Below are 144,179 nucleotides of genomic sequence, written 5' to 3'. Positions count from 1 at the left end.
TCCTCGTTATATCAGTGACCACATAAGTGTTTTTAATGATATTTGAAACCAGGTGGTCACAGGGGGGTAGGTGAAAAAGGTGGATGGGTTAAAGCTGGTATCCACATCCCCGAGGGGCACGGGTGGCCCAGTCGTCTAAGGCGCCGCGATTCGCTGTGCAGAGTTGCGTCCCCTGGACACGCCAGAAACCTATGGTTGTGGGTTCGAATCCCGGTTCACCCCGATTATGTTTCTAGGTTTGTCAGCACCATACCTGTGCTCGTGGGTTTCACCGAAGTGGTAAACGTCTAAGACCTGCATCACTTCGGGCTTTCCTCCCACATTAAGCTGACACGCGGTGATATAACTGGAATAATGTTAAAAGCGGCGTTAAACCCAACTCACTCACTCACTCACTCACTCACTCCACATCCCCGAACCGCAAACTGATGTCAACTGGAGCCGTGTGCTAATGGCGGGGGATCACCAAGCCGAGGCTGGCCGCGATGCTTCTCGTTGAGAAACTCTTTCAATCTTTTCAAGTTGCCATAATATTCACCATTCACAGTTGTATGTATTATGCCTTTCCTGCCCTAAAAGAAACGGCCATTACTTTCTTTGTAATTCCAGTTGCTGTGAACCTCTTGGTTTTTACAGACCCGTGTTTCCACTCTCTCGGGATCACGATGATGGATCCAGGTCTCGACACATGTCACTAGTCTAAAAACAAAAACCTTCTGGATTGCTGTATTTCTGGTTTTGATGGTGACCCGCGTTGTCTTCATGTCATCCGACAGCAGTCAACGAACGATAGCTTCGGGCACCCTGGACATGCGTAGGTGTTCATGAAGGATTGGTTCTAATGACCCACGCGGGAAGCACGAGGTCTTCTTTAATTCATGTAGTGTAATGCGCTCATTGTTCAAGTGGTTGTGACATCAACGTTTTCTTTTGTGGTGCGGCTTGTGGGTCGACCCGAGCGGGGGCATCTTCGAAATTCCTTCACATAACGTTAAACTGTGGCATATGATGGCACAGACTCCCATAAACAGTGTGCAACCGTTCATCAGTAATCTTTGATGATTGATTTGATCCTCTAGGGTAACATAATTGATGACGGCTCTCTAGTTTTGTCTTTTTCAGTTTACTATTATAGAACATAGTTATATCGACCAAGGGACCATCGGAATTGTATTGAATATGGTCTATAGTATTTATAGGTATTTATACCTATTCTTCAGTGGGGAATACTGGATTTCGGAATTAGGATCAAATGTGGACTATTCCAGTGATGAATCGTATGTCTGGAATTGGACATATATTGTGTTTGTAGAATGTATTTTATAGAAAATAGGTTATATTGACCTTTGAGAGACTTGTTGTGTCGTTGCCAGTGTATTTGGAAAGTGTAAACTTCACTTCACTCCCAGCTCCGTCGTCTTGACGAAACACCTGAGTCTCACCCTCCATAACCTAGGAAACATGCAATCATTTCAACCATACATGTTTAGGTGTTAATTTACTTTGACGATGAAATGTTTTAAATGAAAAATAGAATAACTAATGTATTTAACTGTTGATTCCGTCTCGTTACGACTAGTTTGCACCTTATTCAGCGACCTGTTGAAAAGTGATCTGCAGGATTCACAAGACGACGTGCAGTCACAGACTGGGTCCGACGTGGCGGCTATGACGTCATGCATCTCCTCGATGATGTCAGCTGTGAAAGCCATCAGCCGGCGTTCGTTGTCCATAGTTACCTGCAATATAGAGCGTAGTAAGCACGTTTTATGAACACGTACTTCCTGTGACATAATAAACTAACGAAAATATTGAGTAGCCGCCACTTTTGTTTTTTATGTTGTTAATTGATTAACGCCGCACTCGGCAATATTCCAGCTACATGACGGCGGTCTGTAAATAATTGAGTCTGGATCAGACAATCCAGTGATTGACATCGTGAGCATCGATCCACGCAATTGGGATACGATGACATGTATCAACCAAGTCAGCGAGGATGACCACTCGATCCCGTTACGACAAGTATAGTCGCTTTTTACGACAAGCATGGGCTTCTGAAGGCCTATTCTACCCCGGATCTTCACGGGTCCGCCATGTTTGTAAAACGGTTCTTCACGTATACCATGGACTGTTTTGAATACCGGCATGTGGTCCACCAAGGGCCTTAACTGTCTACAATAGTCCAGTTTCCACCCTTGCCGAACCAGGCTAAAATTTTGTAACTCGATCGTAGATCGTAGATCGTTTTTTACGAGTTATGTTCCTTCTTTGTTCCTCCTATTGACCAATCAGATTTCACCTCTCCTATCACTTCTATTTGCTTCAAACAAAATGGCGGTTCCCAGGCAAGACGACCTGATCGATGATCAAGGTCTATATTGTAATAAAACGGGTCTTCCCTCGCGAAGTGCATCAAATCATTTTAGATTGAACCTTAAGTAAAACATGAAAAGATTTGGAAAATATCTGTCGACACCCAGTTGACGGTACACATGCTTCTCAAATCTTGCAGTCGACCGAAATCTGCACATTGAAATCAATGTTGTTCACGACCCGGATGTCTAGGTCGTTACGCGATTTTGGCTGGACTATGCATAGGCTCGTTAGTCAAGCCAAAAGGTAACTCCGGAATTCAAGCCTAGTTCGGCAAGGTTGGAAAGTGGACTTATGTACCCATTACCGTGTTGTGGAGGTCTTTGATGAAGAGGATGGTGTGATCGTGGCCCCTGATACAATGGGGTGTGATTCCGTCTGTGGAGTACACCAGCCAGTGATAGCGCCCAGACAACATGTTCAACCGATGTGCCTACACATACAAGACATGTTCAACTACACGGAAAACTCATACAAGACATGTTTAGACCTAAACAGGTTTAGGAATGTGTTTAAATCCCAAACGGAATTCACATTGGGTGTGTTCTATCTAAACACGTTAGGTTCTAAACGCATGAATTGAGCTATCGTCTCACAGTCTAAATACCACCTTAATCCAAAACCTCCCCTTAATCTAAACATGTTTAGGATTTATACATTTATACGTTCAGCTGTTAAACACAATCTTAAACATGTTTAGATCCTAAACGCATCACAATTATGGGACAAGGAATGCGCTTAGGATCTAAACATTTTGTTTACAGTGTGGCTTCTGCATTTCTATGACAATATTTTGATATTTGTATCGCAGGAACCAACTTAGAAAACAAAATCTTTCAGCACTAAAATTAATTAGAAATTTATGGTAACGGTTGAATGACCTATTAGAATGAAGAACTTTTCTAAACACAAGTATATTGTAGAATAGCGATTATTGGACAAATATATTTTTATCTATTATTATCTAGGAAAACATATTTTGCTCTGAAGTGAAAATCCGACTGGCTTACGTGTGTGAGCATATCGCCTAAAGACACCGATGTTCCCATCAGAAACACGTATCGGACATCGGTCTTCACGGTCAGGTTCGCCAGCATTTCCGGTATGTTATCGCGTGGCAGGGGTAGCTCGAGGTGGAACAGAAAATGGTTTGAATTGCGCAGACTGATCTGTTCGTGGTACTCTGAAACAAACTGAGACCTATCAGAGAGAACATCATACCAACGAATTAGCTGCGGTTACCGTATCCACATCGTGTACTTCTTAGCTTTACTGGGGCGGTCGGGTAGCCTAGTGGTTAAAGCGTTCGCTCGTCACGCCGAAGACCCGGGTTTGATTCCCGACATGGGTACAATGTGTGAAGCCCATTTCTGGTTTCCCCCGCCGTGATATTGCTGGAATATTGCTAAAAGCGGCGTAAAACCATACTCACTCACTCACTCTTAGGTTTACTGCTACTGGGGCTACGAGGACCTGTTAGAAGTGTGGCAGTGTACACTGTAGGATCCTCAGCATGTCTGATAAGATACACATTATAAAACATATGTACAACCTACCTACCTACCTACCTACCTAAGTTATACATTATACCTTATACATTACCCTCCACATTCGTATATTTATTCCACAGAAAGTTACCGTACAACTGGTACGCGTTTTGGTAGCGACCTCCGTGTGTGTGTGTGTGTGTGTGTGTGTGTGTGTGTGTGTGTGTGTGTGTGTGTGTGTGTGTGTGTGTGTGTGTGTGTGTGTGTGTGTGTGTTTATTCCATCTTTATTCAAAGGTCACTTTCGTCGAAAATAAGTTGACATGTCTGGAGCCGCCTTGAGTGCAGTGGTAGCAGCAAATATTCAATCTTGAGGTAATTTTGCGATATGACAAAACCATTTTTAACGACGGTAGTTGCGATGGCATTAAAGTTACGTACCTCTTCCAGATTCATCATACAGAAAGGCGACCGAGTTACTCGGGGAATGTGTGTAGTTCGCCACATTTACCACTACGTCGCGGTAGTCAAACGGTGTCGTGTGCACTTGGTAGACGGAAGTGTCATTCTCCGCGCCGCACGTCCCCGGATGGAGCGTTATGTAGCCCAGGAGGTTGTTGTGGAAGAGGTCCAGAGGACAGGACGTTGTCCGAGTGTCCAGCACCACCAGCCAGCCGGACAGGGCGGGGTATTCTGACATCAAAGACGGAGCACATCAACACACAAACATGTATGTTATATTTGCATGAGAATTACTATAATTATGTGCTTAAAGCCATATTCATAGCAGGACACAAATAAATAGCATTGTCCCTTCTGTCAGGTGCAGAAAGGGAATTCTGTTGTAAGGTATTTTGGTCACGTGTTACATTTGTTCTTTCAGCCTTTAGGTGTCGCTTACTTGCTTCCTTTATAACCCACAGAGGATTCGGACGCTAGGGTGCAAGAAGGCGAAGTATAGGTGTAAGCAAAACTTACAAAGCAAAAAGCTAGCTCCCCCAGGTATTCAAAAACTAAGATGCTCCTAAACGCAATTTCCTACATTATTGTACCGTTTAAGTTAGATTTATTTGTGATAGATTTTGGTATGTTTTTATAATTGTTTATTAGTAAATCGTCCTTGTTCCACAACTAACTTGGAATTTGTACGGAATTTTGTCAATTTGCAACCATATAAAACAAATGAAGGATCAATGATATGCAACTCTGGTTCTAACTTAAACTTAAATGCCGAGTATAAATCCGGCAGTGAGAGTTCCGTTTGGGACATGTATATTATTATGTATGTTATTATTAATCATTGTATACCGGTTGCTTTCACAGCGGAAAGCATGTATTTCATGACATTATTTATTCAAATATCCTTTTTAGACAGGTACTGTTGCTCACATTTAAGGCTTTATGGACAAATCATTGGAACTTACCAATAATAGACTTTTTTGTGAAGACAAAGTTTACAAAGGACTGTAAAGAACATTGTTCAATAACTTTAACTGAGTAAAGCCAAATGAATATATTGATGCACAAGGTGCGGGTGGTTTGACTCCTTGATGCAGTAGTTTGTATCCTGAGCCATCGTTGAAGAAGCTGCAACACGTCTACACGTACCTGTCGCCCAAAAGTTGAAAATGTCGACATCGTCCACGATGCGGAAGGTGGTAGAAGAGGAAGTGACGTCATGGAGTCTTGTGGGTGGAGCTGCGGGTTCTTCATTATGCTCACGGATCACAACTACAAAGCAACATGGAAACACAGGAACACATGGTATTTGTAAACTTTGGTGGTAAATAATTGCGGCACCTATTCTATTAGATCGTTCTCCCATTCAACATATTTGCATGGTACACGTATATTCTCATGCACGCTCATTGTTCATCAACAAAAGAAATATCCCTGATGACGTCCTATATCGGGGTGCACACTCACACACACACAGAGAGAGAGAGAGAGAGAGAGAGAGAGAGAGAGATGAGGTGAAATGGGTTTTAACGTCGCGTCCAAGATTATTGCACTTATATAGCGACGTGCATGTACGTGTGTGTGTTTGCTTGTACTAGTCCGGACTGATGCCGATTTATAGTGCTAGCTCGCTGAGACACCATGCCGCAGTTTAACATGAATACCCCACTCAGACACAGTATACTGACTCCGAGCCGACCAGTCCTTGTTTTAGTCCCTTATGCCGAGCGCCAGACAGGGTAACAACAAGAAACATCTTTTAACGTCTTTTGGTATGACGCAGTCGGGGATCGAACCCCGGACCTTCCGCTCTCCGGGCGGATGCTCTACCACTAGACCACGGAGGCGGTCCAGGGAGAGAGAGGGAGAACATATACACACTCCAACAAGCATACACTATTGCAGACCACAAATATGAACTTACGAACAGTGACGTTAAGTGCTTGTGATGTGGCGGTCCACACCAAGACGACAAAAGCAGCATCATATAGCCACGACATCGTCATCCAACCAGTCACTGGTCTAGTTTCTGAAAATGAAACCCAGCATTGACACACAATTCTGAAATGTGACCTAATTAAATTCATACGACGCAAATGGAGTTAAAGAACACCCGATTTTGTAATATGACAATGTGTGGCATGACACATTAACTATACTCATATGAAAAAAATCGGATGTTCTTAAACTTCTTTTGAGTAGTATATCCCGTTGTAAATTTCCCGCTAAAGCAAGGATGACAGTGTGATGGAGAAAGTCTTAAATCCAATGGACATTGATGATCTTCACTTAAAGGTCACCATCGACCACCTATTTTCAAGCGCTGCTAATCCCCGCAGGACGATTACAGTATCGTGCTACTCTTTAGCGTCACGGAGATTTTCTACACACAGATCCAAGTTGGCAGTTGAGAAGCTTCTGTCAGTTGCAGAAAGGGAATGCTTTTATTTAGGTCACGTGTTACTTTAGTTCTTTCAACCTTTGTATGTCATTCAATTGCTTCCTTTAAAACCCTACTCGGACACGAAGCATCTGCCTGTCAGCCAACACCGACTAATTATGCTACGACACTGCATTGTACAAGAATGTGGTTCTCGAATACATCGTGTATGTTTGTTTCAAGCATACAATGTCAACATACCACTGCTCGTACCCGTTGACCGCGAGAACAGCGCCTCGAGGAATCCACATATCAATCTTGTAACGTCGTTATCACCAAACAACGCAGTCAATCGTTTACATGGTTTCCCTTTTTATCAGAGCCAGAACACGTGCCGCGTTCATCCCCATTTCAGTAATCAAACACAGGGAACGGCCCTGTATTGATAAATTCCTTCTTCATCCATTTTCTCACTTTTGGTATGGATTAAAAGTCAGGTTTAGTTGGAGAGCACGCTATTGGAAATGGCACATATACCTGTACCATATACCCGTATGCAGAATGCTTGTTTATTGAATCTAAGTGAAAATTGATTAAACAAGCTTTAAGTCGTCTGTGTAGAGGAAACCTTGTTTGTTTTGTTTAATGTTCAGAGTTTTCGATATGAAAATCCATAATATCATCCAAAACTAACATCAGAGGATCGAAATGGATATATAGATATTCCCCAATCTTTCATCTACTTTTGTTTCGTTTGTTTGGAGTTGGACATAGTGAGTGAGTGAGTGAGTGAGTGAGTGAGTTGGGTTTAACACCGCTTTTAACATTATTCCAGTTATATCACCGCGTGTCAGCTTAATGTGGGAGGAAAGCCCGAAGTCATCCAGGTCTCAGACGTTTACCACTTCGGTGAAACCCACGAGCACGGGTATGGTTCTGACAAACCTAAAAACATAAATCGGGGCGAACCGGGAATCGAACCAACAATCATAGGTTTCTGGCGTGCCGAAGGGACGCAACTTTGCACAGCGAAACGCGGCGCCTTAGACGACTGGGCCACCCGTGCCCCCGAAACGCAAGGTACCTTGTGTATAGCGCGGCGGCCAGGCGGACTCGGGATAGAGTACCGAGTGATGACCGGCACTCGGAGATAGGTGGAACCAGAGACCATATAATATCTATTATATGGTCTCTGGTGGAACTGATGATAATCCAACGCCAGTAAATAATTTCATTTTCAGAATCAGATAAAACTAAGTTCTGCGAAACTTGTGTTCCATTTTAGCTATATATCCTACACGTGTTTGTGTTTGTTGTTTGACGCTACAGTTCAAGTACTGTGTCATGGCGGTCTGTAAATACTCGAGTCTGAACCAAACAAACCAAGAGCTGATATCAGGACAACGTTTCACGCCTTCCGGGCTGGTAACACGCAATCAACGAAGTCTCCGAGCATGACCACTGATCCATTTAGACGCCTTTACATGCCGAGGTTCCTGGCGACCTGTCTACCTCGCATCACCCGGTATTATTGTACACATAGTGTAGGCTGGGCAGCTGGAGACACATGCACGACACATACACAGCAATATACTGATAAATGTGTGTTCAGCTGGAGACACATGGAGAAATGGAATGATATATGTATGTACGACTGAAGACACTAGCAGCAATACAGTGATATATGTATGTACATCTGAAGACACAAGCAGCAATACATTGATAGATGCTAGTACATCTGAAGACACTAGCAGCAATATATTAATAGATGCTAGTACACCTGAAGACACAAGCAGCAATACATTGATATATGTATGTACATCTGAAGACACTAGCAGCAATACATTGATAGATGCTAGTACATCTGAAGACACTAGCAGCAATACATTGATATATGTATGTACATCTGAAGACACTAGCAGCAATACATTGATAGATGCTAGTACATCTGAAGACACTAGCAGCAATACATTGATATATGTATGTGCACCTGAAGACACATGCAGCAATACATTGATATATGTATGTACGACTGAAGACACATGCAGCAATACATTGATATATGTATGTACGACTGAAGACACATGCAGCAATACATTGATATATGTATGTACGACTGAAGACACTAGCAGCAATACATTGATATATGTATGTACATCTGAAGACACTAGCAGCAATACATTGATATATGTATGTACATCTGAAGACACTAGCAGCAATACATTGATAGATGCTAGTACATCTGAAGACACATGCAGCAATACATTGATATATGTTTGTACGACTGAAGACACATGCAGCAATATATTGAGATATGTATGTACTACTGAAGACACGAGCAGCAATACATACATATACTTATGTAAACTGATGACACTAGCGGCAATATTTTTATGTGTGTGTGTACAGCTGTAGACACTAGCGGCAATACATTGATATATGCATGTACGACTGAAGACACATGCAGCAATACATTGATATATGTATGTACGACTGAAGACACATGCAGCAATACATTGATATATGTATGTACGACTGAAGACACATGCAGCAATACATTGATATATGTATGTACAACTGAAGACACATGCAGCAATACATTGATATATGTATGTACGACTGAAGACACATGCAGCAATTCATTGATATATGCATGTACGACTGAAGACACATGCAGCAATACATTGATATGTGTTTGTACGACTGAAGACACATGCAGCAATACATACATATATGCATCTACGACTGAAGACACGTGCAGCAATACATTGATATATGCATGTACGACTGAAGACACATGCAGCAATACATTGATATATTTATGTAAACTGATGACACTAGCAGCAATATTTTTATATGTGTGTGTACAGCTGTAGACACTAGCGGCAATACATTGATATATGCATGTACGACTGAAGACACATGCAGCAATACATTGAAATGGGTATGTACGACTGAAGACACATGCAGCAATACATTGATATATGTATGTACATCTGAGGACACAAGCAGCAATACATTGATATATGTATGTACGACTGAAGACACATGCAGCAATACATTGATATATGTATGTACGACTGAAGACACATGCAGCAATACATTGATATATGTATGTACGACTGAAGACACTAGAAGCAATACATTGATATGTGTATGTACGACTGAAGACACATGCAGCAATACATTGATATATGTATGTACATCTGAAGACACTAGCAGCAATACATTGATATATGTATGTACGACTGAAGACACATGCAGCAATACATTGATATATGTATGTACGACTGAAGACACATGCAGCAATACATTGATATATGTATGTACGACTGAAGACACTAGCAGCAATACATTGATTTATGTATGTACGACTGAAGACACATGCAGCAATACATTGATATATGTATGTACGACTGAAGACACATGCAGCAATACATTGATATATGTATGTACGACTGAAGACACTCGCGACAATACACATGTACAGGAAATACACACCGGTAAATGTACCTGTATGTAAATCGGTAAATGTACCTGTTTGTGAATCTGTAAATGTACCTGTATGTAAGTCTGTAAATGTACCTGTATGTGAATCTGTAAATGTACCTGTATGTAAGTCTGTAAATGTACCTGTATGTGAATCTGTAAATGTACCTGTATGTAAGTCTGTAAATGTACCTGTATGTGAATCTGTAAATGTACCTGTACGTAAATCTGTAAATGTACCTGTATGTAAATCTGTAAATGTACCTGTATGTAAATCTGTAAATGTACCTGTATGTAAATCTGTTTCATGCATGGTGTCACCCCATGGATGCATGATTATAACAGAGTCAATATCGACTCACTCAGTCATTTCCAGATATTCGGGAAAATTATTATATACATGATATTACAAGGTGCAGTTTTGATACAGCGTTCATCACAGGATGTGCAGCTTTTTTATAACACTCAGTGTTTGATGCAGCAGCAAAATGCCCGAGGCGCAACTCGTTATGTAGCGCCTGTGGATTTGTCATTAATGTATTGTGATGTCCCAGTCAGATATCACCAGGGGGAAACCTTATACACACACAGCTGTGACAGGAACGTCGACCACCGCCTACACAACAACTACCTTCTCTTCACACACGTCAACATCAACAGCTACATTTTTATAATACTTCTTCAATTTCGTATATCGTCATTTTTTTGCAGGATATGAGTATATTGTGATGGCCATGCTTATAATAGATAGGATAAAGGTCAGTCTCTTATTTTAATGCTCACATACACCATGCCACCTATACTACATGACGCTCGATAACTATGTCCTGTCGCTAAACAGCGGAGCTGTACATACACTGTAGTAGATTGCTATTGCGTAGTCGTTATAATAGCACAGCTTCATCCATCGAAAGGTAGTCTGCCGCTTGTTTCTTTTAAGATCGTACCACCATGAACGACAAAAACGTATTAACTGTATTCATTTTATATTATGTTTTTAAAGATTATTTGCTAATATCTTTAAATATAGCTTACACTATGTAGCTCGAATGCAATAGTTAAAAGAGAGCGTTACGTTCGATGCAATATAACAAATTGTTATAAAGAATCCAGTCATTTTCAGATATAAATGTTCGGTACTCACCTGTCTGTATTTCTACCGGGACATTTATGGCGTCTATCTGTAATAAAAACAGAAGACAGGACAGATGAATATTAACTCATTACCAACGCCTGAGCCTTCGATTGGCCAAACATTGCGAAATCAATCTACCGCCCGTGTAGCTCACCTGTCCTCGCCGGATCAATACACGCAAGAGAAGTGGCCTGATTGATGCGAGTAACCCCTCCCCCGAGTCGCTTACCTGACAGGTGATAATGGTGGCATCCATTATCGGCAGCAGGGTTGATGATGCTGACTATAGATACAGTGCTTGAACTCACCTAATGGAACGAAACGCCATACTTTATGGCCCTCTATGATTGTCTGCTGATCGCCAGAGGACTTCCACTCAAGAAGGCCTGTGCTGTCACCCACACTGATGCATCGTAGTTAATGTGCAGCGATGGATTGTTGACATTGCAACCTCTGACGAATATTAAACAAATAAGAAACGTTTACACGGAGCCTTCTTTTGTAACCCCTGGTTATGTTCCCATGGAAAGATTGTGAAGATGTTAGGTTTTTGTCTCAAGAGGATTTACTGTTATATGTTTCTTTGTAGAACCATGATGGTAAGTATTCCCATGGCGCTCAGGTACTTGAGATGGATGTATACAGATAATGACATAGCTCACAGACAAGGTGGTTAGTCATATAATGCATGCACCGGTACAGACACGCTAATCATAGTGTAGAAATATAAGGGATGGTCGGGTAGCCAGGTGGTTAAAGCGTTCGCTCGTCACGCCGAAAACCCGGGTTCAAATCCCGATTTGGGTACAATGTGTAAACAATGGTAAACGCCGGAGCCAAAACGTTCCCCTCTGCGTCGATAAACTGGTTCTCTGCCGTCATTTCGAAACAAGTTAAACCGACTTTCACCAGTAAACAGCACTCGACGCCAATTTCTCACTTCCAGCGTCGAAACTGCCTCGCCCATCGCAGTCTCAGGCGTCGATGTTGAGCAGTCAGTACCATTCCTCGGAAAGAACGATTCCAGCAGCACGAAGTCGTCGTAGTACTGTACGTTGGCTAATGGGATGTCCCAACGCTGCTGCTGCCGTCGCTGTCGCCGTTACGAATCTGTTTCGCAGGTGAATGAGCCGTATCTGACCGTCTTCCAGTGGTGTTGTCACTCGTGGTCGTCCGATTCTAGGCCTGTCCTGTGTCCTCCCTGTCTGCCTGTACCGTTGAATCAGCCTGGCTACTGTCAGTGGTGTAAAACCAAACCTGGCAATTTGGACCTGTTGCCCCTTGTCCACTGTTTATTAACAAACATGGCGTAGCCCTTGTCATTCGGCGATCGAGTCAGAATTAACCATCGGGAATGTGGAGAAACTACAGGGATAATTGCTCTCAGTAGCAAAGCGGGATCACTTTACATATTCGTTCTTGTAGACCTCTGCGACTTTTCCACAAATTAAAACAGTTGGATTTGGCCGAAATATGTTCGAATTGTTACCTTGTTTCGTTTTGTCACTGTATGTACATTTGACTGCACTTCGTAACGTTATGACAAGGCAGGCCGACTATCAACGAGGTCTGACTATGGCCCATTCGTCACCACTCGCCCCTTTCCGTAACCTGCAAGAAGACTCGCCCCCTATCGATGAATGTTATGTGCGAAAATACGTCAAACCAATCAGAATGCGCGTATGATTTCAAGTACTTCGTCAAAGAATCCCTCAGAAATAATTTTTGATTTTACATATGTCTTGCATTTAAAAATATACCCAAGACACAGTTAAATGTGTTCAGTCATACTGTATAATTCCGCACGTCCCAATGTGCTTTAAATTGCATGTGAAATATATATAATATTTGGGGAAATATATGTGAACCATTACGAAACGAATTGACAATTGTTTTAGGTATGCCCGTTTGCGCTAAGACGGAAACCGGACGCAAAAATGGCCACAAGAGGGGCACGAGTCGCTATTCGGCTTGTCCCGGAATAACACGAGTTGGTCACGAATGACTATGGCCGTGACGTTTAACAGACTTGGGTTAGAGTGGCTTCTCTTTGATAAAATTGCAGCTACTCTATCGGACAGACCGATGGTTTGCCGCGAAAGGCAAGTAATAACAATTTGTGAAGGCAATTGTTTTGCATACATGCAGTTACGCCACTGTATAAGAAACTGGTTTCTGTTGGAACTATATTGGCTACTGTCACTGTCCGACTGACACATCACATACCCTCTGACGTAATATATGTTAATGCGCAACATTCCAGGGAAATTGCAATGTTTAGGTAATATTTTTGAGAGATGGAAAGAGATTTTCGAGCACAGAAATGAAGAATGACATTATATGACAAAGATCACGCGTGTTTGGGGGTTGTAAATATCCTCAATTAGGCTCGCTAAATACAATGTTTATTCCTCATACAGGATATTTACCCATCCCCAAACACACTCGCGTGATAAACCTCTATATCTTTTCATATTTTTAATCAAGGTGCTCGCGTGATTTGATGCACTTCGCGATGTGAGACCCGTTTGATCACAATACAGATCTTGATTGTCGATCAGATCGCCTTGACTGGGCGCCGCCATTTTGTTTGAAACAAATGCAAGTGATACGAGATATGGAATCTGATTGGTCCACAGGAGAGGCTAAGAAGAGACATAACTTGTAATAGCCACAGGTGGCGCTACGATCGAGCCTAGGAATTCCAGTCTGCGTCAGTTAATTCTCTTGCCTCGGGAAGATGCCATGTTTATCGTTTACCATAATTTGAGAACAAGCAGAGATGACGATGCGAAGCTGGGTTTTTTTAGTCACCATATTGCCTGGTCAGCTCAAGATGTAAGCTGGGAGGAGCTTGAATTGCAGAGATTACAAAGTTCGACACACTGTCTGTTGCCATGACGACGAGATATTATATCCTCTTGGGTACCGTTGTGTACATTATTGTCCCCGTCATTGACCAATTAACTTCAAGTATTTTACATGTAAGGTAAGATAGAAGTGTATGTGTATGTAATTGTTATAGATCACCCATTGCAAAACAGAAATAAACTTATACTTATATATTCTTAATTATTTTTTGTTTGTCGATTTTTGTATCATTTTTTCAATTTATTTGTATAATTAGAGATGTAATAATTATTATTAATAACAATGATTCCACACGACACATGTACCTACGCGCCATTGCCTCCCTCAAGTGGAGTGTATTTCAATGTCATTCTCAACGCCCTGTGGAGTATACAAATCAACCCAGAAGGGTTTGCATGCACATCACCATCTCATCCCTACCCAATCGTTGCTGTGTCTCCTTGACTTAACTATGAGGGCATTTCAATAAATAACGTGAAGTAGATTAACAAACTGTTCTGACGGTGGGTCGTTCGCCAACATGACATTGACACATAGAGGATCTCACCCGAGTGCCTTTTACATGAAATGTATCAACACGAGTCGATAAAGTTTTAAGCTTTTACTGAGGTGTCCAAAGTCACTGTTCACATTTGTTTTTATTTTTTACGAGTAATTACAAGTGTTTTAAAAATATATATAAATATCACCAGTGTCTTAAGTGTAAACTCATTAATGCCTCTTTCAGTCGCAGAAGCATTAATGAGTTTATTTGATTGCGACGTCATGGTAACCGATGACGTCATACAAGTCTGAAAATCATTTTATTACCTACGAGGGCAAACATATCGGGTTTAATAAAAATCACATGTGCCCTAGGGTCATATAACGTCACGAGACTATATTGTATTGTTTCCGTCATCTGGACGGCAATGTTCACGCCAAATGTTAATACGACATGAGGTCGTCACTCTAGAAACGACGTCACAGCTGAAGATTGTTGACATTCGACAAATTATGGTTCCGCTGCTGTTGTGACTTGCTGTCCTTATAGGTAAACACTAAAATCGTCTCTGTAAGTCGACATTTTCTTCGGTAATAAGTAGAACCTTATATTCGTGTTCATGTCATACTACGTTGACGACACTCGTGCCTAAATTCCGGTATTTACCGAGCGAGAACATGGTATGACATCAACACGAATATGATATTCTCTATAGGATTCAGATTCACTGTAGGGATATCTCCAGGGTGATATCGACATCGTTTGATCTCACGCAAATATTGTCTCCGGAGGAAGCACGTTTTGGATGAAAAAGGTTATTATACAACGTAACTTAATACAACGTACAACGTTTTAGACCCAAACTCTTTACATACATTTACACCTATATTTTCATTATCTCACACATAATTGATTATATTATCTGTAAATATCTTTCTTTGTGGCGTAAGCAGAAATATAATCAACTCGATTTATTCTGTAAATGGTCGTACACTCATAAAATGCCACGGATTGGTATCAGCAAACATACAGACCTTCGTGGCATCATCAACATCGTCTTTGTTCTGTTTTTTAAAAAACCGACTTATAATGTGTTGTTATATGGTATTTACCGATTCAAAAGGGTGCCACCACCTCTCGTCGATCTCGTATACGTGCGGTTTAAAGGTCACGTTACTTACATAACATTGGAATAAATACAATCATTTGTGTTTGTCTGTTTGAAGAGACTACGACGTCAAACGAACTAGCTTTGTTCACTGTATTGCAAACACATTGTATTGATAATATTTATATGTACTTTCGTCGTCATGACACTAAAAATAACTGACAACCTCCCATAGCTACAAGACGTCTCTGTTAAAATGAGTCATTTGTACGATTCCGGCTGTATCATGAGCATGTGTTTACTTAAGAAAGTAACTAATTCGCTATGCAAGTACACGCAGAGTATCCATTGTGATAGGCATGAATTGTTCTGATGTAAGTTTCGCCTGTCAAGTGCGCGCTTCTGTCGTGACGGGTCTGTCAGCGCTACTTCACAGCTCTTGTGTTCCTCTAAAACTGTAAGAAATGTGAGCATACTATTAAACATACTAATACTAATAAGTCTCCATGTATAGCGCTTAATCTAACACAGAGAAACGTGTTTAATGTGCATTCAAACACGTCAGCCCCTGTAACAGAGAAAACAGCGTCATATGACGAGTTCAGGCAGTTCTCAGGTTTTGGTAAACTTATTGTGGTCTGGGTTACAGTTCTGGACCAATTTCTGTTAATATTTTGAGGCAGTACCATACACACACTAGTACCACACACACACACTAGGTAGTACAACTCACACAGTGGGCAGTATCATACACATACTTGGCAGTACCATACACACACTGGGTAGTACAACTCACACACTGGGCAATACCACTCACATACTGGTACCACACACACACTGGACAGTACCATACACACTCTGGTACCATACACACACTGGTACCATACACACACTGGACAGTACCACACACACACTAGTATCACACACACACTGGGTAGTACAACTCGCACACTGGACAATACCATACACATACTGGACAGTACCATACACATACTGGTACAATACACACACTGGTACCATACACACACTGGACAGTACCACACACACACTAGTATCACACACACACTGGGTAGTACAACTCGCACACTGGACAATACCATACACACACTGGACAGTACCATACACACTGGACAGTACCATACACACACTGGCCCGTACCATGCACACACTGGACAGTACCATACACATACTGGTACCATACACACACTAGTACCACACACACACACACTAGGTAGTACAACTCACACGCTGGGCAGTACCATACACACACTGGGCAGTACCATACACACACTGGGAAGTATAACTCACATGCTGGGCAGTACCATACACATACTGGTACCACACACACACACTGGGCAGTATCATACACACGCTAGCACCATACACACACACTGGGTAGTACTACTCACACACTGGACAGTACCATACGCACACTGGACAGTACCATACACACACTGGTCAGTACCATACACACACTGGTAACATACACTCACTGGACAGTACCATACACACATTGGCCAGTACCATACACACACTGGACAGTACCATACATACACTGGACAGTACCATACACACCCTGGACAGTACCATACACACACTGGACAGTACCATACACACAGTGGACAGTACCATGCACACACCGGACAGTACCATACACACACTGGACAGTACCATACACACACTGGACAGTACCATACACACACTGGACAGTAACATACACACTGGACAGTACCATACACACACTGGACAGTACCATACACACACTAGTCAGTACCATACACACACTGGTCAGTACCATGCACACACAGGACAGTAACATACACACTGGACAGTACCATACACACCCTGGACAGTACCATACACACCCTGGACAGTACCATACCCACACTGGACAGTAACATACACACTGGACAGTAACATACACACTGGACAGTACCATACACACCCTGGACAGTACCATACACACACTGGTCAGTACCATGCACACACTGGACAGTAACATACACACTGGACAGTACCATGCACACACTGGACAGTACCATACACACCCTGGGCAGTACCATACACACACTGGACAGTACCATACACACACTGGACAGTACCATACACACAGTGGACAGTACCATACACACACTGGTCAGTACCATACACTCACTGGACAGTACCATACACACCCTGGACATTACCATACACACACTGGACAGTACCATACACACTGGACAGTACCATGCACACACTGGACAGTAACATACACACTGGACAGTACCATACACATCCTGGACAGTACCATACACACACTGGTCAGTACCATACACACTGGACAGTACCATGCACACACTGGTCAGTACCATACACACTGGACAGTACCATGCACACACTGGTCAGTACCATACACACTGGACAGTACCATGCACACACTGGTCAGTACCATATACACTCGTTAGTACCATGCACACACTGGTCAGTACCATACACACACTAGACAGTACCATACACACTGGACAGTACCATGCACACACTGGTCAGTACCATACACACTGGACAGTACCATACACACCCTGGACAGTACCATACACACTCGACAGTACCATGCACACACTGGTCAGTACCATATACACTGGTCAGTACCATGCACACACTGGTCAGTACCATACACACTGGACAGTACCATACACACACTGGACAGTACCATACACACACTGGACAGTACCATACACACTGGACAGTACCATACACACACTGGACAGTACCATACACACCCTGGACAGTACCATACACACACTGGACAGTACCATACACACACTGGTCAGTACCATGCACACACTGGACAGTACCATACACACTGGACAGTACCATACACACACTGGACAGTACCATACACACTGGACAGTACCATGCACACACTGGACAGTACCATACACACTGGACAGTACCATACACACACACTAGACAGTAACATACACACTGGACAGTACCATACACACACTGGACAGTACCATGCACACACTGGCCCGTACCATACACACACTGGACAGTATTAAGCACGTCATATATGTCCTGAGATGCATTAAGTACGTCATATTTGTCCTGAGATGCATTAAGTACGTCATATTTGTCCTGAGATGCATTAAGTACGTCATATATGTCCTGAGATGCATTAAGTACGTCATATTTGTCCTGAGATGCATTAAGTACGTCATATTTGTCCTGAGATGCATTAAGTACGTCATATTTGTCCTGAGATGCATTAAGTACGTCATATTTGTCCTGAGATGCATTAAGTATGTCACATGACCTGAAATGCATTACGTATGTCATGCGTCCTGAAATGTGCGTCCGAGGAGAAGGTGGTTCAGTAACCTCGTGTTTTTTTAGTAATATTCCCAGTCCCGGTGTCCCCGGCATGATACTGCTGGAATATTGATACACCTTGTCCATGTCCATTGTGTCTGAAAACTCCTATCCGATAAGGAGTGTTTTCACTACGACTTTAGAGTAGCAATTGCTTGATACTTTCCATTTGTTTATCCAGTTGCAACGGACGACAGAGAGTTTTCTTGTTTACATGTTATTAGTCACACTGACACATTATTTGAACAGTTAACTACAGCAATAAAGACAAGATTCGTTGACGAAGTATATGTTTATAATCTAAACAATCGTTGTTAAAGATACATGCAACATATTGTATAATAAAACATGAAAACAAACAGCATGCCTTTCATTGGGACATATGGCTGAGTGAAATGGAGTGAGTGAGTGAGTTATGTTTAACGCCGCTTTTAACGGCATTCCAGTTATATCAAGGCGTGTCAGCTTAATGTGGGAGGAAAGCCCGAAGTGATGCAGGTCTCAGGCGTTTACCACTTCGGTGAAACCCACGAGCATAGTGCTGACAAACCTAGAAACCTAATCGGGGCGAACCGGGATTCGAACCCACAATCATAGGTTTCTGGCGTTCCCAAGGGACGCAACTCTGCACAGCGAATCGCGGTGCCTTAGACGACTTGGCCACCCGTGCCCCCGAGGGAAATGGAGCATGTAGACTTCATTGTATGTGAACAGAGCTCGAAAGGGATTGTTTCATCAAGACTGTTCAGTGACCACAGGTGGCCAATTTTCAGTGAAGGCGGGCTAACTGACATTGTCAGAAATCAATAAAATAATAGAACAGCTGTGTTACAGCAATACAGCGATATATTTTTTACATGGTACATTTTATATCAATTTTGAAACTACTTCAGGCAAGAATATCGGACATTGCATACATATATTGCATATATAGCATGCATGTTTATCACTGGTGTAACCGCATGCATACTGTAAACCCAACTACACAGATCACATCAAAGAAAATTATAACATTTTGAAATTATACACATACCACGCACGGTGATGTTGCTAACATAGATGTTGGTGATGGTGGTCGTTACCACTGAGTGCACCATCACTGAACTCATATATGTAAAAACAAAGTTCTGTAGACTCGGTGTGGGTATATAGAACCTAACTCTTTTACATAAATAACGCAACAAAACCCTTTCTATATCCAATTGAAATCTCTGCATAAAGCAGTGTCAGTGGTACGATTCCGACTATATCACGAGGATATGTTTATGAATTATTATCAAATATTGATGATACCATGTGTTCGCGAAAACGTGAGCGTATCCTGCCCCACCGGTGGCACCCGTCACAAACACATGCAAAGGCAAGTGAACTGTTCACCTGAAAACAAGACCGGAATATATGATACAAATGATAGGGAATTGCATCGGACATCATTTTTGTCACTGATGCGTCAATTTTGTAAATGTCACACATGTCAACCATAAAACGTTCTTGTATCATGCATTGATGGAATAGGTTCGTAACTCGCCATGGAACCATATGGGACAGTTTGTAGAACTCTGGTACGGAGCTGGCACATGTCTGTCATCAGAACGTCTCGTTCGTGTTTCCCTCACTGGAAATGCTGGGATCTGTTTCCCGCGTTCCAGACTTGCCACACACCCTCCCCCTGCCGGCCACCCTAAAATAGACACACTCCACCCCCAGACAGAGGAGGGCGAGTGTGGTGGAGCCGGCGAACACCAGGAACGGTCCACTTGTACTCTCCAGCTCCAGGCTCTGGACCGTGCTGGCCTGGCTGGACGTGGGGCACGTGGCGCTGGGTGACCACCACCTGTGTCGCCACTTGTCGGTCAGCCCCGCCTCCTGGAGCTGGATCAGGCTGCAACAGAAACTCAAGTCAAATATTGCATCGTTGTTTAATAAAAGAAACAAAAAACATTTTCAAAATCATAAAAATAAATCGTCAATGCAAGAGAATAACCAGCCTAGATTTTCTGCCGAAACAGATTCCACTTGGCGTAAAGGGCAAATAGCTGTTTATGTCTGCTAAATGCATTATATTGTATCATTCCTAGTATATCATGAGCATGTGTTTCTGGATCTCTATCAGATATTGTTGACAAGAAGCAAAGTGAGGTGAAATCTTTTACATTAGATAAACACATATTTAATTATAGCCTTAGAGACAGGTTCGAATGTGAGACTTTCGGAATTAGAACAAACGCCCACATCCAGTGTGTATTGACCACCAGTAGGACTTTCTGTACATGGTCAATACTCCCAAACTCTCACGAGAAGGCCATTTTCCAACACAGGATAATCTCAAAACTATCAACCTAAAACATCTTGCTCCGTTACCAGCAGTGATCAACTCTAACGTATGTTATTGGAAAAGCGAGTTAATGGATCTTGTGGTCAGGGGGCGGTCGGGTAGCCTGGTGGTTAAAGCGTTCGCACGCCACGCAGAAGACCCGGGTTCGATTCCCGACATGGGTACAATGTGTGAAGCCCATTTCGGGTGTCCCCCGCCGTGATATTGCTGGAATATTGCTAAAAGCGGCGTAAAACCATACTCACTCACTCGCTCACTTGTGGTCAGGCTGGGTGACTTGGTTGATTGCGTGTCACCCCGACGGCGTGGATAGTTGCTCATGATATCGATCACTGGGCTGTCTGATCAATTTTTACAGCCCTCTGTCATATAGCTGAACTAATAAGTGTAACGTTTAAAACTAACAAGCACATCGTGATGGCTATTTTGGTCGAATTGTTAATTAACATTATCATTAAACGGTAAGGTATCATGAATTGGGATGACCGGATGAACCTCAGACCATCATCAGTTTTAGGGTGAACCTTACGGCTGAAGGGTCTGTCTCAAGGACTTTGAGCAACTATTTGTAAACGCTGGTTACTTGAGTGAGTGAGTTTGATTTTACGCCGCTTTTAGCAATATTCCAGCAAAATCACGGCGGGGAACACCAGAAATGGGCTTCACACATTGTACCCATGTCGGGAATCGAACCCGGGTCTTCGGCGTGACGATCGAACGCTTTAACCACTAGGCTACCCGAGTCAAAATGGATTTCGATCGTGGTCGCTTGTTGGTCCTCTCACTTACTTTAAGGAAAGGATCTCCAGTAACGGGGATGATTCTGGCACAATGAACCCCAGACCCCCTACATTGAATGGAGTCTCGCCAGACATGAGATTCTCGCAGTCTGTCATACGCAGAAACTCGATCTGTGATTGGTCCGTCAGCAGCGCATAGTCACCAGTCAGAACCAAATCGAGTGCCTCGTCATTGTTCTTCACAGATGGCGCTGTTTTAACCATTTCCCACAACTTCCGGAAAGTCTCAGTTTCTCCTTTCTGGAAAATTAACACATTGATAAAATAGTATTTGTGATATTGTTTATCTCTCGCATACCCACAATTCGTTGTGGTCAACCTCGTACATCTGCCATGGGTCAGAGAGAGGTGATGATTCGTCACATCTTACGCAATTTCTACAAATTACATGACTGTATTTCTTCAACAATTGCATTTTTGAAAAGTCTACACGTTTAGATAAAATATGTCATGAAATGATTAATTTTCACTTCGAAAACATCATAAAACGTACAAAACTATTTTGCGTATTTATCCTTTGTTTACAAATTTTGTAAAAGCTTGTTCCAGGCGCAGATATCGAATCGGAAAGTTGGTGACAAGGTCATTTTGATGTGAATAAATATATTGCCTATTCAAACTACTCCTCACTGTCGCTGGTGTAGTAGAATATCTAAATAATTATGCTAAACAATTTGTAAATCGCACTGAAGTCACAACACTCCAGGGGTGCTCAATTTAAGAATTGCGCATTTGTCTACAATCAAGAGAAAAGTCCGGTCACGTAATATGCAAATTAACTTGTGGCAGAGGCGTCATGTCTCACGGCGGCGGGGTGTCACTAATTATTTGAGAAATAAACGACGAATAGGAGTTGTTTATCGTACAATAAGACATGGCAGTTCCGAGTGGCTTATTCTCCCTGCAGTGTTTTATTGTACGGTAGACAACGACGAAGTGTCGTTTGTTTCTTATATGAGACATCATCATTTAGTTCTACCCCTTTTAAGGATGTTTAAAAATTGTACAAGCTTCATAAAAAAATCTCTTGTTTAAATAATGATGACTCCCTGAATAAAATCAGATCTCGGAAATGTCGGAAATAAACTTTGTCGCGTAGCTATCTCATATGGCGAAATAAATCAACTTCCGAACTGACTCTAAATCCATGATGTATAAATAATCCAAGGCCCTGACGCACATGACATATGTAGTCAATACAAGCACTTATTCACACTATCTGGTGTGACGGCTATACAGTAAGTGTTATTTATAACATATGATGAAATCGATAGTGCGTGTTTGTTTCACACTGTTGCAACACTAAAATATTACCTGCCAGCACCTATACCGAACCCTTGATTGCCTCTATTGATGTGTTGCCGTCATGGGACATTAACACAGGTAACAGTCTGTTTCCGATCTAAACATGTTGACATGAACGACAATATTGATATCAACACCTTGTATCACTTGACTCGGGGCTTGTACTAAATTGTTGTTTGCTTGTAGAATATGTTCGCGTTTCTCTGTTTTTAAAACGTAGAGGTAATTTGCCAACACGATTCAATAACCATAAGGCTTGGCGGTACAGCCTAGTGGAACCGGGTTCGCTCGTCAGGCCTACAACTCGAGTTTGATTTTCGGATGGTAATAAATTGTACAAGCTTTATAAAAATAAATTCTCGTATTTAAATAATGATGACTCCCCGAATAAAATCCGATCTCGGGAATATCGGACAGGTCCATTTTATGAACCATAGGTTAAAGTTAGGTATTTCACGGATATTTTCATTATTTTCATATAGATTGTCTGTACCGTTTCTCCTAATACTGATTGTCATAGCTTGCCCACTTTGGGATGCGATCGTTCGGCCATTGCGTTTACCTGCGTTGCCGAGCTACATCTTTGGGAACAACGCGTTTCTCCGTTTTAAAAACATAGAGGTGATTTCTAAAGACGATTCTATAACCAAAAGGCTTGGCGGCACAGCCCAGTGGTACCGGGTTCGCTCGTCAGGCCTACGACCCGAGTTTGATCATGAGCATGTGTGTTTGAATCACTATCAATCAATGATGACACCAGGTGTTCGCGAAAAGGTAAGCGTATCCTGCTCCCACACGTCAAACGTCACACGTCACACGTCACAAAGCACTTGTTCTATTGTTTCACTCCGCAAATGCAACTTCAGGTGTTTACCAAAACAAATCAGTGTATATACAAGTTATCAACAACAAGAAATCGTCAGCTAAGAGCCATGTCTTATCACTAAAACAATCCGTAAACTAAGAACTAAGAACAGTCTGGCCTTTCTCGAATACGTACTACTCCTGGTGCTCAGACATGGTAAGCGACGGTACCTGCAGTTCCTGGTACAGGTTAGAGCCCTGTTTGACCAAGGGCTTTATTGCAGTCTGATCAGCGAGGTCGTCAATGTTCCTGATGGGTTTGCCCACGAAGTTGACGGTGAGGAAGGCGACGAGGTTGGCCTTGTAGGAGGCCACCATGAGTATAGTGAACACCCACCAGAACCCCAGGATGAACCTCCCCGAGATGTTGGGTGGGGATATCTCACAACCTGATGAGGAAAAGAGGGAACAGACATGTGAGAATATAAGAATTCTCCATGGTAAAACAAAGGTACCCATAGCTGCAAACTCGGCTCTCGTCACTGTTGTAATCTGAGAGTTACAGTCGAGACTTGTTAATGTGTCCCCCGTGAAGTTCCGGCGTACAATAGGTCTTCAGCAACCCATGCTTGTTGTAAAAAGAAAATATGCTTGTCGTAAGATGAAGTGAGGTGAAATGGGGTTTAACGTCGCGGTCCAAGATTATTCCACTTATATAGCGACGTGCATGTACGTGTGTGTGTTTGTGTGGCTGCTTGTACTAGTCCGGACTGATGCCGATTTATAGTGCTAGGCCACTGAGATTAACATGAATACCCCACTCAGACACAGTATACTGACTCCGAGCCGACCAGTCCTTGTTTTAGCCCCTTAATGCCGAGCGCCAGACAGGGTAGAAACAAGTACCATTTTTTAACATCTTTTGGTATGACGCGGCCGGGGATCAAACCCCGGACCTTCCGCTCTCCGGGCGGACGCTCTACCACTAGACCACGGAGGCGGTCCGCTTGTCATAAGGGCTGGGGTACTACCCATAATAACGTTACAGTGATTGGGCAACATTAGCATTGTCACTTCGTTAGACTCCGCTTCTTCCCATGTGACAGAGGGGATTCGGGTGACCTTGTGGTCTGATACGACGCGCTGCATGTCGGCCTTTGATTTACAGCACAATACCTCTGCTAATGAGTTTCTAAAAGATAGTCTACCACACACCGTAAAATAAATGAAATAATGTTAAAAGCGACGACACCCAACTCATTCATCACTATGTCTTATGAAAATGAATATCCCAACGCTTCTGTTCTTGTCAAATATGTTTCATTAATAGTTTTTAAATATAGTATGCTCAAATATATTTCACAACTTGTTTTTAAATAAAACTTTGCATAATTAACTAAATTGTAAATATATTAACTTGGTCTCGTCGCTATATGGCTGAAATAATGCTGATGCGACGGTAAATTATAACTCACTCACTCTTGTCAAATAAATATCAATATAAACGTTTATTACTCAAACTATAGATAAACATCCTTAACACAATTAGATGTTTTTATTAGCTATTTAGCTGGTCTGTGAGTGACGATGTCACTGCAACCATCCGGTCACCTTGCTCCATGTAGGATTCGTACACTATCCAGATGTTGTCTGATGTGCTGATGCCTCTCCTCCTCCTCCTTCCCTTTCCCTCCTCCCCCTCCTCGTCCTGATGCTCCTTGATGGGGCTGAGGTGATTGACCAGGGCCAGGGTGAAGCCCACCACCAGCACGGCCCCCGCCACGGACAGCCACACGCTCTCAGTGAACGGCTTGAACACCCTGGAGCACCACCACAGAATCATGCTACTGTTTGTTATGATGTTAATAGTATTTCTCGCGATATTTCGTATCATGGTGTTTCAGCTGAGGCTTGTTAATGACACATAATTCAGACTTTTCTGTGGTTCAGATAAATCATCTTGAAGTCGGTAAATTGTGATACTTTTGGACACCGGGAAAAATACTTTTTAATATTTTGGTTGACTGTTACTTCTTTCTTAAATGCCCCAGCTCTCAAGCAGACATAATTAGAGAAATGATTTACCTGAAAATCTTGCTGCTTTTGTCCTCGAAACGCCTGAGTATGATGCCCGCCCCTTCCTCCGTGTAGGGCTTGGTGAAGTCAATCACCCTCTCCCGCTCTGACGTCAGACTGATGGGTCCGATTCCCAGGTGAATAGACTGCAGACACAAGAAGACAAAGTGAGGTGTGACAGGGGACCTCTTTATGCGATCCCCGACCCCAACACTACACACTTTTAACATTTGACAGATGCAAAACCAAAGAATTTACCGGAAGATTAAATTAATATTTTTCTGTCATTGCATCAAGACATACACTTTTGGGGAAAAAACAACACATTTTCTAAGGACTATAAGCAAATCCGATGAACCATTATTTTTGTAAGGCCAAATTATTTCCTTCCAGTATTGTCTGGAACAAACTTTTTTTTCTAAAAGAGCCCAAAAAGAATTATTAATTGGTCGGTCCATAAGAAAAGCTAACCGTCGTCAACTAGTCACTGGATGATCACTTTGACTTGGACGGCCAATGAAATCCTTCAAAAGACGCGTCATAAAATGGAAGCACAAACCTTCTTCCTCGCCATCTCCACCACGCCGTTCCAGTTGCCGTCTTCATCCACAGTGCCCCAGAACTCGTCAGGAGACTGTATCAGCTCGTACCTACAGACAAGGATTGAAGATGAGGATCTTTGGAACATCTACATCTACAGAGGAGCGTTGGGTAAGTCAAGAAAGTCGGGTAAGTCGAGTAAGTTGGGTAAGTCGAGAAAGTCGAGTAAGTCGGGTAATTTGGGTAAGTCGAGAAAGTTAGGTAAGTGGAGTAAGTTACGTAAGTTGAGAAAGTCGAGTTAGTCGGGTAAGTCTAGAAAGTCAGGTAAGTCGGGTAAGTCGAGTAAGTTGGTTAAGTCGAGTAAGTCAGGTAAGTTGGGTAAGTCGAGAAAGTAAGGTAAGTCGAGTAAGTTGAGTAAGTCGAGTGAGTCGGGTAAGTCGAGAAAGTCAGGTAAGTTGAGTAAGTCAAGTATGTCCGGTAAGTCGAGAAAGTTAAGTAAGTCCGGTAAGTCGAGTAAGTCGGGTAAATTGAGAAGTTGGGTAAGTCGAGTAAGTCGAGTAGTCGGGTAGTCGGGTTATCTGCTAAGTCGAGTAACTTGGGTTCGTCAAGTGAGTCGGGTAAGTCGAGTTAGTCAGGTAGTCGAGTAAGTCGGGTAATTTGGTAAGTCAGGTAGTCGGGTGATTCAGGTAAGTCGAGTAAGTCAGGTAGACGGGTAAGTCGAGTAAGTCAAGTAAGTCGAGTAAATCGAGTAACTTTGGTTAGTCGAGTAAGTCGAGTAAGTCAGATAGTCGGGTAATTCAGGTAAGTCGAGTAAGTCGAGTTAGTCAGGTAGTCGGCTAAGTCGGGTAATCGGGTCAGCCGGGTAAGTCATTGGTAGCTATAGTGTCATTACGCCAAAGACCAAGTTTGATTACCCTCCTGGACACAATGTGTAGATCCCCTTCGTGGTGTCACTCTACATGTAGTAGCTGGAATACTGCTTAAACGGCGTCAAACCAAACTCACTCACACATTCCCCATAAGCAGTGCCTACCTGAAATTGAGCCTCGCCGCCAGCTCGTCCAAGATGTCGACACAGAAACCCTCCCAGCCCGTGTTGTTAGGCAGCTTCATCACGAACGGTGCGGCCTGCAACAGGGAATAGAAAGCGTCACACCGGTCATGTTCCGAGGCAAGGGAGTTCACTGACTATAAAAGTCCAGTTTCCACCCTTGCCGAACTAGGTTGGTATTATGGAGTTACATTTTGGGTGGACTTACGATTCTATGCATGGTCCAATCAAAATCGAGCAACGAAATCGAAATCCGGTTCGTAAACTGTCAAACCGATTTCGGTCGAATGCAGGATTTGCAAAGCATGTGCACCGCTAAGTCGTTGTCAACAGATATTTTCTAAATCTGTTCATGTTTTCAATCAAGGTGCTCACGTTATTTGATGCACTTCGTGATGTAAGACTCGTTTTATCACAATATAGATCTTGATTATCGATCAGATCGTCTTGACTGGGCGCCGCCATTTTGTTGAAGCAAATGCAAGTGATACGAGAGGTGGAATCTGATTGGTCTATAGGAGAGGCATGGAAGGGACATAACGCGTAGTAGCCACTGGTGGCGCTACGATCGAGCCGAGGAATTCAAGCCTAGTTCGGCAAGGGTGGAAACAGGACTTTAAAAGTCAGTTAACTCTGTTGCCTCGGGAAGATACACTCTGGTATCCCTCAAGATTGGACCAGTCTCCATTTTAGTATCATGCCATGTAAATAGTGTTCAACATAACCTTCAACCAACAAACAAACAACATAACATTTAAAACACTGTTTACAAAAAGGTATGCATTCGGAACACCGGTGAGGAGGAAAAATTAATCTCTGATTTTCATATTATTTTTTAGGCATTCCTCATATACGGTAAACGACGGTTATAACGAACTTTAATTCGTTATAACTCGTCGTTCGTTATACAAGCAGCATATATACAGCAAATGATAGGGACAAAGAAAATAGGTTCGTTATATCCGTCAGTTCGTTATAAGAGTGTTCGTTATAAACGTAGTTTACTGTATGTAGCATATAATTAGCAAATATTAAGCGAAAAATTATCGCATCGTACACATCTTGCAAGAAATATACGTCATACTGATGGCTGAAAATAAAATGAAGTTTTGGAACCGACTTTACCACGGTGGTGCCGACTCTCAGTGTGATGTTCCCAAGACCTTTGGTATTCTCGCGGAACAGCTCAGTCCCCCTAGGGACGTCCAGTCCACCCCTCCGCGACCACGTGGCCACATGCTCTGACGTCAAAGTATTGTTCTCGTACCGCAACCTATCGATGTTGTAAAAACTCATCTGATTCTGTCCGGTGTTGTCAAACAGCGTGCTGTTTGTTTCTAACTGAAATTAATTATGTTGTAAATCATTGTTTTCATCTTTCACAAATGCGTTGATTATGACATGTATGTACCTGTGTCGTTACAAGTCCTTACGTCACGCCAACGTTACGATTGTTTACAGGCAGGGGCGGTCGGGTAGCCTAGTGGTTAAAGCGTTCGCTCGTCACACTGAAGACCGGGGTTCGATTCCCGACATGGGTACAATGTGTGAAGCCCATTTCCGGTGTTCCCCGCCGTGATATTGCTGGAGTATTGCTAAAAGCGGCGTCAAACCATACTCACTCACCCATTGTTTACAGGCCGCCGTCATATGGCAGGAGTATTGCTGTGCGACCTCAGACAAAAAACAAACACTTACTTGTTTTGTGCAAATGTGTGAGTTGGGGGTGCAACCGGTAGGGCAGGACATGTTAACCCTTTTCAGTTATCGATTCATATAATTCTCGCCGCTTTTTTCCCTTTTACGCCCAATGGAATCTGTATCAGTAGATGTTCGAGGCTTATTATTCTCTGGCGTTGACAATTTATATTATTGATAACATGAAACATTATAAAGAAGTGAGTGAGTATTGTTTAACGCCGCTTTTAGCAATATTCCTGTCATATCACGGTAGGGGACACCCGAAACAGAGTCTTCGACGAGACTGACCACATCTTTGACCAGCTTTGACCCTTAGACCACCGCCCAAATGGTATAAGTAAACTATACGAAATATATCTGTTTTGAATCATTAAATACTGATCGTTTTCTTTAATGCTTATACAAATACTGACTTATTTTGGGTAATAAATATCCTTTGGTATGATAAGATTCTGTATATACCTGACGTAAGCTGTGCGTCACGCGTTGAGCCACAGACGATATGCCGATGTAGCTGTCACCGCACCGCTTGGTGGTGACGTTGTCTGACGTTGCCACGTTGACGTTGATTGCCGCTGAGAGGGCCATGAAGGAGTCCACCACGTGTGCATCTGTAGTCTACCATTAGTTGTAGAAGGAGGAGGCAGAAAATAAAGTAGATCCAATTAACTTGAACAATACATGTGGTGTACAACAAACCTCATGACGGTATCAGTGCACGAGTGTGTTTTTAATGCTCTGTGGACTTATTCCTATTGATCATATTAAGGCAGATTAATATAATTCGGTCTAGCAGTGATTCACAGTGTGAGTACCATTTGGGTACGATGGTACACTAAATCAGCCAGGACACAGCAAATACTCGTTGGGTTGTCAGGCTCGGTAGGGGCGGTGGGGCAGCCTTTCGCTCGTTACGCCGAAGACCCGGGTTCGATTCCCACATGGGTACAATGTATAAAGCCCGTTTCTGGTGTCCCCCATCGTGATATTGCTGGAATATATATTCACTCACTCACTCACCTAAGGAACCTATTTTGACTATTCACAGATTGGCTCAGATTTAGTGCCTGCATAAATAGATGTAGATGGAATATTAGGCTCCTGTTCCGCATGGTTTGTCAAAGAGTCTTATATATCAAGTATTTGACCAAAATGAGAGTGAGCCTACATTAAAACTCTTGACATCGCTGGGAAAGTTGGGCCTGGCTGCAGATATGTAGAGGACGTCGTGGAACTTAGCGAAACCTTCTAGTCCGTGCGTGGAGCTGACAGCTGAAGACGGTACAACTATGGCAATGCTGTCTTCAAAGTCGTCTTCAGTGGTGTTCAGCTGAACGGCATTAGAACGAAAAGAAATAATTATTTTATGTCATGCTCATCGCAAATAATTAAATAGCTGGAAGAGATGAAAAAACACGAGTTGAAATTATATTTGCTGTATGGTAAAAATAAACTGTGAGGCTTACAAGACGTGACACTTCCTTCAGCGATTGCTCCCCTAGCATCAGGATGAGGCACGTCGTCGTATCGTCATTTTCCGTTACCCTTGACAACAGTGCTGTCGCAGTGCGTGCGTCGTAGCCTCCAAACATATATGTCACGGACGACTCCACAAAGACACCGGAAAGAAGGGACCGGAAGTATGTGACCTGGGCCTCCGCTGGAAAATAAATGTCATGTTGTTGAAGTCATAATAGAACAATTCTCGGCAACACACAATACAGATATAGCATTATACACATCTATGAGGACACTTTACTTACACACACATTTGAGGACGTGTTACTTACATCTGTGACGAAACGTTACTTACACACATCTATGACACCTTACTTACACACATCTGAGAGGTCACATTACTTACACACATCTATGACACCTTACTTACACACATCTATGACACCTTACTTACACACATCTGTGAGGACACGTTACTTACACACATCTATGACACCTTACTTACACACATCTATGACACCTTACTTACACACATCTATGACACCTTACTTACACACATCTATGACACCTTACTTACACACATCTATGACACCTTACTTACACACATCTGTGAGGACACGTTACTTACACACATCTATGACACCTTACTTACACACATCTATGACACCTTACTTACACACATCTATGACACCTTACTTACACACATCTGTGAGGACACGTTACTTACACACATCTATGACACGTTACTTACACACATCTGTGAGGACACCTTACTTACACACATCTATGACACGTTACTTACACACATCTGTGAGGACACGTTACTTACACACATCTATGACACCTTACTTACACACATCTATGACACCTTACTTACACACATCTGTGAGGACACGTTACTTACACACATCTGTGAGGTCACGTTACTTACACACATCTATGAGGACACGTTACTTACACACATCTATGACACCTTACTTACACACATCTATGACACCTTACTTACACACATCTGTGAGAACACGTTACTTACACACATCTATGACACCTTACTTACACACATCTATGACACCTTACTTACACACATCTATGACACCTTACTTACACACATCTGTGAGGACACCTTACTTACACACATCTGTGAGGACACCTTACTTACACACATCTATGACACGTTACTTACACACATCTGTGAGAACACGTTACTTACACACATCTATGACACCTTACTTACACACATCTATGACACCTTACTTACACACATCTGTGAGGACACGTTACTTACACACATCTGTGAGGTCACGTTACTTACACACATCTATGAGGACACGTTACTTACACACATCTATGACACCTTACTTACACACATCTATGACACCTTACTTACACACATCTGTGAGGACACGTTACTTACACACATCTGTGAGAACACGTTACTTACACACATCTATGACACCTTACTTACACACATCTATGACACCTTACTTACACACATCTGTGAGGACACCTTACTTACACACATCTGTGAGGACACCTTACTTACACACATCTATGACACGTTACTTACACACATCTGTGAGAACACGTTACTTACACACATCTATGAGAACACGTTACTTACACACATCTATGACACCTTACTTACACACATCTGTGAGGACACGTTACTTACACACATCTGTGAGGTCACGTTACTTACACACATCTATGAGGACACGTTACTTACACACATCTATGACACCTTACTTACACACATCTATGACACCTTACTTACACACATCTGTGAGGACACGTTACTTACACACATCTGTGAGAACACGTTACTTACACACATCTATGACACCTTACTTACACACATCTATGACACCTTACTTACACACATCTGTGAGGACACGTTACTTACACACATCTGTGAGGTCACGTTACTTACACACATCTATGAGGACACGTTACTTACACACATCTATGACACCTTACTTACACACATCTGTGAGGACACGTTACTTACACACATCTATGACACCTTACTTACACACATCTATGACACCTTACTTACACACATCTATGACACCTTACTTACACACATCTGTGAGGACACGTTACTTACACACATCTATGACACCTTACTTACACACATCTATGACACCTTACTTACACACATCTGTGAGGACACCTTACTTACACACATCTGTGAGGACACCTTACTTACACACATCTATGACACGTTACTTACACACATCTGTGAGAACACGTTACTTACACACATCTATGACACCTTACTTACACACATCTATGACACCTTACTTACACACATCTGTGAGGACACGTTACTTACACACATCTGTGAGGTCACGTTACTTACACACATCTATGAGGACACGTTACTTACACACATCTATGACACCTTACTTACACACATCTATGACACCTTACTTACACACATCTGTGAGGACACGTTACTTACACACATCTGTGAGGACATGTTACTTACACACATCTATGACACCTTACTTACACACATCTATGACACCTTACTTACACACATCTATGACACCTTACTTACACACATCTATGACACCTTACTTACACACATCAAGACACCTTACTTACACACATCTATGACACCTTACTTACACACATCTGTGAGGACACCTTACTTACACACATCTGTGAGGACACGTTACTTACACACATCTGTGAGGTCCCATCACTTACACACATCTGTGAGGACACGTTACTTACACACATCTGTGAGGACACGTTACTTACACACATCTGTGAGGTCACGTTACTTACACACATCTGTGAGGTCACATTACTTACACACATCTGTGAGGACACGTTACTTACACACATCTGTGAGGACACGTTACTTACACACATCTATGACACCTTACTTACACACATCTGTGAGGACACGTTACTTACACACATCTGTGAGGTCACATTACTTACACACATCTATGACACCTTACTTACACACATCTGTGAGGACACCTTACTTACACACATCTGTGAGGACACGTTACTTACACACATCTGTGAGGTCCCATCACTTACACACATCTGTGAGGACACGTTACCTACACACATCTGTGAGGACACGTTACTTACACACATCTGTGAGGACACGTTACTTACACACATCTGTGAGGACACGTTACTTACACACATCTGCAAGGTCACGTTACTTACACACATCTGTGAGGTCCCATCACTTACACACATCTGTGAGGACACGTTACCTACACACATCTGTGAGGACACGTTACTTACACACATCTGTGAGGACACGTTACTTACACACATCTGTGAGGTCACATTACTTACACACATCTGTGAGGACACGTTACTTACACACATCTATGAGGACACGTTACCTACACACATCTGTGAGGTCACGTTACTTACACACATCTGTGAGGACACGTTACTTACACACATCTGTGACACGTTACTTACACACATCTGTGAGGACACGTTACTTACACACATCTGTGAGGTCACCGTACTTACACACATCTGTGAGGTCACATTACTTACACACATCTATGACACGTTACTTACACACATCTGTGAGGTCACCGTACTTACACACATCTGTGAGGTCACATTACTTACACACATCTATGACACGTTACTTACACACATCTGTGAGGACACGTTACTTACACACATCTATGACACCTTACTTACACACATCTGTGAGGACACGTTACTTACACACATCTGTGAGGACACGTTACTTACACACATCTGTGAGGACACGTTACTTACACACATCTATGACACCTTACTTACACACATCTATGACACTTTACTTACACACATCTATGACACCTTACTTACACACATCTGTGAGGACACGTTACTTACACACATCTGTAAGGTCACGTTACTTACACACATCTATGAGGACACGTTACTTACACACATCTGTGAGGTCACGTTACTTACACACATCTGTGAGGTCACGTTACTTACACACATCTGTGAGGACACGTTACGTACACACATCTGTGACACGTTACTTACACACATCTGTGAGGACACGCTACTTACTCACATCTGTGAGGTCACCGTACTTACACACATCTGTGAGGTCACATTACTTACACACATCTATGACACGTTACTTACACACATCTGTGAGGACACGTTACTTACACACATCTATGACACCTTACTTACACACATCTATGACACCTTACTTACACACATCTGTGAGGACACGTTACTTACACACATCTGTGAGGACACGTTACTTACACACATCTGTGAGGACACGTTACTTACACACATCTATGACACCTTACACACATCTATGACACTTTACTTACACACATCTATGACACCTTACTTACACACATCTGTGAGGACACGTTACCTACACACATCTGTGAGGACACGTTACTTACACACATCTGTGAGGACACGTTACTTACACACATCTGTGAGGTCACATTACTAAAACACATCTGTGAGGACACGTTACTTACACACATCTATGAGGACACGTTACTTACACACATCTGTGAGGTCACGTTACTTACACACATCTGTGAGGTCACCGTACTTACACACATCTGTGAGGACACGTTACTTACACACATCTATGACACGTTACGTACACACATCTGTGAGGTTACGTTACTTACACACATCTGTGAGGTGACATTACTTACACACATCTGCGAGGTCACATTACTTACACACATCTGTGAGGTCACATTACTTACACACATCTGTGAGTATGGCGACCTGTACAAATCCCCCGGCCAGCAGGAGGCTGGTGATGGCGTTATGGCGGTACTCCGAGGGAGGCTGTACACGGAAGGAGGAGGGTACAGTGACCCTGTGATGGCAGGGGTCAGTGTGAACACCGAGAACAGGAACATCGAGACCACCCACAGCGGCCTCTAGTAGGGTCAGCAGGCGGCAGGGGGAGACAACCACGAACCCTACAGTGTTATTCTTTACCTCTTCACAAACTGAAATTAGTGAAGCAATTCAATTAGTGAAGCAATTCAATTAGTGAAGTAATTCAATTAGTGTAGCAACTGCCACACACAACGACATTGGCTATGTTTGTTTTCCGACAGTTTAACAACTGTGTATTGCAGTGAACCTCGGGATCAATATGTAATTTAAGAATGTACATCTTTTAAGATACACAAGCTAAACATGGCACCATAAGAAACACAGTGCAAATATTTATTTTGAGACATCGCTAAATCAATTAGCAACAAAATGTTTTGCTAAAGGAAAAGAGCTTTCCTCGCTCACTATGTATGCCACATTGAACATGTGTTTGTTGTTAACGCCGCACCAAGCTATATGACAGCGGTCTGTAAGTAATCGAGGCTGGACCAGACAATTCAGTGATTGACATCATGAGCATCGAGCTACGCAATTGGGATATGATGACATGCATCAACCAAATTAGAAAGGCCAACCACCCGACCCCGTTAGTCGCCTCTTACAACAAGCATAGGAGCCTGGATACCAATTACTCACGTTGAACGGGGCAGCATAGTGGGAAAAAGTGGCGTAGAACTCAACTCACTCACACAATTTGGAACGTGGCGTCATACACCGCCCAGTCATTCATACAATCGTTCGCTCAGAGTTCACAACCCTTATAGGGGCGGTCGGGTAGCCTAGCGGTTAAGGCGTTCGCTCGTCACGCCGAAGACCCGGGTTCGATTCCCGACATGAGTACAATGTGTGAAGCCCATTTCTGGTGTCCCCCGTTGTGATATTGCTGAATATTGCTATAAGCGGCGTAAAACCATTCTCACTCACTCACAACTCTTATGTTACCATTGAGCACGACTCTGGTTCTGAAAGACCGAGGACAACAAATTGGGGACATTGATTGTCACTCAAAGTATATTCTTGTGGCCATGGAATATAATTGTCAGTGCAAGAGAATAGCCAGCCTAGATTTTCAGCCGATACAGATTCCATTTGGCGTAAAGGAAATTCTATGAATGGACCACTGAAAATCAGTGATGACACCAGGTGTTCGCAAAAAGGGTGAGCATGTCCTGTCCTACCGGAAGCACCCGCTATTCATACAATTTGCATAAAAAATAAGAATGTATTGCCTGACCCCACACAGCAGTACTCCTACCGTGCGACGTCAACCTGTAAACAACGAAACACTCTGTATAACGGATTGGGGTGCCGCAGACCAGTGAGGTATCCTGACATCGGTCACTGGCTGTCTCGAGCTACTGTACCTTTCTGTATGACGTCCACTGACTTCCCTTCTGCCAGACGTATCTCCACTATACCTACAAGGGGTGATGCATTGTTGGCGGCGATGTGGGGCAATGTGGACGTCAGGACGATGCTAGCGTTGTAAGATTCGTGGTAGATGAAGCCTAGAATACAACCAAGACTAACGAAACACACGGTTCTTCGGGCACTGAGGTAAAATGTTCCTGATAACACACACGGAATCCTTTCCAGAGAGTATTGTATATGGTTCGATATTTGAAATGTTCGAACCCGACTATCATTGACTCATCCTCTCTGCTTTTCTTTACGGCATCAGGGCGGTCGGGTAGCCTAGTGGTTAATGCGTTCGTCTTCACGCCGAAGACCCAGGTTCGATTCCCCACATGGGTACAATGCGTTAACCCTTTTTTGGCATCCCCCGCCGTGATATTGCTAAAAGCGGCGTAAAACCATACTCACTCATTCACTTAAGGGCATCAGCATAATATTATATACGTTGTTACCTTCTCATAAGAAACACATAGAGCATTCAGTGAATCACCTGGGACTGGATATCATTCAAATTTGCAAATATATATTCAGCTGTTCACAGAAACATTATTCCCAAACAGAGGTGGGTGAGGTGAAATGGGGTTTAACGTCGCGTCCAATATTATTGCACTTATATAGCGACGTGCAGGTACGTGTGTGTGTGTGTGTGGCTGCTTGTGCTAGTCCGGACTGATGCCGATTTAAAGTGCTAGCTTACTGATTTGCCATGCCGAAGTTTAACATGAATACCCCACTCAGACACAGTATACTGACTCCGAGCCGACCAGTCCTTGTTTTAGCCCCTTAATGCCGAGCGCCAGACAGGGTAACAACAAGTACCATCTTTTAATGCCTTTTGGTATGACGCGGTCGGGGATCGAACCCCGGACCTTCCGCTCTCCGGGCGGACGCTCTACCACTAGACCATGGAGGCGGTCATTCCAAAACAGAAACGCATTATGGCACCAAAGAAACCTTACTAAATGCCACATAAATCATAATGATCTTCCGGCAACATACCTGTGTGACAGTCATAGAGGTGTAACATTTCACTGGCCTCTCTGCTGGAACCTAGCTACTGTACGTTTAAGCATGGTGCCCCAATCTCCCTTCCTCAATGCGTACCCACACTAAACCTACCTGGCTGATTATCCAGTACTAATACATCACCAAATATCAAACCAAGTATATATTCTGTACATAGTACTAAGTATTGACACAAGTACGTTGTTACTTACCGATGTTTACAGCACAGGTCAGACTGGACACCAGGTAAGCTAAACTGACCACCGTCCAAACGTTCACGTGCGCGTCTGATGTCGCCATATCTGCCCATCTAGTCATTCCAGCTGTGTTGAAGCATGGCTGTCGGTGTGTTGGAGAGGACGGACGAGAGTGGCTTATTGTTGTCTGTTATCGTCCCCATCTACCTGTAATTCAGCGACAATGGCAACCTCCTCTCTCGGGTAAATCAATCCCGGAAACGGATCAATGGAAGGAATCGGTGCCGGAGGGGAGCTACTCATCATTAACAATCAGTTCCCTCAGGATCAATTACCAGACATTGCTGCCACTGACTACAGGTTTGTATGAAATCTATCAGTCAGTTACTTGAATGTCAAAACAGGCATCGTACTCCACAGACCTCTGTGTCAACAGAACATGTTACCTTAACACACAGAGGACGTCAACTAGTCTACCACAGGTAGCAGGCTTTCACCATTATCAATACCATGGCACAGCGTGGATCCCAGTAATATAACATGGGCAGATAAACATCACTTTAATATTGGATATTTTTTCTGAATCATATGAATTGCTTGGCCATATCGCTCGCACCGGATGTTTTGCTCGTGTTTTGAGTACACTGCAAAGGCTGAACTAAAAGGCTGAACTCATCCAGTCTACAATTAAATCGACTGCCACTGTCTCGAGCCGCCTCCCCCAGACTAGTCCACCAACCACACACAGACGCCACTCGAGTCCCTCCCCTCTCTGGGGAGACAGACTACTCCACCAACCACACACAGCCGTCACTCGAGTCCCCTCCCCTATCGGGGTAGACAGACTACTCCACCAACCACACACAGCCGTCACTCGAGTCCCCTCCCCTATCGGGGTAGACAGACTACTCCACCAACCACACACAGCCGTCACTCGAGTCCCCTCCCCTATCGGGGTAGACGGACTAGTCCACCAACCACACACTGACGTCACTCGAGTCCCCTCTCCTGTCTGCTTAGACAGACTCTCCTTTCTGGGTAGACAGACTACACCATCAACTACATACAGACATCACTCGAGTCCCCTCCCCTCTCTGGGTAGACGGACTAGTCCACCAACCACACACAGACGTCACTGGAGTCCCCTCCCATGTCTGGGTAGACAGACTACTCCACCAACCACACAGACGTCACTGGAGTCCCCTCCCCTCTCTGGGTAGACAGACTACTCCACCAACTACATACAGACGTCACTGGAGTCCCCTCCCCTCTCTGGGTAGACAGACTACTCCACCAACTACATACAGACGTCACTGGAGTCCCCTCCCCTGTCTGGGTAGACACACTACTCCACCAACTACCTACAGACGTCACTGGAGTCCCCTCCGCTCTCTGGGTAGACAGACTACTCCACCAACTACATACAGACGTCACTGGAGTCCCCTCCCCTGTCTGGGTAGACACACTACTCCACCAACTACCTACAGACGTCACTGGAGTCCCCTCCCCTCTCTGGGTAGACAGACTACTCCACCAACCACATAGACGTCACTGGAGTCCCCTCCCATGTCTGGGTAGACAGACTACTCCACCAACTACATACAGACGTCACTCGAGTCACCTCCCCTATCGGGGTAGACAGACTACACCAACTACCTACAGACGTCACTGGAGTCCCCTCACTGGAGTCCCCTCCCCTCTCTGGGTAGTCCACCAACCACACACTGACGTCACTCGAGTCCCCTCTCCTGTCTGCTTAGACAGACTCTCCTTTCTGGGTAGACAGACTACACCATCAACTACATACAGACATCACTCGAGTCCCCTCCCCTCTCTGGGTAGACGGACTAGTCCACCAACCACACACAGACGTCACTGGAGTCCCCTCCCATGTCTGGGTAGACACACTTCTCAACAAACAACACACAGATAGAAAGTAAACACTCAAATCTATTAATTTTGTATCGATAAAACGATTCTCCTAAAGACACACTATAGACACGGTTCATCACGAGTGTAATCTGCGAGTGAATCAGAGCAGTCTGTGATTGCCCCGACAGCTGTCGGCCGTCGAGATAACAGTCAGTTAAAGCTTCCATATGAACAATGCCAATACTCGCGCGTGTACCAAAGGAAGTGAGCTGCAATGTTGTTTAACGTCGGGTCCAAGATTAAAGCACTTATTCGACTCCGAGGCGACAAGTCCTTGTTTTGGCCCCTTAATGCCGAACCAGACAGGGTAACGACAAGTGCCTTCTGTTAACGTCTTTTGGTTTGACGCCGGCGTGCATCGAACCCCGGACCTTCCGCAATCCGGGCGGACGCTCTACCACTAGACCACGGAGGCGGTCGTGCACGAAATGAGGCAGGACAACTATCGTCGTACGAATCAATTAATTCTGTTAAATTAACATACAATCACTATTAAAAAATCAATACAATTAAAATCTGTCGCCAGAACGTGTAATTTCTCCATAAAACACCGCAAATGGTACAAAAAGAAAGTAAATGTGAAAGACTGTCATTTGTTGTAAGATATCCTAGAATCTGATGGACACAGATGTGTCACCTGGCTGTTTGTGTGTCGTCGCATCCGGCGTCATTGATCGTTGCGTATTCCCCGTGCCCCTGATGTGTCTGGCTTTGATATAGGTGTACTATTGACGGGTGTGGAAATACGTAACATCAACGCCAGAAAATAATCAGTCTCGATTATCTGCCGAACAGATTCTATTGGGCGTAAAAGGCAAAACAGCGTTGAAAATTATGTGGATCGCTCAGGTGTTTGCGAAAGCTTTCATTCAACCCTCTTCAACTTTTGTTTGATGTGTATTCATATTTTCTTATAAATGTTTGTATTTAACAAAGTATCATCAAGCAATTGTTTAAATTGAAAAAAAAGGTTTGCCAGCAGAGGAAGCACATTTTCAAATGAAGCTGCCTCAGATTTGGCAAGCTGTACGACTGAAGTCATGTAACTGTTTGTTTAAAATACGTAATATCATCACATACCTCCATCACTACACACTCCGATCGATACAGTCACGAGTTTGATAGGAGGTAGTATATAGATGTTTAAACACTCGGTTCCGGACAAACGCTATGTAGCATTCACTGGATCGACTCTCCACACACAAGGGTCTTTTTCGTGATTAAGTGCCTAACGATTGACTCATTTGGATAGTTTGAACATCTGCAACAGGGACAGAACAAGGGAGAGTGGTGGGGTCAACTTTGCAGAGAAACAATTAAGTCCTTTGTAGTACGCGGACTTCAGAAAATAAAAGACCTAAGTACCATATTTACAGTCGCGTGATGAGGTCAGATGGGAATGCAGACATGCTACTCTAATGATTGTCATGGCCATATACACTAATGCTGCAATCAGGTAGCTCTCCATAGTGCCATTACTGATGATGCAGAGCAGACCATGGCCAAGTGTGTGTGTGTTGGGTAGTGTGTTTACATATACATCTTTGAAGATGGGAAGTACCAGGTGCACTGTCAGAATCCTTATGAAATACAATGTTCGTACACTGGCTTAGACGCGGGAAAGTCCCTGTTTTACAATATTAATTTATTTTTAAAAAAATATAAAAACCGAGAAAAATATTTTTCTTCGTCCCAGGTGTGTTCGGGATTTAAATCTCTTATAAATATATTGGAAGGTCTTTTGTTGACTGCTTGATAACTTGTTTAATGTAACTTGAGACAGCATTTACATGTTATAACAAAGCGTAGACTGGTCCAGTTTTAAAATGGATGTCTGATTTGTTATGTACAAGCTTAAGACATGCTACAAGATAGATGTTACACAAGGTTTATGTATACAACAAGTATTTTCCTTCCAATTTCGATTGTTGTTGAGAAACCGTATTTCAAGGTACTTAATATTTTGTACTACTATGAGACAATATGTCAAAAAGCTTAACGTTCATGACAGAGAACGTGGCATGCCCAGAGTCTTGTGTCCCGCACGCACGTGTGAGTGTATGACTGCTTGAACCAGTCTGGATTTACCAGTCAGTTTTATATCAGTTTGGTTTTTGGGTTTGTTTGTTTTATAACACAGATTAAAATAAATAAATACACCAAAGGGGGTTTAGGTGATCCCGGCATAGTCAGGCTGGTTAGGCTCATCATCAGCTCAGAGCCCTTGCCCCCTCTACAAGCAGCCCAGACAGGGAATGGGACTTCTCCCTGGAAGCGCTGCCTAGTCGAACCCATCCAGAACTTTTTGAAGACTGTCTAACACTGCAGGTTGTCAGAAGGGCTGTATTCCTGGCAGCAGACCCGGGTGCTCTCACAATGTCAGTCAACAGATTGGGAGGTACCAAACCTAAGGCACCGAGAACGATGGGGAGTCGGACAACTTGGTACTTGGGATACAAGCGTGACGTTTCGAAACGTTTCCGCACATTTGCCATGTTTCTCCTGAATCTTGTCAATCACATTAGTGTCAAAAGGGACAGAAAATTCAGTGATATAAATGATTTCATTTGGTTGATCAAAAGAACACGTTCGGGTTCGTTGGCCTTGATAGGTCTGAGGCTGTATACGGGCCTATTTGTATTTATCATTTTTCATGACGCCCGCTACATATTCTAAGTCGGACCGTGAATGAACCTCTATGTCAAAACCACAAGCATGGCACAGACGGTAATAGTAGGATCGAGCCACTCCATCATGTCGCTTAAGATACTTTGTTTGTGCCAAAGCTGGGCATCCAATAACAATGTGTTGGACAGTGTCATTAAATTCATTGCATAATCTACATTTCATATTTTCATTTTGATGCAAAATCACACATTGACGGTTTCGAGTGGGAAGGGACTGGTCTTGACAAGCAAACAGAAAGCCTTCTGTTTCACTTTTCAGGCCAGCCAACTTCATCCAATGGACTCTGCAGGGTTGCCTTTGGTCTCAACACACTCAGATCAACTCGATACAGTGGTTGTCAGATAGCCTCTCCTTAAAAAACTGAGTCTGGGCCGATTTGACTTGGCACTTCGTTTGGTTGACACTCATTTCTGCACCGTACAGCAGTAGAGAACCATCAACAAAATTAACATTGACATTGCGATTATGTCCCACATACTTGGCTCGTTTAAAAAAAACTGTGGAAAGCCTTGTTTTCATCACGAGTCTTGACAGGCTTCACAAGAGGATCATCAGACAAATACATGTGTTCAAAAGTGCACAATACAATTCCATCATGAAGAGCCTCCATATTTATCCTGGTGAATATAAGCGATTGATGTAAGAGCGAGGGTGGTGGTGTCTAATGTCTGACATGAGTCTTCGTGTGAGGGGGTCAAAACCTTGAATGTCTTGTTTCGTCCAATCAACAACACCAAAAGAATACAAAAGGACGGGCACAGCATATGTATTTGTGGCTTTGACGAGCGTTCAGCTCTGAACTCCATATTTTCTTAAGTCTACATTTGTATTCTGCCCGAAGTTTGTCTTTCATATGAATATTCTGGAGTACATTCCTAAGTGCGTACAGGGCTGACCTTCCACGAGATGGTCAATAACTCCTCCCCCAAGTAAACTGATTGATCCTCTCTCTTCTACCTTGCCACGTTTCAGACGAAGAATGTTGCATTTGTCGAGTCCAAAGGAATGTCGATATCATTGAACACGACAAGGAGGATCCGTTTTTTAGAGTGGATCCTCCATTGGCAATAGGTTCAAGGTCATCCATGTAAATGGGGTGAGAAAGGGGTGTTTGGGGATCTGTGCTGAGGAGGTCCAGGATGATAACCTTCCTCTTTGCTAAGCAAAAAGCGTAAAGGAATTAGTGACAAACAGAAAGAAAAGGACTAAAATAATCGCCCTTAGATATTCCTCTTCTTATAGAAATGGGTTCCAAAGTCACCACATGCCCCTTCGAATACATCTCAATTCAGCAATTCCTTGAAGACTTAGGTAAAACAAGTAGTCGCTCGGGGAGGTCAATACATTCCAGTCACTTCAATAGAAATCATAGAATCATAAGCTTTTCTGTATTCTACCCAACACATAGAGAGGTTACGGTGGTAAGTTTTAGCCCCTTCAAGGATCATTTTCTGAACTAGCAATTGATCCTTACAACCCCAACATCCCTTTCTGGCTCCGTTCTGCTCCATGTACATAATGTCATTGAAAGCGTAGTATGATGGCACAAGAACTGTAAGGCATCTTTTGCATTGTACATTCAGACAAGTAATAGGTTAATAAGTTAATATTAAGTTTTTAGGGTCAGTCGAATCACCTTTCTTTGGGAGAATTATTGTTCTTTGCACAACCAAGGCGGAACATCCCCTGTGTCCACAAGAGAATTAACACAGTGAAGTAATGGTGTTTGGAACAGTTTCAAATACCGGTTACGAATACCATCAGTGCACGCGATTTTCTTTCTCATCTCCCTAGGGAATATAAAATCAAAACTTCATGTGAATCGTTATTAGGTTAAAAGTAATATTTCCATCCTACCCACTGGGATACCCCACCGAGACACAACACTGACTCCGAGCCAACCAGTCCTTGTTTTATTCTTCTGTTTACCTTATTTAGCGTAACATATTTATTTTTCATTTAAACACAATGACATTTGTTTCTTATGGTCCCGCGGATCGAACACAGAAACCTTGTAGCCCAGTGAGTGTTCCACTAGGCTGCAGAGGCATTGCCAAATCGAACCGCTTTTAATAATGTCTTTTTCAAGTACTGTACACCAGCAACATATATTTTACGCCCGTTTCATGAAAGTATGTTTGAAACATAAAAATGGTGATAAATGTTATTGTAAGTTGGGTTTTTTCGGTTTATAATTTAGATAAAACACTTCCGCTCGGGTTTTTATGATGTTTAAAACCCTTATCCCGCGGATGCGGGTTTTGAAAATGTAAAAACCCTCGGACGTGCTTTAACTTACACACTGAGCCTGTTTGAGGTGTACATGCCACGGATAAGGGAACAGCTGTTGAGTGGGTAACCTTCAGCCTTCACGGAGTCTGCGGGAATAAAGCTTCAGACATATGTGACCATCGATTGTCGGGACCCCCTAGGCCAGTTGTTGGGGCAGGGATGAGGGTGGTCTGTCCTTGGTGAGGAACTGTCAAGCGGGATGGTGTGACATGAATATCAATAGAAAATCAAAACATGTAACACAAGTATAGGATATTAAACGAGCTTCCTATTTCGTACGATTGTTTTTTGTTCGTTGTGTAACGCCACACTCAGCAATATTCCAGCTATATGACGGCGGGATGCAAATAATCGATGTGTTGACATCATGAGCATCGATCTACTCAATTGGGATACGATGACATGCATCAACCAAGTCAGCGAACCTGACCACCCGATCCAGTTAGTCGCTTCTTTCGACAAGCATAGTCACCTTTTACAGCAAGCATGGGTTGCTGAAGACCTGTTCTACCCTGGATCTTCACGGGTCCCATTTCGTACGAAGGTTAGGTCCTCAGTAGAATAATCTTACCTGTGTGTTCCGAGCTTACACGAGGGACAGAACATTGATACGAGATTGGCATAAGCTGTGTACCTTATGTATTACCTGTACATTATTTTTAATCATTGATCAACAAAATAACTGCCAGGTAGCAGACGACGTGGCAGAAGCAGAACTGAGCGCGACCACTAAACGTTTATTTGGGCCCAACTCTTTAGTTTATTTGCTGACATGTTCCTCATTATAAGTAGAAAAACCAGAAACCAGTAATCGAGAGATTTTATATGACCATCGGTATGGAAAGGTGTGCTGAATGAGACTTGATTATTAGACTGTGGATAACATATCATTTGCAACCAATCGAAAACAAATGATACCCGTTCAATAGCAAGCAGATGAAGAGTAAGAGGCATTAACATCAATAAATTAAAGTGACTCAACTATAGTACATTGTATTTTGTGACAAGCTTGGGAATTGCCTTTGAACAGATTCACGTAAACTAGTTCGCCCCAATACCGCAATATGCTGGGAAGGGTCATTTGTCCTAAATAAATGAGTATTGTTTTACGCCGCTTTTAGTAATATTCCAGCAGTATTACGGCGTGGGGACACCAGGAATTGGCTTCACACCCATGTCGGGATTCGAACCCAAATTTTCAGCGTGACGAGTGAACGCTTTAACCACTAGGGTACCCGACCACCCCTGTCCTATATGAATATACGTGTTATCCAGTTGAGCTCACTGTCACATTTGCTATAATCAGAGCATTTTGGCCTTTCCAAGCAGAAATTTGAATCTGGCAGCAGGGGACATGTCACAAATATACAATGAGCGGAAGACCTGCTCGACATCACACATACAACGATGAGCAAGTTCCAGCTCAACCTCCCGGCGTTTCACATCCTCTTCACAGTGGCCCGTACGCAAGCAGTCGGAATACCAGACTGACTCAATTAAGATCGATGTACAAGAAGTTGGGCATTTATACACACCACGTAAATACATAGACATAAATATTAATAGTATTCGGGATTCAGAGGTGAGAAATGAAACGTAGTCGTGATTCAAGGGAGGGGTGGGCATCAATGGCATCAATGGCATTTTATTATAATTAATACAAGAACAAGAACAAGAACACAGTTATAATTATGCATGTAGTGATTTGTGGTAAATCTGTCAGATTGTATGAGTGCTTCACTATATTGAGCTCTGTATGCCATGTAGAGTTATATCCCTGTACTAAATGCCACGTCAAGCTCCTTCCCAGCCCGTCACACCTCAAGCCCCTTCCCAGCGTGTGACACCTTCGTTACACTCTCGGTAACATCGCTGCCACCAGTGTGGGCGCGGCCATTACAAGAATCTTGAAATTTGCCCTCTAACCCCAAATGTAGGAACGTTTATACTTTTCTTTATGTCTGTGGGAATGCCATATAATAGATCTATTTCATTTTGAAACGGTTTACGACTGACCATGTTTTCCAGATGAATTTGCTTTGTTGTTTTATTAATCAGATTGGTTCGAGATTGCGGACTAACCGAAAATCAACCAACTTCTCCCTCACATTCTTACTACATCTATGAGAGTTTTAATGAAATAAAAATTCAAACTGACAAAGAAAGAAAGTAATTTAGCAGGGGTAAGTGTATTCGGCGTCACGACAGTCGTCACTTGTTTGTAAACATAACGGTCAATCGGTTGCGAGGTTTTGACTGGTGGCAGTGATAGCATTAGAGAGCTCCGCGAACGGAAACTAGATAAAATTGATTCCAGTCAGTTAATCTATTTTCTACTGATACAAGAGTTACCTGTGATTCAAGTACACACAACCCACATAACATTACAATACATTTTATTCATTAGTATCATTCTTCCGGATGCTCCCGGACGCTGCTAGACGTTTCAGGACGCCCCAGGATGTTATTTAATAGGACCAATCATCATCAATAGTGCAGTCCTCCGAGGACGCCATTTTGGTGTATTATAAAAGGGACGCAACTCTTCCAGTCGTACTCTCCTATGCGTTCACTTTAATAAAATGAAACTTACACTGAAATGTAGTCTGTCATACAGACCCTGAAACAAATATATCCAATACAGGCGATGCAAGTCTATCATGTTTGACAAGTCTAGATTACTGCAGTATCAGTATCTGAAAATGAAGAAAATCTATGTTCTCCTTTTTATTATATTTTATAACCATAATTTAACAAATGGGTTTTTTTCTGTAAAATCTGTCATTTCAGAAACAACGTCAGTCATATAACAATGTGTAACAAATAATGTATTGAGTGAGTGAGTGTTGTTTGGGTTGAATTTACTCTTGCATGTCTCTAAATTTCACATTTTGTTTACGAAATTGTTAAATTTTATCGTTTCGAAGGTGGGCATTCATGCCCTTATCTTCTACATGTTTCAGGACCCGTGAAGATTCGGGGTAGAATAAGTCTTCAGCAACCCAGGCTTGCCATAAAAGGCGACTATGCTTGTCGTAAGAGGCGACTAACGGGATCGGGTGGTCAGGCTCTCTGCCTTGGTTGATGCATGTCATCGTATCCCAGTTGCGAAGATCGATGCTCATGACGTCAATCACTGGATTGTCTGATCCAGAAAAGATTATTTACAGACCGCCGTCATATAGCTGGAATATTGCTGAGTGAGTTAAACAACAAACAAACAAACAAACAAAACATCTGTCTAGGGACTGTTCGCACAGTATCGTAATATAACATGTCATTTCAAAGCCAATTAACAGTACATTGATGAATTTGATAGGACGCGCACCTATTGAAGTGTATAATTAGCAACATTCCCATGTCTGACAAGCGGTCATTTCTGACTTTTCGCCTGTGGCTGAGGATTATTTATAAAGTATTTAAATTTTGATAGATTATCTAATGGCAAGCTCGGCAAATGTCAAACAGATCAACTAGCCCGAGGAGACCCCATAGCTCGGTACATTACTTTTTTCAATCAATTAAATGGCAATGCCTCGATCAGGAGATTCACACGATACGCGCATCGTGAATGTCACATTCGTGCGCGTGTCACACAGTGATGATCCGGGTTAGTATTGGTCTTCAGGGTGTCCTTTCAGGAAAGCCATGCTTGTCGTTAGAGGCGAATACTTTTGCCGTAACAGCCGACAAACGGGATCGGGCTGTCAGACTCGCTGACTTGGTTGATGCAATGCAGCATGTCATTGTATCCCAATTACGTAGATCGGTGCTCATGATGTCAATCACTGGATTGTCTGGTCCAGACTCGATTATTTACAGACCGCCGCCATGTAACTGGAGTATTGCTGAGTGCGGCGTTACACAACAAACAAACAAATCACATGCGTGTTGTCCTTAATAGAAACCGAATCGATCCCAACTAAAGAACTTTGTGTAAACGTTATAAAGGAGAAACAGACATTTTGCTCACAACATATATCCATTGTAACTGAGGGCTGTAACCCTGATGTTATGTCCACTCATAGGACCGCCTCCGTGTGCTAGTTGTAGAGCGTCTGCGCGGAGAGGGGAAGGTCCGTGGTTCGATTCCCGGCCGCGTCATACCAAAAGACGTTAAAAGATGGTACTTGTTGTTACCCTGTCTGGCGCTCGGCATTAAGGGGCTAAAACAAGGACTGGTCGGCTCGGAGTCAGTATACTGTGTCTGAGTGGGATATTCATGTTAAACTGCGGCATGGTATCTCAGTGAGCTAGCACTATAAATCGGCATCAGTCCGGACTAGTACAAGCAGCCACACAAACACACACACGTTCATGCACGTCGCTATATAAGTGCAATAACCTTGGACGCGACGTTAAACCCCATTTCACCTCACCTCCACTTATAAAAAAACTCCCAATATTTATGCTTCTAGATATATGCAATTGTTGTATTTTTCCCTGTAATTAACATTAAATAATTATATCTGGTGAGTAATGAAATGCACGGTGATATATATCGCTGCAGGCCGGCATGCAGATGATGACCTTACGTGTAAGCGCTCCTTAAATCTCAAAATCACCGGTTAGGTGTCAGAGAGATCCATTTACTGGCGATGTATTTTAGGCTACTAATCAATCTTCGGAGATGTAGAGGAGCTCTAGGCTCTGGATTACGTGGTAGAAGTGTATCGTGTTCTGTCTGTACAACTATACAACTATGGCAGTGTCTCGCAGATCTCTGAACATGAACGAGTGAGTGAGTCCGTTGGGTGTAATGCCGCTTTTAACAGTTTTCCAATTATATGCCATGTCATCTTAATGTTGGATGAAAACCTGAAGTGATGCAGGTCTCAGACGTTTACTACTTCGGTGAAACCCACGAGCACGGGTATAGTGCTGAAAAACCTAGAAACATCATGGAAGCGAACCGGGATTCGAACCCACAATCATAGGTTTCTGGCGTGCCCAAGGGTCGCAACTCTGCACAGCGAGTTGCGGCGCATTACATTACTGAGCCACCTCTACCACCGAATATAAACAATGGGAAAGATTGAAAACTGTGCCAAGCTAAACAACTTAGTTTTGTCTCTGTCTAGGATGACTTTTACTAGTGAGTAGTGTTTATGCCGCTTAAGCAATATTCCACCAATATCACGTCGGGGACACCAGAAGCATATGACGTTTATTGTACCCATGTGGGGATTTGAATCCGGCCTTCGGCGCGAAAATCGACTGCTTAATCATGTTCTACCCCATTTGTCTATTGCATTGGAACGGTATCGACCGATGGATCAATCTTATTAAGATATCATTTTAATGAGATTGCCTATAGTATTGCACTCACCCATGACCTATGTGATTACAAGCTGTCTGACAAGTGGGGAGACACCCTTTAACTAGGCTTGTTTGCGATAAAAAAGAGAGAAGGAGACAGATTGTCCGTAACACCAGTTTCAAGATATACATATTAAATGATTCTCTTGATTCCGGGGTAGAATAGGTCTTCAGCAACCCGTGCGTGCCATAAAAGGGGACTATGCTTGTCGTAAAAGGGGACTATGCTTGTCGTAAAAGGTGACTATGATTGTCATAAAACTAACGGGATCGGGTGGTCAGGCTAGCTGACTTGGTTGATGCATGTCATCGATCCCAATTGCATGGATCGATGATCAGGATATTAATCACTGGATTGTCTGGTCCAGGCTCGATTATTTACAGACCGCCGTCATATAGCTGGAATATTGCTGAGTGCGGCGTGAAACAACCAACCAACCAAGTGATTCTCTAACACATAAAAAAATAAAAAGGGCATGCCAATTTCAGAATACCTGGATCCGCCCTTGCTGATATATAGAAGATATTGTATGAGTGTTCATGTCTTACAATGTTTACACCACTCGTGTTGTAAACATCGCATGACATGAATACGAATGTAATGTTCTACTTATTACCGAAGAAGATGTCTACATACAGAGACGAATATTAGTGTGAACATGTTACGACAGCAAGTCGAAACAGCAGCCGAACCACAATTTGTCGAATGACGTCAACAATCTTCAGCTCTGGCGTCATTTCTAGTGTGACATATATTACTCTCATACAAGGGCAAACATATCGGGGTTTATAAAAATCATAATTACCCTAGGGTCATATTACGTCACGAGACAACAGTGTATTGTTTCCGCCATCCGGACGAATCTTATTGTGACGTGAAATACCGGAATTTAGACACTCTTATCGTAAACATAATATGACATGAATACGAATATAATATATATTAAAATCAAATTCATTTGTCTTCGATGGGTCTCCTGGTGCCATGGAAATCAGTGAAACAGCGTGTAACTGACAAACGTATGGTCGAATAAAAGATATATATAACATATAACAAATGTCATATTTGGGATAACACTTTCTTAGTAAAGTACAGATTCTCGTACTTTTTTGGGGTTGAGTCCCGTGCGGTTCGACATTTGTTACATTTGACCACTTTCTAAATGGCATTGTGTATTCAAAAGATATATACTTTAGTTTTGTAGATTATCACAACCTTGATCAGATATGCTATTATCTTCCCATCATCATCAGCCTCTGATTAAAAAACGTCGTATCGCCTGCGTGAACCCTGAAGGTCAAGAAATCACGTGACAAGAATAACATGTCACATGACCGAACATGCTTCAGTAATGAAAATGGCGACGATACGCGGCGAAGTACTGCTGTCAAGCGAGTTCGGACTTTACCCAAAGAAACGAAATGTGTACAAAGTCTCACTGAGTCGCACGGGGATTTTCTACAGCCTTCTAACAGACAAAGAAGGTGCAAGTGAAGTAAAAGTCGTTCATTTGAGCGATGTAATCGGCTGCCGGTGCCAAAGATCGCTTGGTTGTGCATCGGCCTTCATCACTATTTTCTCCTACCCGTTCAAACAAAAAGTGTTCAGCTCCAAATCTACGCGGAAGAGAGTGCCAGTCATCTTTGAGGTGAAGAAGTTTTCTTCCTTCGATGACAATCTCAAACTTGCAGAAAAATGGCGGAATGTCATCAACTGTTTGTCACGGAGTATTCCCTTGAATGGCGAAGGTAAGTCGACCAATGTCAATAGTAGGTCTATATCTCCCACATTATGAATATGATTGATAACGATAACTTCACTATACGTCACCTATCAGGCATATACAGATCACATTCATAAATAACACACTGTCAACTTGCAAATAAGATATGGATAGTTAATATTCGTAAACCAAGTAATTTCATTATGTATACAATATTAACATGATTAAGCATGTTGCAGAAATGAAAATTGTTATGAATATTAGTTGTTAATTTAAATGAATAATATAAGGTTATGCCATCAATTTTAGATCTATGTAGTGCATATTACTGTTTCAAACGTTTGCTTCAGGAAGAATTGGTGTTGACTGATAATTTGACTCATAAGTTAACAGTTATAGGGATATTAAGCCACTTGTAATCCCAGCAGAACAACTTGGCTCATCTTAGGCTATGGGTATCTATCTGGCAAGTTTAAAAATTCTAAGTTTTAGTGTTATCGTATTTGACGTAATAAGTGCCCCGCTCAAACCACGAAATGTACAATCTTTCAACTCTGTTGTTTTTCACCAAAATAATATTCTAATAAGAGCCCCTATTTCTAATTTTGAGAGTGCCCTGGGCGCTTATTATGTCGAATACGGTAAGTCAATATTCTTGCATTGTATTTGGACAAGTGCTGAGAAACAAAGTTTATTACTTAGAGATGTAACGATGCACAGGTTCAGATAACAACCTGGGTCGTCTCATTTTTAGAGCTTCACTATGTCTGGGTTGTCTAACCATACATGAATGGTTTCTCCATGGCTCAGTGTAATCCGTGTAGTCACAGGCCCATATAATCTGTTTGTCATCCCTGACTATACCTGGGTTATCTAATAGCTACTGTTTACCTGTTTTAAAAAATTAGACGAAACGGGTTGATAACCAGGTTACTGTATTCGACGTAATAAGCGCCCCAATCAAATAAGCACCCATGGCAATATTTGCTAATATATTGGCTAATGAACAATCCCAATTAGCACCCCTTCGGATTGATCAATGTACACAAGACTTATTTATTCATGTATAAAACGCACTCGTGTTTTATATGCACCCTTAATTATAGGCAATTAAATTCTGGAAAAATATATATGTCGTATATAAACATTTCAGGCTGTCAGCATAGACCACGAAATTTATCTTTCAACTCTGTTTTTTTCACCAAAATAATATTCTTATAAAAGCCTCCTATTTCTAATTTTGAGAGCGCCCTAGGTGCTTATTACGTCGAATATGGTAACTGCAAGAGGCTAGTAATTAAGTCAGAAGCAGATAGGATGTTCATTGGGGAACTGAAATTGATAAGGATGTTACATTATTATTAACACCCTTTACAGTGTGTTGTCCAGTCATCAGCAATAAACCAGAAAACTGGAGTGACATTTAGTCACTCAGACATTTCTTAAAGATTGCTATTTGATGAAAGTAAATTTAATGGGGATTTAGTATTCAAAGTATTAACCGAATAAAGTCTATAAGCTCCAAGATATTCTGACAACTATGGGTGGCAAATAGTTAGGGAGTACTGTACTCCTGTGCATAGCGACCTACACATGGGTGGCCCAGTCGTCTAAGGTGCTGCGATTCGCTGTGCAGAGTTGCGTCCCCTGGGCATACCAGAAACCTGCTAGAAGCGGCATAAATACTACTCACTAGTAAAAGTCATCCTAGACAGAGACAAAACTAAGTTGTTTAGCTTGGCACAGTTTTCAATCTTTCCCATTGTTTATATTCGATGGTAGGGTGACTCAGTAATGTAATGCGCCGCGATTCCCTGTGCAGAGTTGTGTCCCTTGGACACGCCAGAAACCTATGATTGTGGGTTCGAATCCCGGTTTGCTCCCATTGTTTCGTGGGTTTCACCGAAGTGGTAAACCTCTGAGACCTGCATCACTTCAGGTTTTCATCCAACATTAAGATGAAACGCCGTGATATAACTGGAATACTGTCAAAAGCGGTGATAAGCCCAACTCACTCACTCACCCAATTGCGTGGATTGATGCTCATGATATCAATCACAGGATTGTCTGGCCCAGACTCGATTATTTACAGACTGCCATCATATGGAATATTGCTGAGTGCAGTGTTATAGAACAAACAAACAAACATTTTTTCACTGTCTCTAATCGGTATTTATGACTGAATTCTGCTTGCTAATAGCATACCTAGATTTAGTGAAGAGTTCTGAAGAAGTGGGATTGAGCAATATATATTTCTGTGTTTAAACAGTTCACCAGAGCTTGGTTGACTAAATGATAGATTAGTCCATGTAGGACTGTCACTCACAGTATTTACTCAGATTGTAAAGTGTGTATAAATATGATCAATGGTGTTCATGGTGTTAGCTTACCACTAATTTTACATCGTTACAGGCTTTGCCATGGAAATTGGTTTCAGGAAATACATGTTAAATCATTAATATGTTGGCGTTGCACTTATCTTCTTGCACTTGATTCCGGAATCAATGATGCCAGGAATTGACAGGATATTCTGAAAGTGCATTTTAAATTAGTAAAACTGATGCAACTATAGGTCATTATACAAAATTGTAGAGAAATTGTATATAAACCGTAACATGGCATAAGTCAGAGAAATCACTCGAATCTGTTGATTCCGAAGGATTTTATTTCCGGAATTCGGGGCATGGGTGGCCCATGGTCTGAGGCTCAGAAATAGCAAGCCAGACACATCAGATGGGATCGAATCATGGTTTGCCCCGATTATGTTTCTAGGTTTGTGGCCTCGAGTGGTATAAAACCTATCGAGGGACGCATAAAACCCCATGTACCCTTCGTGATCCCCCAGTGGTATAAAACCTAACTAGGGACTCAAAAAAACCCATGTACCCCTCGTGATCCTCGAGTGGTATAAAACCTAACTAGGGACTCATAAAACCCCATGTACCCTTCGTGATCCTCGAGTGGTATAAAACCTAACTAGGGACTCATAAAACCCCATGTACCCCTCGTGATCCTCGAGTGGTATAAAACCTAACGAGGGACGCATAAAACCCCATGTACCCCTCGTGATCCTCGAGTGGTATAAAACCTAATGAGGGACTCATAAAACCCCATGTTCCCCTCGTGATCCTCGAGTGGTATAAAACCTAACGAGGGACGCATAAAACCCCATGTACCACTCGTGATCCCCCAGTGGTATAAAACCTAATGAAAGACTCATAAAACCCCATGTACCCCTCGTGATCCTCGAGTGGTATAAAACCTAATGAGGGACTCATAAAACCCCATGTACCCCTCGTGATCCTCGAGTGGTATAAAACCTAACTAGGGACGCATAAAACCCCATGTACCCCTCGTGATCCTCGAGTGGTATAAAACCTAACGAGGGACGCATAAAACCCCATGTACCCCTCGTGATCCTCGAGTGGTATAAAACCTAACGAGGGACTCATAAAACCCCATGTATCCCTCGTGATCCTCGAGTGGTATAAAACCTAACGAGGGACTCATAAAACCCCATGTACCCCTTGTGATCCTCGAGTGGTATAAAACCTAACGAGGCACTCATAAAACCCCATGTACCCTTTGTGATCCTCGAGTGGTATAAAACCTAACGAGGGACGCATAAAACCCCATGTATCCCTCATGATCCTCGAGTGGTATAAAACCTAACGAGGGACGCATAAAACCCCATGTACCACTCGTGATCCCCCAGTGGTATAAAACCTAACGAGGGACGCATAAAACCCCATGTACCCCTCGTGATCCTCGATTGGTATAAAACCTAACGAGGGACGCATAAAACCCCATGTACCCCTCGTGATCCTCGATTGGTATAAAACCTAACGAGGGACTCATAAAACCCCATGTAACGAGGGACGCATAAAACCCCATGTACCCCTCGTGATCCTACAACAACTTATATTATCACATCATGAAGTCTACTGCAGTGGATAATGCACAAAATGCTAGATTTCTCTTGCAACTTGGACTCATGTGCAACATATGACACTCTTGGGATATCTACAACAGACTCAAGTCACCGGAAACAGCATTTATAGAAAAATTTAAGAAGAATGTCATATCCATGGTAACATACTCAATAGAAAACTGAAAGAGCAAGTAACATGTCAAATGGCAGTGTAACACGTTTAATAAAAAAATGAGCAATCCTATGGACCGTAAATAGCAGAAGATCTTTATGGCAGTTTGGCAATAACTGTCGGGTGTTATTATCATACCTGCAGCTGTGTGAACATTAACACATCTATCAACATAACCGTTCGTGTGAAATTTGATCTTAGCTTTTCATGTTAGTAATGATATCATGAAATTCTTTGACCACATCAAGAATTTGGATATTGCCATTATCTTTAAGTGTAGCCATTAGACTCTTTCTTCCTTGTGATATCTCTTGTAAAATCTAGAATTTCTCAGCTTGATGTTTTGAAGTTTTGATATTTTGTCTTGAACATCAAGAAGGACAAATATAAACACAATTGTGCAAAAATAAACTTTTTATTATCCCCAGGGACTGTGTTTGCTTTTTTAGACACTAGTCTGTAGTCCCAGTCTATTACAGAATTTCTTTCAGTCTAAGTAAGCTCAGCTGACAACAGTCCACATAAGTACACTGAAATCTACTGACAGTGATGCCAGTCTGTGACTTAGGGCACTAGTCTGTTTCAAGCTCGAGCTACCCGTGAAGATCTGGGGTAGAATAGGTCTTCAGCAACCCATGCTTGCCATAAAAATGACTATACTTGTCGTAAGAGGCGACTAACAGGATCGGTTGGTCAGGCTCACTGACTTGGTTGATGCATGTCATCGTATCCCAATTGCATGGATCAATGCTCATGACGTCAATCACTGGATTGTCTGGTCCTGACTTGATTATTTACAGACCGCAGTCATATAGATGGAATATTGCTGAGTGCGGCGTATATCTCTGGGCAGGTCTAGATAATCTCCTTGCAGATGATGTCTATTTCAACTTTGAAATTCATAAAGTCACTCTATAACATCTTTGTTTCAATGTGACTGGTGGCTTTGAGAAGGATATTTTTGCATTTGAATGCTTTTCAGCTTAATCATTTGTTAATGTCAGTTTCAAATATTATGGCAGAATGTCATTCTGGTAACCATGGTAACATTCTCTGTCAAAGTTACAGCTCTCTGGGTCATGTGTTTTCTGTAAGGTGCTATTTGACTTTTGTTTTATTTGGTTTAAACACTGAAATATTAGTTCATGTTCAGAGCCACAGTTCATTCCTTCAGTTGTTTCAGAGAAGTCAAAAGTTGCTGGATGGACAAAAAAACAATTACCACACCATAAACTAACTTGCTTCAGTGTTCACTAGCTTAAGATTAAAGTATCCATGTTTCAAACCCCTATCTTAATGATCTGCATGTGGTAACAGTCTTGTTGGTATTTTTTTTTTTTTTTTGGTTTTAAAAAAAAAAAATGAAACAAATACTGTAAATTTATATAATGTTCTGGAGGATATTTCCATTTTCTTTTCTAAGAAATATTTCATCCAGTGAGCGGGTTTTACAAGATGCAGAAATGTGCGTCCTGGGCGTACGAATGGATCACAGAAATAAATTATGGTGCATCAATCAGGACAAACTACATGTTTATATCATCTCATGATCTGTCGAAGTTGAAATAAAATGGCATAGTGTACTGTACTCTAAGATTTGATAACTACTTTAATTACAGGATCTTCATATTTCTTTTCAAAATTAAGTACAAAGAATACAACTGTGTGACAAGAAAAGACCAATGATCTACGTGTGTCACATAGTTTCTTGGAGATGTTATTGATCTTACTTGGAAAGCCAAGGTGTCACTTTGGCAGACTGAAAGTAGTTCAGACATGAAGTATTATTTTACTCAAGTGAGATATTGATTTTACAGTTGCAGATAAATATAGTATTTCATCATTCAATACATTATTTAACAATATATATATATATATTTCCATGATTCAAATAATTTGAAAGATTCTAAAGATGATATTTGATCTTTTCCCAAAAAATGATAACCATTACCAGGGTTATGTGGTAGCACTTTTGTGTTTTGTCGGATAATATTTTGGCTTGGAACAATTTGACAAATCAGCATTGAGGTTTCGCGTGATCTCGCTATTTCCATCGCAGAAACTATATGTTGACATTTAATTGTCAAACTACAACAAATATTACTTTTAATGAGTCAAAGTATGGCAGTTATGATATATGTGTTCAATTTCTGTCAACTAAGGTTCATTTCATGGTGTCAATAGCGGTAATATGGTTGTTGTTACTGTAAATAATGGTGAGGTGGTAAAGTGGACCTTATGGAACTGGGCAAACAGAAGTTGTAAGTAGCGGATGGAAACCGAAATTAATCTAAATATTGTTTAATTAAACTTTGATTAAAATTAATAAAATAAATTAAGTAGATTACAAACATGAGTCCAGATATACAATAAACACTTTTTATTACCAATAGTGTAATGACAGGATTAACTTGCGTAATTCAATACGGACTTGTTGATATTCTATTTCCGATGACAGATCATGACGAGATGTGGTTTTAAGTTGGGTGTCCGGCTTATCTACTGCACATAACATTTTGATACATATTTCAAGGACCAAGTTAATACCTCAGCTTAACTATGAGATCGGCTTAACTATGGTCATATACGGTATATATATTGTTAGCTTTAACCATGATCCATGTATAAGGTCTTGTTACACCATCATTGCTGTCTACATAGTGGGAGAAGCTCATTCATCAGTATCCAACAAGGAAGCTCTAGCAGGATGTCACGAAAGGATGCTACAGAAGGATGCTGAGATTCAAAAATAAAATGTCTAGCTCAGACTTTATACATCAATTTTGTGTCAGGTTGTTATTGGGTAGCCACATGATCTACGACTATAAATAGGTCAGTGATAGGTCAAAGATACTCAGAACCACAGGTACTTGTCATTGGTCAGTAAATAATGATATATACCCCCTATAATATATTCTCTACTTACATAAAGGGGGTATATAATTTTATTTACTGACTAATAATGAGTTTCTGGGCACAGAACCTACACTAACAGGATAGTGTTAGACATTGAGGGGGTTGGAGGGAAGGGTATCCTGACATACAACAGTGCTTTAGATAATGTTTTGAGCCAGTGAATACTTAATACTTGTATTTGTTTGTTTGTTGTTTAATGATGCACTCAGCAATATTCCATCTATATGACGGCGGTCTGTAAATAATCAAATCTGGACCAGACATTCCAGTGATTGACATCCTGAGCATCGATCCACGTAATTGGAATACAATGACATGCATCAACCAAGTCAGCGAGCCTGACCACCCAATCCCGTTAGTCTTCTCTTATGACAAGCATAGTCGCCTTTTATGGCCACAATGGGCTCCTGAAGACCTATTGTACCTGGATCTTCATGGATTGTTGAATTTACTCACGCACGACACGCACGCACGCACGCACGCACGCACATACACATGTGCATGCACGTTTCTATATAAGTGCAATAATCTTGGACTCACTCAGTCACATGAGTACATGTGTTATGCACACAATGTTACACGATAAAACCTCAGTGTTATAGTATGGGTGTACAACTGTGCAACTACAAGAAGACTGATCAGGACCAAATCACAACGCTTCTTGCGTGTCTTAGGCGAGGTTTTAATTTTGTTTTTGACAAATTCCGTAACCATAAATAAAATGACAGTTAATTTTTTATAAGATTTCATTTATTCAGCCAAATGCAAACATACATGTCACTAACAAAAGACTTTGCCTACGATCGGGTTAAACTAACAATGCAGTGAATAGGTTAGAGTAGATTTAACATGAGACAAGTTTAACTACTGCAGCAAACATATCCGGGATTGAAGTTAGTATTCAGGTAAACATGGTACTGTAGTGGGCAAGTGCATTAACCCTTCTTGATGAAAAGAATGAATATAAAACAGGTGTAGAATGCAATCTCATTAAAATCAGATCCTAGTTCCCGCTATCGCTAAACAGCGATCTTAGGACATCCCATTACAGGTCATGTCAGAGCGACCTTTCATCCAACCAGTCAGATTGATGTAGAATGCTTTTTAAGATCTAAATACTTCATCGTCCGTGGGATTTTCAAAAATTACTTAACCACAATAAAAGCACTGACAGACATTGTGAAAAACAGTGTGTGAAAAATATCCTGTATGTGGTGATAATCTTTTCATGGTTGATTATTTATCTAGGATTCCAAACTAAGTGCCCTCTGACATGTCTGAAGGCAAATGAGGGAAAAGCTAATTATTTTGTGCAAAATTTGATTTTTTAAGTTTTATATACTGAACAAGAAATATTATGGATTGTGAATATTTTGGGGGAATATATGTCATAGTGAAGACTGAGCACTCAACTTCATACAAATATCCCCAAAACTATTTATGATACCTTCAGAGAGGGTTTTTTAACATTGCATTCAATACAATAATACCTCTTCCTCGTTATTGTTCTGTTATCAGGGAAATATATGTCAACTTCACAAAGGAAGATATATGCTATAATTCTATATACATGATCTAGGACATTTTTGCTTCCAATTTGAGAATTTTTACTGACATTGTTGCAGTCTTATCAGCCTCTCTCAGCAGGGGTAGATAACTCCCTGCTGTTCACAGTGTGAGTCTCGTTGTGGGGTTCCGCTACCAGTGGACTGCATGGTGTTCCAGACTTTCACAGTTTTCCTAGCCACAACAAGCTACTCTGCATGTGTAAATAACTGAGACATGTGACCATGTATGGTATGAAACAGTATTTATGGCTCAGTTTCCTATTCACAGGGACATTTATTCAATGAAGAGGAATAGGAAATATTTTCTCACACTACTGACTTTTGAAAGCATTGTTGAATAGTGTTTTTGGACATGCATCATGGTATGTTATAGGGCTGGGACGGGTAACTCGGGTCCTCGGTTCTGGTGGGTACTGAGCATGTACCGGGTACTCACAGGACTAACCGGACCCGTGGTTCATAACGTGATATTTTGTTTAATGACAAAAATGATCTAGTGTTATATGGTTACACTACAAGTCACTTATGTTCGCATTTCTTTCTGACTATGCACCCATTCATTCTGACTTTTACATGTTTAAATAAAGATAAAACTTCAGTCAACTTCAGTGTACATGCATGACCAGATTGTTTTATACGTGTATCTGAAGGGCTATGGTCAAACTGTTCCCAATTGGACATTTTGTACCTATCTCTTGAGAACTACAGTAGGGGTAGTGACTTGACATCTTCTGATGACTCCTGTGTGATAAAAACATATTTTGGCAACTTGACAACATTTTGAGGGTCACAGAAAACTGGACAAGCATTAGCATGATAAGGGAGGGACATGACACCAGCCATGATGGATGATGGTCAGGCTAGCTTAAATACAACTTGGGAGACGCCTATCTGTCTGTGACGTCAACTTCCAGGGTTTCCAAACAAGTAATATTTATGATAAGTCCCATCTGAAGCAGTAGAGCTTTCCTTGATACACGTACTTAGCTTCAGTTGGCAAGGGAATAAAATTGCAGACTGAAACGTGTGAAATAAACAATGTTTCAAATTGCCTAGAGGCATGAGTCCGAAAACTCCTGAGAAAAACCCAACATGACTCTCCATTTCTTTTCAATATGGCCGTCTGGTCTGGAGCCTATCAGTGTGTATGTGCTAGCGAGTCATTTCAGCTAGCGTAAACACGTGAATTTGAATCTGAATGTCAATGTAAACAGTAAATAGATAAATCAATGTGTTTTCAACCAGAACACAACCCTAGCCTTCCCCTGTGTACTTATGTACGTGTGTGCACGGTGTGGCCATGTCTTCGCCCTGTCTCAAAATACCTGATTGAATAGAACACTCGATTCACATCTTGTGAATGTGTAAAGTGACTTGTTTTCATCTTCACATTTGACCACTATATTATCAGTGATCATGACCCAGTTTTTCCCCCTTATTGACAGCAAGCTGGGAACCTGCTCAAACCTAACGATCAGGTGTTCAGACGAGGCTGATAACTGATGGTGGGAGCCCTCATGTATCGTGTACATTAAGTTGCTGTGTTATCTATTTGTTCAGTTATACTTGATAAATGGCAACAACATAAAAGTAAACAAATAAAGTGTATAGCTGACTCTAGATATTGCATGTGTATCCTCCTGGTCTTAAAAGGGGTGGTCAGGTAACCTAGTGGTTAAAGCGTTTGCTTGTCCACTGAAAACGTGGGTTTGATTCCCGACATGGGCACTATGTTTGAAGCTCATTTCTGATGTCCCACGCCGTGATATTGATGGGATATTGCTAAAAGCGGCGTTAAACCAAATTCACTCACTCACTCACTCACTCACTCACTCACTCACTCACTCACTCACTCACTCACTCACTCCTGGTCTTACTTGTTTCTTCTTTTCACTGGGTTATATGTGAATTATTCTCTAGTTGAACGGACCCGTGAAGATCCGGGTTAGAACCCATGCTTGTCGTGAGAGGCGACAAATGGAAGTGCTGATCAGACTCGCTGACTTGGTTAATGCATGTCATGGTATCCGAAATTGGTGGATTGGCATTAATCACTGGATTGTCTGGTCCAGACACTATTATTTACAGACCGCCGTCATATAGCTTGAGTATTGCTGAGTGTGGCGTTAAACAACAAACGGTTCAGATGTGTTGGGCTGCTAGGGAAGGGCCTGAGGTTAGTCAGTACCACATGCACTTGTCACTAGACTGTCATGATGATGATGATGATGATGATGATGATGTTGTTGTTACAGCAAGCTGGTGTATATATCTTTAACAAACAATTCTGAAAAACCTAGAAATAGTCTTTCTCTCAGAAAAAAACGTAACTCTTTGAATATGACTTAGTATTGTCTGCTTTTCTTGGAATTTGACTGCCACTGCAGGTGATCTAATGACAACACAAAGATTATTGACACTAGATATTCTTCTTTCATGGACATCCTCCAGTTGGCACTGGGGAATTCTTTTAGCAGATGTATTGAAAAGGTAAAATGTCATGGGATAGAAATACACAACAGCTTGTGGTTAGACTTTCTCCAAACCTTTTGATGCAAAACTTGGTATATACCTCCTCTGGGATTGGGCCCTGCTTGAAAGATGTTTCGGTCAAGCTTAGTCAAAGATTGAGGTCAGTGTGCAGCTATCACCAGTGGTCCCCAGGATTTGCCCTACATACCTGACACTGTGATATCTAAATGACACTCACAAGCAAACAATCCAACAGTTTTATCTGGTATGTCAATTTGTATATGGTTCCCTGTTTAAGTGGAGGCTAAGGTCAATTGTCTACAGTGCAGTTAAGCAGGCATTCTTGTTGAAAACATCAAATAAAGTTGATCAAAACATCAAATAAAGTGTGATCAAAACATCAGATAAAGTGTGATCAAAACATCAAATAAAGTGATCAAAACATCAAATTAAGTGTGATCAAAACATCAAATAAAGTGTGATCAAAATATCAAATAAAATGTGATCAAAACATCAAATTAAGTGTGATCAAAACATCAAATAAAGTGTGATCAAAACATGCAAACAACGTGTGATCAAAACGTCAAATAAAGTGATCAAAATATCAAATTAAGTGTGATCACAACATCAAATAAAGTGATCAAAATATCAAATTAAGTGTGATCAAAACATCAAATTAAGTGTGATCAAAACATCAAATAAAGTGTGATCAAAATATCAAATTAAGTGTGAAGAAAACATCAAATAAAGTGATCCAAACATCAAATTAAGTGTGATCAAAACATTAACTCTTTCATCCCTGGCTGCCCCAGAGTTATGTCCCTTGAAACCCTGCAGTCCCTGACACTCCCTGGCAGTATTATTGGAAAATCACGCTATCATTTTTTATGCACTTTTTCTACCAGAAACTTGCTTTTAATATACATTTTTCATATACCATTGTAAAGAGGATTAAGTATACTGTAATATTCTTTGTTGTTATTGTCTCTAACCTTTGTTATTTTCTAATTACAGGTGTTTACAAGTGAAATAAAACTTGAAAACACTGAAAAAATGAAAACAGACAATGAATTTTGGCTCAAATTGTATTAAAAATCACAAAAATAAATCACAGATACAAGGTAAACATAACACAGTGGTCTTGTCATCTTGGACGGCACAGGTAATCCCAGGTGTTACAGGTAAATTCTCTTCATGCACATCTGTAAACAAATAAACAAGTTTACAACTCTTGGTACTGACTTTGTTTTCTATACCATGTATACTGATATCACATATTACTTATGATACACTTACAGCCTCTTAGGTAAACTCGTTAACACAGGTAAACTTGTTAACGCAGGTAAACTCGTTAACACAGGTAAAAACACAAATATTTGATTTATTTTGTTCTTTTTCAGGATTTGAAACAAAAATTAAGTTTTTAAGTTTTTAAGTTTTTAAATAGTAATTTATCACATTACCTGAACATTGAACCACAGCTACTCTAAGAATGACATCACAGAGAAGATATCACAGATTGATCTGAAAGGAGGGAAAGATTGTAAATTCAAGTTCTGCAAATATACAAGTTGTGATAACATATTTACAATACACTGCTATTTACAATTGCATAATAAATTAAATCAGTACTTTATTACATCAATTAATAAATAAATAATTATTACAGTTACTAAAATTTAAATTAAGATGTAAAAAACAAGAAAACAAACATGAATATGGAAATAAATTTTATTCAAATTGATCGAAATATAAGGACATACGACAAACCGGCAAACTACAATTCGGATTGCGATCAGAAAATTAAATTTAAAAAAAATAGAAAGAGTTGTTGTTGTTGTGATCGCTCGTTCACCTGTAGGCCGCATTCTCATTCGTCGCACTGATAATCTGTTCAAACACAGAATCATTGTAAAATAGTTGGAAAAAAACAATAGCACAATACTTCACTCACCACTCCCATTCTTGAAAGTTGCCGGGGGGGGGGGGGGGGGGGGACACCTCGTCAAAACCGTCAAAATCTTCACCAAAATATTCGCAAAATTCCCTCTCCTCTTTTGCGTAAATTATTCAAATCAAACACATTATTATTCCCGATAGAGTCGTTGTTAGTCATCTGATCGCTATCCGAATCGTAGTTGGCCACCATTACGCTAGAATTACGATTCAAGCGAGAAAAATACCTGTCGCGAAAACAGGTGACATATCCGCGATTTTCGCGCCAAAAAGATCTCGTTTCCATATTCAGAACAAGATTACACACGAGAAAGGAAGTAGAAAGAGCGATTTTGTAAACACGGTCGTGTGGGGAGCTTGGACAGTAGCCGCCCGATTTTTCGGGCAGCCGGGTACTGGGACACGGTTTATGCTGCCCGATAAATCGGGCAGTTGGGGCAAAAGGGTTAAATAAAGTGATCAAAACATCAAATAAAGTGTGATCAAAATATCAAATTAAGTTCCATCAAAACATCAAATTGAGTGTGATCAAAACATCAAATTAAGTGATCCAAACATCAAATTAAGTATAAATCATGACTCAGTTGCTGTTATAACTCCTGATCATGAAAGAAAATGATTGAAAGTATGATCAAACTTTCCAATATCAAATAAAGTATGATCAAAACATCAAATAATGTGTGACCAAAACCTCACATAAAGTGATCAAAATATCAAATTAAGTATGATCAAAACATCTAATAAGGTATTAGTCATGACTTGGTTCATCATGATAGAAAATGATTAAAAATATGGTCAATCTTTCAAATATCAAATAAAGTATGGTGAACAAAGCATCAAATTATGAATAAAAAAAATGTCATGATCAAAACATCACACATTAAATAAAGCATTGAGAAAAAACCCAGTCAACTTCAAATGAAGTATCAAGATCAAAACATCAAATAACAAAAACTATGATTAAAAGAACAAAGACTAAATCATGACTCATGTGCTGTGATATCATGATGTTCCGCTGTTTGAAGAAACCTTCCATATATTTGTTCTGGAGTCACAGTGACCCTAGGTGTTAAGGCCTTGTACAACTCTGGGTTACGCCATCTGATGTCTACCTGGGGCCAATGACTTAAGTTCCGCATGTGTGATGGATTATGCTGGTTCCTTCACCTGTGGCAAATGTTGGGATATCAGGACAATGGTTGATTATGTCTGATGACGTTAGTGATATTTTAGCCTGGTGGTTCAAGCGTTTGCTTGTTATGCTGAAGACATTAGGGCTGGGACGAGTCCAAATTTACTACCCGGGTACCCACCCCCCTATTACCCGACCCTACCAGGGTACCCACTGTAGGTCTCAAGAGATACAAAATGTCTGATTGGGAGTTTATTTTTAACACAGCTAGCACTTGCAAAACATATTTAGATACATGTATTAAACAATCTGGTCATGCATACACTGAAGTTGACTTAAGTCATAGCTTTATTCAACCATATGAAAAGTCAGAAGGAGTGGGTGCATAATCAGAAACAAATGTGAACATTAGTGACTTGTAGTGTAACCATAGAGTTCTAGATAATTTTTGTCATTAAACTATATATCACATAACTAACCACGGGTCTGGTTAGTCCTGTGGGTTCCCGGGTCCTACTCTGGACCCACCTGACCCGGGTACCCGAGTTACCCGTCCCAGCCCTAGAAGACATGATTTTCATTTCCCACATAGATATAATGTGTGAAACCCATTTTTGGTGACCCCGCCAGGATATTGTTGGAGTATTGTTAAAAGTGGCGTAAAACCATACTTACTCACTCACTCTACATAGAGTTGCCTCATAGTGGTTTTTTTTATCCCCCGCCGCGCGAAAGCGCGAAGCGGGGGATATAGTATTCACGACCGTCCGTACGTCCGTCCGTACGTCCGTACGTCCGTCCGTACGTCCGTCCGTCCGTCTGTACGTCCCACCTGTTTGTTGCCGCGATATCTCAAGAACTAAACACTGGATTGTCTTCATATTTGGAACTATGGTGTATATACAGACTCCGCAGACACCAGTCGGTTTTGGTAACCTTGACCCCATTTTCAAGGTCACAGCAGGCATATCTGCTTTTGGAGTTGGAAAACGGTGTTGCCGCAATATCTCAAGAACTAATCTCTGGAATGTCTTCATATTTGGAACTATGGTGTATATACAGACTCCGCAGACACCAGTCGGTTTTGGTGACCTTGACCCCATTTTCAAGGTCACAGCAGGCATATCTGCTTTTGGAGTTGGAAAACGGTGTTGCCGCGATATCTCAAGAACTAAACACTGGATTGTCTTCATATTTGGAACTATGGTGTATATACAGACTCCGCAGACACCAGTCGGTTTTGGTGACCTTGATCCCATTTTCAAGGTCACAGCAGACAAATCTGCTTTTAGAGTTGGAAAACGGTGTTGCCGCGATATCTCAAGAACTAAACGCTGGATTGTCTTCATATTTGGAACTATGGTGTATATACAGACTCCGCAGACACCAGTCGGTTTTGGTGACCTTGATCCCATTTTCAAGGTCACAGCAGGCAAATCTGCTTTTGGAGTTAGAAAACAGTGTTGCCGCGATATCTCAAGAACTAATCGCTGGATTGTCTTCATATTTGGAACTATAGTGTATATACAGACACCGCATACACCTGTCAGATTTGGTGACCTTGACCCCATTTTCAAGGTCACAGCAGGCAAATCTGTTTTTGGAGTTGGAAAACGGTGTTGCCACAATATCTCAAGAACTAATCGCTGGATTGTCTTCATATTTGGTACTATGGTGTACAGGCGGGGGATATTTCGTCACTCTGTGACAAATACTTGTTAAATGTTGTTTCTAATGTATGTCTAATGTATGATGTTTTTAGTTGAAAAGGGGTCTGTGTTCCATGGGGTGTTGCTTGTGCGTCAGTCAAGGTTTAGCTGTTGTATTGTGGGTAATTGTCTTGTGGGAACCTGAGAGTCCTTGTCTCCGTGTTATTATTACTTGTTTGACTGGTTTACATTGTAAACTGAGTTAGCAGATCCCGTATTCAATGTAACCCACAGCAGTATTTGCTAGGCAAGCACATAGTATATTATTTGTAAGAGACATATCTAAGGGGTAAAATATGGACAGATCATTTTCTGCGTTTGCCAAACCATGAATTTTATTATCTTTCTATCTGTTTTTTAACCAAAATTGCATTCAAATAAGCGAACCCCTTTTTCTAATATTGAGAGGTCTCGGGCACTGATTGCATAGTATACAGTAAACAAAGTAGAGTTTGAACAACTTAAACTAGACGTTGGATTGCTAGTGTTTATGTGCCTAATCCCCCTACTAAAATGTTTCATGTATACTATTAAAAAGAAATTCAAGAACACTCAACCCGTATTACCATAGTTAATCTGTCACGCCTGATTAACTGTAGTAATATGAAAGAATCAAATGTTCTTTAATTTCTTTGGAGTAGTATATATTGTTAATATATCTGGCTTATCAGCATGCTTCACTTGCCTATGGGGTCATTTGGATTTTTTGTGTTTTTTGTGTGTTTTTGTTGTTGTTGTTTTGGGGTTGTTGTTTTTTCTTTCAGTAGACCTGTGAAGATCCAGGGTAGAATAGGTCTTCAGCAAGCATATGTTGCTGTAAAAGGCGACTATGCTTGTCGTAAGAGGCAACTAATGTGATCAGGTGGTCGTGCTCGCTGACTTGGTTGATGCATATCATCGTATCCCAATTGATCCCGTGGATTGATGCTCATGATGTCAATCCCTGGATTGTCTGGTCCAGACTCGATTATTTTCAGACTGCCGTCCTATAGCTGGAATATTGCTGAGTGTAGCATTAAACAACAAACAAACAAAACCTAGATTCCAATTCTGTTTCCCAGCTGACCAATACATAGAGACATCATCAAGTTAGAGGTATTGATTCTTTTCAAAGGACAGGTGTACATGGGGCAGTTCATTGCCAGCCGGTACTAACACACTGTTTTATGATACTAACAGAGTAATTTAATACCACACAAATTGATGTGTTATGGGCTGGGAGAGCCACACAGGTCTGTCACTGCCATAAGGTATTGATACAACTGGTTAATGGCCTTTAACATGAACATGATGTGAAACAACGATTTATTCATCTATTTTATGTAACTAGAGCAACAGTTAACATCTTTCCCAAACTCAGTATATATTATATATACTACTCAAAAGAACACATATTTTTCAAATGACTATCGCATGACAGATTAACTATAGTCACATGACAAATTTGGATGTTCTTTAACTTCTTTTGAGTAGTATATTTCCCATCATGCCAAAGGGGCATGACTATAGATGAAGCTATTTTCCTTGATTCTCACTGAGCACAATAGTTTTGCTCATGCTAATTAGCAAGATTGTGTCCTTGTCCCATTGTTTTCTTGTTTACAAAGCGGATCATAGAAGCATGATGTGATGTGAGCACATTATACAAATACCGTATTTGACGTAATAAGCGCCCCGCTCTAATAAGCGCCCACAGCGATATTTGCTAACATATTGGCTTGTGAACAATCCCAATTAGCACCCCTTCCGATTGATCAATGTACACAAAACTTATTTATTCATGTATAATACGCACTCGTGTCTTACATGCACCCTTATTTGTGGGCAATTAAATTCTGGAAAAATATATCTGTCGTATATAAACATTTCAGGCTGTCAGCATAAACCACAAAATTTATCCTTTAACTCTGTTTTTTTCACCAAAATAATATTCTAATAAGAGCCCCCTATTTCTAATTTTTAGAGCGCCCTGGGCGCTTATTAGTCGAATACGGTAATTGAAGATGCTGACATCAACAGTTCATGACGTCGTCACCAACAATTTAGCGTGATGTGGTTCCAACAACAGGCTTACATCTCAACTTGAGTGAGTGAATATTTATAGTCACATCGGCAATATTTCAGCCATATCGTGTCTCAGCCTATAATACCTCTACTCCTGCTAGGAAAGCTCTTAGAACTTGTAGAATATATAAATAATGAAAAGGATATGACGGAGGCAGAAACATCAGTAAGCTTGTTGTCAATGAAAATAGAGGTTCAGAAATGTTATTTCTGTTTCATGTTTCATCATGTTCATGTGACTTGCTGTGGTTTGAAATCAAATCAAACATCTGCTATTGATATATGCAGGACTTAGGTCTTGTTAGATCATTTTTTCTTTTGTTTTGAGATATGCTTAAGTATACATGGTATAGGTTAGACCATGAGGATCCCATGTTTAATCGTTGAAATGGTCAGTTAAACTGACCATTTCAATGATTAAACATCGCAATCCAAGTGGTATGACCTATTAAACCATGGCTAACATTCATAGGGCCAAAAGTGCTTAAATAGCTTTGTTTTGTTAAAGATATTTTGAAAGATATCCAGGAACTCTATACTTGACTGTAAGAACACTGTGTGAGTCGTACTCAAGTGGTGCACTTGAAATATGTTTCCTGAGCCTTTCGCATGTGCACATTGCACTTTGCTGACTCGGGTTATGAAATGCATGTCCCGGGGCAAGTATACCATTTATTTGGACCAACTCAAGCACATTTACCAATAACCTAAAGATTACTTGCCCATATTGGCCTATTATGAGGAAATTTGTTGAACAGATAGCTACTAAACCACAAGTACTGTACAATGCTGACAGTAAAATAAAATGTACTGCATAAGACTACATTCATTGGCCTTCGGTGCAGACTTCGCGGGTTCGAATCCCGCTGACAACACTCGTTTGTCATGAAATTGTTCTATCATCAAGGTACATGTATAAATGACAGGGGAAAAAGTAGTTCCGTCATTGTCAAGTGGTGTACTGACACGGTCAAAGATAAAGGAGCCATGGTTTAAATAGAAATAGGGAATATAAATGTATATGAATGTTGATCTATAGCATGACAGAGGCAGAAACATCATTAGCCCGATGTCAACGAAAATAAAGGTTTGTTCAGAAATGATGGCAACATGTTATTTCTGTTTAATATGTTTCATGTGACTTGCTGAGGTTTGTAATCAGTGAAACCGACCATTTCAATGAAATAGTGAATATAAATGTACATGGATGTTGATCTGTAAGTATGTCAGCCCTTTTGGGATTCCAGTAAAAAATCATCCCCTAGCAACCATTGCTGGTCGTAACAGATGACTTAACATGTTTAATGGATTGATTGTCAGATTCAGCGACTTGGTTGATTGAATGTTGTTGTTCATTACATCAATCTCTTGATTTCTGGCCCAGATTCGATTATGTATCGATTCATAGAGCTGGAATGTTGCTGAGTGTGGCATTAAATAAGAAATATAATGATGAGCATGAGAAATTGAAAGTTTTACGTGTTTATGGTTAAAGTTAAATTGACCTGCGTGATATGTAACTTCAGTTATACGCAAAGTCTACTTGGTAAACAGTTATTGCAAGTCATTTGGGGGTGTTTGAGTTTGCATCTGTCAAATAGATTTCGCCTGTAGCATTTAGAGCTGTAAGAAATAAAATGTTATGTTGGAGACATATTTTCCACTCTTGTAGGATCTTTTGTGTGGAAATTTCAACACTTAGATACAAAACCTACAAAACTAAAATATCTTTCATGAGGAGAGGTGAAATGGGGTTTAATGTCGCGTCCAAGATTATTGCACTTATATAGCGGCATGCATGCACGCACGTGTGTGTGTGGCTGCTTGTACTAGTCCGGACTGATGCCGATTTATAGTGCTGGTGGCATACCATGCCGCAGTTTAACATGAATAACCCACTAAGAAACGGTATACTGACTCCGAGCCGACCAGTCCTTGTTTTAGCCCCTTAATGCCGAGCACCAGACAGGGTAACAACAAGAGCACCAGACAGGGTAACAACAAGTACCATCTTTTAACATCGTTTAGTATGACGTGGCGGGGATCAGACCCCGGATCTTCTGTTCTCTGGTCAGTTGGCCCTACCACTAGACAACGGAGGCGATCTATCTCTTATGAAGTTTGTATGCGCAGCGCGTGGAAGTATGACATGCTTCGTTTGTCCCCTGTATATTTATGTCTTGTTTGTCATGTTTGTTTGTTGCCCTATATGCATATCATGTACTGGTCCCTGGGATTAAACACAGACGCTTTCCATGATATCCATATAAATGGAGAACAAAAAAAAACATGACATGTTTAGGACAAACTGATCTCATTTGTAACAAATGTTCATGATCTCATTTGATTAACTGCTTGATGCCATGAATAAACACAGAACATTTCCATGTTTTTCATATAAATGGAGAACAGATGACGTGTTGAATAGAAACTGATATTATTTGATTAACTGCTTGATGCCATAAATAAATAAGGATAAGAATTTATGGATGAACAACTTCTTTATTACAATTAATGCTCTTAATTGTAATAAAGAAGCTTACTTAGTACTCCAACTTCTAAATGCCTATCAACATGATCAAAGAAGCCGTAAATAAACAAAGAACATTTCCATGTTTTTCATATAAATGGAGAACAGATGACGTGTTTAATAGAAACTGATATTATTTGATAAACTGCTTGATGCCATAGTCTAATATAAGTTGGTCAGGCTAGTTGGAAAAATATGGAAAAACATGGTCAGATACATATTGACTTGAGAAATGCAGTATTTTGACCAAATTGACTTTTGAAGTGTTTACCATAACTTTCCACTGTCTCTTCTGAAAATCAGACAAACCTGTGATTGATATTATGAGCAACGAACCACTTTCAACATTATCAAGCCTGACCACCCAATCCATTAAGAAGCCTCGCTCCACAAGCATATATGTTGTTGGAGACAAATTCTAATCCAGAATAGAGTCCCCATGAGATCTGTAAATGGCTGTGGAACGTGGCATTTGTTTTTTTTGTTTCCGTTTAAAATGACACAAAATGGAAATGTAATACTGTTAAACTCAGCTCGTTCATGAATAAACTTGCACAGATATCCTTCCGGTTCAGCACACAGTTGAGGTGGTAGGTTCGTGGTATCTACTATGAGATTTATAGATTGGAATGACACTCTCCTAACTCACTCACTCACTCACTGTGTGTCCCCAGATCTAGACTCCTGCTGCCCCCCAGCCCCCGGGCGACTCCTCGTCCTCATCAACCCCCACAGCGGACCCGGAAAGGCACTGCAGATTTTCAACAATGAAGTCAAGCCGATGCTGGAGGAGGCCGAGATCCCGTACAAGATGCAAGTCACAGGTAGGTGTGTGGTAGCCACAGGAAGTTAGGCTGATTCTGGAGGAGGCTGAGATCCCGCACAAGATGCAAGTCACAGGTAGGTGTGTGGTAGCCACAGGAAGTTAGGCTGATGCTGGAGGAGGCCGAGATCCTGTACAAGATGCAAGTCACAGGTAGGTGTGTGGTAGCCACAGGAAGTTAGGCTGATGCTTGAGGAGGTTGAGATCCCGTACAAGATGCAAGTCACAGGTAGGTGTGTGGTAGCCACAGGAAGTTAGGCTGATTCTGGAGGAGGCCGAGATCCCGTACAAGATGCAAGTCACAGGTAGGTGTGTGGTAGCCACAGGAAGTTAGGCTGATGCTTGAGGAGGCTGAGATCCTGTACAAGATGCAAGTCACAGGTAGGTGTGTGGTAGCCACAGGAAGTTAGGCTGATGCTGGAGGAGGCCGAGATCCTGTACAAGATGCAAGTCACAGGTAGGTGTGTGGTAGCCACAGGAAGTTAGGCTGATGCTTGAGGAGGCCGAGATCCTGTACAAGATGCAAGTCACAGGTAGGTGTGTGGTAGCCACAGGAAGTTAGGCTGATGCTGCAGGAGGCGAGATCCCGTACAAGATGCAAGTCACAGGTAGGTGTGTGGTAGCCACAGGAAGCGCTATGATTATCGCAAGTGTATGATACAGTACTGGATTTGCAACAGTTTAAGATGAGTCAGATAAAGCTACAGGGCCCTGTTCCAATAAGGCGATCGTATTGCAACGACAGTCATAAGTGTATGTTAAAGCGTGGGAGTTACGATAAAGTTAGCGCTAAGATAGCATTGTGGAACAGACCGAGAGGGCCTGGCCTGGAATCCTTACAAGGCTGTACCTTCTGTTATTTTCTCCTGACTCTGAAGCGGGGTTCCTGAAAAGCTCCAATTATGAAACGGAATATATCTGTTTCACTTAACCATGGCTACTTACACATGGCTATGCTTGTTGTATGTCTAAGTTTCCTTGAAAATAATGCACACTTCCCATTCTTGAGAACAAGTTTTGGGACAAATGGCTGTTTCGTATTTGATGCACACTCAAACAGTACATCGTATTACTTCAGGTGAACAAACAGAAGATAACAAACTTCGTCAGTGTTGAATTGTGTGGTATGTAAAACTATGGAAGATACAATAGTCGATAGAACAACCGTCATAGTCAGTGTGTATGTTTTTAGTAGGGCTGGGATGGGTAACTCTGTTACTCGGATTGGGTTGGTACTGAGTAGAACCCTGGTACCCACAGGACTACCCAGACCGGTGGTTAGTCATGTGATATATTGTTTAATGGCAAAAATGATCTAGAACTCTATGGTTACTCTTAAAGTGACTACTGTTCGTATTTCTTTCTGACTATTCATGCATTCCTTCTGACTTTATATGTTTGAATAAGATAAAACTTCAGTCAGCTTCAGTGTATGCATGACCAGATCGTTTTATATGAGTATCTAAATACATTTTGTCAGGGCTACGGTCAAACTATTCCCAGGACATTAGTACCCAACTCTTGAGACCTATAACGGGTACCCGGCAAGGCTGTAGTTAACTTGTTTTGACAGGGGGGACAAATATTTGTACAAGTATCACTTGTCCCCAACTTGATTCAAATAAAACTGTTTTCTATAAAAAATCTAGGGGGGCAACTGCCCTCCCTGCCCCCCTGGCTGGCTATGGCACTGCCTGGGTAGGGTCAGGTAATAGGGGGGTGGTACCCGGGTTGTAAAGTTGAACTCGTCCCAGCCCTAGTTTTTAGTACATTTAGTGTAAACATTAGCATGGCCTTACTTTCATGCTTGTCCCTATCCTAATATTTATGTAGATATAGCAGGCACTTGTTATACCTGCTATGCATGGCAGTCAGCTTTGGTCCACATTGTGACCTCTCTTATCTGCATGATGTGATGCGAGTCATGGAGAGCTAAGTCGTGACCCTGTGGTTTCATCACAGCCGTTATGAAGTGTGGATACGACACATGTGCAGATGTGTGAGGCCAAGATTAACATACATTGTTATCATAGTAATCTTATATGCCACAATTTCATCATGCTTCTTCTATTTCAGAATAAGGATGAGCCAAAATTATCATTGTAGAATGTGTACAGGTTTAATGTACCGGTACATGGTTTGAATGTGATTACTAGCATTTCAATTGACAGGGATACTTCCATTCTATGAATGGTAAAATAAAATTGCTTTCCTTTATTTCAAGTTGTTAAATTTGGTCCCACATGGACCGATTTGTCTTCAGAAAGGACATGTTCAGTAATATTTCCTTTGTTGACTATTTCAAAAGATGAAATTGGAGCTATTTTCCTTTGTTGGGTTAATTTTGTTGAGGAGATTTTATTATTCCTAGTGTCTGATTTTGTCAGATGTAGAACTACTTGCCAGGAATATTTCTTCATTGTTGGACTCGGGGCGGTCGGGTAGCCTAGTGGTTAAAGCGTTCGCTCGTCACGCCGAAGACCCAGGTTCGATTCCCAACATGGGTATAATATGTGAAGCCCATTTCTGGTGTCCCCCGCCGTGATATTGCTGGAATATTGCTAAAAGCGGCGTAAAACCATACTCACTCACTCACTCACTCACCCATTGTTGGACTCCACGAATAGGCTTAAAGAATGTGGTTTGGACAAAACAACTAGGTAGGCAGAACATGTTTTCATCCTAGTATATTTGTTTCATATCCTGATAAATATAGAGTGAGATTGGTGATTATTTGCTTTAAATGAATATGTTGTGATTGGTAACTCAGGTACTCGTGTCAGGTGAGTCGGACCCGTGGTTAGTCACATGATATATTGGGTTAATGACAAAAATTATCTAGAACTCTATGGTTACAAACTACTAATGTTCGCATTTCTTTCTGACTATGCACCCATTCCTTCTGACCTTAATCAGTTTGAATAAAGATAAAATTTTCAGTCAACTTCAGTGTATGCATGACCAGATTGTTTTGTACGTGTATCTAAATACATTTTTATCCAGGGCTACGGTCAAACGTTTCCCAATCAGACATTTTGTACCCAACTCTCGAGACCTACAGTGGGTACCCGGGTAGGGTCGGATAATACTGGGTTGGGTACCCGGGTAGTAAATTTGGACTTGTCCAAGCCCTAACTTGTAGTATAATCTTTATTATCTTTGAAACCTTTATGTTTGCAAATGTTAAAAAAAGATATTCCTGAGCTATAGAGCCCTGTGGCTATATGAAGCACAACAGTTTGTTATGAAGGTCTTGTTCCGAAGTGTCTGGTGGCAGACCTGCCTATACCTGGCACCAGTTGATACATGCAATCATTGTAATGGAATACCCTGTTCAGTGATATGAGCTGTTATACATGTTATACACACAATAACAAACAGGTGTGTCACCATGGTCACAATATTTGCTGCATTATTTCTATGATGTATCTCACTCCAGTTCTTGGAGGCGACCATCTTGTCGTTAGAGGTTTACCAACGGGGTCGGGTGGTCAAGCTTGCTGACTTGATTGATGCATGTCTTCGTATCCCAATTGTGTAGATAGATGCTCAAGATGTCAATCACTAGATCATCTGGTCCAGACTTGATTATTAACAGACCGCCATCATACAGCACGAATATTGCCGAGTGGGGCGTTAAATAACAAACAAATAATACATTGCAAGAACAAATGTGTTCAGACCAATGGTATTTATTCATGGTAACATGCTGTCTTACTTCAGAGAAGTGGTATTTTATGATAATTTGGAATTGATATTTACTAATACAGTGTATGAACAAACATGGACAGAACAACAATAGAATTTCTCATGGTAACATGCTGTCTTACTTCAGAGAAGTGGTATTTTATGAAAATTTGGAATTGATATTTACTAATACAGTGAATGAACAAACATGGACAGAAGTAACCCATCGGGGGGCGGTCGGGTAGCCTAGTGGTTAAAGCGTTTGCTTGTCACACCGAAGACCCGGGTTCGAATCCCGACATGGGTACAATGTGACAAGCCCATTTCTGGTGTCCCACACCGTGATATTGCTGGAATAATGCTAAAAGCGGCGTAAATTCAAACTCACTCATTCACGTAACCCATCGTCATGAATTGTTGCTCATTATATCAATCACTAGATTGTCTGGTCCAGAATCGATCATTTAAAGGCAGCCTTCATATGGTTGGAATATTGCAAACTGCAGGGTTATTTGCAAAGATCAATACTTCAGAAATATGTTCCCCAGAGAGGAAGTTCAGTTTGACTCGTCCTGTATTTCAGAGTATGCTGGCCACGCCCGAGACCTGCTGCAGACACTGGCTCTGAGTGAATGGTATGCAGTGGTCATCGTGTCCGGCGATGGCTTGATATATGAGGTACGGATATTTCAACTGTTAACTAGACATACAGGCCGCTCGACCCATGAAGATCCGGGGTAGAATAGGTCTTCAGCAACCCATGCTTGCCGAAAAGGTGACTATGCTTGTCGTAAGAGGCAACTAACGATATCAGGTGGTCAGGCTCGCTGACTTGTTTGATACATGTCATCGTATCCCAATGTGCATGGATCGATGCTCATGATGTCAATAACTGGATTGTCTGGTCTAGACTCAATTATTTACAGACAGCCGTCATATAGCTGGAATATTGCTGAGTGCGATGTTAAACAACAAACAAACAAACAAAACACAGAACTCATTTTATGTGTCGATATATCTGTGAATTGTGACATCTCTTGTGACACACACAACTGTGACAATTGTCTGCATGTATCAAGGAATGAGGGTTGGTATTTTCAGCATCAAGTTTAATTAATATCACAGCCTTTGAAAAATTGAATTTGGTTTGACAAGACACTTCTCTATCAGAATATATATAAACCAATTTGGCCACAAATTTTTATTAATTTTTGCTCTTTATAATGAATTTTTATTAAAGTAAATTTCAATTGGAATCCAGGCTATCAATGGGCTGATGGAGAGGCCGGACTGGGAGAAAGCGATCCAGATTCCCGTGGGATGTATTCCTGGTGGCTCCGGCAATGCTCTCTGCTGCTCCATCAACTATTCAGCAGGGTAAGGAGCTTTGTGCTTTAACCGTCTGCTTCAATGAAACATTTGACAAAGTGGTTAAACTGATTGTGTTTGACAGTTGTATGTTATACTGTAGATTTGACAACTCAGCTTTATGATGTTTCAAAATAGATGTATGCAGAATGCATTTTGTATATACATGTGTTTTTTTAAACAGGTTTTTCAATGGATTTTTCAATGGATTTCTGTAAATGAATGTTGATTCACATGTGACATGCAGTAGTACATCTTCCCGTTATCTGATTGACTAGGTTGTTGCCTATGGTAGCCTCCATCTTTGTGAAGCTATATGAGTTATCGCGTTTTCAGTACAAGGTGCACAACTCATGATCTACGCAAAATGGCCATTAAAAGTGGCCTTGATGTGGCAAGGGTAGAAACTAGGCTTTGATAGTGGACACGCTTGCCTCAGGAAAATGGAAGTAGTAGGGCTGTCTGGTGTATCAAGTATAGAAAGTAGGGACACACATTGCGATTTCCCTTATCTGTAGGTACCTTGTTACATGTGCTGACATGTCCAGGTTTTTTACCCCTTTGGTGCTACGGGTTTATGTCGATTAAAGGTATGAGTACGAACATCTTTTCGAAGTTGTCCTAATTGCCTTTACTTCCTCAGAGAGCCAGTGGACATGAATGCTGTGCTGCATTCGACCTTTGTCCTCATCAAGCACAAGGTTGTGCCCATGGACTTGGTGCTGATCCAGACTCCGTCACAGCGGATCTTCTCCTTCCTGTCCGTCACATGGGGCATCATGGCCGACATCGACTTTGAGAGCGAGAAGTACCGCAGTATCGGGGAAGCCAGGTTCACTCTCGGGGCCATCAAGCGCATTCTTAGTGAGTACCAGCCGACTCCACGGTTGAATAGGTCCCCAGTATCGTATGGGTGATTTAATGGATCAGTTGGTAAGGATTGGAGACTTGGTTGATGGCACGTCATCGTGACCCGACGACATGGATCATTGCTTATAATATCAATCACTGGTTTGTCTGGTATTGAATATTTATGAGTGTGTTTGTTTGTTTGTTTGTTTGTTTGTTTGTTGTTTAACGCTGCACTCAGCAATATTCCAGCTATATATAAATAATGGAGTCTTGACTAGACAATCAAGTGATTGACATCATGTGCATCGATCTACACAATTGGGGTACGATGACATGCATCAACCAAGTCAGCGAGCCTGACCACCCGATCCCGTTAGTCGCCTCTTACAACAAGCATGGGTCGCTGAAGACCTACTCTAACCCGGAATCTTCATAGGACTTGCTTCATTCAAACAACAAACAAACAAACAAGCAAACCAGTTCAATGGCCTCTACAAGTCATGACTTGGTTTGACATGATATGGATTGACATCCTGGCATTGAACAGAACTGTGGAGGCTTTCTTTAGCAGGGGTGGTCGGTAGCCTAGTGGTTAAAGCGTTCGCTTGTCATGCTGAAGACCCGGGTTGTCCCCACATGGGTAAAGAGTGAAGCCCATTCCTGGCGTTCTCCACTTTGATATTGCTGGAATGTTGCTAAACGCGGTAAAACTATACTCACTCACTTATCATCTTCCCTGAAATGTCAAAGGAGAAATGAATCTGAGTCTTCGTTTGATTACAACAATGATCTCGAATGTTTGTTCATCATCACATCTTCATCAATGTATAATTTGGTTTCCATTCAACCATATTAGACATCCTGTGTTTGGTCATTGGTTTTCTGGGGGCACGGGTGGCCCAGCCGTCTAAGGTGCTGCGATTCCCTGTGCAGAGTTTTGTCCCTTGGGCACGCCAGAAACCTATGAATGTGGGTTCGAATAACGGTTCGCCCCGATTACGTTTCTAGGTTTGTCAGCACCATACCCGTGCTAGTGGGTTTCACCGAAGTGGTAAACGTCCGAGACCTGCATCACTTCGGGCTTTCCTCCCAAATTAAGCTGACACGCCGTGATATAACTGGAATACTGTTAAAAGCGGCGTTAAACCAAACTCACTCACTCACTCAATGGTTTTCTAGTATTCGGTTGATGTCAACACTAACAGTATATTTACCCCACTATTGTGACTTTATGGCAGTTGCATCTGCCAGTGTGTTCATTCAGTGAGTCAGGTGAGCTACAGCTCACGTTTACTCACAGTATATTCATTCTCACCTCTCAGTAGGCAAATTGCTGAACATAAACAGGTAAGTATGATTAAATAGGGTCTTATCTTTTTTATGAGACATAATATTTTGAACATGCATAAAGTCCGTTTGTCAATTTTTTTATTCAATGATCACTTTGTTCTTCAGATTTACGCTCGTACAAAGGAAAAATCTCCTTCCTGCCAGTAGCTGAATACAGTCCCAAGGTTGTGAATGGAGAAAGTAAGAATGCTGTTGTGACCAAGATCCGTAGATTTTCACTACGGAGTCGCAGTAACAGTAAAAGCACACTGAGTTCAGGCAGCAATGATAGACTGTCAGCGTTCGGCTCCGAGGACCTTGTCAGCTCGGACCTGAACCCCAGCAGCTCCCAGCTCAGCCTCAGCAACTCCAACGGGAGCATGGGTGAGATGAACAGCAGCATGGGAGATCAAGAACAGATGCCAAACCTCAAAGAATCTCAGGAACATTCCACTCTGTCCAACTCCGCTACTAGGTCCAGCATGGAGATCAGCGAGGACTTCTCCCCGGACGGCTGTGGAGACGGCATACGAACTCCTAAACCAATAAACATTATGACAAACGGACACTCCACGAATGAACCATCTGGCGGGACAAATCAGAGCTTGGAAAATAATGTGAAATTGAAGAAGAGTACCATAACAGCCTCGGGAAGCCGTGGCCAATTTGAAATTGAAACAGAAACGGTTTCGGCTAAGAGGGCTGAGAACCACTACCTGTCTGCCGCTCTTCTGCCGCCGCTAGATCACCCAGTTCCCGAGAATTGGGTTGTTATAGAGGACGGATTCGTGTCAGTCAGTGCTCTATACCAGACCCATCTTGGAAGTGACATGCTTGCGGCACCTCATGCTCATCTTAGTGACGGCTTTATGTACCTTATGTTTATCAGAGATGGAATTCCACGGAATACGCTCTTAAATCTCTTTCTGTCCTTCGGCGAAGGCGGACATGTAGATTCGCCTCATGTGGAAATTGTCAAAGTGCTAGCTTTTAGGTTCGAGCCATCTTCGTCAAATGGGAATATTATGGTTGATGGTGAACGAATTGATGTGACCCCTCTCCAAGGTCAAGTTCTACCTCAGCTTAGTAGAATTATGGCAATTCAGTGATCTAATCATTTTCTGTATTATGATGTATGATTTCAAGATGGATGTGTTTGTTAAGGGCCTCTGCCAACATGGGTCAGAGCTATAGTGGCATTGCTTAGTGGGTATTAATTCCAGGTTTGTGTGGTCCAACAACAGACTTGAGATGTACTAGCAGCATTAATTGGAAGACGGAACATAGGTTTCGGATTTGTGGAACAGAATGCTCTAGCTTCATGTATTAACCCACATTTTAGTAGATGTTACGGCTAGATTTGTTACAGAGTTTGTTATTGCTAGATATGCATTATGGTGTATTGTGGCCAGATACACACAAGAGTGGATGTATTAACTTGATGTATTTTTTAAGCATATTGTGGATAGATATATATTATAGTGGCTAGATTAAGTTAAGTACATGTGCTACACATACTTTAAGGTGCGTTATGGCTTGATATGCACTACAGTACATGTTGTGAATAGATATGCAATATTGTATGCATTGTACATGGTGGCTAGAGAAGCTCTAGTGGATATCAGAGTTATATGTGTCTGATATTGGCCAGATGTGCACTGCAGTGCATGATATGACTTGATATGCATGTTATGCTGTACTTACATTACAGTACAAGGTATAGATAATGTATTCGCCATATTAAGGACCATGGGTGATTAGAAATTAAGTACAGATGGATGCTTTTTTGAATCACTCACAATATGTCTAAATTTGATAACAAATCGAGGAGTGAACAAACATTATTTAATGCTGATGTAACTAAAACTTTTGCTATAAGAAGATAGACAAGGCGATGAACACGCGATGAAATATTGTAAGAAAGGGATGAATAAGAGACAGAGTTAGAATTTGTTGACATGGTATGTATATCCAGTGTTTACATACTAGTAGTGTTGTCACATCCTGACAGATGTCAAAACTCCATACCTGCATGTATACACACCTTATGTCTGAAAATAAATAATATTATAAATATTAAAACAAAATAATGGCTCGTATGGACCATATCAGGCTAAAAACGGTGGTTTTGAAGGTTACATGCAGTTTGGTCTTGAAACTGATAAGAGACAGGGTGCTTAATATGGCAAATACGGTAAGTGTGATTGTTTTCGCTGTTTGTCGGACTCTGCAGGTGGCAGTGTTGTAGACAGCATCAAGTGTTAACCTTGTGAGTTTCAAAAACTAACTGCTGAGAAAATAGTTCATGGTTGGTAGTATAAAAGCTTGTCTGTGATCCAATCCTTGACTTGCCTGGATGATTTGGGAATGGGAGAATTTGATACCAGGACACGCACAATAAGATGAGAGATACAGTATTGTGACATCGATCTATATCATGTGACAGTCATGTGACAGTCATGTGATTTGTAATGCGCCGGACTTGTAACAAAATGTAACCACATACTGTCCCAGAAGAGTCTGGGCGTTACTTACCCGCTCGTAAAATTGAATTACCTGGGTTTTTTCAAAAATTGTATTCTGTGTCCGGGTTTCACTGTGTATATATGTAAATAGAGATTATTGATATTTTCAAAATATATTATATATTTTCTAGAGTCTATGCAAAGATGACACATAGCCATGGTAACTTGCACAAATTCTTGTGGAAGATGGTTTTTGTACTCATGAATGTGTGATTGTAGTATTTAGAATACGGCTCAAATTCGTGACACTTACTCAAGGGTATATTTATATTTGTATAACTGTAACGTGCCACTGTGGTGTGAATGTGCATTTGATGCTTAAATGCTTTGTATTTTCAATGAGTGTTTGTCCCACGAAGCCCAAGAATACTACATACTTGGTCATCTATTTCGAGGTTATTATTTTGGAGGTCAGAGGTCAGAGTTCACAAAGTTCTGAGTGCTGTTGTACAAAGCGATCTTTGGGATCGAAACTCGCATACCTTAACGTAGACTTGCGACAGTCGTGGCCTAAAGTTATTTTGTACAACCTGGGTCCCTTTCCACAAAGCAATCTTAGCGTTAACATTGACTTATGACAGTCGTAGCGCTAAGATAGCTTTGTAGAACGGGATCCTGTGTCCTCTTTACATGTTTTGAATTTGTGTTGTGTTTAAATAGAAATTCCATTTCACCATTGTCTTGCTTTATGAGGTCACAGTATTTAGTCTTTAGGTAGTTTGTGGTTAAGATTTTGAGGACAGAGAGGATGATTTTATCCAATTTATCTGATCGTTTCATTCCGCTTATATGAACCTTAAAGGGGCACTGATCTAACGCAATTCCCCGGACTGGTTGTTGCCTTTGTTATTGTTTTTTCCCCGTAAGTACCCGGATGATACGCAACGCAACTGAGCGTGACCAGAGACTGGGCTACCGTCTGCAAGGACAGCTAAATACACTTGGAGGCCGGAGGCAATATTTGTTTTACGAAATTTTGCATTAACACTGATTGGTTAACTGTGATCTATAAAGATTTCGACAAAGGGCGCATGTAAATTAATTTCTTCAGGCTAAACAAACAGACAAAAAGAAAGGCGGAGCTCATCGGATTTGGAAATACCCCACATGGTTATAGTTTAATACTAAAAAAAAGTATCTATGCAGTGAAAGCATTTTCGGATTTCGGATTGCGTCGATAATACGACTACTACTCCCTTGTTGTCATCCATGTTTTCTTGTATAACCCTACACTTGTGTATTTGTCGTCATTCACTTGATGCTCAGTTAATGAATTTATTACAGGTACAATTAATGGTAGCACCACTTAGATTACCTGACAAAGGTTCCCATTTGGCATTTATTGTGTCTGGGGTAATTATTCAATCTAAATCCAGGTTTGAAGTGAGGTGAAATGTGTGTTATGTAATATGCACGTGGCAGACCAGCAAGAGGTGAATGATCAATTGATTTACTTTTTTTTGTAAATCAACGGATCGTTCCAAGTCATCAAAGGATTAAGAAAATACGTTGATTGATTAATTACTGTTATCTTGCACAGTGGATATGTCAAAACTGAGTGTTTACATGTCTAGGTTTACTAAAACAAAGGGAATACACTCATATCATGGCGGGAAGTGCCGATGTAAAAACAACATACTTTGTTCAAAGGGTTAACTGATAATACGTTGATTGATTGATCATTGTTATCTATCACTCAATGGATTTTTTAGGAACCGTGGACGTTATGAAAATAGTTGTCACGTGGGCTTTCTCAGCCGACCCTTGAGACTTGACACTTATGTGAACGCCTGAAACAATCCAAGTGATCAGTTGATAAACGAACACAGGTTATAATATCCCGAAACGATATATATCTTTTAAAATATTTGATTGTTACAGAGACACGTGACATCGAATAAGTTTCTTTGTACAGCTGCAGACGAGTGGGATATTGTTCCTTCGTGTGGATATTCACGGACACATTCCTCGAACAAGGAAGCTCCTAAAATTTATACACATAAATTTGGTAGGTTGCAATTATGGTATTTGCATTTTGTTTTCCTTCATTTGAACCGATTCGTTCTTGTTTCTCAACGTCTTGGTTGGAAAATTCTACAATGCACGATAGACGTTGTTTTCACAGGTCTTTTCCTTTTTAAGCGTGTATATATTACCGTCAATTTGTAAAATGTGATTCTCTCAGGCAATTTATAAAATGTGTAAATATTTCAGTCATTTGGACTAAAAGATCTGTCCAGATTGATTAAGATGATCAAAAGGGCCTACAAACATCACAACAGACTATTATGTAGGATTAGAAGCCAAACAACATAGAAATGTACTTTTCAACGTAACATTTTCAGTCTCTTGGTGGTGACATTAAACATCAAAATGTTTGGAATTCGTTAACATAATAATACAAATGGAAATGTTTTTTAGTCACTTTTAATAAATTTGAAAGTGTTACACATTTTGACAGTAAAAATTATACACACTATAAAAAGGCAATGCTCAGGTGAAATATTTACTTTGTGTTGCTAGTCAAAATAGTGTAAACGAAAATCGCAAAATTACCAAGCAAGTGACTTATCAAAACTTCGTCACCATTACCGATGCTACCCACAAATATACCTACATTTCCTTATTATCTCGAAAACTGTATTTCATTTTGTTGACCAATGTGACCATACGCCCTTATTACTACCCATAAAAGTGACTGATGCGCTTACGAATTGCGCAGCAGAGGTCGCGAACTAGTCTAGATTTCTGCTATACATCCGGGTACTCACTGGGAAAAAACAATAACAAAGGCAACAACCAGTCCCGGGGAATTGCGTTAGATCAGTGCCCCTTTAAGCATCTGAAATGTCAGTGAATAGGCCCTTGGATGTGTGATATTCTTAGGGACTGATCATATGATATTCAGGGGTGGGTAGGAGGGGGCTGGGAGTGTTTTGGAAAAACATTATTTGTTCCAGAAAATACTGAACCCAAAATATGTGCTTAAAAGTAAAGACAGAAAAAAATTGCTGGACATGTTGTCTGTCCTGAAAAAAGTGTTTTGTGAAAAAAATGAAATGGTTATCTTTTCCTTTTAATATATTCAGAGAAAGAAATTGTAGGTTTGAAACAGTGAAAAAAGAAATTAATCTTCCAAATTTCCTCATGAAAAAAATGAAAGCACTCATGTTGAAGATTTGTTTTGTTTGTCTTCAGTAGAAATATGATGCTTCAAAGTACTGATGGGTGGTTGGGTAGCCTAGTGGTTAAAGCATTCACTCATCACGACGAAGACCTGGGTTTGATTCCCGACATGGTTACAATGCGAGAAGCCCATTTCCGGTGTCCCCCGCCGTGATATTGCTGGAATATTGCTAAAAGCGGCGTAAAACCATACTCACTCACTCACAATACACATACCCGACATGGGTACAATGTGTGAAGCCCATTTCTGGTGTCCCCCGCCGTGATATTGCAGGAATATTGCTAAAAGAGGCGTAAAAACAGGTTATGTGAGAGAGGCAGGCTAACTTGTTCTCATTCAGATACTCAATCCAGTTATCTTCTGTATAAGAGGGGCGCCTGGGCAGCCTAGTGGTTAAAGCATTCGCTCGTCACGCCGAAGACCCGGGTTCGATTCCTGACATTGGTACAAAGTGTGAAGCCCATTTCTGGTGACCCACTCTGTGATATTGCTGGAATATTGCTAAAAGCGGCGTAAAACCATACTCACTCACTATATAAGATTTGATATATAAGAAATGTTTGGAAACTAGGCTAGGGTGTGTGTTAGATGTTAAAAGCTTCCTTTTATTTATGTTGTCACTTTGACTCATTCATTCTGTGAAACAGAGTTTATTTACTTTGATCTTTGATAAAATTTCTACTATTTCACATTAAACATTTATTTATTTATGATATTACCATTCCATATTGATATGAAATGATGAAATAATAGGCCATGAAATATTGGATTTGGAATCATAAAAGCAAGGTGAGCTTCAGTATTGTACCCAAAATATCATGTTGTCATGTTATGGGAGCAACAGAATGTATGAGTTTGGTTAATTGTCATACACTGCATGATACAACTTTGAATTGAATCAGGAATCTGATATTCTGATTCCAATGATGAAATTGTATGCCATTTCGCTATCAAACTCTCCTTAACTACTAGTGATTAAGTTATACAAGTTACTTCCAAAGTGCTATGTTTATATGGTGATTTGACCTCGAGGACTTAAGCGTATATATATGTCTGTATCAATTTGAAGGTATTCCTGGTTTCGAGACAAAGATCCCAGCACCTTGCAGTCCCATATGTCATGTTATGGTTATCTAGATCATGTTCCTATTCAATGCGACACTCAAAGTGAACATTTGAATATGTACATCAAATTTTGTATATTTCTTTTTTCTATGTGCAATAGTTCCAATCATGGTTAATCATGTTTATGTGGACCAAGGACTTGTTCGGACCATGTTTGGACCATGTGTGATGAGGCTTATCAAAGGAAATGTTTCTTTGGTATTTTTGCTTGTCAGTCTTTTTTATCGGCAAATTTCACATTTTATAGGAAGCAGGAAATGTTGTTCATAAAATGAACACAACCAACACTGACATAGTATCAGAGAGGCGAAATCCATGTGTGCCCCATTGTGTTGGTTGGTATTCTTCAGGGAGGGGGGCGTGGGGGGAGTAGAAAGCGTTCCTCCCTTGTCAGTTTAGTTTTCAATGATTTGTTTGTTTGTTTGTTTCTTGTTCAGCGCTGCACTCAGCAATATTCTAGTGATTGACGTCATGAGCATTGATCTACGCATTTGGGATACGATGACATGCATCAACCAAATCAGCAAGCCTGACCACTCCATCCCATTAGTCGCCTCTTACGACAAGTTTTCAATGAATTACGGCATTACTTAGGTTAGGCCAGACTATTTTTATCCTGTGGTTTACAGATTTCTTTTGTAAAAAAATCCTAGTTGGAAGATAGAAAAAATAAAAATTAAAAAATGATATATCCAGAATTTGTATGCAAGTGTTGTCATGTGACATATTGCAGGAACTTGTGGGTCACATAAGTTTCCGACACAGGAACTTGTGAGTCACATAAGTTTCCTTAAATCTTCCAAGTCCAAATAGTCCAAGTAGTCAAATACTGTACTATTTATTCATCAAGGAATACATTTATGTAGGGAGGCCCTTTCCCAGGTTGATTGTACACAACTGTTTATTTGGAGGGGGCACGGGTGGCTCAGTCTTCTTAGGCTCCACGATTTGCTGTGCAGAGTTGCATCCCTTAGGGACGCCAGAAACCTATGATTGTGGGTTCGAATCCCGGTTTGCCCCGATTATGTTTTTTAGGTTTGTCAGCACCATACCCATGCTTGTGGGTTTCACCGAAGTGGTAAACGTCTGAGACCTGCATCACTTCGGGCTTTCCTCACACATAAAGCTGACACACGGTGATATAAGTGGAATACTGTTAAGAACGGCGTTAAACCCAACTCACTCGCTCCTAATTTGGATGCAAGTATTTTCATCTGCATGTTTTATGTCATTAATAATCATAAGATATTGATGTTTAATCAGCCTGGGAAGAGATTTCTACATGTACCTTGAACAGTGAACTTGCGTCCCTTGGTCACGCCAGAAACCTATGATTGTGGGTTCGAATCCCGGTTCGCCCCGATTATGTTTTTTAGGTTTGTCAGCACCATACCCGTGCTCGTGGGTTTCACCGCAGTGGTAAACGTCTGAGACCTGCATCACTTCGGGCTTTCCTCCAAAATTAAGCTGACACGCTGTGATATAACTGTAATACTGTTGAAAGCGTCGTTAAACCCAACTCACTCACAATTGAACAGTGAACACTTGACTACTGATTTTCATGGTGGACAGTTTGTTTCAGTGGAACCAACTGTTTTCTGTTTGGACCATGGCACTGCTTGTTCTAGTTTTTTGAAAGTGCAAAATTGAATGAACTGTCTTTTGTGGCTGTTCATTTAACTGTTCTCTTTCAAACCAAAGTCACATGACAGGAGTATGTTTGTGTATGTATAGAGCATAGGTGGCACAGTAGTTGAAGGCTTCACAGTTGGCTGTGCAGAGTTGCATCCCTTATTGCATGCAAGGATCCACTGATCTTTGAGGAATATGCTTGTCGTGAGAGGCGACTAACAGGTGTTCAGGCTGGCTGACTTAGTTGATGCATGTCATCGATCCCGAATGCGTCATGATGTCAATCACTAGATTTTCTGGTCTAGACTCGATTATTCACAGACTGCCGTCATATAGCTGGAATATTGCTGAGTGCAGCGTTAAACAACATACAAACAAAGAAAATACAAACAAACACTGATCATGGGTTCAAATCCCAGAATTGCCTTGATTATGTTCCACTCGTGAACATGGATGAAAAACATAGACAATCTGCTACAATGGTCTTTCCTCTCACATTAGGCTGCCATTAAGCTGTGAGGTAGCTGTCATACTGTTCAAGGTAGCCTCATGCCCAACTCTCACATTTTGTCCAGCGAAAATACCAAAATAATGTTAACTGCCATGTTCCATTTTTGTCTGTTCTATCTTCTGTCCTCTACCTGAGTAAGTATATGACGAATGTGTTAAGAGAAGGTAGGCCTAATTGTGAATTATAACATTTTGTGTAAGCATCTCAGCATCTTGTATGTAGCTGGGAAACCTGGAGCAGTTTGCTCCGTCTACACGTCAGGTTGGATCAAGTATACTTGTTGCCATGTCAACACAAATATTGCATGACTAGGAAGAATGTCACTGCTTTGCTTCTGTGGGCCGTAACTGTTGGATCAGGTCATTTGACTTCTGCAGTGTTAGACTGTGGTATTTTGTCAATATTGACAAGCATTCATCAATCAGCCAAAATTTCAGGTTAAAGCCAAATCGCCAAATCCTAATTTGATTATATTAGGCATGTCTATCTAGGCCAGACCGATCTATCTTGTTGTGTGGTGTTTTTCAGTAAGCCAGGAGGCATGGCAATTTATTTAAGGTGATAAGGATAGCCTAGTTGTCTGTGCAGAGTTGCTTCCCTTAGCCGTGCCATGATCCAGTGATATGGGTTCAAATCCCCAATTTGCCCTGATTGTGGTCCTCGGTTTGTCAGCACCAAACTCATGCACATGGATTTAACCAATGTAGTAAATGAAATATTAAGGGAACGCCTCCTGAGATATCTGAATAAATGTTCAATGTTCCATTAAACCCAGCTAACTCATTTCAGGTAAATATCCCTTATAGAAAACTACACAAAATATTTTTTTAAGTATAGTTCCAATCATATATATAATTCAATATTTTGTTTTATTTTCACAAAATTTTTGTCTTATCTATAAAGGAAATTCATTTGTCTGGCCTAATGATATTACACACACATCTGTTTTATAGCATGCCAAACTTTTAAGACTGTGATATGTGAAGCCAATTGCTTTGTAAATGCTCAAGAAAGGTGCTCTATAGCAATATCATGAACAATTTACCTATGTCAGTTTATGCAACAAATATACTACTCCCCAAAAAGTTAAAGAACACCTGATTTTTTTTATATGACTATAGTTAACCTGTCATGGCCAAAGTTACTATAGTTATATGAAAAATTCTGATGTTCTTAAACTTTTTTTGGAGGCGTATTCATGGCATGAGAGAAGAACCCTATACCAACACTCCAATGATTTGTTACTTATCAGGACAACTTAGTTTTCTATTAGAGCGTCACCACGACTGTTAGCACATACAGTTTATGAGTTCTATATTATTTAGCTGTACTTAATTCATTTAATCCATCATGATATGTTTGTTCCAAGAATTCAATACTTAGCAATTTATGAATTGTTAAAAAAGATTCAACTTTTGTCCAGAATATACTTGTTGATTTGATGTAAATGTAGGGTAGACTTTGCCCCAGGATCTAAAGCCTTTTCTAGTCCCAATCTAGATGTTGTAATGATGCTACTGTGTTAGAAACAGACATTGTCCCTTTACAGGTAAACAAACAGTGTGAACACCATGTGTTAGGACAGTAGGCATTGTGTATGTAGGAAGGATCCATTTCCATTGAAGGGGACTGCTGTAATTTGTGGCACAGACTTCATGCTTTACGTGCCCGTAATGCGCCAATGAGCAAACCTTGCAGATCTGTATGTTCAATTATCAGGTTGTTATTTTTCTTAAGTTTGTTTGCCAGTAGTTAGGCTATTATACATAATATTTTATTTTGAACGACTTCAATCAAATATTCTACGACTGCCATTTAATAACCTAAGTCAAGTCTCATTTGAAGGGGGCACGAGTGGCCTAGTCATGTAAGGCGCAGCGATTTGCTGATCAGAGTTGCATCCCTTGGGCACACCAGAAACCTATGATTGTGGGTTCGAATCCTGGTTCGCCCCGATTATGTTTCTAGGTTTGTCAGCACCATATCCGTGCACATGGGTTTCGCCAAAGTGGTAAACGTCTGAGACCTGCATCACTTTGGGCTTTCCTCCCATATTAAGCTGACACGCCGTGATATATCTGTTAAAAGCGGCATTTAACCCAACTCACTCACTTACACTCGTTTGGGGTCACCTCAATGGCATGGGGCAAAGCTTTCCGAAAGTTTCATAATTCATAAGCTAGGCCTTCTGCAAAAAACTGTAGGTTCAAGATTAGAGGATAATCACCATGTCACACTCATTCAACACTCTACTGCCCTTAGGTTTTTTCAAGCAATGTATTGTAACTAATTGATAGACACTGTAGGAACAGAGATGAAGCTCTGTAGCCAGTGGGAGGTAGGAAAGATGGCGCACTCTCTATGATAGAAGAAAGGAAGTTAGAGGGGGTGTAAAAGAGCTGTCATCTGGGGCCACATTCACAAAGCAATCTTAGCGCTACGACTATTGTAAGCCTATGTTAAAGTATTGGAGTTACGATCATCTTAGCGCTAAGATCGCTTCGTGCAAGTGGGCCCTGGACTAGGGATCAGGAAATCGGTTGGGGCGTCAGACTTGTCCGATTGTGGCTGCAAAATATCTGATTTGAAATCAGATGGTTGCTGTAAATAACGGTGAGTTGTGTGATCTACCGATCACTTCACACACAATTTCACCAAAGTCTGATATACAATGAACACATTTTTATGACCAGATATTTTTATAATGGAATTATATTGCGTTCTTCAGTTCGGATTTGTTGACTGGTATTTCCGGTGTTATGTGCTCGCGGTGATCAGCTGATAGCGTTTTTGGAGATGGCGGAAAAACATTGTGTCAGTGTAAAACTTGAGTTTGTTAAAAATATAAGTACATTTTTATTTATGTATGAACATCCATCCCCTCCAATATGAGTTGGGCGTGACCAAAATGCAAATGTCCGATCGGCAAAGAAATACTTCCGGATCCATGATCTGGACCAGTTTTACATGGTCATGTCGTGGTCATGTAATACTGTCATGTATTTAGAGTGTTGTAGGTTAGAGATCAGTTTCAAGGAGAAATACACAATATTGAGGACGGTGGGGAAAATTATGGAGTCATGGTAATAAATTACTGTGTCATCACAGAAGAATTACTAAACATTTCGCGATTATACTATAAACATAAATGAGGGGGTTATACATGGTACTACGCTCGGATTGAAGTATCTAAATAGCACTAAAATGATGAACGTGACAGGACGGCGCAAGTGTGCATGGAAAACCTCACATTTTAATGAACAAACTTATTGTTGCATTTGTCTTATTCATTGGATGACATTTCTTGCAAAGTGTATGACATTCCAGCCTTATTTACAAAGAATCCCTTCGCCATGATGACTCGCTCACTCTTGCTCAATGAACTTTCGTAGTTGCCTTTACCTGTGATTATTGTTTGTGTTGGATGTATAAATTATTTGTTCCCGCTTTTAGGCTCAGTGTTTCGGCAACAGTTCAGGTCAGTGTTGATGTTTTTGGTTAGTTCGTTGATATTTTTGTTGGATTATTTGATTTGTTATGTTTGGTAGTTATTTAACTGGCTTCCTGTGCACTTCCTTGTTCATAAAGTGATGAAGGAGAAGAGGTCTCAGTGACTGATTCCTGATGCTGAGGATGAATTTGTCTCCTGCTCTTGTCCTGTCCTGCCAATCAGTTCGTGCTTTGGTCACACAAAGATCAGTAAACCAAGAAATGTTGTTACAACTGGTAGGTGATGGGAGTTCCAAGTTCCAGACTTCACTAAACTGAGAAGGCCTGGTAAAGATAGAAAAGGCCTGGTAGAGATAGAGAAGGCCAGGTAGAGATAGCGATGGCCTGGTAAAGATAGAGAAGGCCTGGTAGAGATAGAGAAGGCCTGGTTAAGATAGAAAAGGCCTGGTAGAGATAGAGATGGCCTGGTAAAGATAGAGAAGGCCTGGTAAAGATAGTGAAGGCCTTGTTGAGATAGAGATGGTCCGGTAAAGATAGAGAAGGCCTGGTAAAGATAGAGAAGGCCTGGTAGAGATAGAGATGGCCTGATAAAGATAGAGAAGACCTGCTAAAGATAGAGAAGGCCAGGTAGAGATAGAGATGGCCTGATAAAGATAGAGAAGACCTGCTAAAGATAGAGAAGGCCTGGTAAAGATACAGAAGACCTTGTAAAGATAGAGAAGGCCTGGTAAAGATACAGAAGACCTGGTAGAGATAGAGATGGCCTGGTAAAAATAGAGAAGGCCTGGTAAAGATAGAAAAGTCCTGGTAGAGATAGAGATGGCCTGGTAAAGATAAAGAAGGCCTGGTAAAGATAGAGATGGCCTGGTCAAGATAGAGAAGGCCTGGTCAAGATAGAGAAGGCCTGGTAAAGATAGAGAAGGCCTGGTAGAGAAAGAGAAGGTCAGGTAGAGAAACAGAAGGCCTGGTAGAGATAGAAAAGGCCTGAAAATGATAGAGAAGGCCTGGTAGAGATAGAGAAGGCCTGGTAGAGATAAAGAATGTCTGACAATGATAGAGAAGGCATAGTAGAGATAGAAAAGGCCTGACAATGATAGAGAAGGCCTGGTAAATATAAAGAAGGCCTGGTACAAAGTGGTCTCAGCAGTAAGATGTTCCTACACTGCATGCAACATTAGCTTCAGGCAGTCATAGTATTGTGAGAGCTTTGTAGAACAGGGCCCATCTGGTTTGGAAACAAACTAGAACAAAGGTGTTGGGTACCATTACAATCTTGGTCAAACCTATCTTTGTCTATCTAGTTGTGACTATAGTTTCAGAAACACAAGCTGTCTGTGCAATGTTTACAGTCTGAATTGAGGTGTGTTCGAGGGTGATTGCCAAAATGAATGCGAGGCTCAAAAAGTAATGTAAAACAAATGTTGGTGTTGGCTGCAATCAGAACGATTTAAAAACATCACTTTAAGAGATTCAAGATCCAGAGTAGGTTTAGATCCTGGTTCGATCTGAGTATGTTTCTAGGTTTGTCAGCACCATACTCATACTGGTTGGTGGTAAACGTCTGAAAAATACTCAATCTCATTGAAATCAGATCTTAGTTCTCGTTACCACTAAACAAAGATCTGAGGACATCCCACTACGGGTCACGTCAGACCGACTTTTCGCGAACTTTGACCGATCAATGGAATGACAAACAAGAAGCCGACAATAGCCAATCAGAAGGCAGCTTAATTGAGCTTTACGGCACGAGTTTCAAACTGGCGACTACGCTCCGAAACATATTTTGACATACACTCGATTAAAAAATTAAAAACGGAACAAAAGAACATTCTGGAATGGCTAATGGATGGTCTTGATTGTATGAATACAGACATAAAAATAACTGTCGTTTGGAATACCCTGTGTGTGTGTTTTTCGAGGTTACACGATCAAAAATCACATTCTAACCATAATTTTCATGATCTGATAAGTGATGCTCTGATTGGTCAGATGAAAGGTCGTTCTGACATGACACGCAATGGGATGTCCTCAGATCTTTGTTTAGCGGTAGCGAGAACTAAGATATGATTTTAATGAGATTGGCAAAATACTTCAATTCAGGCTTTCCTCCCACATTCAGCTAACAACTGGAATACTGTTCAAAGCAAAGTTAAACTCAACTCATTCAAAGTCCAGAATGTCTCTTGATTGTCCATGACATCAGAATGCTTGGTAGATATACATGTAGCTGTTTGTTCTGCATATTCGGAACCCCAAAGTTAAAACAAGAAAACCTGTAATTGGGCATAGTGACATGGATGCTGAAATCATTATATTTTGATGTGATTCATATGCGACAAATATCTCTTGAATTGATTTATCTCCAATTCTCATGACCAGGCAGCTAGATGTTTTGGAGCCTGGGTAACTTGGTAGTACCCCCAGTATCATGAAAATGTATGGATTCACGAATTCATAATTAATAATAATAATTATTTATATAGAGTTATGCATTGAAATCCACTTCATGTAACAATTTATATATTTAAGAACTAGATACCATAAGAAATGATGGCTACATAATAGACATTTGTTATATCATGGTTGGTCTATGTAACAAGGTTAAACATATATTCATCAAAATCATGACATCTAACATGTCAAACATTCCCTTTGTATTTCATCCTGCACGTGTTATGTAAAAATGAAATTATTTTTGCACATTGTATACAGATTTATATAAGTTTATATATAATTTATTCGGAATGTGAGTAGTTGTAGGAAATATGCGGTAATGAGCTTCATAGTGTTCATTCATGTTCGTTTTGTGTGATTTAGTTTAATAAAGAGTCTACTTGATCTTGGAGTGTCATTTTGTGTTCATATCTGCTATGTGTGTGAAATGATGCACACACTCCATTATGTAACATGGTGCTGAAACCGGCCTGTTGAATTGCAATGAATGTTACGAAGACCTTGTTCTGTTATTCTATCAAGACTTGCTGTGTGTACACTGTTGAAATCCGATGTGGAAACCATGAAGTCAGTTCATTGGGGTACCCGTGAAGATCTGGGGTAGAATAGGTCTTCAGAAACCCATGCTTGCCGTAAAAGGCGACCATATGCCATACGCCATCATATTGGTGAAATAATGCTGAGTGCAGCAATAAACAAACAAGTCTAAAGGACGTCGTTGAACAGCCCAGCATGAGAACTTTGGCAAAAACTAAGAAGTCTTGATGGATCAGTAAAGCTGCACTCAATTTTGAAAATTTATGAATAATTTAATGAAACATTTAAAAACACTTATTAACATATATTTGTATTTCTGTTAAAGAAATTTACCTTAACCGTTCTGATTTTGCCTCCTGTGTTTTGCCAAATAACCAAAAAACTCTTTAAGAAAAATATAAACTTGGTCTGACCTAAATTATACTAAATACAGAGGTTGTCATACACCTTCATGTAATCTCATTCTTCTTCAAGAAACATAGCCAAACAACTGTTTCGTGTACAAAATGTTTATTACCCAGTTGATATGCACCAGTAAGGTCACAGATGGTTGACATTATATAAATATGATATGCTTGTGTATATATATATTATAACAGTTTGATCACAACTGCCATCCCTGGCATACATCACTTCCACATCAATCCGGTGGGTTCATGAGGACTCTCTACCACAAGTTGATATATAATATTACAAACGGACACCAATCTACCAGCACTACAAGTGCAGAAACTACATATTCCCACCATTATAGTACAGGGCACCGAGGACCACACCTGTACCATATCCAATGTATTCTCCAAGGCATCAGGAACTTATTATAGTTATCAATAACTAAATAATATTAACTTTTTAAAATCAAAACTTGAGTAACTGCTGTAAGTGTAGTGGATAGAGCGTTGCCTTAAAAAAGGAAAGTAAGTATTTGATCCCCTGGATTCGTCAGACCAACATAATGGCATTTAGGTATTAGGGGATAAAACAAGGACTTGGTCGGCTAGGAGTCAGTATGTGTCTGATCCCTACGGAAGTCCATGTTAAATTGCAGTCAGAGCACTGTAAACTAGCATTCCGTATTCAACGTAATAAGCGCCCAGGGTACTCTCAAAATTAGAAATAGGGAACTCTTATTACAATGTTATTTTGACAAGATAGACACAATTTTTATGGATAACAACTTCTTTAATACTGCCTTTTTACAGTATTAAAGAAGTTGTTATCCATAAAAAAAAAAAAAAGTTGTTATCCATAAAAATTGTGTCTATCTTGTCATCCGTCAACTTCTAAGTAATGCCTATCAAACAAATGTTATTTTGGTGAAAAAAACCCACTTAAGTTGAAAGATCAATTTCGTGGTTTATGCTGACAGCCTGAATGTTTATATACGACAGATATATTTTTCCAGAATTTAATTGTCCATAATTAAGGGTGCGTATAACAAACGAGTGCATATTACAAGTAAGTCTTTTGTACATTGATCAATCAGAAGGGGTGCTAATTGGGATTGTTCACTAGCCAATATATATCAGTAAATATCACCGTGGGTGCTTATTAGAGCGGGGCGCTTATTACGTCGAATACGGTATATGTCTAGTACAAGCACACAGACATGTGCGTTGCTCTATAAGGGAAGTAATCTTGAACACGATGATAAACCCGAATTTACCTCACCTCAGAACTCTGTCTCTTTGAAGATTTAAAGTGTAATGCATTAAACATGCAGTACACTTTAAATCTTCAAAGAGACAGGACTGGAGATGGGTTCGTAGATTGTAAACAAATATATCACAATACAAATTCTGTTCTTAACAAGTTGTAAAATGTCTGGTTCACTTCTGTCAGAGCAGTACAGCATTGGGGTGTGACTTCTTTTTTTACCCCAATCACATGAAACCAACATCATCGGTCTTGACAGGTGGTTTGATGTGTACACAGAGGCTTGACCCATCTGTAAAACTTTACAGTGCATATTATCATAATTATCATAGTTCTATCATCAATAAATTCATACTGTCAGTTACTTTTGGGTGTGTAGCTTCCAACAAGTTCAGAGAGGAAGTCCCTGACAGAAGATTCTCCCATGAGAATAGACATGGAAGAAACAAGGCTTTATTTTCAGATCTTAAATTGAGACCCATTAGTGCAAGACTATCTTAAAGTGAATCTTAAAGTAAGGTTCTGAGCTAAAACATCTACTGACTCTTGTACTTCAGGTTTGGTTTGTTTGTTGTTAAACACCGCACTCAGCAATATTCCAGCTGTATGATGGCGGTCTGTAAATAATCGAGTCTGGAACAGACCATTCAGGGGTTGGCATCATGAGCATCGATCGATGTAACTGGGTTATGATGACATGACTGACCACCTGATCCTATTAGACTCTGATGACAAACATGGGTTGCTGAATTCTAACCCGGATTTGCACTTAATGATGTTCCCTGGTATGAATAAATTTAGAACTAGTGATATATGTTTGGCTTGGTATATATTTATCTGGCGTTTAATGAACCATGCGGTCAGGATCTGATGAAGCAATGAACAAACTGGCCTAACAACCCACACCCAATCCATTAGACATTTCTTTCAACCAGCATAGGATGCTGGGGGCCATTCTAACTCAAATCCCCACAGGGCAATCTGTATGTAAGAAGTGTGAATATCACAGAGTGCTCAGTGACAACCTTTTCCAATAGATTTTGAAGTTTAATACATAGGTATTTTAGAATCTGTTTGATTTAATCTATCTTAGAAAAATCTAAATACCCTGCACATGCTGACATCAAGCATCCGTAACATACAGACTTATGACACTGTCTTGCTATCATTGGTTCAGCTACCCATGCTTGCTGTAAGATGTGACTAACAGGATCGGGTGGTCAGGCTTGCTGATTTGGTTGATGCATGTCATCATATCCTAATTGCGTGGATCGATGCTCATGATGTCAATCACTAGATTGGTCCAGACTTGATTATTTACAGACCGCCGTCATATAACTGGAATATCGCTGAGAGCGGTGTTAAACAACAAACAAACTAAATCACTAAACCTGCCAAGCCAAATCTATGGAACATGGCTGTGTGTCTGGGAAGTCAACAAATATCATAAATACTATTCATACAATTCACACGATATCGCCACTGTGAGCCATTGAATACAATGAGGACTTAACTAACTGCATATTATTTCAAAAGAAGTTTATCTGATATCATGCAGCTTGGTATAAACTTAGCAGTGGTTTCTACCAGGAAACTGGTAGCACACATTCTTCCTGTTTGAAATCAACAGGCCTGGCGATGGCAATGTTTACTGTGTTACCATGGATACTACTACAGGACATGCTGATGTATATTTCAGAACAGGAAACACACTCCTTCCTTGTATGCTATTTCCAGTCTTTATAATAAACCATAGGACTGTTCACAACGAAAAACACACTAAATCACGTTGTGAGTATTGATTGATACAGTATTTGCATTTTCTAACCTTTGAACTAGTTAGTGCAGATCTTTCAGATTTAACGAAACTACAACTTTTTAATAAAGGCGAAATACTTCTTCCTGTACTGTATGTGAGTGAGTGAGTGAGTGAGTGAGTGTGGTTTTACGCCACTTTTAGCAATATTCCAGCAATATCACGGCGGGGGACACCAGAAATGGGCTTCACACATTGTACCCATGTCGGATATGTGTATTGTGTATTTTGATATACTACTCAGAAGAACTTAAAGAACATCAGATTTTTCATGACTATAGTTTATCCGACATGGCTCTTCTGTTAAGTAGGTCATGTAGTAACTCATGATTTTGACATTTAAGTACAACTAAGGGGAATTACTGTCTTACCAAATTTCCAGCTGCATCCCAGCGGGGAATACCTAAAGCGCGGTTAAATCTACAGCTAACCTACCTCTACATTGAAAACACAGTATGTTTATCTCCATTCTACCATGACTAAATGAAACGCGAACTCTTTGGTGTTAGCAAATATACTGAGTGAAGCGGCTTGGGTTGAGTTCAGTGTTTTGAGTGGGTTATCAATCTGAATTACGGAATCACCGTACAAAATATGTCGCTGTATATACTCAAGCAGTTTGTTTACACCGTAAAACTTCACTTGAACATATGACAGGTATTAAAAGCATATAAGCACGGCAACTTGGTAAGCTAACATGAGGTGGGCATTCCTAAAGAAAACAAAACAAGCTTTGCAAGGCTTTCGCTCTACATCGAGTGTCACCATTATGACGTCATATCACTCATTGTGATGCAAACGATATGACATCACTGTCGTATATAGAAAAGCACCAAAATTCCACACTCTCTGTTGTCTCCAAAACGTAAATACATTCCCTTTGTTGATTTCTATCGTGTTTTTCTGCACGAAATGTATTGCCACACATCCTTTGAATATTATAGTAACCCCATTCAAACCAGCTGTTTCAATCAGAGGTTGTTTTTTTTGTGATTAATAGCCTCTGATTGACCAATCAGAATCGTCTAAATTCCAAATTCATGGTAGAATGCTGATTATATATGTAGGGTTGGGTTTTCATTATCAACATTTTGATTACATCATTCTACCAGTGTAACTGATGGGTAAGTCTTTTGCCCTTGACATTCAACACATTAACAAGAGTGTCAAGGTCAAAAGGGTTACTTGATACTCAAAAAATCATACAAGGCGGTCTCATAGGTGAGGTTTCTGGATTGACAAGGTTGATACATATGCTTGAGTTCATAGGATACAAGAGCATACACTACAATGTAAAACAACAGGTTAATGGATGATATGGAGTCATACCCTCAGGTTCCAAGGCACAACATAGGCTCCTTCCTCATAAAACACAATAAAATATCACAGACATTTAGGAGGGCAAATAAAATGTTTTGAGCAAAATACATCTCAACGTATCAAAACACTTCGATCACCATACATTAAAATTCAAATATCTTTTGTCATCACAATAGTTATCTCCCCTTGTAACATGTACAACCCTTGATTGAGGCTTAAAAAAGTAAAAGAATTGGTTCTCAGGCAATGACTTTTGAAACTAAAGTGCAGGCAGGCGGTGCATTTTGTTGTTGTTAGGTTGTTCAAACTATTATGTAACCAAATATGTGTACCATCAACCTGGGAAAGGGTCTCCCTACATAAACAAGCATACAAACTCCTATAGCCAGCATGACCATAACACGAGATACACAGTAAAGCAGTGTGCATGTAAAGGGAAGTAACTGTGTGCTATATTGATTGCATAGTTTTTAAGTATTAGGATTTTTATATTTTTTGGAAAATGGAAATAAAAACGAAACATGCAGTGGACTTTATGATGATGCGCACAGTGCCTGAGAACCAAAACTATCATTCTTTTTAGATTGTTGTAGCACAATATGATGGGATTTTGTGGAGCAAATTCCCCACGTTTTCACAAAGAATGTGATAAACCATAAGCGGCGAATACTAAGAGTAGCAGGGGTAAGACTATTGCTCATATCTAACTTGTCGCAGCTTAATTTGGACTAGTGTTTTTTGCAAATAACTAGATTTTTTATGCAAAAAACTAGTCCCTTTAAATTTTCACTAGTCTCAGACTAACGGACAAGTGGCAATGTCTATCCCTGAACTAGGATAGCAGAGTTTTTATTGAGGACAAGAATCTATTCAACAATAAGATATCATCTGAAGTCCAGTCCCCTGTCAGACAGCGGTGTTTGAAATTATTGTCCCATGAGGATTTTTGCTTTAGTATTTGAATTTAACATCCTCAAATCTTTCCATATTATTAACATTAGGTTATGAGAAGCATCCCTCAACGTTATCACTTAATTTCAAACTGTTTCATATATCCCTGAAGAAAAGTGATTGAGTATGGTTTTACGCCACTTTTAGCAATATTCCAGCAACATCACGTTGAGGAACCCATGTGGGGAATCGACCCGGGCCTTTGGTGTGACGAGTGAACGCATTAACCATTAAGCTACCCAACCGCGCCCCCTGAAGATAAGAAATTGGGTTGGACAAGCAGCCAACTCTTTGTCTGAAAGTTCTTGTTTGAGTTGGTGAGACAAAAACAATACTTTCAGTCTGAAGTAATGCGGTCTATAGCCAAGTACTGAAATAGAAACACAAAACTAAACTGCTTATTAATGGATCTTAGACATCAGTGTCATGTAAATACTCTTTAAATACAGGGACGAGAATGGATATTTCCCTTTTCAGCTGAAACTTCTTTGCAATGGAGCATGGTCCACAATTTTGGGGTGTTTATGGGGGAAGCCAACAAATTTGTGGTCACTAAAATAGGCGGATCCGCTGAAGATCCTCATCCCTGAGCATATGAAAATGACATCTTGTACAGAAAATGCTATGTTGAAGTCAGGGACAAAATGTGTGGTTATCCAATTATGCAAGTGTTACAGATTATAGGTAGATTACAGACACTGACACATTACAGAGGATTCATGGTTAATACTGAGATTCTGTAGATTATTTGTTAACTTGATTGTTTAAAGTCAAACATCAACATATTTGTAGAACGTAAGGCCTCATGCAATGGTCCGCACAGAAGACACTGGGATCACAGAAACAATAGTCCAAGGCAACAGCAGACGATAATGAACAGAGTTAGGTAGAACTGGTCACTCTTTGTTACGTCAAAGTTTCGTTGTTATTTGGTAAGTTACTGTACAGACAGGGATGATCTATTGACAAGTAATTGGACATTACATTAAAACATGTTATGTAACATATACGTGAACTGTTTTGTTAATAAACTAACAAATATCAGGGAGATATGCAAAGTCGTTCAACAACACATCAAATGCACAACATGCTTATCATACCAGTATAAATTTGTGAGGACCAATGGTGACATGTCTTGAAGCACACTCAGTAAGACATAGTGGTTGGCATGAGTGAGTGAGCGTGTGTGTGTTTGGTTTTATGCCGCTTTTAGCAATATTCCAGCAACATCATGGCGAGGGACATCAGAAATGGGCTTCACACATTGTACCCATGTCAGGATTCAAACTCGGGTCTTCGGCGTGACGAGTGAACGCTTTAACCACTAGGCTACCCGACCACCCCCTGGTTGGCATGACAACCATGTGAGTGTTGTACTGACATTACTCCTTCAATGTTGTCTTAAGGTGTCTTCCCGAGGCAAGCCTGACCTCTAGCCTATATCCAAGCCTAGTTTCTACCCTTGCCACATAAAGGCCACTTTTCTAGGCTCGAACCTGGCACCACCTAGATCACGAGTTGTGCCCCTTGTAATGAAAACGCGATATCCAATCATTTGCTGACCATTTGCTGAATCATGGGCTGACCATTTGCTGACAAGGTTTTGCTTGTCTTTAGCTTTAGCAAATTATGTTTAGTTGATCGGAAAAATGCCATAATACATATGTAGTCGACTCTTTGTACATGATTGCCATCTGAATCTATGGTCTTGGCTACTAGCACATAGTGAGTGAGTGAGTTTTGGTTTTACGCCGCTTTTAGCAATATTCCAGCAATAGCACGGCAGGGGATACCAGAAATGGGCTTCACACATTGTACCCATATCGGGATTCGAACCCGGTCTTCAGCGTGACGAGCAAACGCTTTAACCACTAGGCTACCCGACCGCCCCACTAGACGTAGAGGACTGCTACATGACGTATATGACGTAATCTAAGCATGTGTTTTGTTTATTTAAAGCATAAATAGTTAAGTATAAATAATAATTGTTAAGCAAGTTTGTCTCTGAAGCTGACTTGTCTCGCATCAAAACAGTGTGTGTACTCGCGGGCAGATGACCATGCCGCACGCTGATCACTGTCAGATTAACGAGACTGATTAATTCGTTGCAAATTAGGCGTGTTGGAGTGCGAGATTAACGGGTCTAAATAGCACTGATTTAATCGGTTCCTATCATTAGTGTCAGATAAAGCCGATTGTCGGGTTAACGAGACTTGACTGTACATGACTACTACGGGACCAAAGGACGGACACATGATGTACACAGGAGGGCAAGATGAGTACAGGACGGACACGTGATGCGTATAGGAGATACAAGACTACGACACGGACGGCCACAACACACAAACTGAGACAGCAATCAGTCCATTGTCTGCATCCCAGCTTGGTCCTCTTATGACCTCCCAGCTTCACCTCAAACGTCCATTGTTCACAAAAATATCTTGGCAATATGACTGTAACCCCATTTTAACACATGACAGTTGTAATGGCTACAAACAGTCTGTGTCAAGCCCTGCACTTCTAAAGATCTATGTCGGGTCGGGTCCAATTTCTGTCTACATTATGTTCGGATTTCACTGCCGTTACACCGACTATTGCTGTATGCAATTTCAAAATATTCATATCCAATGAACTGATCACACTTGACCCACTCTTAGGACGGAAGATGATTAAAAATGCAAGCACTTCATGCTACATCTGATAGTCTCAAACTGCAGACATCATTCCTTCATCTGTAATTCAATGGATGACCGGAACCGCTAGTGAGGTCAGATTTTCTGTGAGCCATGATATGGAGAATGTTTCAGTGTCTCTAAGAATATGCTTTCCTCTTCCAAGTACTCCTTGTCCTGAATTGAAAAATGTCAAATTTAAATGAGAATGCATTCCAATTACAGTTAAGTTACAACAAATCCACGAAAAAACAACAACATAACAACACATATTCATTCCAAACAGATAACTCCAATCTAAATCACTTGTTGCAACCTTTCAAAACGCAAGTCCAATCTTCGCTTAATTCCAGTTCGTAACTAGAAAGGTGCACAGAAGCAGCTCCATCCCATCGAAGAGAGTGCTTATGTTCTCATTGAAAGATGTTTTGTATTATCAGGAATTAAAACCAAGTATTCAATGTTTTGACAATGAAAAGTTTCTTTTGACCTTGACCTTCATTGGAGGTCATCAAAAGCATTACTTGTTGCAAACATATGTGGTGTTAGAAATACTGACAATACTTTCAGAATGAAACTATTTCAGGAGTCATTCATAAGTGAATGACCTTCAAACTGACCTTGACATCTGACACAATAGTGACAAATGATAACTGATTGGAAATTGCTTTGATTTTGCAAGAATGAATACAAAATTTCCTGAAATTTGAGCCATGTTTCATGTGACCTTGACCTTAAACAGGTCACCTAAAAGTTGATGCAATTGATGAAATCATTGTGATCCAATGAGAAAATATTCTGCAGGGGCACATAGGCGATACAACATGTCTGAAAACGCTAGCATCTGTCAAAAGCATGTGGTTGAGAAAATTTTGGCAGAGATGGAGCATCAACCCTTACAGATGGAGACTTCACAAAAGACCAGTCACTACACAGCTGTGTGATGGTGTATCATAATATATAAGATAGCTACACGATCAATCGCAAAGAATAATGAAGACATTGCATGGTATATTTCACGATAAAACATTGGTCTATCACGACGTCATTTCTGGAGATTTGAACATTCGCTCGCAACTTGATGACATATATATGACGACGTTAGTTTTGAGAGGGGAGTGTCTGGTGAGTTGTTCCCCATAGATGTAGCTGGGTAACACAGTTAAATGTGATGGCCGAACAATCGCATCCCAAAGCAGGAGAGATACGACAATCGGTATTGGGACAAAAGATACAGGTAATCGAAGTGAGGATTGTGAGAATATCTGGAAAATACCCACCGTTGCATAAAATGGACTTCTATTGCGGAAGACATCATTATTTAAATACGGGTAAATATTGTTAAAGCTTGTACAATTTATGGTCATCCTTAAAGAGTTTATATATAATGTTGATATCTCGTATAAGAAACAAACGACTTGACTCTCCCTGCAGTGTTTTAGTGTATGATAAACCACTCCCATTTGTCTTTTATTTCATAAGTCAAGCCAACTCCCTCACTAACTCACCTTCAAGGCTTCAATCTTCCACATACGTACTGATCTGTCTGCTGCTATCGATGATGTTATGGACTCGATGGCGTTGAAGGACAAATTCATACCCGAATTACCATGATACATCATGTTCCCAGCAAGCATTGGAGTTCGCATACCATTGACAGGGGACATCATCAGTCCTCCCGTCGTCATGGGCACTGCAACAAAACACAGAGGACAGTGAGGACATTGGGAGGACTATTATGCAACAACAGAAACTATTCATTCGGTGACTTAAGGAAAAGTAATGTGAGGTGAGGTTAAAACGTGTTTAACGTCGTGTTCAAGATTATTGCACAAAGTGGCATTACATAACCATGGTCCCCGTTATGATTCCGGGGTAGAATAGGTCTTCAGCAACCCTTGCTTGCCGTAAAAGGCAACTATGCTTGTCATATGAGGCGACTAACAGGATCGTGTGGTCAGGCTCGCTCACTTGGTTGATGCGTGTCATCGATCCCAATTGCGTGGATCAATGCTCATGATGTCAATCACTGGATTGTCTGGTCCAGACTCAATTATTTACAGACCGCCGTCATATAGCTGGAATATTGCTGAGTGCGGCGTTAAACAACAAACAAACAAACAAACATAACCATGATTCGCTACTCTGGAAATTTGTTAATCTGGACAACTGCAATTGGACCCTAACATTCTGATTAACAGGGTTTCACAGTATGTGAGAGATGGGAGTTTCCACTGACTGTGTGCAGGAACAAGGTTGGAGTCTCCAGGTCGCAACGGTGTCCGACAGTTTGTACACAGAGAGGAGTTCTTCAGGTTTTCCACATCCTTCTTCTCCTTAGCAAGTCGCAACTTCTCCTGAAAATAAACGATTCTTAACACTGCAAGGTTTATAATTCAACATACCAAAAATAAAAGGCGACTAAGCTTGTCATAAGGGGCGACTAACGGGATTGGGTAGTCAGACTCGATGACTTGGTTGATGCATGTCATTGTCTCCCAAATGCGTGGATCGATGCTCATGATGTCAATCACTGGATTGTCTGGTCCCGGCTCAATTATTTACAGACTGACGTCATATAGCTGGAATATTGCTGAGGGCGGCGTTAAACAACAACAACAACCAAACATATAAACCCAATCTATTCTCAGTCCATGACTGTTGAGAATTTGATGTGGGTAGGCAGGGCAAATAATTGTTTCTGTGAAAAAATATTCCATTTTCACTCAATGTGGTCTCGATTGATGTTCCAGCAGATGAATAAAGATGACCAGAAAGAGGATGAAATCCATAGGTCGACCTTGTCTTCACTGCTACTACAGCTGCGAAATGCCACTTGAAAATACAGCCAGGTTACACGATGTTACCACCCCAAACCCAGCCCATTTGATCAGCTTTCCTGACAAGCATGTATTACTTGTGACCAAAACCTATCTCAGCTCCTTGCAGTGTCTGTGCCCTACCTCCGAGATGTGTTCCTCCATGTTCCTGATGTTCTGGAGCTGTCGCTGTATCTCGTCCAGACGCTGGTTGTGCTGGGACTCTATCTGTCTCGCCTCCAACAGCGACTTCTCTCCATCTCGGTGAGATCGCGATGCCAGCTGCAAAAAGAAGGACTTTATAATAGTTTCAGTTGTTATTAGTCTTACGAAAAGAATTCAGTCCCAACACATGAACTATCACATGAAACTTCAAGTCGGGAACATACTTTCTTATTGCATTGAGATAAATCAGTTTCCAGCTTTCAGAAAGGGCCCACTGCACCATGTCTAAAACGTCCTGTGAACTTACCTCACTCATCGAGTCGACTTCTGCAGACTTCTGTTTCACCTGTATGGCCAGGTCAGACAGTCTGTCCTTCTCTGCATCAATCTTAGCCTTCTCTCTCTCCAGGCGTGTTCGTTCTGCATCCATCCTGTCTTCCTCTCTGTGCAGTTCCTGTAGTCTCTGAGATGACTTGGAACGCTCCTCAGCTATGGATTTCACTAACACATCATACTCAGCCTCAGCCTGGAAAACAAAACATCACCCGTCAGAGAATACTCCAAGATGTCATTTTCATTTTTCTTTTGGTGTGAAAATGAAAAGGTTTTTTCTTTTGCCCAAAAGACTAAAACCATAATGCTGTCATTGGACTATTTACTGGTAACCGAGAATCAGGGATACATCTTGTCCTGGCCAGAGGTGAGGTGAAATGGAGTTTAATGTCGCGTCTAAGAATATCGACTTTTGTAGCGACGTGCATGCACATGTGTGTGTGAGTGGCTACTTGTACTTGTCCAGACAAATGCTGATTTTATAGTGCTAGTCTACTGAGATACCCAACTCAGACATACTGACTATGTGCCGACCAGTCCTTGTTTTTTCCCCCCTAATGCCCAGCGCCAGGCAGGGTAACAACAAGTACCATCTTTCAACGTCTTTTGGTATGACACGGCTAGGGATCGAACCCCGGAACTTCTGCTCTCCGGGAGGGTACTCTACAACCAGACCGTGGAGACCAGAAAAGGCAACTTTCAGTCACACTTTTTTTGTTTACAAAATTTCTTGTTTACAAATATGTTTACCAGAAATGCCACACATGATGTGAAGCCATTCCATTTAATGAATACCAATGATAACAACAACAACAACAACAACAACAACAACAACGTGAATACACAGATTCAAGATGTGAAATCTTTATGAGAAATAATAGAATGGTATTTCACTGACCTGAGCAGCTTTGATGGAGTCACTGTTCATTTTCTCTCTCATCATCTTCTGATCAATGTTAAACTTGGTCCTCTCCTCAGCCAGAGCTCTCCTTTCCTCATTGATCTGGTTCATAGATGACCTCTGTTCCTCCAGGAAGGCAGACTGACAAGGAAATACACAATCTACATAACAAGCTTCTCTGTATTCCCCTGGGGATATTGAAATACTACAACCTAATTGCCTGCCCAAAAACATAAAGCTGCCAGACACATAACATTGTGCATGTGAGTTGCATATCATGTCCCTCTCAGACACAAAGTCTGTCACACCCTGACCTTCTCCCTGACATAAAGTCTGCCTCACCCTGGTTCTCTCTATCATGTCCCTCTCCCTGACACAATGTCTGCCTCACCCTGGATCTCTCTATCATGTCCCTCTCCCTGACACAATGTCTGCCTCACCCTGGTTCTCCCCGTCATGTCCCTCTCCCTGACACAATGTCTACCTCACCCTGGTTCTCTCTATCATGTCCCTCTCCCTGACACAATGTCTGCCTCACCCTGGTTCTCTTTATCATGTCCCTCTCCCTGACACAATGTCTGCCTCACCCTGGTTCTCTCTATCATGTCCCTCTCCCTGACACAATGTCTGCCTCACCCTGGATCTCTCTATCATGTCCCTCTCCCTGACACAATGTCTGCCTCACCCTGGTTCTCTCTATCATGTCCCTCTCCCTGACACAATGTCTCCCTCACCCTGACACAAAGTCTGCCTCACCCTGGTTCTCCCCGTCATGTCCCTCTCCCTGACACAATGTCTACCTCACCCTGGTTCTCTCTATCATGTCCCTCTCCCTGACACAATGTCTGCCTCACCCTGGATCTCTATCATGTCCCTCTCCCTGACACAATGTCTGCCTCACCCTGGTTCTCCCCATTATGTCCCTCTCCCTGACACAATGTCTGCCTCACCCTGGATCTCTCTATCATGTCCCTCTCCCTGACACAATGTCTGCCTCACTCTGGTTCTCTCTATCATGTCCCTCTCCCTGACACAATGTCTGCCTCACCCTGGTTCTCTCTATCATGTCCCTCTCCCTGACACAATGTCTACCTCACCCTGGTTCTCTCTATCATGTCCCTCTCCCTGACACAATGTCTGCCTCACCCTGGTTCTCTCTATCATGTCCCTCTCCCTGACACAATGTCTGCTTCACCCTGACCTCCCTATCACAATGTCTGCCTCACCCTGGTTCTCTCTATCATGTCCCTCTCCCTGACACAATGTCTCCCTCACCCTGGTTCTCTCTATCATGTCCCTCTCCCTGGCCTGCTGCTCCACCCACACCCTCCGCTCCTCTTCCAAGGACTTCTGCTGTGAATCCAGACGACCGTGGTCCTGTTTCACCTTCCACCGTTCCTATGAGATGAAATATGTACAAGTTCAAGACTGACTAGATCATTTAACCTTTCACTAACATGAGTGGCATGGCTAGGCGTGGAATCAATAAGCATTTGTAGCACTCAGATGTTGCTAATTTGTGCTCAAGGATAATTACAGCCCATGGACACACATGGATGGTGAAATTTATAACAAATTCACATTACAAACTTTACCGCTGCAGTCAGCAATATTCCAGCCGTATGACTGCGATCTGTAAATAATTGAGTGTGGACCATACAATACAATGATGGACCTCAGGAGGATCATTGTACACGAATGGGATACATACATCAACCAAATCAGTGAGTCTGACCACCCGATCCTTTAAGTCGCCACTTATGACAAGCATGGCTTGCTGAAAACCATTTCTAACCTGGAATTTTCATGGGGTTCATGCCATTCTAAGATCTACCTTACGTACATGCCACAGATGTAAGAATCCATCTCAGATCTGATTTCTACTATGGATCTAAGTCTTACACATTCACTGCATATTAGTTCCATAAACATGATCAATACATAGTAACGGTCCTAGATTAAACATGAATTTTGTATCAAGCTGCCTTCCTCAAACTTCTTCTCTAAAACCAGTAGTCCCAGTATAGTAAAGTTACATAAATGAAGAAAATAAGTGTGAATTATGAGTGACTGACTTTGAGTCTACATACAAGTGGCAGAGACAGAGCCAATCACTTACCTCATCCAGCATCCTAGTCTGATCTCGGAGTTGTGACTCCATCCTGGCGATGAGATCTTCTAATCTCTTCCTCTCATTCTCATTGTCTCCCTCCTGGCGAGTGAGACGCTCCTGCAAAACTACAACACGATATACGTTTCAATAACGGCCCATGGTTGTATACACTGTTGCCTGTCAGATGTATTAAAAGTGCATCCATTTCCCATTAAAACACTATTAATTCATTAAAGTGTACCATGAAACTGTGCTTGCGAAGAAATTAATGGTTGAGACAAATACCATTAAATTCAAGGCCATTTCAAGGCTCGAAGCTTTGTTTGTTTGTTTGTTGTTTAACGCTGCACTCAGCAATATTCCAGCTATATGACGGAGGTTTGTAAATAAATCGAGTCTGGACCAGACAATCCAATGATTGACACCATGAACATCAATTTACGCAATTGGGATACAATGACACGCATCAACCAAGTGAGCAAGCCTGACCACACGATCCTGTTAGTCGCCTCATATGACAAGCATAGTTGCCTTTTACGGCAAGCAAGGGTTGCTGAAGACCTATTCTACCCCGGATCTTCAAGCGTTAATTGCACAAAGCATTAAATCTGTTTGATGAAAGCAACATAGATGATTAAGTCTTAAAATACCATTAATTACTATGAGCCTATAAAATTTAGGATCACTAAACCTCAGACTTAATGACATTAAAAAACATTAAATGGTTATATTCGACAAAAATGTTTGTGTAGTAGGAGAAGGAAGGACAACACTACCCAAACTGTATTTAACTTTGTGAGTCGGCAAATGCATCAAGGCACGGGCTGGGCTAAGCCTGTTGTGTTTTCTGTTCAAATCTGTTGCCGTGGTGGATTTCAGTTATGTTTAAATTCACCAAATTATATGGAGATATCTTTCTATATTTTTGCTCATATTTTATCAGTGTTTTAAATAATCTCAGCAAAGAACCATTAAATATACTACTCAAACAAAGTTAAGAACCACCTGATTCTTTCATATTACTACAGTTAATCCGCCATGCCTTGACAGATTAACTACAGTAATATGAAAAAATCGTGGTCCTTCACTTTTTTTTAGTAGTATAGGATAGCATAAATCCATCTGCAACATATTTAGCAGTGTTTGAAATAATCTCAACAAACTTAAGTCCCAACTGTTAAATATAATGGGACATCGGCAACATGTTGTAGCAACTATTTTACTTGTGTCTATCTAATTTCACTCGTGGTGTTTGTTGGGCAGGAAAGCTGGAAAGATATCAGTTATTGACAACTACATTGTCACAGACTTACTCCGGAGTTGTTCGTCCTTGGACTTGAGAGTGATCTCCCTGTCGTCCAGCCCCTGGCGGTGCCAGCTGTCCACCTTGTACTGCAGCTCCCCAAGGTCCTTGGCATTGTTCTGGATCTGTTCCACCACCGCAGTCAGGCTCCTGGAGCAGATACATAGTCAGGCTCCTGGTGATATATATACAGTCAGGCTCCTGGAGCAGATATATAGTCAGGCTCCTGGTGATATATATACAGTCAGGCTCCTGGAGCAGATACATAGTCAGGCTCCTGGTGATATATATACAGTCAGGCTCCTGGAGACATATATACAGTCAGGCTCCTGGTGATATATATACAGTCAGGCTCCTGGAGCAGATACATAGTCAGGCTCCTGGTGATATATATACAGTCAGGCTCCTGGAGACATATATACAGTCAGGCTCCTGGTGATATATATACAGTCAGGCTCCTGGAGACATATATACAGTCAGGCTCCTGGAGCAGATATATACAGTCAGGCTCCTGGTGATATATACATGTATACAGTCAGGCTCCTGGAGCAGATACATAGTCATGCTCCTGGAGACATATATACAGTCAGGCTCCTGGAGACATATATACAGTCAGGCTCCTGGTGATATATATACAGTCAGGCTCCTGGAGCAGATATATACAGTCAGGCTCCTGGTGATATATATACAGTCAGGCTCCTGGAGCAGATACATAGTCAGGCTCCTGGTGATATATATACAGTCAGGCTCCTGGTGATATATATACAGTCAGGCTCCTGGAGACATATATATACAGTCAGACTGTAGAATTGGCGTCAACACATATTTTCCAAATCGTTTCAGGTTTTTAATCAAGGTGCTCACATGATTTAATGCACTTCGCGACATAAGACCCGTTATCACAATATTGATCTTGATCATAGATCTGATCGTCTTGACTGGGCGCCGCCATTTTGTTTGAAGTAAACGCAAGTGATATGCCACTGGTGGCACTACGATCAAGCCCGGAAATTCCAGCCTAGTTCGGCAAGGGTGGAAACTAGACTTTTATAGTCAGTTATCTCCCTTGCCTCGGGAAGAAAAAATTTAATATACTTGCTGTATTATTGTACATAGTGAGTGAGTGAGTTAAGATTTAACGTCACATCGGCAATATTTCAGCCATATCGTGACGATATTGTACATAGCATCAGATGATGCATTAGTTAACACTGAAGGTAAACGTATGACTGTAGCAAGTCTTGTATGTATGGTCCTTTAAGCTTCAAACTGTGGTATGCCTTTGTTCCTGACACTTTACACTGAGGTACTTTCTCTCCAGGTTTCATATGATGAAGCTACACATCCATCACAGATTCTAATTGCCACAACCCTGTGAAAAAGATCGTCACTGGATCAATGTAGATCAGGCATTACCACAGATTACACAATATCCAACATGAAACTGTCCTCTGGATCATATGACATACTTGGAGGTATCGTGTGCACTGGCCACTGCTTCGATCTCCAGGTTTTTGGCTTTCTTCAGCCTCTCTATCATCTCTTCTTGCTCTCTCTTTATTTCAGCAACTGCCAATCTGAAAGGGTTTACAGTTATACAGTCCTTTTCTGTACTCATTCGATTTCCTAATTTGTCCCTCAGCCTATCTCAGTACATGTATAATTCCTTCTGCCTATCTCAGTACATGTATAGTTCCTTCTGCCTATCTCAGTACATGTATAGCTCCTTCTGCCTATCTAAGTACATGTATAGCTCCTTCTGCCTATCTCATTACATGTATAGTCCTTCTGCCTATCTCAGTACATGTATAGTTCCTTCTGCCTATCTCAGTACATGTACAGTTCCTGCAGCCTATCTCAGTACATGTATAATTCCTTCAGCCTATCTCAGTACATGTATAGTTCTTTCTGCCTATCTCAGTACATGTATAGTTCCTGCAGCCTATCTCAGTACATGTATAGTTCCTTCTGCCTATCTCAGTACATGTATAGTTCCTGCAGCCTATCTCAGTACATGTATAGTTCCTTCTGCCTATCTAAGTACATGTATAGTTCCTCCTGCCTATCTCAGTACATGTATAATTCCTTCTGCCTATCTCAGTACATGTATAGTTCCTTCTGCCTATGTCAGTACCTGTGCTGTTCCTTCAGCTTCTCCATGTCGTGGGACTTAGCCCGCTCCACCTCCTCCAGGTTCTTGTAGTTCTGGCTGGCGATGTCTGCCTTCTCCTGCTCCATCTTCCGCACACGCTCCAGGTGGTCGGCCATCAGCTGCTCACTCTCGTTCCGTAACCTTCAACACACATCCACACCACAAGGCATACAAACTGCATCCGAAATATTGGACATTAAACTCCCTCTGTCTGGGCAGATAGTGTTTCTGTTAGTATATTGGTATCAGAGTCACTGTCTGCTGGAGGGGCAGTCAGGTAGCCTAGTGGTTAAAGCGTTCGCTCGTCATGCCGAAGACCCGGGTTCGATTCCCGACATGGGTACAATGTGTGAAGCCCATTCCTGGTGTCCCCTGCTGAGATATTGCTTGAATATTGCTAAAAGCGGCGTAAAACCATACTCACTCACTCACTATCTGCTGGAGACATTTATGATGCACCTATGTGAATTCATGCAACTCTGCTGAATAATGAAATTAGTAAAATCTAGATTTTACATTTGTATATTTATCCTGCATTACTCTAAATGCATTTACCGCTGATTTTTTACAGAAAGATGAAGCTGTGTGAAGTGCAACTAGTTGTGTGATCAAACCCATCACACAGCCTCCACTTCTTTAGCTAAACCTCACACAGCTTCGTCTTTCTGTAAAAAATCAGCATTAAATGCATTTAGGAGTAATGCAGGATAACTTTAAAAATTTACCTGGTCTCTTTCTTGCGATTAGAATCTTCTAAAATCTGCAGTCTGTTTCTGAAGGAGAAAAAGAATCAAAATATTAGTACATCAGGTTACTTTCAACTTATACTTGAAATATTTCCTACAATCAAACCTAAAGTTACACATGCATTCAAAACTGATTATGTCAATTTTGTCTGCAAGTAAACATACTAAAATCTCTCCAACATTTGAAGTAAACTATGAGTGACGTTATTTATGGGAATTATTATGCTAAGATAAATTTCCTACTTATATGATGCCTCTATAGCCATGATCTCCTCCTCGTATCTCCTCCTCGTACTGTCCAGCAACGACTCTGTATAATGTTTCTCTATCTCCAGCTTTCGAATCTGATGAGAAAACCACACAATCCAATAATTCATCTCACAGAAGCACACAATTCTACACAAACATTCATGATCATTAAACGATATCACAAGACCTTTAAATAACACAATGTTCATCAGACATTCCAAAATCTAAATGAGTTTCCACAGCAATGTTGTAGATACTGTTTGTCCCTAATACTACTTCAGCTTTTCAATTATTGTGGGTGAGTGAGTGGGTGGGGTGGGGTGGGGTGGGGTGGGGTGGGGTGGGGTGGGGTGGGGTGGGGTGGGGTGGAGTGAGTGAGTGAGTGAGTGAGTGAGTGAGTGAGTGAGTGAGTGTATGGTTTTACGTCATGGGAAAATGGGCGTCACACATTGTACCCATGTCGGGAATCGAACCCGGGTTTTCGGCATGACGAGCCAACGCTTCAACCACTAGGCTACCAAACCACCCCTATTGTGAGTAGACATAGTAGACACTTGTGTTAGGAAGATACCACTAATAATGAAGATATAATCTTCTGTCAGGTTTACCCTTGATTGAGCCTCTTCTAAAGATCCAGGAAGATCGTCCAGACGGCCACCGATGCTATTGAAGGACTGTGGAGTTGAGGGGAAGGGCGTCGACCCCAGGACTGGGATACTAGGTGTAGTCTGAAACATGGTCCACATGGAAATTGATGGCATTATTCAAGTACAAAACACTTTGGAGTCTACTAATATCCTGGCATCATTCTCATTAGATTTTAGTAACAATCATATGGACTATGTCAGTTCAGCGTCTTGACCAAACAAAATTTTACTTGTCTTGGACTTCAGACTGTTGCTGGTGTCACACACTGTAACATGATCTTATTCATGTATTTGAATTCTCAAATTTGAAGGATAGCACACATTTGGTTTATTTTTCGATTTTGTCTCTGAACGGGTAACATTAGCTGAAAAAAGTTATGGTTCCATAATCACAAAAATAAATTGTCAACATAGAAAGGAAATGTATGATTTTGCCCGCCCTTGTTATATTTGTGAAAAACAGAACACAAAAGGTTGGTTGTTGGTTGGTTGGTTTGTTGTTTAACGCCGCACTCAGCAATTTTCCAGCTATATGACGGCGGTCTGTAAATAATCAAGTCTGGACCAGACAATCCAGTGATTAATATCATGAGCATCGATCCACGCAATTGGGATACAATGACATGCATCAACCAAGTCAGCGAGCCTGACCACCCGATCCCGTTAGTCGCCTTTTACGACAAGCATAGTCACCTTTTACAGCAAGCATGGGTTGCTGAAGACCTATTCTACCCCGGAATCTTCACGGGTCAAACACACAAGAAAATGATGAGTCTGGACACCTGAAATGTCCATGCAGTATAGTGCTGAGCTCCTCAGTGTCATCTAGTGTGTCAGTCACAGGGACACATGGAATAGCAGCTGTGGCTGCCTTAGGCATGAACCAATTCTCATTAAAACCAGAACTTAGTTCTCGCTACCACTAAACAAAGATCTGAGGACATCCATTACGGGTCACGTCAGAACAACCATTCATCTGACCAATCAGAACATTGCTTACCAGATCAGGAAAGTGACTGTCGGATTGGTTTTCTAATCATGCAACCTCAAAAAGGTTAACACGGGTATTTCGAATGACAGTTTCGGGCTGTACGACTGATTCCGTCAAAATGTCTCGCTTCAAAGGGATGAACATCTTTAGGAAGAGACGTCGCATAGCACGTGTGAAGTACTGCCATACAACCTCAACCTTATATCAGACATTCCAGAATGTTCTTTTGTTCAGTTTCAATTTTTTTTACCCAAGAACTTCAACATATTTTCAAGCATACTCTGAAATGGAAGTCGCCAGTTTGAAACTAGAGCCGTAAAGCTAAAATAATAGCTGCTTTCTGATTGGCTAATGTTGCCTTCTTTAGTGTCATTTTCATTGGTCGGTCAATGTTCGCAAACAGTTCTTTTGACATGACCCGTAATGGGATTTCCTCAGATCTTCATTTAGCGGTAGTAAGAGCTAAGATCTCATTTTAATGGGATTGTGCTTGAAATGGACACAATGGCCACACTGTACATATCATCATCATCATCATCATGATCATCAGTACCAGGTGTACGTGTTTCCACTACTCAATCATATCTATCCTTGGGATAACACTCAGGATAACCTTCGATTCTAAAGTGGCACAATATTAACGTAATTTCTCTGCCTACCAACATTTTTCTAACATTCAAAATTAAGTGTCCACTCATCATTGTGAAAGGCTGTGTTACTTTTCTTCCTATCAGTCTCATAGCATGCAGGTTTGATTGGTTGACTAAAAGCCACATTCCTATAACTCTAATTTACACCAACAGTTAATCACAGGGGTAAAGACCGGTGAAGATCTGGGTAGTACAGGTCTTCAGCAACCCATGCTTGCCGTAAAAGGCGACTATGCTTGCCGTAAGAGGCGACAAACGTGATCTGGTGGTCAGGCTCACTGACTTGGTTGATGAATGTCATCATATCCCAATTATGGGGATCAATGCTCATGTTGTCAATCACTGGATTGTCTGGTCCAGAATGTTATTTACAGACCACCATCATATAGCGGGAACATTTCTGAGTGCGGAGTTAAAAAAAAACACAAAAAAAAACCACAGGGGTAAATGATGCTGTCTCACATAATATCCTGTTGGGGCATGACAAAACTGATTCCAAATATATTCCGTTACTGAGACGAAGACAAATCCTAACTACCTGTGGAGAGGTGTGGTACTGTGACTGAAGGTCTTGCATCATCCGCTGTAGTTGAGCCTGCTGTTGTAGCAGATGCTGCTGCTGCTGGAAGTCCGGGAGATGTGGCTGGGGTTGGTGTTGCTGACTGGGCATGGGAACTGGCTCCTCCAGGAAGTCCTGTAGAGACTGACTGTAACCTGGGCCTGTGGTTACTATTGAACCCTGCCAAACATACAGTTTTCACACATCACAAGCAGTTCTTAACAATGAAGCAATTGCATCAATCATCCATGCATGGTTTCAGACTCACAGTCCAGGGTCCCGTTTCACAAAGCGATCTTAGCACTAAGATGATCGTAACTCCCATTCTTTAACATAGGCTTATGACAGTCGTAGCGCTACAATCACTGTGTGGAACAGGGCCCTGGAAAATTCAGAGATACTCAAATGTGAAAGTCTACATCTCCTTGAGACAAGGGAGTTAACCGACTGTAAAAGTCCAGTTTCCACCCTTGCCGAACTAGGCAACAATTATGGAGTTAAATTTTGGATGGACTAATGAGTCTATGCATAGTCCAATCAAAATTGCTTAACGAAATCGACATCCGGTTCATTAACAACATGGATTTCAAGGTACAGATTTTGGTTGATTGCAGGATTTGCAAAGGATGTGTACTGTCAACTGGGCTTCGACAGATATTTTCCAAAACTTTTCATGTTTTTAATCAAGGTGCTCACGTGATTGGATGCACTTCGCGAAGTAACACCTGTTCTATTACAGTATATACCTTGATCATCGATCAAATTGTCTTGACTGGGCGCCGCCATTTTGTTTGAAGCAAATGCAATTGATATGAGAGATGGAATCCGATTGGTCAGTAGGGGGGACATAGAAGGAACATAATTCGTAACAGCCACTGGTCAAGCCCCAAAATTCCAGCTTAGTTTGGAAAGGGTGGAAACTGGACTTTTAGAGACAAACAAAGGTTATAATCATCTTCCAGTATGTGAAGCCTAAGAATAATTTCTATCCTTGAGCACTTCACAAATCACTCATTTAGATATCATGAGGTGAGGTGAGGTGAAATGGGGTTTAACATCGCGTCCAAGATTATTGCACTTATATAGCGACGTGCATGCACATGTTTGTGTGTGTGGCTGCTTGTACTAGTCTGGACTGATGCTAATTCATAGTGCTAGCTCACTGAGATACCATGCCGCAGTTTAACATGAATACCCCACTCAGACACAGTATACAGACTCTGAACCGACCAGTCCTTGTTTTAGCCCCTTAATGCCGAGCGCCAGACAGGGTAACAACAAGTACCATCTTTTAACGTCTTTTTGGTATGACGTGGTCGGGGATCGAACCCTGGACCTTCCGTTCTCCGGGCGGACGCTCTACCACTAGACCACGGAGGCGGTCTTTAGATATCATGAACTGTATTGTAGAGCATTGATATATTAGGCAGGTATTACAGCCCTAAGATGTGAGCATGCTGACCCCTCAAAACCTGGTGAATTTCTAATACATCTACTATGAATCCTTTTTTGCTTTGTTTGTTGCAGTGTCTACTCACTGGTGTTCCATTTAATTGAAATAAGCAAATAAAACATTTTAAAATCTTTAAAGAACAAAGACTCTATTACAGCTTAAGATTGATATTATACAAAGTTTCAAGGGGAAGTACATAACAATACTGTTAAAATTGTTAAGACTGCTCCATTCAATTCAAGTCTAAATTTATAAAATTTATATAAAAACAAAATAATTGGGGGGAATCATAAATAGGAAAAACACATCTACACTATATGGTGAATGTTTTTACCAAGTTTCTTAAAGATATCTCCAATAATTTTCCAGTTTTTCTCCGGAAATGAAACCCACTGCTTTCATTCAGTTCAGGGACTAAGTCCAAATTTATGAAATTTATATGAAATAAAAGAAAAATTTGGAGGAATCATAAATAGCAAAAGGCACATGTACACTATATGGTGAATGTGTGTACCCAGTTTCATAAAGATATCTCTAATAGTTTTTGAGTCCTGCTCCGGATATGAATGTCACTTCTTCCATTCAGTTCAGAGATAAAATCCAATATTTAAAAACAAAATATATAAAATATACTAAAAATGCAGGGGAAACCTAAATAGCAAAAGGCATATCTTCACCATAAGGTGAATGTGTGTACCAAGTCATTTCTAATGGTTTCCAAGTTCTGCTCCGGAAACAAAACGTGATGGACGGACGAAGATAATGTCTACATCACTGCCAACTTCGTTTAAATGATCTCAGTTACACTGGTTCTGAAGAAAGTTATTGATTCAAAGTAAAAATTAACATGCAGCTGGATCAAATCTGGACAAAACAAAGACATAATTCAAATCACCTTTCTAATGACTTCTTTTGCAGGTTCTGCTGTGGCCAAGTTGTGGGAGGGCCCAGCATACTGAGTGACATCTCTCTTGAGGGGTTGCTGTTGGTACACCTGGGACATGATCTTGGCCTGAGGGGGAGGCCCTGGTGCTTGACCCATGTCCACTTCATCCTCCTTGTCCAGTGTCCGGTGTTGGGAAAAGCCTGCTGCTCCCTCTACGTACAAAAGTATTATGAACATTTCTACTCAGGAACTTGACAACAGGCTGTTATTCTATCAATGACATCCCTAGCTATTAGCGTTGTGATATAACTTAAATATGGTTCAGGAACCTGTTCCACAGAGGCATCTTGAGTGAGTGAGTGAGTGAGTGAGTGGGTGGGTGGGTGGGTGAGTGAGTGAGTGAGTGAGTGAGTGAGTGAGTGAGTGAGTGAGTGAGTGAGTGAGTGAGTTGTTCGATGCAGTATTCAACAATATTCTTCTCTAGGGGTAGTGGGGACCTATTTTACAACAGAATCTAAAAGTTATCCCTAGATGAATTAAACATTTCCTTCATTGATATGACTACATAGATCTGTCCCAAGATTCGTCAAATAAACTTCTGTTTGATCTAATCAGCTCAGATGATAATGACTAAACTATCTACTGAAAGTGATGTCAAGAGACAGGTTCGGACAAGCAGACTCAACAGTGTTGGGCACAAATTGATACATTTCATGCATTTGTGCCTCATTCGTTGGGTCAGATGAGAGGGAATTCAATATTTCTGTCTTTTGTATCTCAAAGATCACTCACTTCTGCCTCTCATGAATCCATCTTCAGTTCTTGTATCAGTCGTCGGTCGCGTCTGCCTGGTTTGAGATTCCTCCTTTGCTGATGAACTGAAGATAATGTACAATACTTGAATAAAAACTGATATTTGATCAATAAACCAAAAGAGAAAATCAATTAATCCAAAGTACGACTCATGACAAACAAGGATCATCCTGGAAATTTTTACCTTTGAGAGAAATATCTCCCCTGGTCCAAAGAAATGAGATTTGGCGAGACTGTGATGAGATTTTCCTATGGTAGAATTTATTTAAGCAATGCAAGCAGATAGATGTAGACATCTATGCAATTTTCAATCACGCTCAATGAATCTTAATGAAATTCTATGACAACTATGCGAGAATATCGTAGAATCGTGGCCTAAATCAATCCCTGGACAACCTAGGATGTCACTACTATGATTTATGACAGCGTGTGAAATTAATGTCGGTCCTGATGTCCTTGTCATTTAACCTTGCAGTATTTGAATCTAGGAACCATCTAAACCTTCAACTTTCAATTTGAGATTCTGAGTAATGACAAAGGCCCCTTGACTTCATTCTTAATTACCCTGTTTATGCAAGTCATAGGCACTTCACATACCGATCAGATCCATGCTGTCCCTATCTTCACAAATACCTGTGATTATCACATGGTAATGCAGAATGTTTGGCATAGTTCCTCTTTATTCAAATTTTGAAACGTTAAAATGGTCGTCAGTCTTACCCAGAGCCTCGTGTAGGGGGAGGGGTGAAGAGATCCTTGTTTCGGTCATCTTGTTTGTTGAAGGCCGGAGGAGTCTGACCTCTGAAGGCAGGGGAATCAGGCCTGGACCTGGGGACAGAGATGCTCATCAGGGTGGCAGCTTACAGGTTTATCAAGTGAGTTTGCTTTAACACCTCTTTGAACAATATTCCAATTATATCTCGGCCTGCCAGCATGATGTGGGAAAAAGCCCAGTGATGCAGGTTTCAGAAGTTGACCAGTTTGGTAAAAACCCACAAATACTGGTATGGTTCTGATGATTTGGTTGGTTTGTTTGTTGTTTAACGCCGCACTCAGCAATATTCCAGCTATATGACGGCGGTCTGTCCAGTGATTAATATCATGAGCATCAATTCAGGCAATTAGGATACGATGACATGCATCAACCAAGTCAGCGAGCCTGACCACCCGATCTCGTTAGTCGCCTTTTACGATAAGCACAGTCACCTTTTACGGCAAGCATGGGTTGCTGGAGACCTATTCTACCCCGGAATCTTCACGGGTCCATGGTGACTGAGGATAAGCCGATTAACTGTTACATTTAATAACCATCCCTACATTTATTACGTTTTTTTTCTTGTGGTGTTCATAGTTAAGGTTTTGAGATAACACTAAATAAATGTATGAGTGAGTGAGTGAGTATGGTTTTACGCCGCTTTTAGCAGTATTCCAGCAAGATCACAGGGGGGACACCAGAAATGGGCTTCACACATTGTACCACGTCAGGAATCGAACCCGGGTCTTCAGCGTGACGAGCGAACCCTTTAACCAAAAGGCTACCCAACAGCCCCTAATAAATGTATGAAGAAAGGTTTTAGAGCTGCATTTCAGTGATTTCATCATTTCTTACTGTTTGATGTGATGTATCGTCAGTCCGTATCTTGACACAAAATCGTATACGCAAGATACAAAGAAATACTCTGACACCAAGGAGATACACAATCGTGAATGCAGTTTTGATTTCTTGGTCTTAAATAAAAGGTAGATCTGCTTGAAGCTCAATAATTACTACTTACGTGAGAATATCATCCAGGTCCACCTCCTTGCCCAAACCTAGATAGTCGTCATTCTGTTTGGCTGATAATACTGGCTTGTCACCGACTTCTTTCTTATCTGGCTCAGATTTCTTGTCCGCTAGTCCTAGCCAGTCATCTGCTTTGTCTTTCTTAGGCTCGGCCTTAGGTGGCTGTGTCCTGCGTCCTGATTGGCTAGATGGTGGTGGTGTTCTTTTGGGTCTGAAGAAGTCCTCATCACTGGATTCGGATTCTTTTAACCCTAACCAGTCAGATGGACTAGATTTTGACTTTGTTTCGGCAGGTTTGGAATCTGTTGGTTTATCTGCTGTTTTTGCTGGTGAGGCAGGTTTATCATCTGTGTCAAAGTCCAACCAATCCATTCCATCTGGGACCTTTGCAGTGCCCCCTGGTGACTGGCTTCGCCCTCTAGATGCTGGTTTATCTTCACCAAACAGATCGTCATCCTGAAATCTGGAAACATACAAGTCAATGAAAATGTTTCCCATTGAATAACAATTTCAACTCATTAGTGTTAGGTAGAATGAGTCAGTGAATGTTGTGTATAGATCATAGAGAAACATCACATGGCCTGAAAATAATTGCCATGATTGCTGCACACATAATTGTCTGTTGCGAAGTACCAAGGTAGCATAGTAAAGTATTTTAATTAAGTCATTTTTTTTTAATTACTGAAGTTCTTTGGATACAAAATCGTAAATATGTAAATAAGGCTGACTTAAGGTCAGGCCTGTATTCAAAGTACATGTATTAAGATTCTCTATGATAGGTAGGTCTAAAATATAGAATATTTAATCTAACTTTCAGAATGAACAAAGAATGGGATCATCATAATGACTCCCAGCTCATGAAAGTCTTCAAGCCACACCCCTCAGTAGCATCCGAAGCAGTTGCACAAACAGCTGGTTGCTGTGATGATATCAAAGGATGGATGACTTCTAACAGGTTGAAGTTAAATGGGGACAAAACCAAAATCTGTGCTCATAGGTCCAACTTGAACCCATCAGAGTTGGTGCTACATACCGTATTCAACGTAATAAGCGCCCAGGGCATTCTCAAAATTAGAAATAGGGGGGCGCTTATTAGAATATTATTTTGGTGAAAAAAGCAGAGTTAAGAGATAAATTTCGTGGTTTATGCTGACAGCCTGAAATGTTTATGTACAACAGATTTATTTTTGTGGAATTTAATTGCCCATCATTAAGGGTGCATATAACACACGAGTGCGTATTATACACGAATAAATAAGTCTTGTGTACATTGATCAATTGGAAGGGGTGCTAATTGGGATTGTTCACTAGCCAATATATTAGTAAAGATCGCCGTGGGCGCTTATTAGTGCGGGGCTCTTATTACGTCGAATACGGAAAATTCCACTCAAGAACATGATCAAAGATTCCTACTTGATACAGAACCTGGCCTTGACAAACATTTCAATAACATCTCCAAAGTATGTTTCTTGCAATCAGGAACATAGGGAAAATCTGGGAAATATCTGACAAGACTTGCTTCTATCTATCACACTTGTTCTGTCCTTGGTTATGTCTCGAGTAGGCTACTGTAGTTTTCTTTTAAAAGGTGCACCTAAAAAGCCCACTGATCAACTGCAGCACATCAAGAATAAAGCAGCCATGATTATATCCCCATGTCCAAAACGTGACCACACTACACCACTTCTCAAGAATCTTCACACTCACCAATACAAGAAAGAATCACGGACAAGGCCCTGTGCTTAACAATGTGTGAGAAAGGAATACCCAGTAGATGATTGTTATCTGTATGGCATATAACTAACTTTCTGTATAAATGTAAACATCCACACAAACTCCACTTACCCATAATAGTGCATGGATTAGTTAGTTAGTTAGTTAGTTAGTTAGTTGCATCAATTAAGTCAGCGAGTCTGACCACCCGATCCAGTTAGTTGCCTCTTACAACAAGAATAGCCGCCTATTACTGAAAGCATGGGCTCCTGAAGACCTATTTTATGCCGGATCTTCACAGGTCATTAGTAGTAGTAGTAGTAGTAGTAGTACGCATTCTAAAACATGCATGTGAAAAGGGACAATTTTTCAAGATTTTGTGCATCTCTTGACCCAAGAGGACTTGTTCATCATTTCTTTGTACTGTAACATACAGCACCAAAGAAAACCAGTAAAACATGCTTTAGTTAAAGACTTTCTTATATTCAAATAAAATTGCTTCCCAAATACCTCTTAAATGATCTTGTTTAGGATATATTTTATCTATACAGCATGTGTTTGAAAAGAACAAAGTATAATAATGATTTTATTACATCTGATAACATTTTAACACTTCCTCAAGGTTTTGCTCGTTTCTAATACATGTTAAATTCTTTGGGGGGACTATTCGAGCTGTTTTCACTATTGCAATTGTATTTGAATAGTAGCCCACACTATTGCAAAAGTATTGTAATAGTAGTAAACCAAATTTTAAGGCTTGATAATTATATTTATCAATGTAATATAAATTAATAAAAGTATTGCTGACAATCTCAAAGTCGGACATTTTCCTCCCTGTAGCAAAGAACCCAAAGGGAAGTAACTCAAATCTGAAGTAGTCGTAATCCATGCTAACCAACACACAGGCAGGTTAAAAACTGGCATAATTTAAGTTTTATTAAAAACTAATTGCAACTATTGAAACTATCCATTGTTATGCATACTCTTGACAATACTATTGATATTTTTAAATCCTTATCGATATAGTATTATCTTTATTCAAACAATTGCAATAGTTTGATAGTTTGATATATCATTACATTCGTATAAATTATGCACATTAAGTGTGAAAAAAGGATCCTTTATCACACATTATTCTTTCAATTATAAACTAACATTTTGTTTTCAACGTGAGTTGGTCCTGCTGGCCTGAGGACTACTGGCTACCCCAACACTATCGCCATCATTACTCACCTGACTGACCTCCTTGACCCTGGCCTTGACCCTGAGGCTACTGATGGCTGGTAACTCCCGAACAAAAAGTCATCTTCCTCCTCTTTGGCAGCTTAACACAAACAAAGAGAAATGACAAAATGTGGACAGTCTTCCGAAATATGAAATCATGCTAGTTAATAAATTTACAATAAGAACATCCATAAAACATTAATTTTAAGAATATTTCTTACCTTCCGACTTGGAGTATTTACTGTCTAAAGTAAATGCTTTCTTTTCTTTCGTCTCTAACTGTTGGGTTGCTGAACCTTTCCCAAGCAGCCCATCCATAAATGACTTGGCTGACCTCTGGCTGTTCTCAAGGTCATCAGGCTTGGGCTTAGTCTTCTCTATACTCTTAACAGGCTTGTCCTCCATTCCAAGCAGAAAGTCGTCTTCATCGCTGAAGATTACTTCATCTTTTTTCTTTACAGCTGGACAAGAAAAGGTATAGATATGATTCATTTATTTGATTAAAATCCAAGAACAAATGTCATCATCGGCTGTGTACATGAGCAGATGAACCTTGTTATCTTCAACCTGATGGAAGTGTTCACATACACGGACATGCAGATAAAAGGCCATCAAGAAATGACAAACATTTGCAAAGAGTAATAGGAGTGGGACGTTACACAGATGGATCGGAGGGTCGCGATTTTTTACTTCTCGGTACAAGTATCTATCACAATCGCACACATAGAAAAAAGTAGCGATTCTTACCTTCAATGTATTCTTCAATAAATGTTACACCAAACACTAATTACTGGTGAAAATGAGTAGTGAAAACATAAATATTTTCATCCATTGTGCCATACTTGACACTGTGAACTGTAGATCATCAGTGTGCCAGGTATTTGGCCATCCTGTCTAAGACAAACATGGCTCACGCACCACAGAAAAGTGCACATGCAAGAATCGTGATACGTATCGGATCGTGAGCAAGGTATCCAGATACGTATCGGATCGCACAATTGGTGTATTGTCCCAGCCCTAGAGAGTAACGAGCTTATTTGTTTGTTTGTTTGTTTATTTATTGTTGTTTAACACCATACTCATTAATATTTCACCTATACTATTGTCATCTGTAAATAATCGAGTCTACACCGGACAAACAAGTGACTGATATCATGAGCAATGCTCTATGACCTGCCATCCACCAGGACACCCAGTAGAAACACCTTATTTATTCATTATGTCTCCTACGACCAGCTTTGGCTGCTGGGGAGCAATTCTAACTTGAATCCCAACAGAGGAGAAGTAATGTGATCTTCTTGAGGCTAGAGTGTCCACTTGCCTATATCAAAGCCTAGTTTCTAGACTCTGACTCTAAACTACATCATATATTCACAATATGACAGACCTCATAAGAAAAGATTAGAAACTGCATTTTTAGTCTTGATCAATTTGAATCTAGATTGACAAACGGCACTTTCCATCATTTTCTGGTGCTAAAATTAAACTTTGAGAAATTTTGTAGGAACAAAACAATGTACAGCTGACTCTCTTTTAGATGCAAATCAAGGGACTGAGCTAGTCTGAACCCTGAAACAAATACATAAAATACAGCCCATGTAAGTCTGTAATGTTTGGCAAGTCTAGATTACTGCAGTATCAGAAAATGAAGAAAGTCCCCACACGGACCTGGTTTAGGTTTAGCTGCTACTGGCTCCGGCTGCGACTCCTCCTCATCTTCCTTGCCACTTCCGCTTCGGGTTGGCGGACGATCATAAAGATTCCTCCTTCTGGGAGATTCTGAAGCAAGAACGAACATGAGGAAGTGGAGTCACTCGTGTATGAATACATGAATATGGGGTCATTCCTATACGAATATACCAATGTAGAAAATATACCAATGTAGAGTCATTTGTATATAAACATATGGAAATTGAATCACTTGTATATGTGCACAAGCTGACTGTCAATATGTAAAATCATACTGTTTGTGAGTGAGTGAAGCACTGCTTTGTACAAGTTAAACCATATTTCATCATGCCTAATGTGACACAAAATCATGCAGATCGAAGACTAAAACAAGGCTTTAAACCCATGAGCAGATCCTGGCAAGGCTAAGGGATGCAACTCTGCACAGCGAGGAAAACAAAGTCCAAAATGTAAAACCAAACGTGTTTGCCACAGATCAACAATTAAAAACTGTCTTACCATGATTCAGTCAACTTAAAAGTAACTTTTTTATCATATTAACTTATAAATTTCACATCAAATTGTATATATATAATACTTATCCAATCTCATACGATGCATTTCTTCCTTTCCTTTAAATCCTTATGTGGAAATGTGCTTGAACAAAGTTTCCAGCTTCTAAAACTATATCCTCCGAACACACCCGAGGACATCCCATTTTGGGTCATGTTAGAACGACCTTCTTTCAACCAATCAGAGCGTCGCTTACCAGATCGGAAAAGAGACGGTCAGAATGTGATTTCTAATCATGCAACCATGAAAAGGTTAACATGGGGTATTCCAAAAAGACAGTTTCCGTAAAAACCTTTGTCTATCACTGCTTCAATTGGATAAACACTTAAAACAGAAGAGACTTTCCGCTGCCTATGGGAGGTACTGCCATACATATCGTGCAAAAGATTGTTCTCAATCTGACATGACCAGTAATGGGTAGTCCCATAGCCTCTTGAGAAAGGAAATGATGTTTGTCATGACAGCAACTTACGAGGATCCTTGGTTGGCCCGACAGGTTCCACGACAGGGGGTGAGGCTGGGGGTTCTTCACTGGACTTCTGTTGCTTCAGAGCAGGTTTGGCAGCTGGTTTACGTCGGGCAAAGGATTCATCCTCTGACAAATCCAGGCCAGCCAGTGGGTCGTCCTCGTCAAACTCTGCAAAACCAATACAGTAATACATAACACTAAACTAGACCATGTACATGATATTTGTTTGTTGTTTAACGCCGCACTCAGCAATATTCCAGCTATATGTAAATAATCGAGTCTGGACCAGACAATCCAGTGATTGACATCATGAGCATCGATCCATGCATTTGGGATACGATGACATGCATCAACCGAGTCAGTGAGCCTGACCACCCAAACCTGTTAGTCACCTCTTACGACAATCAGAATTGTCTGTTTCGACAAGCATGGGTTGCTGAAAACCCATCTATTACCCAGAAAAGTTGTTCCCACTGCAGACACTATGCACTTTGTTGAAAATCAAGGAGCAAGGGCCACAACTCTGTAAACAATGAATTTAAGACGCCAACTTTCGAACTCATTTACCAGTAATGTCAGTGCGTGAAATTTCACAGACATCAGGGGTTGGTTAACTGCAGGGTCCGGGCAAAGAGACCGAGACCGAGTCTGTCACCTCGACGTCATCACTGGAGGTCATTCCGAGGTGATGGCTGGCAAGGATAGTCGTTGATGACTAGAGGATCCCTCCATGATGATCGGACGTGTTGTTGGCAGTTGGAGACAGAGGCTCAGCACTATGATTCGTACGATGGAAGCCAAATAGACAAAAGGAGACCTCTATACTGACACAGTTGGAGGCTGGTATGAAGAGACGCTGATGCTGGCGTCTGTACAGTGTGGACACGTGGTGGACGAGGTTATAGGAATCGTCCAGGCCGACAATCTGAGAAGGCGGCAAGATGTGAAACTGGCAGTCAGGTTGACATCAAGAATCTGAAGAACGCCAACCCGGACACCGTGGCAAGGGCCAGTAGGAGGCAAAACCTGAAGGGGAGGACCTCAATAGAAGCCGGCGCAAGTGACTCCTGGGGTAGAACCCTGTTGAGGAGAATGGAACTTCTCCTTCAGGGTCTCCAGCTTGAACTCTGAGAAAGGTGAAGAGTTCTGGCACTGAAGCAAGTCGGGTAACTCGGGCTATCCTAATGATGAAGGGGAAGGACGCAAGGCAAGTAGCAACCAGCAAGGGGATGTTTCTGTCAGCCAGGACAGTGGCCTCCACTGGAGTGATGGGTCATCGTAGAGGGACCGAGTAGGTGAGTGATTTGCCCTGGAGACTGCGTCAGTGGCACTAGCCGAGAAACCTTGGCCCTGAGGGAGCATTGGAAACAGACGTGAATAATGGAGATGTCTGGGTTGGGATGAGGCTGTCAGGAGTGTGGGCAGGGGAGAGTGTTCGGCCAAGACAGTAAAGGTCGGATTTGTTATCAGGTAAGTAGGAGTAGATTGGGAAACCACAGACTATCTGGCCAATAGGGTGCAACTAAAACAGACAGAGAACGGAAGGGTAAAGCGCATTATTTCAATAGTCCTCAGAGATTGTAGCTAGTCCTACTTTAACAAGACAAAAATATTAACTATGCTGTGACTGTCACACTCACCTCCAAAATCTATCTTTGGTTTAGCCTTAGGCACTGTACGAGGACGGTCATCTTCAGGTTTCACTTGTCCAGGCTTTAAGTTTTCACTTTCTTTATACAATTCTGATAAAAAGAAGTCAGACATTTTGAAAGAAAGATGAAGACATCATTAATGACAGATTCTAAAATGAATATTCGAGTAATTTCAATTGAAAACATCAAGAGTTCCTAGTCCTGGAGTTTCAACAATAGGGAAAAAGTTGTTTCCGTCGAAGCACTAAATAATGTTTTAGCAATTAGTGTTCTGAAATGGGACTGGTTAAAAGTTGCTGTGACCAGTATAAACCACTGGATCTACTGCTGTCACCACTCACCTGTCATCTTCCCAGGAGCTGTTCCAGGTTTGGGCATGGTTATCTGAGGAGGTGGGGAGCTGGGTTTCGAGGGATTCTTTTTCATCTTGTTACCCCGAGGACTTGTAGGGATGTCACTAGAAGGGGAGGCAACTCTCTGCGGGGACCCTGGCTTGTTGCCCCCTGAGCGAGGGGTGTTACTGTTTGAGCGCGGTGTACGAGTTCTACGAGGTGTCGTCTGTTTACCAGATCGTCCACTTCCGCTTTTGATGCTTCCTTTCTTTTTCGGCAGCTGCTCTCCGAACAGATCGGCATCCATGTCATCCAAGCCCTGAAAATACATCAGCTTGATTAATATTGTTTCCTGTCTGGTGAGGGATGCATTAAGTTGCAGATAAAGGTTGGTCAGGTAAGTGAGAAAACATACACATATTTGGGGGCCTTATTTAATGAGCATATGCTGAATATTAGGTACTGAGTAGACTTCACACAGTCTCATTAAATTTGGAAATTTACATCAAATTGTATATTCATATACTTGTCCTATCTCACACTATCCTTATGTGGAAATGTGCTTGAACAAAGTTTCCAGCTTCTAAAACCCGAACACATCCCAGCATCACCATGGTCACCACCCAAACAAATGGGTCATACACTGTAATCCCATGATCATTTGACTACCCCTGCCACATCCTTCTCTTTCTTTGAGCTGACAGGCTAGAGGAGCTGTGATGTAGGGATGGCTGGGAGGACATGCAGCGTGTGAGATAGGGTAATGCAGATGTGAGCAGGTAAGAGCTTAGGACACCGCTGAAATGCTGCATCTGGTGGCACCTTCAGCTGATCTCGGCACTGGACACGCCTGAATGACTGCCTTGAATTCCAAGTTGTGATGTGGAACTTCTTTTCGTCTATGGCCAGTGCCATACATGGGGCCACATCTGGCTGTGTTGTAGCGTCTAGGTGAGACAGATGTGTAGTGGCAGGAGGAGCATCATGAGTAGAGAGTGCCGAAATAGCTGTGGTGTCCCGAGGAGGCAAGGTCGGCTGGCCAGTCCTATGTTGTAAGGCCATAGTCTAGCCTGCAGAAGTGACAAACTCAGTGAATGAGAGGACCAGTTGGTCCTGATGATCCTACAATGTAGGCAAAGGTTGAGTACTGGGCGGATCCTTCAGGGGCGTCCATGGGATGGGGAAATTGTGTACAATCAGGCAATGGAGCAGTATCAATGGGGAGGTGCGTCGAGTGTGTGATGAATGTTGACGTTGATACGGGTAACGATGTTGATCTTGGTGTCACTGTCTTGGAGGCGTATATCGTAGTAGTAGGCGATCTGTATAACGTTATATCCGGTGTGATGCCGATCCATGTAGTCACTGTGTTGATGGAGATCCTCGGATGAATGTTGATACTCTGTGGATCCAAATCTGAAGATTGAGATCTATCCTTGTATCGATGGTGATTCAAATGTTGATTTGGATCGGCCTTGCCCTTGAGTGAAGAAGTGTTCAAAAGGTCGACAGTGATCCTAAGAGTCGGAACGACTGCTCTCTCTAGTGCAATGTAGATTCGTCTTTCTTTATCTTTATGTGAATGCTCAGACTTCCTGGATCAATGTCTTTTCTTAGAGTATCACTGTCAATCATTCAATTGTTTGATGACTGCAACTTTGGAGTGAATGGCCGTTTTAGTAACTCTCTTCAACTTTTTCGATGATGACAGTGTTCTGTGTCCCTTGCAATGCTGGTCGACTGCGTTTCTGGCACTTCCAATCTCATTAAAAAAGATCTTAGTTCTCACTATCGCTAAACAAAGATCTGAGGACATCCCAATACGGGTCATGTCAGAACGACCTTTCATCCAACCAATCAAAGCGTCGCTTACCAGATCCTGAAAGTGACAGTCGGAATGTGTTCTCTCATCATGCAACCTCAAAAACGTTAACACGGGTATTCCGGATGACAGTTACGGCCCGTACGACTGATTCCGTCAAAATTATCATCTATCTCTCGCTTCCGTGGGATAAACATTTGAACGGAGGAGGCGTTGCACAGTTCATGGGAAGTACTGTCATACAATCTCAACCATATATTAGACATTCCGGAATGTTCGTTTGGTCAGTTTTCAAAATTTTAATTGAGAACTGTGTCAACATATTTTTCAAGCGTAGTCTGAAATGGAAGTCGCCAGGTTAAAACAAGTACCATAAAGCTCGAGAAAACTGCTTTCTAATTGGCTGACGTTTGTCATTTCAGTGATCGGTCAAAGTTTGCGAAAGGTCCTTCTGACATCACCCGTAATGGGATGTCCTCAGATCTTTGTTTAACGGCAGCGAGAAATTAGATCTGATTTTAATGAGATTGTGGCACTTCGTATATAAATCGGAAAAGCTTCCTCCGACAGTTGGGAACACTGGGAGCAATGGCAAGGAGGTTAACATAGACCACAGCAATCACAGCATAAAACTTGCGGATCGTAGGATGAAAAAGTTTGTCTGTATTTCTTACAGACTGGGCGTTTTTAATTGTCAGTACCCATCTTCTGCTGTAGAAGTGATGTAGTTGTTGGAGGAAGATCTCACACAAAAAATGAAATCTATTCTCTACTGACTGAAATTCGTTCTCACACTGTGGCAATGAGAAAAAGAATGATGTGGCAGGTTAGGTCAAGTGTTCAGGTCGTGTAAGGTCGCTATACACAGGATTACAGTGGGTGACCCATTTGCTTAGGTGATAACCATGGTGATGATGGGATGTGTTCGTAAGTAATGTTTTTTGAAGTTGGAAACTTTGTTCTGTGGCGTTTCCACACCAAGATGGAAAGAAGGAGAAATGCATTGTGAGATAGGGTAAGTTTAAAAATTCAGATCTTTTACTTTGAAGTTTGATACAATATCTCTCTTATGAGGACACCGACATGGGAATAGGAGGTCGCTTTAGTCGAACCCTGAACGCCTGATACAAATAAAGGCTGCATGCATTCAAATGCCAAGTTTCTAAAACAATTCTGCTTCATTTTTGACTACCTCAATTTTCAAATTTGTATTTGTACAAATGAAAACTGACACAATAAATATTCTATTGATTGTACTGTCTTCTGGGTGTAGATGCCAAGGCGCTCTGAACAACAGGTTGTACAAAATATCAACAACAAATTGATGTGGATGTATTTTTCTACATTGTAAATAGTGAATTTTAAGATAAAGAATTCAAACGTGCTGGTTCGAATGATTCACTCACTAATACTGATATTTAAAAGCCTCGAATTATCAGAAAGTTCAGCTGCTACGAAACAGAGGTGTTCTCTGATCTTCATAGACAGGTACATATTGGAGCAAACAATCAAATTCCAGTGAGTTCATCGACTATTTGATTTCCTTCACAGTATTTGACTTTCAACTTACCCCCAAGTCTCTTGCCATCTGCTTAGCATCAACATCGGACACTTCAGAATCTGCATCCTCTCCTGCCTGAGACGCCAGGTTACTGTAGAAATCTTCATCAAGAGCACTGCAAGTAATCTCTAGAGTCACCAAACTGCTCGTGGGTTTTAAAGTGGTAAACGTCTCCATCACATCAGTCTTTCCTCCCACATTAAGCTGACACGCCGTGATATAAATGGAATACTGTCCATAGCAGCTTTTAGCCCAAATCACTCAAAAGCATTTATCTCTGTAGCTTAAACTTCTTTGTTCCCATGTTGTATTTACACGGATGACATAGATATTTAAAGTGTTCATATTGAAGTGAAATTTTGTATTACTGGGGATTGATGTTACTTTTTCTTGAGACCATTTAAAACATTCATTGCAAAACATGATCTGGAATAACTAGATATGGTCTTTTGGTTGAAGACAATACTTAAGAAATAAACGATGGGTGGGGGTTGTTTATTGTACAATAAAACAGTGGTTTATTCTCCCTGCAGTGTTTTATTGTACGATAAATAACCCCAACACTTCATTTATTTCTTATATGAGACATCAACATTAAGTACCGGTACAGCCTCTTTAACGATGTTAGTAAAAAGTACACACTTAAAATATATTTACCAGTATTTAAATAAATAATGATGACTCCTGCAATAGAATCCAACTGCGGAAAGGTTCGACAAGTCCAATTTACGAAAAGGGGGTTAAATTTGGTCTTTCTTGTATATTCTCACATGTTTCACATCGATTATCTGTACCTTTTCTCCCAATACCGATTGTAATATCTCTCCCACTTTTGGATGCGATCGTTTTGCCATTGCGTTTATCTGCACTGTCCAGCTATATCTTTGGGGAACAACTCACTGGACACTTCCCTCTCAAAAATAAAGTTGCGAGCGCATGTTCGAATCTCCAAAAATGACTTCGTAATAACACAATGTTTTAGTGTGAAATAAACCATGCTTCGTTTTTCATTGTTCTTTGTACCCCTGAAGATCCGGGGTAGAATAGTTCTTCAGCAACCCATGCTTGCCGTAAAAAGTGACTATGCTTGTCGTAAGAGGCGACTAATGGGATTGGGTGGCCAGGCTCGCTGACTTGGTTGATGCATGTCATTGTATCCCAATTGTCTGGTCCAGACTTGATTATTTACAGCTGGAATATTGCTGAGTGCGGCGTTAAACAACAAACATTGTTCTATGCGACTTATCGTGGAGCTATCTTATATAAGCTAATCACGTACTTTCAGTATCATAAATCACCATCATGCTAATAAGCGTCTTTCTTACCTTTTCCCACCTCTCTTTGAAGGAGCCTGAAAAGACACACCAAGTTTGATAGGACTTCATTAAAAATATCATGGTGAATATGTAATTTCCTACATTTCACAGAATCTAACAACAGTAGCCTACAATTCACATTGTACACTCCTACCACATCAAATCACTGAAACACTTGGGATCAACATCATTTCGAAAACATATCTAACACAAACAAGTCTTGAACATGCTACATCATCCTGATGAAGATTCTAGTGGGTGAAAAGGGCGGTTCCTTAGGGCCCACCAGTAACATAAAAGGGTGTCATTTACTCTTAAAAAGGAGGATGATCATTCCCTAGAATCCTTATTCCTAAAAAACAAATGATGCAGATTTATCATATTGCAGTTGTACAAAGCGATCTTAGTGCTAAGGTGATCGTAACTCCCATACCTTAACACAGACTTACAACAGTCGTAGTGCTAAGGTTGTTTTTACAACGGCACCCATGTGTTAATGCATCATTATACAGTGTACATTTAAAATTATTCTAACCTCCAAAATTGACTGGTTAAAAGAAAAAAAGAACATGCAATTCTAAGCACTTCTTATCTGGTTCCCTACCTTCTGAACTGGTTTCTTCTTCTGCACAGGAGGCCCTGGACATGCAATGAAAGAACAACTCAGCACATGTAATACTAATACATCTACATTGCATGATGACAAACACATACCAGGTACTACTGAACTAACAAGGGCAAAAGTGAGCGTGGCTCACTAATCATGCTAATACCCCCGACCCGCCTAGTGTGTCAGTAGTTTCAAATTAAATAATGGATAGGGTTAGGGTTTGAAAAAATTCATTAAAAAATGGAAAATTAATTTTTTCTTTTGACTGCACCCCTCCATATGACACAGATTATATGTACTAAGTTTGAGATGAATCCACTGAATAGTTTAAGAGAAATCCCGAGGACAAAGTTTTCGGACGGACGTGAAACCTTGGTTCAACTATATACCTAAAAGGTCGGGGATATAATAAATATGACAAATGCACAAAATTATATCAATGTATACTCAATATTAACCTCAGTTTGTTTATAGGAAGATAGGTGTCCAGTGGCCCTTGTAATCATGGTAATAATCTGTCATAGTATTTGAATCCAGGGCCCCATAAAGCTTTAAATCTGCATTTTTTGACACAAGACTCAAAAAAGATCATAACACAGACCCCTTGACAGTCATGCATAATTTCAAAACTGAGTAAATATTCATAATAACCACATCACTTGAATTTGGATGACATGAAATCTGAGTTCTTACCTTCAGCAAGGAGATCATCCAGATCAAAGTCGTCCATTTTTCAGCTGTCACCTGCAAATGCATCAATGTCAGAGAAGTGGCTCACACAGGACATGAAGGATAAGAATTAAACCCAGTTGATGTTGAATACAACTCACCTACATGCAAAGTACACGAAAAAATGACAAATGAGGTATAAACTTAAATGTATACAATGGTGGACTATAACTATTATCTATAATCCATAATAACTTTACATAGGTTCAGCCAATTATGTACATTCTTTACAAGTGTTACATCTTAAATATCATTATTAGCCTGGTGTTCCCTATTCTGGTGATGCTTATGACATAATTTTGACTCAGTAAACATTGATGTTGTGGTCATTTTGTAAATGGAGGCCATGATATTCTTGTGGTAAGCAAATAAAATAATTTTGATCAGCATGGCTAGTCCAATAGTTGGTGATCGTTAGATCTATATCCAGACATATTATTGATATGTACAAACAAGCTGAAAAAGCTTTCAGCTAACCAGCTGATTCATTGGTTAATTATTTTTCAGTGTTAAGGATTGATTAAAACAGGGCAGACCAGTCTATCCTACTGACATAGATTCATATGGATGGATGAATCTCTGTCCACCTTGCTATTTCAGTTTTATTAAATGTTCCAAATTGTCAGAATTTTAATATAATTGTTAGTTGCTAATTTTGCTTTAATTTGTCGTCACATTAAATATAGATATGACAGTCATTTGGAGTTGTGGTCATATGGAGTACAAGAACATAAAGATAAATAATGTGGAAGACACAGATTGACATGTCAACATGTCAGAACGGATGCTGGTTTCAACAAGTAGATCAACACAACAAACTAAATATGTTCTCTAACCGACCAGCTACAATACTGTAACAAGCGGTACAATTAAAACGATAACACAATTAACAGAAGGATTTACCATGCAACGGTACTTTGTTGAAAAATATGTTCAACGCGAAAATTGAAAGAAAGTGCTATCTATTTTCTGGTGACTACGGACGCGACGAGCTGCCGCCATGTTTTGAAATGTCACGTGACTCTCATGGAATCTCGTTATACCGGAAGAGATCACAATACTGTCGCTAAGCGACAGCGTGGTTTGGAGAAGTTGAGAAGAAAAAGGCTGTGAACGGGATCTGAGAAAATGACTGGAGAAAACGACGAACCGATCACTATGGAAGCTCCACACATTTATGTAGAGAGAACACTGGCGATTATCAAGCCAGATTCAACATACAAAGCAGAAGAAATAGAGGATATAATACTCAGATCAGGTTTTGCAGTTCTTCAGGTAACATTTTCTTTTTCTGGCTCTTATGCTTCTTATTCGAAATTTGGAATCGTTGTGAAGTCTCTATTAGAAATGGTGTAATTTACTTACGTGGTAATTTGTTAAATGTTTACCTAAGTTACCATGGCTGATACGGTGTTGTATAAAACATTAAATATGTGATTGTTATTAACAGTTGCTTCTTGACAACTGTGTATCATCAAAATACAGTGTTTAGTACAAATATGTATGGAAATATTGCAGAGCTCCAGATAAGCTTATGGTGTTGTGGGTATTTTACCAATGCATTTTAAAATCATTGGGTATCAGTAATTTTATCTGGGTATTCAAATTTCTGTTACCCACTAGTTTATACACATGTGGGTATTTAAGTTAAATATTTATAAACACTATTCATTTAGTCCCTGCAAACTGGTGTCATGTGGGTTCAAGAGCTTTATAGGACTCAAAAATACCACGATATTTCCACCAGTAAGAGTGATGGCAAATGATCATGATGTAACTGTCATCGTGGAGTTTGGCAAGGTTGACGGAATGCCCGTTTATAATTTCAATATAAGTTGCTGATTTGCTAATCGAATACGCAGGGTTACTTCACAATATTTTGATGATATGCACAAGCGTTTTTTTTGGGTAGCTTATCTGTAATGTTCGTTGCGTATTTGTTACGCTTTGATTTGATTTTACTGTGTATTTCTGCCTTTCTGATGCGTATTTTACACAGATACGCAGCTTATCTGAAGCTCTGTATTGCCTTCACATATAGATCTATGTCATCTCTAGTTATATAATTATGTAATAATCATTGCAAATTTTGAACCTAAATAGTAGAGTAATATGCAGCATCAAAATATAATCAACACAGCAGCTAATAGGCCTAAGGGTAGAAATGTATGTATAATTTAACCTACAGTAATGTGTCATACTTCAACCTGCCATAGCTAAACAATTCATTTCAATGAAATCAATGTGTGTCAATGGTTCAAAACAATGTCAGTGTCCAAACATGTTTTGTTGACATTATTGTGTTTGCTGCACTTTTGTAACATCAGACTTGATGGAGCAATTTGGGATGTTGTATATTGTTATGGATGTAATGATATTGAATTAATATTTCACACAGAAATGTTTATATTTATAAAGATGATCATGATTAACATCCACATGTACAAAGCAAAGGATGAAAATTCAATGTAAAAACATTTAACGGATCATTAATTTAATGAAATATTTAATGGAAGATGTGGTACTGTATTCTATAGGTGCAGCATCTAGTTCATATTAGCATTATGTTTCTTAATGGCATGTCTGTACATGTCAAGAATAATTATTTTTCCTATTAATCAATATATTGTGATACCTTTGAGTCAGTGTACCGATACTGAAATTTCCAATCAATGACAACCTCCCCTAGGAAGCAATGTACTTGATTGTCACTGAGCATCAACCATTGTATGTTACTATTAGATTATTTAGGATTTCATTTCAGTTGTGATTGATGGGTGTGCTTTTCCAAATATGTGTGGGCACATGGAAATGCATTTAAATACTTTTTATCAATAATAATCTTTTATTCATTAAAAATTAATATAATTTGTTTTATGTATATTTTCTTCAGAAAAGAAGAGTCCACCTCACACCAGAACAAGCCAGTGACTTCTATGCAGAACACTATGGGAAACTGTTCTTCCCAAGTCTTGTGGCATACATGAGCAGTGGACCAATCATTGCACTTGTCCTGGCGAGAGACCGAGCCATCTCCTACTGGAGGGAACTTGTTGGTCCAACAAACACACTAAAAGCCAGGCAGACACATCCAGATTGGTATGTACCGGTAATATTGTAATCATCCTTCAGCAACAGACATGCCAAGGCCTATAATGCCGATGCGATGTTAAATTTTAACTCACTCACTCACATTGGGCAATAATTTGTTGCAGCTTTGTCTGATATGAACTTGTCATGTATGACGTTTTCTTGGTCTAAAAACTGAAAACGGTGATTATTGGTCAAAATCTGAGATTTGCACTGATTGTGGTCTTTGATTCCATCACTTTGGACTATCTATCCAAAATGATTAAGCTGACAGTGAAACTACTCTTCAAAGTGACCTTAAGCAAAGCTGGGGTAGAATAGGTCTTCAGCAACCAATACTTGCCGTAAAAGGCGACTATACTTGTAAGAGGCAACTAATGGGATCGATGGTCAGGCTCGCTGACTTAGTTGATGCATGTCATCGTATCCCAATTGCGTGGATCGATGCTCATGATGTCAATCACTGGATTGTCTGGTCCAGATTCAATAAGTTACAGACCGCCGTCATATAGCTGGAATATTGCTGAATGTGGCAATAAAAAACAAACATACAAAATATATCATTGTGTTCTAACATTTTATATATGTGTTTCAGTTTGAGGGCCATCTATGGCACCGATGATCAGAGGAATGCACTTCATGGTAGTGACAGCTTCTCCAGTGCACAGAGAGAAATCCGATTCTTCTTTCCCGACAGTATGTAAAGCCTTTTTATTCATAATCAATGAAAGAAGCGTTGTTAAAAATTATGGAGAAGGAATTCATCTAAAAATACAACACTTTTTCATACAACCAGATTTTAAGGCTTACCTGCATATGGACTCATAAGATGAGTTTACCAGACCAAAGGGAATTTTACTGGACTCCTGGTTCAGACTAGCAGCTGAAGTTGCAGAGTGATATACAGACTTCAAAAACTTTCAAACTGTAATCAATTGTAAGGTTGTCTGGGGTACATAAGGTCTGGAACGTCCTGGTTCTGTTGTATCGGGGTTGTGTAAATGAAGACTAAAACCATATTAGGTCATGAAGGAGTAAGTAAAAACTCTGAAACGTTGTGTTCCTCAAAATAAAGAAGTTAACATCCATAAATTCTCTTCCTTATGTGTATTACTTCGAAATGCCTTTCAAAGACTTAAACCACTTTGTGTTCCAGGTGTGGTAGAACCAGTTGCCACTGGCCAAGCAGCCAAAGACTATTTGTCCAGAGCTGTCAACCCAACCCTCCTCAAGGGGCTGACAAATCTCTGCAAGCAGAAGCCCAAGGACCCTGTGGTAAGTCGTTGCAGGATGAAATTCATTGTTGTAGAATACATGTGCCCTGATACAATCCATCATACAGTGTTGTGTTGACAAACCAGGGTTACAATAGAACAATCTTGGAACTTTCAAGTATTTTCAAGAACATTCTTTAGCAGAATGCAACTACATTGTTATTGATTTTGAAGTAAAAATTGGATGTAATTGTATTTAGCAGTGAAAGAACTATGTCAGTACATGAGTGAGAGAGTTGGGTTTAACGCCGCTTTTAACAGTATTCCAGTTATAAAACGTCATGTCAGCTTTATGTGGGAGGAAAGCCCGAAGTGATGCAGGTCTCGGACATTTACCACTTCGGTGAAACCCACGAGCACGGGTATGGTGCTGACAAACCTAGAAACATAATCGGGGCGAATCGGGATTTAAACCCTCAATCATAGGTTTGTGGTGTGCCCAAGGGACTCAACTCTGCACAGCGAATCGTGGCGCCTCAGACAACTTGGCCACCAGTGCCCCGTCAGTACATGAATGGGGAACCATGTGGCCTGTTGGCTAGAAACAGTCCCAGCACATCTAATGTTTTGTAGAGCTGGCACCTTCAGTATAAAGGACTGGAAGTGATTTTGACACAACACTGGAACTAACAACAGTGAGTGCATTTACTAAATGCTGTTATGCCTTTTGACAGTGTCTAAAACTGTCCTTTCATTTCCAGATCTGGCTTGCTGACTGGTTACTGGAGAACAATCCCAACAAGCCCAAGGTCAGACAGCCACTTGTGATTGAGCCGCAGTGAGGGTCGATGTCAAGTATTACATCTATACAGTCCTTTGTAAATATGTCCCCTGTATGAGAAAAATGTACAGAATGTTATTGTCAAATATCAAGTATGAAATAAACAATAATCACTTGCCATTACTTTGACTTGTGACCTGAATCAGAAATCTGGAGCAGTGACTTCAATACGTACGAGTGAGTGACTTGGGTTTAATGCTGCTTTGAAGAGGATGCCTGTTATATCACAGTGACAGCTCAGTGAGGGAGGAAACTCCATAGTGATGCAGGTCTCAGATGTTTATCACTTGTGTGAAACCCACGGGTATGGTGCTGATAAAACTAGAAACATAATCAGGGCAGACCAGAAGTTAAACGAACAATCCTAGTTTCTGGCATGCCCAGGGGACGCAACTTTTCACAGCGAATTGCGACAACTGTGCCACCCGTGATCACCTAGGACGACTGTGCCACCCGTGCCCCCGACTTCCAATATGAGAAGATTCCTCCAGACATGGTGGTTTAACAGGTGTGACCTGGATGACTGCGTGCTGGACATGAACGTGGCGTGCTGGGATCTACCACCCTGCAATTGTTGGGGTCTATGCAAAATGTAAAATCTCAATGGCTGAGATTATCCAGTTTCAATTACGGATATAAAATAAATTTCTCATTTCAAAATAAATTTATTCACATGCATGTATACATTTCAAACAAATGTACAACCAATGTTTTCATTCCATTTATACGTGTACAATCATGGCACAGTGTTGAATATATTCCCAGTGGAGAAATTAAAACAGTGTTTTTAGCACAACAGACATTGGGAGTGACATCTGTATCACAATAAGGCATAGAATGATACAGTTGAGAGAGGGCACCATGGATTATGAACCCTGGGCCTCGTCCCACAGAGCAATCCCAGAACAATGACTGAAATCTCCAATACACGAAAACGGTCATATTCAGGATTCCGGGTTTGACTGTGCCCCGAGCTCTGTGACTTAGCTGCTTGCATGTTGTACCCCGACAGCATGGGATGTTGCTCATGATATCAGTCACCAGTTTGTTCGATCCAGAGTTTCTTAATTACAGGCTACATCCTTTGTCCAATCTCATTAAAATAAGATCTTAGTTCTCGCTACCGCTAAACAAAGATCTGAGGACATCCCAGTACGGGTCACGTCAGACCGACCTTGCGCGAACTTTGACCGACCAATGGAATGACCAATCAGAAGGCAGCTTTCTCGTGCTTTCCAAGATAGCTTTGTACAACGTTCAATATGTCATTTCTGTGTAATAACTGAATATTCAACATGCTGCATGTCAGAGCTTCATGCAACAAAGTTTTGAAATGCCATGACTTGTTTGACCTTTTCTTAAATATCTTGTAAACAAAACATGATATTGTCAGGACAAATTTAGCATGTTCAGTGGAATCTGTAAACAGGAATGATGCTCATCTTAGAAATTACCATCTGAAGATAAGAATGTGTCAGAAATACAATCTTACACCATCTCAACACCAATCTGTAAGAGATCTGAATTGCATTATAAAGGCTTAAACAAATAAAGAATTGGTTCTCAGGCAATGGCTTTTGAAAATATAGTGCGGGTCGGCAGTTTTTGGGGTTTTTTTTTATTTTTCAAACTAGTATGTAACCAAATAAACAGTTGTGTGTACAACCTGGAAAAGGGCCTCCCTACATAAATCTATGCCTTGATGAGTAAAATACTAGAATACAGTATTTGACTGCCGTTGGACTTGGAATATTTAAGGATTTTATTGTTTTTCCAAAAACGGAAATATAAACGAAA

At 40.9% G+C, this 144,179-nt stretch overlaps 5 protein-coding genes across 5 annotated transcripts in view; 2 read left to right on the top strand and 3 right to left on the bottom strand.

Annotated features, from left to right (window-relative positions):
- LOC139469373 (ionotropic receptor 25a-like) overlaps nucleotides 1-11,513 on the bottom strand; it is a 19,034-nt gene extending 7,521 nt beyond the window's left edge. The window contains exons 1-9 of the mRNA XM_071251532.1: nucleotides 11,477-11,513; nucleotides 11,332-11,368; nucleotides 6,243-6,347; nucleotides 5,468-5,590; nucleotides 4,301-4,552; nucleotides 3,384-3,556; nucleotides 2,681-2,806; nucleotides 1,587-1,739; nucleotides 1,345-1,452 (exon numbers count right to left, since the gene is read on the bottom strand). Of these exons, the coding sequence (XP_071107633.1) occupies nucleotides 1,345-1,452; nucleotides 1,587-1,739; nucleotides 2,681-2,806; nucleotides 3,384-3,556; nucleotides 4,301-4,552; nucleotides 5,468-5,590; nucleotides 6,243-6,324 (1,017 nt within the window). The 5' untranslated portion in view covers nucleotides 6,325-6,347; nucleotides 11,332-11,368; nucleotides 11,477-11,513. The remainder of the gene's footprint in view (nucleotides 1-1,344; nucleotides 1,453-1,586; nucleotides 1,740-2,680; nucleotides 2,807-3,383; nucleotides 3,557-4,300; nucleotides 4,553-5,467; nucleotides 5,591-6,242; nucleotides 6,348-11,331; nucleotides 11,369-11,476) is intronic.
- Nucleotides 11,514-19,468: 7,955 nt separating this feature from the next.
- LOC139469372 (glutamate receptor ionotropic, kainate 3-like) lies at nucleotides 19,469-39,008 on the bottom strand. Its single transcript, XM_071251530.1, has 14 exons — nucleotides 38,721-39,008; nucleotides 37,452-37,595; nucleotides 35,946-36,197; nucleotides 31,215-31,408; nucleotides 30,917-31,078; nucleotides 30,211-30,366; nucleotides 29,173-29,388; nucleotides 28,030-28,124; nucleotides 27,016-27,106; nucleotides 26,466-26,602; nucleotides 25,992-26,200; nucleotides 24,612-24,829; nucleotides 22,261-22,511; nucleotides 19,469-21,018 (listed from the first exon to the last, which is right to left on the bottom strand). The coding sequence occupies exons 1-14, from the start codon at nucleotides 38,824-38,826 to the stop codon at nucleotides 20,724-20,726; spliced, it is 2,526 nt and encodes an 841-aa protein (XP_071107631.1). The 5' UTR covers nucleotides 38,827-39,008; the 3' UTR covers nucleotides 19,469-20,723.
- A 13,280-nt stretch (nucleotides 39,009-52,288) lies between these two features.
- LOC139469370 (sphingosine kinase 1-like) lies at nucleotides 52,289-82,372 on the top strand. Its single transcript, XM_071251523.1, has 6 exons — nucleotides 52,289-52,685; nucleotides 73,785-73,934; nucleotides 78,204-78,298; nucleotides 78,882-78,997; nucleotides 79,632-79,852; nucleotides 81,296-82,372. The coding sequence occupies exons 1-6, from the start codon at nucleotides 52,289-52,291 to the stop codon at nucleotides 82,276-82,278; spliced, it is 1,962 nt and encodes a 653-aa protein (XP_071107624.1). The 3' UTR covers nucleotides 82,279-82,372.
- Nucleotides 82,373-100,597: 18,225 nt separating this feature from the next.
- LOC139468318 (fas-binding factor 1 homolog) lies at nucleotides 100,598-138,223 on the bottom strand. Its single transcript, XM_071250207.1, has 30 exons — nucleotides 138,141-138,223; nucleotides 137,202-137,252; nucleotides 136,503-136,537; nucleotides 135,908-135,933; nucleotides 134,592-134,697; nucleotides 131,209-131,518; nucleotides 130,856-130,957; nucleotides 129,219-129,383; nucleotides 128,174-128,284; nucleotides 126,727-126,966; nucleotides 126,515-126,605; nucleotides 123,561-124,031; nucleotides 122,506-122,613; nucleotides 121,765-121,850; nucleotides 120,982-121,184; nucleotides 118,613-118,813; nucleotides 116,395-116,514; nucleotides 115,781-115,881; nucleotides 115,517-115,564; nucleotides 114,774-114,932; nucleotides 114,109-114,216; nucleotides 112,650-112,789; nucleotides 111,343-111,461; nucleotides 110,499-110,621; nucleotides 109,221-109,364; nucleotides 108,297-108,515; nucleotides 107,969-108,106; nucleotides 107,245-107,362; nucleotides 106,514-106,698; nucleotides 100,598-105,182 (listed from the first exon to the last, which is right to left on the bottom strand). Exons 2-30 carry the CDS (start codon nucleotides 137,236-137,238, stop codon nucleotides 105,102-105,104), a joined length of 4,095 nt encoding a protein of 1,364 aa, XP_071106308.1. The 5' UTR covers nucleotides 137,239-137,252; nucleotides 138,141-138,223; the 3' UTR covers nucleotides 100,598-105,101.
- Nucleotides 138,224-138,297: 74 nt separating this feature from the next.
- LOC139468317 (nucleoside diphosphate kinase homolog 5-like) lies at nucleotides 138,298-142,498 on the top strand. The gene is made up of 5 exons (XM_071250205.1): nucleotides 138,298-138,512; nucleotides 140,131-140,336; nucleotides 140,923-141,023; nucleotides 141,484-141,602; nucleotides 142,303-142,498. The coding sequence occupies exons 1-5, from the start codon at nucleotides 138,366-138,368 to the stop codon at nucleotides 142,381-142,383; spliced, it is 654 nt and encodes a 217-aa protein (XP_071106306.1). The 5' UTR covers nucleotides 138,298-138,365; the 3' UTR covers nucleotides 142,384-142,498.
- The last annotated feature ends 1,681 nt before the right edge of the window (nucleotides 142,499-144,179 follow it).

This window comes from Haliotis cracherodii, unplaced genomic scaffold (genome assembly GCF_022045235.1).
Source record: "Haliotis cracherodii isolate W230 unplaced genomic scaffold, xgHalCrac1.p SCAF_2, whole genome shotgun sequence".
Lineage (NCBI taxonomy): Eukaryota > Metazoa > Mollusca > Gastropoda > Lepetellida > Haliotidae > Haliotis > Haliotis cracherodii.
This window is presented reverse-complemented; position numbering and strand designations above follow the sequence as displayed.

Excerpts from the sequence above, each read along its gene's own strand:
- LOC139469372 (XM_071251530.1), bottom strand. The coding sequence starts at position 38,826 with ATGACTAGATGGGCAGATATGGCGACATCAGACGCGCACGTGAACGTT. Across the intron at positions 30,367-30,916 it reads GCGATGTCAAGAGTTTTAAT|ACTACAGATGCACACGTGGT; the intron begins GTAGGCTCACTC and ends AACTAATGGTAG. Across the intron at positions 27,107-28,029 it reads GCGGCGAGGCTCAATTTCAG|GTACGAGCTGATACAGTCTC; the intron begins GTAGGCACTGCT and ends CCTTGTCTGTAG.
- LOC139469370 (XM_071251523.1), top strand. The coding sequence starts at position 52,289 with ATGAAAATGGCGACGATACGCGGCGAAGTACTGCTGTCAAGCGAGTTC. Across the intron at positions 73,935-78,203 it reads GTACAAGATGCAAGTCACAG|AGTATGCTGGCCACGCCCGA; the intron begins GTAGGTGTGTGG and ends CCTGTATTTCAG. Across the intron at positions 78,299-78,881 it reads GCGATGGCTTGATATATGAG|GCTATCAATGGGCTGATGGA; the intron begins GTACGGATATTT and ends ATTGGAATCCAG.
- LOC139468318 (XM_071250207.1), bottom strand. The coding sequence starts at position 137,238 with ATGGACGACTTTGATCTGGATGATCTCCTTGCTGAAG. Across the intron at positions 115,565-115,780 it reads GCTATAGAGGCATCATATAA|AAACAGACTGCAGATTTTAG; the intron begins GTAGGAAATTTA and ends TTTCTCCTTCAG. Across the intron at positions 108,107-108,296 it reads AAGTCGACTCGATGAGTGAG|CTGGCATCGCGATCTCACCG; the intron begins GTAAGTTCACAG and ends TTCTTTTTGCAG.
- LOC139468317 (XM_071250205.1), top strand. The coding sequence starts at position 138,366 with ATGACTGGAGAAAACGACGAACCGATCACTATGGAAGCTCCACACATT. Across the intron at positions 140,337-140,922 it reads AGGCAGACACATCCAGATTG|TTTGAGGGCCATCTATGGCA; the intron begins GTATGTACCGGT and ends TATGTGTTTCAG. Across the intron at positions 141,603-142,302 it reads AGAAGCCCAAGGACCCTGTG|ATCTGGCTTGCTGACTGGTT; the intron begins GTAAGTCGTTGC and ends TTTCATTTCCAG.